The sequence below is a fragment of the Zootoca vivipara genome, chromosome 2 (genome assembly GCF_965207765.1).
Source record: "Zootoca vivipara chromosome 2, rZooViv2.hap1.1, whole genome shotgun sequence".
Lineage (NCBI taxonomy): Eukaryota > Metazoa > Chordata > Lepidosauria > Squamata > Lacertidae > Zootoca > Zootoca vivipara.
This window is the reverse complement of record NC_142584.1, coordinates 106,004,433-106,148,611: the sequence shown is the minus strand read 5'-3', so window position 1 is coordinate 106,148,611 and position 144,179 is coordinate 106,004,433. Positions and strand designations below refer to the sequence as shown.

The 144,179-nt window shown below is 45.5% G+C and overlaps 1 protein-coding gene and 4 long non-coding RNA genes across 6 annotated transcripts; 4 read left to right on the top strand and 1 right to left on the bottom strand.

Moving 5' to 3' along the window:
• The first annotated feature begins 38,008 nt into the window (after positions 1 to 38,008).
• Positions 38,009 to 45,881, top strand: LOC118080137 (hyaluronidase Ba Hy-1-like). Its single transcript, XM_035105068.3, has 3 exons — positions 38,009 to 38,893; positions 43,284 to 43,373; positions 45,555 to 45,881. The coding sequence occupies exons 1-3, from the start codon at positions 38,009 to 38,011 to the stop codon at positions 45,879 to 45,881; spliced, it is 1,302 nt and encodes a 433-aa protein (XP_034960959.3).
• Positions 45,882 to 49,862: 3,981 nt separating this feature from the next.
• LOC148687021 (uncharacterized) lies at positions 49,863 to 54,239 on the top strand. Its single transcript, XR_015948310.1, has 3 exons — positions 49,863 to 50,060; positions 50,742 to 50,846; positions 53,967 to 54,239. It is a non-coding gene; the product is annotated as an uncharacterized LOC148687021 (long non-coding RNA).
• Positions 54,240 to 66,069: 11,830 nt separating this feature from the next.
• On the top strand, positions 66,070 to 76,522 carry LOC148687020 (uncharacterized). The gene is made up of 3 exons (XR_015948309.1): positions 66,070 to 66,234; positions 67,397 to 67,504; positions 75,360 to 76,522. It is a non-coding gene; the product is annotated as an uncharacterized LOC148687020 (long non-coding RNA).
• A 17,161-nt stretch (positions 76,523 to 93,683) lies between these two features.
• On the bottom strand, positions 93,684 to 100,107 carry LOC148687019 (uncharacterized). 2 transcript variants are annotated; one of them, XR_015948306.1, is made up of 3 exons: positions 99,997 to 100,107; positions 94,290 to 94,400; positions 93,684 to 93,974 (listed from the first exon to the last, which is right to left on the bottom strand). It is a non-coding gene; the product is annotated as an uncharacterized LOC148687019 (long non-coding RNA). The 2 variants fall into 2 exon arrangements; XR_015948307.1 differs by lacking the exon at positions 99,997 to 100,107 and adding an exon at positions 95,284 to 95,808.
• LOC148687018 (uncharacterized) lies at positions 99,217 to 103,898 on the top strand. Its single transcript, XR_015948308.1, has 4 exons — positions 99,217 to 99,958; positions 101,283 to 101,547; positions 102,367 to 102,474; positions 102,769 to 103,898. It is a non-coding gene; the product is annotated as an uncharacterized LOC148687018 (long non-coding RNA).
• Positions 103,899 to 144,179: the final 40,281 nt, after the last annotated feature.

Here is a 144,179-nt window from a genome sequence, read left to right as displayed (position 1 = left end):
GCACAACCCGCCATCATCCTTCTGACCTCCTCAGTGCCTCCTTGAGATAGTCTTTCTCTAGAGCAGAGGTTTCGAAGTTTTTGGGGTCCATGGCTCCCTTGACCAACTACATTATTTCTGTGGTTCCCCTGTGGGGAAATGGGCTCCAAGCCTCAGGAGTCCAATTATGTCACCCCTTGGCTGCAGAGCCCACAGGCCTTCACCCCTTTTTGAACACCCTCCCTTGTGGAGTGTTCCTGCAGCCTCCTCTCCTCTCCCTTCTCCTTTTGAGTCCTCCAGGCAGCCGCCCCCCATCACTGGGCCCCCCTATCCCAAAGAACAGTGCCTTCTCACTTGTCTGAGGACTAGTGGACTGGCTGGCTGGACTCCCATACCCACTCACTTGCTTGCTTACTCCAAGGCTGCCTCAGCTCCTTGCAGCCCACACCACCTGGTCAGCCCCAGAGGCACCATTCGCCTGGGGAGCTTGTAGCCAGGGCTGCTGCAACAAACAACCACACAAGCCTTTGGGAGGCAGTGATGCAAGAGGGCATCAGAAGAGGGAGGTGAAGGCAAGAGTGATGGAGGCTAGTATTGCCTACAGCACCCCTGTTGGAAATGCAATAACTGGCCCTCAAGACTTTGCGCCTTGAGAACCCTTAAAAATGACCTTGAACAATCTTGGTAAATGAGGAAGACTTTATGAGTTCATTTGCGCAAATGGGTGTGTGCTGTAGCATGGGAAAATCCCAATTGGTCAAAGACAAGCCGTATATGATGTGTAAAACCCTAATTGGTCAAAGACAAGCTGTGTATGACATAGGAACATTTTCAAGCCAAAATTCTGACATAATTCATGATACAGGATATGCAGGGAGCCAAGGAACCATTTGATTTACAGTATACATTTGGCAATCGTACAATACCAGAGACCTTGACCTTCAAAGCATGTCTTTCATCCTTCCCTTAGATAAGGGTGCTTCCCTTGAGTTGGCCAGCTTCCCAGCTTCCTGGTTTCCTGGATCACAATGATCTAGCTTTGACCTAGCTCGCAAGGATTTCCTAAAGAGTAGTCACTTACTGTTCTCTTATTTCAGTATTTGGGGTATCCCTATTAGCATACCCAGTTTTAGCCTCTGGGGTATTCTCTTTGGTCCCTTCAGAACAATCTTAGAAACTTACAAACTTTTCCTAGAATTTGTCTCTGTGGCTGTGGCAGTGCTTGCTTTGAGCTAATTTTAAAACATGCAGGCTAGCTCCTTCCAAGGCAGCGGTCTGGCTCTGTTCCTTTGCCAAGTTTCCTACAAGGATCCAGCTGTTGGTCTCCTTGTGGTGGTTGTTTAGTTGTTTAGTCATGTCCGATTCTTTGTGACCCCATGCTGCTCTGGTTTGCCAGAAGTGGCTTAGTCATACTGGCCACATGACCCGGAAGCTGTACGCCGGCCCCCTCGGCCAGTAAAGCGAGAAGAGCGCCGCAACCCCAGAGTCGTCCACAACTGGACCCAACAGTCAGGGGTCCCTTTACCTTTATTACATAAAATGCCTGATTTCTTATAAGCAGGAAGACTCAGCATTTATTATTTCTCAAAAAACCTGACCATAATCCAAGGCACCCCAGGGTGCCATGGCACCTGGTTCAAAACCACTGCTCCAAAGTGACTGCACATTGGAGGGAGTTTCAGCAGCAGGATGGATGTCACTTTAGGGTGGGGGAGCAAAGATGCCTCCTACCATGAGGTGCCTAAGAGAAGTGTTAGAGGTCGTGTCTTCCATGCAGAAAACCCCAGGTTAATCCCACCCCGGCATTTCCAGCCAAAAGGTTCAGGGAGAAGAAGATGAAACATCCTGAGAATCTGGGGACAAAACTGGGTGAAATGGAGAGAGAGCTTAGCTTGGTGTTAGAGAGCTCCCTATGTTTGAGGAGGTGAGTCATGCTGCCCACTCATGATATAATAAACATTTTCGTGTCTCTGCGGTGAACATATATGCTTCTATCCAATGTATCTTAATTAATCTAATTAAGAGGGGAGCACCTGGGGTTTCACCAACACTATGCTTTGCAATGCAGCAGCTGCCCATTAGGAAAGAAAATTGTTAGAAAGGGGATACGTGGTACGATTAGCAGGGCCGATGTGCAAGACCCAAGGTTTGCAGCCCTTGGCCCATCCCTTAACAAAGCCCCTGATTTAATGAGTTTTAAAGTAAGGACAGTGTTTGCACAGATAAATGTCTGTCTCTTGCAGTGGATGCTATTGAATGCAGATCATGTATTTCAAATCTTCCCGGCGATTCATGCGAACCGAGTGATGTGAAGTGTACCGGAGAAATCTGTGTTACGGGAGAAGTATTTTCAGGTAATGAGTCTATCCCAGCTACAGTCCTCCTTTGTGTATGCTGGACTAGGATGACCGGATATAGAGGAGGGTCACGGACTCCTGACTTTTCTGTGGTGGTAAGTGCTCAAGAGGAGCCACGTTGGATCACACCAAAGATCCATCAAAGATTTGGAGTAAAAGTTGTCCTTTTAAATGTGCTCTCTTTTGCTATGGGCAAATTCAGTTATATTCTCTTCATACTTGTTATTAACACAAATACTTCTCTTTCTCTCTCCAAAAGAAAATGATGTCATGTTTCACTACTTCAAAGAATGTGGCACTGAAGATTATAAAGAGCTTTGTGGAAAGGAAGAGACATCGAAAATTAAATTGAGAATATCATGCTGCGAAACTGACTTATGCAATGCATGATTTTCCTATTCTGTTCCTAGATTGTTTTGATCTGTCCAGGGACCTCATGCCACCACAATTCAATAACAGGCAAAAGCCCTCTGCAGAGCTTCTGATGCTTTCTGATGCAGACCTACCTGGGGGAGACAAACCCACTGTCTCCACCCCAATTTCCCTCCACATATTGCAGCTGACTGTGTGATGTGGGCAGTCTTCGGTATTTGTGGAGGGTTCCCACCAGTGCTTTTTTTCAGCATGCCGGAATGCAGTTCTAGCACCTCTCAGGTGGGCATTATTTGGGGCCCACTTCTTCCCTTCATGTACCCCAAACGAAGCCCAAAGCAAACATTTCAAGTCAAAACAGAAGCTGGCCAGTGTGCGTGAGTCTACACTGCGTGTTTTTAGATCTATGACTCCCCCTAGCTCTTAACCACTCATAGCTGTAATTGGTCAAGCTATGGGGTGGGGCCAATTCATCTTTCCTTTTCTTCAATCCATTTCCCATGTAGTGGCGACAGGCTTGAAGCTTTCCTCTTTTTTTAATATAATTTTTATTGAATTTTCAGCTTATACATTTTCCAAATCATCACATCATACAATATCCTAAATACAATACAAAAAAGGCACAACCACAAAAGGAAAAAAGGAAAAAAGGAAAAATAGAAAAAAATAGAAAAATAGAAAAATACTAAAAAGAAAAACACTATAGAAAACAAAAACAAAAACAAGATTCTTTGTTCACATCTAATATTGCTTAACGTATCTGCGACCTCCCCGTTCCTCCCTTATCGAGTTCATTTTAAACCCAACTTTAACAGTTTCCTTGCTTTCAAATTATTCTTATATCAATAATCTAATTCATCATATAGTCATTTATATTCACATTCTTACAATATTCCCTCAATCATACTTAATCAAATATCTAAACTAAACCCCTTAGCCTATACTTTTCCCTAAAAAATATTCCCCATTGATTACTTTCAAAGGAAAAAAAAAGAAAACATATAAAATTTCTCAGTTACTTTATTTGTCTCCCCCTTCTTCCCCTAATAGGCAATTCCCTGTGAACCTCGACCAGTTCCTTGCAACAATCCAGTTTCCAACCATTTAATCCATCCCATTTTAGAAATTCATTATTTTTTCACCCCACTCCATCTCTTACCCACACCATGCCCCCTCCCTCTCTCCACTCCTCTTTGTGTTGATCCAATCTCTTTCTCCAGCTCTCTTTCCTCCCTATCACCTCTTTACCCCCCCCCCCCCAGGCCACCACTCGATCAGATTTGCAAACTTTCTCTGGTTATCCAAGCCCAGATTCTGGGCTCCCTCTCTCACTGAGAGTCCAGCATTCTGGGTCTCTTGGGCTGATGCCGTCTGAGTATAGTCCATGTCCTTTGCAACCTCTCTCACAGGTTGCTCGGGTTCCTCCGTTTTCGGCTCTTCTTTGTTTTCTTCCTGTAGATCTAACGTATCCTTTAAGGGAAACAGTTGTATCTCCTCTTTAAGATTTTGTATCTGTTTCGTGTATTCATACACATCTTCTCTTAGATCGTATACAAGTTGTAGCAAAAGTTGCATTTTGTCCTTGTCCAGCTGGAGACTCATTGTTTTGTCTATTCAATTCTATTGTGTTCTCATATTAAAATGGCGGGCGCATGTTATTTTCCCAAAGATGGTGCACAGTTGCTTCCCAGATTTACTTCAGTCCCTTTATCCAATTCTTTTCCTTTATTTAGTTAGAAAAAACAACAACGCAATTTCACTGTCCTCTGTTTAAATTCATTCACTTCACAAAATCTTGTTAAATCCGTACCCGACTTAATAAGCCAAGAGTTCTTTTTAATACGAAGTTCCTTACCGGTGAAATCACAATGGCGACTGGTCTTTGTTCCCAGGGTCTCGCCCTCGATTTAGAAGGGCTTGTTCCAGAACTTCAAAAAGTTTTGCAGAGATCCAAAATAGAAATTTCCTCTCCCTCCCTTGGCTCTGCTCCACCGGGAGGGGGTCCAACTTAAATTTTTAAGCGGATTTTCCAGTCCGTTCCAGCGTTGCAGCTGCAGGTCTGGTGACTGCTCTCTTATCTCAATAAGGGGGGGGAACGACCTCCGTTTCCTTTTTAAATTCCCTTCCCCGGACCAAATCTTCTCTAATTTTTTTCCAAAAGGATTTTACTTTACTTACAAGTCCAATCTTTAATCGAAACGGGGGTATCTGGAGCTCAAAGTGGCTTCGGCACGGAGCTTCGCGTTCCAGAGGTAGCAAACTTCCCAAGGCTCCATCCCGCTCAACCGGCTCTCGGCGCACCTCAAAAGGCGGGATCCGGGCGGCAAAACGGGACTTACGGGGCTCAGCTGGGTCCCACGCACCCGGAAAGCTCAGTCCGGGGGTTCTCCGGGGGGTCGCGGTGCCCGCGCGACCTCCCCCCTCCTCTGGATCGCTGGGGACTTTCGGAGATCGAAAATCCCCCGCCGATGCCAATGGCTGCCAGACCGGAAGTCCAGGCTTGAAGCTTTCCATCCAGGCCTCTACTGTTGCATGCATGTGCCTTTGTGCAAGGGCCCTTCCAAGCTGCCCTAGCTAACTGCCTAAGTCTAAGACTAGGTGAGGATGCATTTAATTGACTTGCACCAGAACCAGGGGCACCAGCATCTATTCAGGGCTGCCCCGAGTTCCCCGGTGACTTGTTGTAACAACTTCTTGGCGAGTTCCGGCACCTATTTTCAGCACTGGTTCCCACACATTTTTGACCACTGATTTCCCACAGTCCAAAATGCATGGGGAGGCTCCATGATGACAGGAGATTTCCCCCCCCCCCTTGACAGTACTTGGCATCAGAACAACTGGCTAAGCATTGTTGTGAATCAAATGCTCATCAGTTCAACCACTTTGCTCCTCCTCTGTGCACTCATTTGTGTGTGCTCATATATGTATGCTTTCATTGATTTATTATTTGGAAATTAACATCCCCATAAGTGCATAATTGTCTGAGGGACTGGAGTGGGTTGTGGCATACTGCGGTTATTAATATTACACATAAGGAAGTAATAGGATGAATAAAATTTGACTCTTCTGGAAATAAAAATTGTCCAGTCTAAAATTATGGCTCAAAAGCTTTACTAACAGAACGTGTTCCAAAACAGACACTCAGAACAATAATGTTACACCCAGAGAGTTGCATAAAATACCATGTGTTTATTCAAGCACAGGTACAGCATCTTAGACATATGAAATTACTTCATATAGAACTGAAAACAAAGCTCTGTCTCTCTCCTGGCCTCCATTACAGACTGAGGCTGTGTTCCGGGAGAGAATCATTTCCCCACCTTTCTCCTTGGTGGCCTGAGAGAGGGAATAAAAGACCAACTCAAACATAATGGAGATTTGCAACCGAGGCACATGATTTTATACATGTGAAAGCTGCTATGTTAGAGAAAGGAATTCATGGAACATCATAGGGCAGTGATGGTGAACCTTTTAGAGACAGAGTGTTCTACATATAGAACTGAAAACAAAGCTCTGTGTCTCCCCTGGCCTCCATTACAGCCTGAGGCTGTGTTCCGGGAGAGAATCATTTCCCCACCTTTCTCCTTGGTGGCCTGAGAGAGGGAACAAATGACCGATTCAAACATAATGGAGATTTGAAACCGAAGCACCTGATTGTATACACGTGAAAGCTGCAATGTTAGAGAAAGGAATTCATGGAACATCCTAGGACAGCTTCTGTCACTAAATAGGCAATGCTCTGAAACCAGATCTCCCTGCTTCGGAGAGTGAACTAGTGTCTTTTGGGCTCCAAAAGTGCAGCAGTCACACAAGTAGACACTCTCTTGAATAGCTGTTGCTGCTTAAGGGACTTTCCTGCAGATTGCTTACAGAGGGGCAAATTATGGAGGAACACTTTACAGAATGGAAGCTCCTGGCTCTCAGCAGGTCCCCCCCCCGAAATATTAGTCCTGCTCCCCAAACCAATTTAGGATGGGTTCCAGGGCAGGCTGGGCTGTCCCCAGAATGGCCCAGGGTGAATTGGCCTGAGCTCAATGCTTCTACTCCCCAAATCATATATGTTAGGGTTGCCATATTTCAAAAAGTGAAAATCTGGACACTAAGTTGTTGAGCTTTTTCTGTTCTCTTCTAGTTCCCCCCCCCAAATAAAATCTCCAAAAAATTGAAGCTTTTGAGGCATTGTTAAGGAAAATCGCCAAAATAATGATACTTCCAGCATGAGTTGCCATCTGTTTTGCAAGACATTTGAATGATTTTTGGAAATTCCACCTGGGCAAATCTAGGATATGTCCAGGAAAACACAGGCGTACAGCAGCCCTAACGTATGTGTACTATAGCACATATACACATACATTTAAACCACAAACAGTCTAAAAAGAAATATACTGCTACGGTGAACAGAGCAAGGTTTAGCACTTTTTTCCATGAATGCACAATACACCCATAGGCGCCAGATTCTCTGGAAAATTGAGAGGGGCCCAACGCAGCACCCTGATATCGCAAGTGAGGCTCTCTGAAAATTGAGGGGGCTCTGCCCCTTCAAAAAAAAAGGTGTGGGGAGAAAGCGCCTCGGCTGGGGTTTTGAACACACCAGAAAGTTATTCATGTGGTGCTGAAAAGTTGATAACAGCAGAATGGGGAGGGGGAGGGGAAGCACCACAGCGAAGTTCTACAGCCGCCACTGACAATGAGCTGTGCGAGGTGGCTGCATAATGTGCCAATGGATTGGACCATTTTATCCCCAACTCTGCGGAGCCACAAAACTTCATGGAGGTACAAAGAAACAAGCATTAACTCTGTGACCTGTGTATTAGAGTATGGTTTAAAAATGGATGGACTGTTAAAGGAATCAGATCAGTTATCACAACCCTAGCACATTAGGACGTTTCTCCAAGTCCTTTTAGTCAACATGCAAGATGACATAACCTCACTCAGTTGACTAACCAGCAAACTATCCATCTCTCCCCACCTTACAAGCATCAACTCCAGCTTTGATCCTGTGTGACTCCATCAACCAAGAAATAAGGAGGTAGCCAAAAAAAAAAAAAAAAACACTGAAAGGAACAAGAATTCCTTCCTTGTATGAAAGCATCAGGTGGCCTCTGAGGTCTGGGACATTTGGTACAGCATTCAGTCGACTTATCAGCCCATTTGGATTTTTATGAGCCATCAATGCATTATGTCCCAAGCAGATCAAATGAACTACTACCCACCCCTCTACTGCGCTTCAGTACCACCCCAGCATATGCCCAGAGACTTCTTGTATCTTTCAATACCAACCACTTCCAGGTGCCTCGAGAAGCCAAGGAGGTTATATAATTGCTGTGTTGAGCTTGGTTCGTTACACCTCACCAGAGGCTGAGTTTCTGCTGCTACTTACTCCAAGGAGGCCTGATCTGCCCTCCAACCCGGTGGTCTCTCAGCTGCCTTCAGAACTTGCCTCCTCATATAAAATCAATGGGGCAGAGCTTCTTTCTTGATAATCGGAGCCTACGTGTGGCTCAGATCTGCCTGCTTGCGTTCTGTATTTTGCTTTCCCTCAAGCCTGGAGGTAAGAAATCCCCAAACTCCTTTTTGAGCTCTGTCACATGATAGAGATGCAGATAGAGTCCCATCTAGGGACGCAGGTGGTGCTGTGGATTAAACCACAGAGCCTAGGGCTTGCTGATCAGAAGGTCGGCGGTTCGAATCCCTGTGATGGGGTGAGTTCCCATTGCTCGGTCCCAGCTCCTGCCAAACTGGCAGTTTGAAAGCACGTCAAACTGCAAATAGATAAATAGGTACCGCTCCAGCAGGAAGGTAAACAGTGTTTCCGTGTGCTGCTCTGGTTCGCCAGAAGTGGCTTTGTCATGCTGGCCACATGACCTGGAAGCTGTACGCTGGCTCCCTCAGCCAATAATGCGAGATGAGCACTGCAATCCCAGAGTCGGTCACGACTGGACCTAATAGTCAGGGGACCCTTTACCTTTACACATGATAGCAGTGTGTGTCGGTGGAGTTTCTGTTGGGACAATTTCTGAAAAACAAGCATAGTCCCTGCACTCAGAATGTTTGGGCAGCTGCTGAGGCTACATGAGAGGCCAGTTCTGCTGAGAGCAGTATGCCCTCTTTTTCTTTTCAAATCTGTTGTCCATCGTCAGGGAGGGGACCATAACCCGCCACCATCCTTCTGACCTCCTCAGTGCCTCCTTGAGATAGTCTTTCTCTAGAGCAGAGGTTTCCAAGCTTTTTGCGTCCACGGCTCACTTGACCAACTACGTTCTTTCTGTGGTTCCCCTGTGGGGAAATGGGCTCCAAGCCTCAGGAGTCCAATTATGTCACCCCTTGGCTGCAGAGCCCACAGCCCTTCACCCCTTTTTGAACACCCTCCCTTGTGGAGTGTTCCTGCAGCCTCCTCTCCTCTCCCTTCTCCTTGTGAGTCCTCCAGGCAGCCGCCTCCCATCACTGCCCCCCCCCTATCCCAAAGAGCAGTGCCTCCTCACTTTTCTGTCCATTCCCAACAGAAAGGACTAGTGGACTGGCTGGCTGGACTCCCATACCCACTCACTTGCTTGCTTACTCCAAGGCTGTCTCAGCTCCTTGCAGCCCGCACCCCCTGGTCAGCCCCAGAGGCACCATATGCTTGGCGAGCTTGTAGCCAAGGCTGCTGCAACCAACAGCTGTACAGTGGTACCTTGGGTTACAGACACTTCAGGTTACAGACGGTTCAGGTTACAGACTCCGCAAACCAGGAAGTAGTACCTCGGGTTAAGAACTTTGCTTCAGGATGAGAACAGAAATTGCGTGCCGGGGGCAGCGGGAGGCCCCATTAGCTAAAGTGGTACCTCAGGTTAAGAACAGTTTCAGGTTAAAAATGGACCTCCAGAACAAATTAAGTTCTTAACCCGAGGTACCACTGTACAAGCCTTTGGAAGGCAGAGGGATGGAACAGGGAAGGAAAGAGGGATTGAAGCTATTGTTGTTCACAGCACCCCTGACCATCATTCAGGTACCCCAGGGTGCCATGACACACTGGTTGAAAAACCACTGAACTAGTGTGACTCTACAGTGGTGCCTTGCTAGACGAAATTAATTCGTTCCACGGGACTTTTCTTATAGCGAAAAATTCGTCTAGCGAATCCCATAGGAATGCATTGAAAAATTTTTGAATTTTTTTTTGCCCATAGGAACACATTGATTGAATTTCAATGCATTCCTATGGGAAACCGCGATTCGCTAGACGAATTTTCTGTAAAACGCATTCGTCTAGCGAGGCAAGCTCCGCTCGAAAAATCCTTTCGTTAAGCGGGAAATTAGTTAAGCAGGGCATTCGTTAAGCGAGGCACCACTGTACATTGAAGGGCACTTTTGGTACCAGGCTCTTTCAGCAGAAGAATGGATGTCACTTTGGGGTGGGAGAGCAAAGATGCCTCCCACCATGGGGTCCCTAAGAGAAGTGTTAGAGCCCATGTCTTTCATGCAGAAAACCCCAGGTTAATGGGGCATCTCCAGCCAAAAAGTCCAGGGAGAAGAAGATGAAACATCCTGAGACTCTGGGGACAAAACTGGAGCTTGACTTGGTGTAACTTTGGGTGAGGTGAGTCAGGCTGTCCACTCATGATATAACAACATTTTTCATGTGCAGCAGCTGCACAAGAAAAGTGTTAAAAGGGGGAGAAGTGTTTGGATTAGCAGGGCCTGTGTGCAAGACCCAAGATTTACAGCCCTTGGCCCATCCCTTAACAAAGCCCTTGATTTAATGAGTTTTAAAGTGAGAACAGCCTTGCAGGGACAAACAAACAAACAAACAAACATGTCTGTATTTTACAGTGGATTCTGTCAGATGCAGAAAATGCTTTTCAAATCATCCTGACGAACCATGCGAACTGAGTGATGGGATGTGTACCGGAGATGTCTGTGTATCGGGAAAAATATTTTCAGGTAATGTGTCTGTCCCATTTATTGTCCTCCTTTGTGTATGCTGGACTAGGATGACCGGATGTAGAGGAGGGTCACGGACTCCTGACTTTTCTGTGGTCCTAAGTTCTCAAGAGGAGACACACTGGATCAGACCCAAGATTCATCTCATTCAGCCTCCTGTTTCCCCCATGGCCACAAGAAGAGCAAGGATAAAAAGTGCACAGACTGTAACATGTTCCTGGACATGCAATTCCTGTGTAGATAAATGCAAGAGTTATGTATTAGGGATGTGCACAGGCCTTGTATCTGAGAATCCTATATAATAAAGTGCAAGTGTCTCTGTGTCCAGATTCCCTGTGTCCCTGGGTTTGTGCTACTGCGCATGTGCCCCACGGACACAGAGATTGGACGCAGAGACTGGATGCGCACACACACACACACACTCCCCCCCCACACCCCTCTGCCTCCCATTTCCCTGCGGCCGCCAACCGCCGCTCCCGGCCGGACAAGCGCCTCACTGCGCTTGCACAAAAGTGCGAGGAGGAGGAGGCTGCTTACTTTTCCTCCCCCCTACGCTCCCCCCCGGCGACCAGCAGCAAGACGAGGAGGAGGAGCCCGGTCCGCCACGGCCCCGGAGACCGATGCCGCCATCTTGGTCTGCCGCCGCCTCCTCCTGACAACCCTCCCTGGCCCGTGAGAAGAGCGGCGGGGCCGTGGCCTTCCCTCCCTCTCTGTGCTCGGCCACGGGGCACGGCGGGAGAGTGAGTTTGTCTTTTACAGCCCTTCTCTCCCAGCCTGCAACGCTTAAGGAAAAGCAGAGAGAGAGGCAGAGCGTGCGGGGCGGAGGAGGAGGGGGGAGCATGTTGCGAGTGGAGCAGGCGGTGCAATCGCAAGGCTGAGTGTCCCCGTCCCCCTGAAAAGCCCGTGAGGGACCTCTTTCCCTGCACGGGTGGGGGTTCTGTTCACGTCAGGGGAACTTCCCTTCCCTTCTCACTTCCGCCCCCCAAACTCTCCTGGGCTGCCACCGGCGCTGCTCCTCCATCGCTGCTCCGCCTCCTCCTCCGAGGATTACTTCTCGAAAAATCCAATACAAATAAAGCTCCTCCCGTTCTAGTACCCGTTAATGTAACGGGCTTCACGATACTAGTTTAAAATAATTCAGAGGTTTTCTCTAACTTCTTCGCTGCAGTCTCCACTTCACCCCCCCCAAAGGCACACTCCTCTATTTTCTCCTGAGAAAATCGAACGGCAACAACAATTCTGTGTTCTAGATTCTGCTGTGCAATATATGAAGCAAATCTCTGTGTTCTGCTTTCACTCTATGGGAGATTATAAGCAAGTCTCTAATTTCCCCCCTTTGGGGGGGGGGAAGTACACCCTTACTTTTTAAAAAAACTTTACTTCTTGTAACTATTCTGCAGCTTAGTATCAGAAACACAGCTCTGGCTGACATTATCCCTCATGCCCAGAAATGCCATCACTAGCCCCAGAACTGATGGGGTCCTTGCCAAACTCAGCGGTTATCCAGACTTACTTTCTAGGCACAACCTCACATTTTTACGTTCTGGGTCTGTGCACCTTTCTTTCCTTTTGTCCTGGTGCTTTCCCTGTCAAAACCTGTTCTTTCCCATTGAATTGGAGGAAATGGCAATCCACAGACAACCTGAACTGCCATTTGTTCTGATTCAGCATTAAAGAGTATGTTTTTGGAATGAAACCTGCCCTTCAGAACAGAGTTTGGTCAGGCCAGTTTTGCTGGTGGAAATGCTGCAATGTCTCCCCTCCAATGACACTCTGCCCATCACGTTCACACATTCACTACTTAATTAGGGAGCCTCCAGACTGTCAGCACTTTGTTGGAAGGATCAAAGCACATACAGGGATACTTAGAGTTGTGTCATCAAAGTGGATTTAAATGCTCTGGTGCCCTACCACAGCAAATGCAGCTGTTTTGGTTTTTTTCTAATGGACTATCTGCAATTAAGACAGTGATGGGGATTAGAGATGTAAAATTTCCGAAAATTTTGAAGCTTGGGGGAAAAAACCCGGTTTCCCCCAGGGAAAAACGGAAATTTTCGGAAAAATTGAAAAAAAATGCTACATTAGCACTTCTTCTTTTTTCTTTTCCAGATTGAAAGTCATTCTGTTATGTACTTTAGAAACATAAAATATAACCATGGAGAATTTTGATGGGCATAAAATTATCACAACTAGCATATTAAAAATATAGTGTATCCAAACAGGAACTGAAATTTAACTTCTCATTCATCACTGTTTGCTATGCATGTTTTGCCCATGAGACCTTATGTATTTCCTCACATTGATGTGTGTTAACCAAATTAATTAGTTTATTTCACTTTTTAAAGACTATTTTACAGCATTTAATGTTTAAAATATTTTCTTTTTCCCCTTTCATAACACTTCTCTGATTGCCACGACAGCACATATACTTTCAGACCCTTTTTGTTGCTCTATATTTTCTTCCAGTGCTTTGAGGCCTAGTGAAGAGGAACAGAACCAATGCATACCACACGCATGCAAAAACAAAACTGGATTTAGAAGGCGATTGGGCTGGATCCGGCCCCCGGGTCTTAGTTGCATCTCCACTCCCATCGTTCTGCCCGGACACTGAGTTCCAGTGCTGAGGGCCTTCTGGCGGTTCCCTCACTGCAAGAAGCCAAGTTACAGGGAATCAGGCAGAGGGCCTTCTCGGTAGTGGCACCTGCCCTGTGGAATGCCCTCCCATCAGATGTTCAGGAAATAAACAACTATGACTTTTAGAAGACATCTGAAGGCAGCCCTGTTTAGGGAAGCTTTAATGTTTAATAGATTATTGTATTTTAATATTCTGTTGGAAGCCGCCCAGAGTGGCTGGGGAAATCCAGCCAGATGGGTGGGGTATAAATAATAAATTATTATTATTATTATTATTATTATTATTATTATTATTATTACCCATGAGCTACAGTAATTGTAATGCATTTACTTTGTTTATTATCACTGGTTCATTATGTGGTAAATCTAATAATAAAAATGGGCAGGGGGAGAAAATCCAGGGGTGGTATTCAACTACATTTTACTCAGAATAGACTCGTGTAAATTGCTAAATGTGACTAAGTTGGGCAGGGTCAGCATATGTCCAGATTTTCCCAATGGCGGACTTAGCGTCCGGGGGGGAATTTCAGAAAATTGCCCAAATGTCCAAAACCTCAACAGGTTTTTGTGACCAGATTTTTACTACTTGAAATATGGCAACCCTAAAGTTGGGTCCATTGACTTCAGTAGGTCTCTTCTGATTAAAGGTTATTTTGAGGCCACCATAGATGTAATCTAAAATTAAGATGGAAGGTCAAAAAAGGGGAGAGCCCCCGGCTTCACTAATGAATAACAAATAAACCAGCACATTAGGTTGTCAGTGCAGGCTCTGGTAATCTAAAGAGCATCATCTCCAAATCAAAACGGACAGAGCCATCCTTCTCTTCTCAAGCATTCTGCATTGACCGGGAAGTGCGTAGTGTCAGCAAAGGCATGAGAAATTCCTTTCCTATGGAAATGGAATAACTGAAAGCAATTGCCCAGCTCTTTTTCAAACAGATAGACTCAGTTGTGAAAAGTCCGTTCCAAAACCAAAGCGTTCCAAAGCCAAGGTGTGCTTTCCCATAGGCATAGCTGCCAAGTACCCCGTTTTCCCCGGGAAACCCCCGTTTTTACTTACCTTTTCCCGGTAGTCCCCCGTATCACTTCGTCTCCCGTTTTTCTCCTGCCGGCAGCAATTTTTTCCCTTTCCAATTTGCCCTTCTATAGGCACCAAAAATGGCCGCCGCCGGCTTCAAAAGTCGCATCTACGCATGTCCGGAAGTGCATAGATGCGACTTACGGTGTTGGCGGCGGCGGCCATTTTTGGTGCCCATAGATGGGCAGAGCGACACGGAAGTTGCGTCGACGCAACTTCCGGTGTCACACGGCTGCCGGTCCCGGATTCTGCAGTCTGGGACTTGGAAGGTAAGCCCATAGGAAGTAATGCAAAACGGATTAATCCGTTCCAGACTTTTTTAAAAAAACTCTAAAACAGCAATGTAACAAGAATTTTACTATCTAATGAAACCATTGATCCAAAAAATGAAAGCTATAATCAATGTACCATACTATAAAATAAATAAGACAGTGTTGTAGATGATAAAAATTAAAATTAATTTCTTTTCTTACCTGCACTGATGATAATCATGGTTTGGATGGGGGGGCTTTTATCCATTTCCGCAGCCACACAATCAATCAATCAGTAGCTGAACTGGGTTCCACGGAGTCACAAAAACAAATTACCCGAAAAAGCCTCAAAAACAAAAATGCAAAAATTAGCAAAAACAAACGCGCCAAATTTACTCCAATCCAGAAGTCCGTTTGACTTCCGAAATGTTCAAAAAACAAGGCACAGCTTCTGATTGGTGCAGGTGCCCCGGAAACAATAGCCGACGGTTGCATTGAACGTTCGGCTTCTGAAAAACATTTGAAAACCGGAACACTTACTTCGGGGATTTTGGCATTTGGGAACCAAGGCGTTTGAGTACCAAGGTGTTTAAGAACCAAGGTACCACTGTTGCTCTTTAACCAGGCCTTTGGTTGACTGATATTCAATGCCCTTTTAAAAATGTGTTGGGGGGGGGTGTTATTGGGTTGTTCTTGTTTTTATTTTAATTACAAATTTTGTGTTTTTATATTGTGATTTTATCCTGTGAACCACCCTGAGACCTGCAGCTGTGGGATGATATAAAAATTTAATAAATAAAAACAAAAACAGTGGTGGAGATTATGATATTTAAGGGTTTGCTTTATTTGGAATGTACCTTGCACATGTTTTAACTTTATTTTAACATTGACATTTAGCAGTTTTAGAAAAATCAATTTGAAATTCTGTTCCAGGTATACCCTTTTGAAGAGTTTAATACCAACCCCCAACCCCCCAAGTGATGTGGAGTAAACTTTGTCCTTTTAAATGTACTCTCTTTTGCCATGGGCAAATTCAGTAACATTCTCTCCATACTTGTTATTAACACAAATACTTCTCTTTCTCTCTCCAAAAGAAAATGGTGACTTGATGAACTACTACAAAGAATGTGGCGCTGGAGTATCGCTAGAGGATTGTGGAAAGGAACCGACAGTGGAAGATAGAGAGGAAATAACATGCTGCGATACTGACTTCTGTAATGAATGATTTTCCAATTCTATTCTTAGATTGTTTTGATCTGTCCAGGGACCTCATGCCACCACAATTCAAATAACAGACAAAAGCCCTCGGCAGACCTTCTGATGCCTTATGATGCAGACCTACTGGGGGGAGCCAAACCCACAGTCTTCACCACAATTATCCCTATCTCCCTCCACAAACTGGAGCCTGACTGTGTGATGCGGGCAGTCTTCTGTATTTGTAGAGGATTCTGTATTTGTGGAGAGCCAGTGTGGTGTAGTGGTTAAGAGCGGTAGACTCGTAATCTGGGGAACCGGGTTCGCGTCTCCGCTCCTCCACATGCAGCTGCTGGGTGACCTTGGGCTAGTCACACTTCTCTAAAGTCTCTCAGCCTCACTCACCTCACAGAGTGTTTGTCGTGGGAGAGGAAGGGAAAAGAGAATGTTGGCCGCTTTGAGACTCCTTCGGGTAGTGATGAAGCAGGATATCAAATCCAAACTCTCCTCCTCCTCCTCCTCCTCCTCCTCCTCCTCCTCCTCCTCCTCCTCCTCCTCCTCCTCCTCCTCCTCCTCCTCCTCCTCTTCTTCTTCTTCTTCTTCTTCTTCTTCTTCTTCTTCTTCTTCTTCTTCTTCTTCTTCTTCTTCTTCTTCTTCTTCTTCTTCTTCTTCTCACCAGGGCTTTTTTTCCCAGCATGCCGGAGTGCAGTTCAAGCACCTCTCAGGTGGGCACATTTCGGACCCACTTCATCCCTCCATGTACCCAAAACAAAGCTCAAAGCAAACATTTCAAGTCAAAACAGAACCTGGCCAGTGTGTGAGAATTTACACTGGGTTTTTTTTTTTTTTACATCTATGACTCCACCTAGTACTTCACTGCTTGTAGCTGTAATTTGTAAAGCTATGGGGTGCGGCCAATTTGTATTTCCTTTTCTTCAATCCATTTCCCATGTAGTGGCGACAGGCTTGAAGCTTTCCAGCCAGGCCTCTACTGTTGCATGCATGTGCCTTTGTGCAAGGGCCCTTCCAAGCTGCCCTAGCTATCTGCCTAAGTCTAAGAGGAGGTGAGGATGCATTTAATTGACTTGCACCAGAACCAGGGGCACCAGCATCTATTCAGGGCTGCCCTGAGTTCCCCGGTGACTTGTTGTAACAACTTCTTGGTGAGTTCTGGCACCTATTTTCAGCACTGTTCCCACACATTTTTTGCCACTGATTTCCCAAAAATGCATGGGGAGCCTCCATGAGGACAGGAAACTCTCCCCTTGACAGTACTTGGCATCAGAACAATGGGCTAAGCATTGTTGTGAATCAAATGCTCATCAGCTCAACCGCTTTGCTCCTCCTCTGTGCACTCATGCGTGTGTGCTCATTTATGTATGCTTTCATTGATTTATTATTTGGAAAATAATGTCCCCTAAGTGCTTAATTGTCTGAGGGACTGGAGTGGGTTGTGGCATGCTGCGATTATTAATATTACGCATATGGAAGCAATAGGATGAGTAAAATCTGACTCTTCTGGAAATAAAAATTGTCCAGTCTAATATTATGGCTCAAAAGCTTTACTAACAGAGCTTTACTAACAGACACTCAGAACAATAATGTTACATCCAGAGAGTTGCATAAAATACCATGTGTTTATCCAAGCACAGGTACAGCATCTTAGACATATGAAATTACTTCATATAGAACTGAAAATAAAGTCCGGCTCTCTCCTGGCCTCCATTACAGCCTAAGGCTGTGTTCCTGGAGAGAATCATTTCCCCACCTTTCTCCTTGGTGGCCTGAGAGAGGGAATAAAAGACCAACTCAAACATAATGGAGATTTGCAACCAAGGCACATGATTTTATACATGTGAAAGCTGCAATGTTAGAGAAAGGAATTCATGGAACATCCTAGGGCAGTGATGGTGAACCTTTTAGAGACAGAGTGCCCAAACAGCAACCCCAAACCCAATTATTTAACGCAAAGTGCCAACACGGCTATTTAACCTGTATATCTCATTTTTTCTGTGTGTTTCACGTTTCTTCTTTATGACAACTGTTGCAATAAATAATCCTTCATAAAAGTTATTGCATTAATTCTAGCTACAGGTAGGTAGCTGCGTTGGTCTGCCATAGTCAGATAATTTAATGAAGAATTCTTTAATTCTTCATTAAATTATCTTTCCATTGATATATAATTTTATGGTATAACTCAGTGCTTTTTGCTAGGGGTATGGTGGTACCTTGGGTTACAAATGCCTCAGGTCACAAACTCCGCTAACCTGGAAGAGTTACCTTGAGTTGAGAACTTTGCCCCAGGATGAGAACGGAAATTGTGTGCCGGTGGCACAGTGGCACAGTGGCCCCATTAGCAAAAGTAGTTTCAGGTTAAGAACGGACCTCTGGAACAAATTAAGTTTGTAACTAGAGCTACCAATGTACTCTCATTTTGACTCAAGAAAATCCCCACTGGGGAAAAATAAATACAGTTCAAATCGGGGGAAATAAATACAGTGAATTTCGTCTCCCATTAAATTCACAAAACGTTTAGGGCTATATGTCCCTCTGCAATCCCATAGAAAATAAACACTGGTATTATTCCAAAACAAAGTGGTGTTATGGGCCATCAAAACTGAGAAATACATATTTTCCCAGAAGATTCCACAATTTTGACCACTAGTGCACACTGGAGGGCTGTACTAAGAGCCACCCTCTCCCAATTTTTAATATGAGATAATAGTGATTGTGTGCGCACATACAAATAAATATATATAAATATAAATAAATAAACAAACAAACCCAGCCAGAGGTATAAATTTGCCATTTTTTTGGCTGCTGTTTGATTGCAGCCTTCATGGAATGAATTTCTCTGTTGGCATCAACGGGATAGCCCAGCGAACATGTAAACCCAGCAGCCCCTTCTTAGGTTGCCGTCTTTATATGCTTACAGACCTGGGAGTTAAGCCCTGCCGAACTCAAGGCGGCTTACTCCCGAGTAGGAAAAACAGACTGGCGGGGGGCCCTGGCACATCAAAAGTCAATGCCTGCTCTACCCCTCACTTGCTCGCCAGGCTTTGGTGCTGCAGGCTTTGGACAGCGCAAGCCCTCCCCCCCTCCTCCTCCCCTACCCCGACATGGAAACTACAGGCCTGCTAGGGTGATGGCGTGCGGGCCCACAGAGAGCACTCTGAGTGCCCTCTCTGGCACACGGTCCATAGGTTCGCCACCACTGTCCTAGGACAACTTCTATCACTGAGTAGTTAATGGTCTAAAACGAGAACTCCCTGCTCCGGAGAGTGAACTAGTGTCCCTGTGAGTTGCTATACGTCCAGGTTTTCATGGACATTTGAGCAATTTTGGGAAATTCCACCTGGATGAATCCTGGATATGTCCGGGGAAACCCAGACATATAGCAGCCCTAATATATGTGTACTATAACACATATGCACAGACATTTAAACCACAAACATATGCATTTAAACCATAAACAGTCCAAAAAGAAATATACTGCCATGGTGAACAAAGCAGGGCATAGTATTCCCTTCCTTAAATGCACAATATACCCAAAAGGCACCAGATTCTCTGGAAAATTGAGGGGGCCCAATGCAGCACCCTGATATCCCAAGTGAGGCCCTCTGAATATTGAGGGGGTTCTGCCCCTTCAAAAAAAAGGTGGGGAGAGAGCCGGTGTTTTAAACACACCAGAAAGTTCTTCATGTGGTGATAAAATGTTGGTAATAGCAGAACGGGGAGGGGGAGGGGAATCATATTTCTAGTGGGAGAGAGTTCAGAGCACCACCGCCACCACTGACAATGAGCTATGACAGGTGGCTGCATAATGTGCCAATGGATTGAACCATTTTATCCCCAACTCTGCGGAACCACAAACCTTCATGGAGAAACAAACAAACGGCATTAACTCTATGAGCTGTGTATTTGAGTGTCGTTCAAAAATAGATGGACTGTTAAAGGAATCAGATCAGTTATAACAACCATAGCATATTAGGACGTTTCTCCAAGTCCTTTTAGTCAACATGCAAGATGAAATAGCCTCACTCAGTTGACTAACCAGCAAACTTTCCATCTCTGCCCACCTGACGGGCATCAACTCCAGCTTTGATCCTGTGTTATTCCATCAACCAATTCCTTTCATGTCTGATAGCATCATGTGGCCTCTGAGGTCTGGGACATTCGGTACAGCATTCAGCCGACCCATCAGCCCATTTGGATTTTTCTGAACCAGAGGCATACCCAGGATCAAAATTGGGGGGGGGGGGCAAGGGGAGGTGCCAAGGCATGGGAGGGGAGGTGCCACAGTGGGAATGTGGGTGGGGCTACATGGCCTGCGCCTCCCAGCTGTTCCGAGGAGGTGGCCCCAGGCTCCCGCTCCCCGCGCACAGCTCCAGAGGCGCGTGGGGAACGCGAGCCTGCGGCTGCCTCCTCGAAACAGCTGGGAGGCGCGGAGGAGGCAGCCGCAGGCTCGTGCTCCCCATGTGAAGCTCCGGAGGCGTGCGGGGAGCGTCAGCCTGGAGCCGCCACATAGCGCCCCTCAGCCTTTTGCTTCTAGGGGGGCAAATACCCCCCTGCCCCCTGCCTACGCCCATGTTCTGAACCATGAGTGCATTATGTCCCAAGCAGATCAAAGGAACCCCTATCCACCTCTCTACTGTTCTTTAGTACCACCCCAGCATATTTCCAACGGTTTCTTGTATCTTTCAAGCCCACCACTTCCATGTGTCCTGATAAGCCAAGGAGGTTTCTTCTGACCTTATATAATTGCTGTGTTGAGATTGGTACATCACACCTTACCAGACGCCGAGTTGCTGCTACTACTTACTGCCAGAAGGCCTGATCTGCCCTACAACCCGGTGGTCTCTCAGCTGCCAGACTTCAGAACTTGCCTCCTCATACAAAAGGGGTAGCAATGGGGCAGAGCTTATTTCTTGATAAACGGGGTCTACGTGTGGCTCAGGTCTGCCTGCATGCGTTCTGTATTTTGCTTTGTCTCAAGCCTGGAGGTAAGAAATCCCCAAACTCCTTTTGAGCTCTGTCACATGTTAGCTGTGTGTGTTGGTAGAGATTCTGCTGGGACAATTTCTGAAAGGCAAGCGTAGTGCCTGCACTCAGAATGTTTGGGCAGCTGCTGAGCCTGATAGCCGTATGCCCTCTTTTTCAATTTAAATCTCTTGTCCATCGTCAGGGAGAGGAGCACAACCTGCCACCATCCTTCTGACCTCCCCAGTGCCTCCTTGAGATAGTCTTTCTCTAGAGCAGAGGTTTCCAAGCTTTTTGGGTCCATGGCTCCCTTGACCAACTACATTCTTTCCATGGTTCCCCTGTGGGGAAATGGGCTCCAAGCCTCAGGAGTCCAATTATGTCACCTCTTGGCTGCAGAGCCCGCAGGCCTTCATCCCTTTTTGAACACCCTCCCTTGTGGAGTGTTCCTGCAGCCTCCTCTCCTCTCCCCTCTCCTTTGAGTCCTCCAGGCAGCTGCCCCCCCTCACTGGGCCACCCCTATCCCAAAGAGCGGTGCCTCCTCACTTGCCTGTCCATTCCCAACAGAAAGGACTAGTGGACTGGCTGGCTGGCAGCGCCGTCTTAAGTGCCCCTGTCGCCATGGTGCGCCGGATCTCTCTGGCGCCCTTCCGCCCCGTTTCCCGGCGCGGTGGGCGGGTGGGCGCGGCGCTGCTGCGCTGCTGCGCGGCGGGCAGGCAGGCACAGCGCAATCTCTCCGGCGCCCTCCCGCCCCGTTTCCCAGCGCGGTGGGCAGGTGGGCGCCGCGCGCAGCTGCGCAGCAGACCGGCGGACCGGCCGGCCAGCGGGCGGGCGCAGCTCGCAGCGCCCTCTTGGCGGGCCGGTGCCATGGTGCCCTGCGCCACCGGGGGTCTACGACGAGCCGGCCCTGCTGGCTGGGCTTCCACACCCACTCGCTTGCTTACTCCAAGGCTGTCTCAGCTCCTGGCTACCAGCACCATTCGCCTGGGGAGCTTGTAGCCAGGGCTGCTGCAACAAATAGCCACAAAAGCCTTTGTGAGGCAGGGATGCAAGAAGACATCAGAAGAGGGAGGGAAGGAAAGAGGGATGGAGGCTAGTATTGCCCACAGCACCCCTGTCTATCATTCAAGGCATCCCAGGGTGTCATGATACACTGGTTGAAAACCACTGAACTAAGAAAGAAAAATCTAAATTTGAAAAAGCATTAATACAGAAGGATGGAAAGTATATTTCACGTATGTATGACCTGTGGCTGGAGTGGGAACTCATAGAAGAGCAAACCAAATCAGTAATGATGAAGTGGGCCCAAGACCTTAGATACAATGTCCTCATGGAACAGTGGGAAAGGCTGTGGAGAGTAGATCTAAAATTTTACCGCTTGTTATAATTTGAGGGAAAACGTCTTAAAAATGATGTACAGGTGGTATCAGACACCGGAAAATTAGCCAAAATGTACAAAAACCAATCATCTAGGTGCTGGAGGTGTGATATGGAAATAGGATCCCAAATGCATATGTGGTGGAAATGTCCAGAGATGTGTAAATACTGGAATGACATTAATGAAGAACTAAATAAAATGATAAAAATTTACATTCAAAAAGAGACCAGAAATGTTCCTTCTAAATATAATTCCAGAGAACATTAAAAATGCAAATAGAACGCTGTTAATGTATGGAATAGTAGCGGCAAGAGTACTAGTCGCGAGAAACTGGAAAAGCGAAAATACACCCAGCATACTAGATTGGCAAATTTTAATGAAATAATATTCACAGCTAGCAAAATTTACTGGAAGAATTAGAGGACAAACAAAACAAAAAGTAAAAAAAGGAATGGAGGATCTTTGATGAGTATATATTGAATAATGGGATATCCTAAATCCAAACAGCAGACCAAAATTGAACCTAAATTGAAGTTAAAGGGATTATAATAGATTATATGTTAATAGAATAAGAATTGTGCGATATAATAAGGTTAATATACGTAAATTACAGAGAGAAGAATTGGAAGTCTACATAGAGAAGATGTAAATGATTGTTTAATTTATGTTTTTTGTTCTTTTTTCTTTTTCTATTGTAAATGATTTTTGTATGTAGAATGTTTTTTTTATACATGTTTTGTGTTAATGTTTTTAAAGAAAGAAATATAAATTTAATTTAAGCAGGGCCTGTGTGCAAGACCCAAGATTTGCAGCCCTTGGCCCATCCTTTAACAAAGCCCATGATTTAATGAGTTTTAAAGTTAGAACAGTGCTGGCAGGGACAAACAAACAAACAAACAAACATGTCTGACTTTTACAGTGGATGCTGTCAGATGCAGACAATGCTTTTCAAAAAATATTGATGACCCATGCACAACAAGTCAGAAGACGTGTACTGGAGACACCTGTGTATTCACACAAGTATTTTCAGGTAATGAGTCTGTCCCATTTACAGTCCTCCATTGTGTATGATGTACTAGGATGACTGGATATAGAGGAGGCTCATGGCCTCCTGACTTTTCAGTGGTTGTAAGCTAGGGTCCCCAAACTAAGGCCCGGGAGCTTCTAAATTGCCTTCTAAATCCGGCCCGCGGACGGTCCGGGAATCAGCATGTTTTTATATGAGTAGAATGTGTCCTTTTATTTAAAATGCATCTCTGGGTTATTTGTGGGGCCTGCCTGGTGTTTTTAAATGAGTAAAATGTGTCCGTTTATTTAAAATGCATCTCTGGGTTATTTGTGGGGCATAGGAATTTGTTCATTTCCCCCCTCCAAAATATAGTCTGAGGGACAGTGGACCGGCCCCCTGCTGAAAAACTTTGCTGACCCCTGTTGTAAGCAGTGGCATCGCAACGGGGGCGGGCGGTGCGCTACTGGTGCCATGTCTCCGGGAGTGACAAGGTGGCGCCCCACTACAGTGGTGCGAGCAGCCATGACGCCACCACAACTGCATGTGGAGGATCCTCCGTTCGCGGCTGCAGCTGCGAGCAGAGGATCCTGGCACCGCGCCACTGGCAAACCACTACGTAGCGTGCTTGTGCGGCATCGCTACGTACGGTGCATGCATCATACGTCGTGATGCCCCGCCCCCGGGTTCACATCATGTTTGCCGCTCCAGGTGCCCGAGGGGCTTCCTCCGCCACTGGTTGTAAGCGCTCAATGGGAGCAACTTTGGATCAGACCAAAGGTCCATCAAAGATGTGGAGTAAACTTTGTCCTTTTAAATGTACTCTCTTTTGCTATGGGCAAATTCAGTAATATTCTCTTCATACTTGTTATTAACACAAATATATCTCTTTCTCTCTCCAAAAGAAAATGGTGACTTGATTAAATACTACAGAACATGTATCCCTTATTTCTGGAGAGACGGTTGTGGAACGGAAACCCATGCAGCCCAAAGAATATTTAAAACAACATGCTGTGAGACTGACCTTTGTAATGATGAATAAAACCTGACTCTTCTGGAAATAGGACAACTTCTGTCACTTAGTAGGCAATGCTCTGAAACCAGAACTCCGTTGCTCCGGAGAGTGAACTAGTTTCTTTTGGGCTCCAAAAGTGCAGTAGTCACACAAGTAGACACTCTCTTGAATAGTTGTTCCCTTGTAAGGGACTTTCCTGCAGATTGCTCATACATAGGGGCCACTTATGGAGGAGTACTTTGCAGAATGGAAGCCTCTGGCTCTCAGCAGGTCCTCCCCCCCAAAAAACATTAGTCCTGCTCCCCAAACCAATTTAGGACTGGATCCAGGGCAGGCTGGGTTGTCCTCAGAATGGCCCAGGTTAGGGTTAGGGTTAGGGTTAGGCTACCCCCTCCCCCTCAAATATATGTTAGGGTTGCCATATTTCAAAAGTGAAAATCTGGACACTCAGTTGTTGAACTGTTTCTTTTCTTTTCTTCTTCTATTTTCAAAATCTCTGTGAGGGACAGGAGCTACAGGCAGGTCCCTCCCATCTTAAGTACCAGCTCGTCTCCCAGCGCTAGTGCTAGTGGGGAGGGAGATATCTCCAGCGGAGACTCAGGAAGTGGTGACCGAGGCTCAGGCAAGGTAGCGGAGCCCATGCCCAGTGTGGGAAGGGAAGGCAAGGGAAGAAAGCCGATCCCGCCGACCCCGGAATTGCGCAGGAAACGACGGGGGCGGAGATTCAGTATGCCTAGACTACTTTGCTGGAAGAAAACGCGCGAACCTCCATTCGGAGGTTCTGACCCCTGACTGACAACATGTACATAGCACTGCTCATAGCTGCCAAGTTTTCCCTTTTCTCGCGAGGAAGCCTATTCAGCATAAGGGAAAATCCCTGTAAAAAAGGGATAGCTTGGCAGCTATGGCACTGCTCTGCACTGTAAATAATCAGCACTAAATAAAAGCATGAAAAGACAACGCTTTGAGGAGTCTTTACTCTAGAGTAGCCGCTACCGCGTCTGTGACAATCTCCAAAAAAATTGAAGCTTTTGAGGCATTGTTAAGGAACATTGCTCAAATAACAATACTTCCAGCATGAGTTGCCATACGTTTTCCAAGATATTAGAGCAATTTTTGGAAATTCCACCTGGACGAATCCGGGATATGCTTACCTTCCAAGTTCCGGACTGCAGAATCCGGGACTGGCAGCCATTTTACACCGGAAGTTGCGTCGATGTAACTTCCGGTGTTGCTTTGCCCTTCTATGGGCACCCAAAATGGCCGCCGCCGGCTTAAAAAGTCACTTGTACGCATGTCAGGAAGTGTGCCAACGCAACTTCCGGTGTCACTTTGCCCATCTATGGGCACCAAAATGGCCACCGCCAACACCGGAAGTCACGTCTATGCACTTCCGGACATGCGTAAATGCGACTTTTGAAGCTGGCGGCGGCCATTTTTGGTGCCCATAGAAGGGCAAATCGGGAAAAATGGCCGCCGGCAGGAGAAAATAATGGAGAAAAATGGGAGACGAAGTGATACGGGGGACCACCGGGAAAAGGTAAGTAAAAAAGGGGTTTTCCCGGGGAAAACGGGAGACTTGGCAGCTATGGGGATATGTCCAGGAAAACCCAGACGTATAGCAGCTCTAACATATGTGTACTATCTATCTATCTATCTATCTATTTATCTATCTATATGTAAAAAGGGTGTGTGTGTGGGTATCCACTTTTCACCGAAACTGCTTGATCGATTGCGCTCACATTTTGACACAACATCACATACGAATGTTCAAAGGACCTTAGAAAGTTACCTAAGACAGATGTCACACCTGTGCCATGTAAAACCCCCAAAACAACGTGTTTCAGAACACACAACTCACCCAAAATGCATGCTGGGGAAAAGAAGCCAGAAACAGCGTCTCCGAGGGCAGAGTAAGAGTGTGACGTCACCCCCTGACATGCCGAAACCCCCACAACCGCCATTACTCCACAAACGGCAACGCCAGGAGACAGCCCTACCCACCAACGCACCCACCCCACGATACAACCCACCCCCAAGCCGCCACCACCTCAAACCGAAACTCCCGTTCCCCCAAACAACCCCATAAGGCAGGCCACACCCCACAGCCACCACTGCCGACCCCAATGCAGCCCATACACTGCCAAAGAAACACCAAACCCCTGCAGCCCACCTCCACTGACACCACGACAAAAACACACCTCGCCTCCACTGAAACAACCCCGCAAGGTACCCCAGGCCAACCACCACTGCCTCCGCCCCCAACGATGCCACGAGCTAAACCTCGCCCTTGCAGCAAAAATCCACCACAACAAACACCCCACAGGGCACCCCACAGGGCAGGGCAGGCACTCCTGTCGTAACCACCGCCAGCAACGCCAAAACAAAACGGACCCCGCCAACACCGCAGAACAGCCAAGGTCCCGCCACCACCACTAAAAAATCCAATGACAACATCAAAGGTACGCAACACCCCCAAACCACCGTCTTCAACACAAAAAACATCCCAGACCCCACCATAGCTGCCAAGTTATCCCTTTTTTACAGGGATTTTCCCTTATGCTGAATAGGCTTCCTCGTGAGAAAAGGGAAAACTTGGCAGCTATGGACCCCACACCCACTGTCAAGGAAAGACAAAAACAACAACATAATAAAATACAGAACACCACTCAAAACACAACCCTACCCACCAACACCAACACCCCGCACCCCCCCCAAAAAACAAATAAACTCCACATAGGAATAACAACCTAAAACACAACCTCACATAACCAACGTACAGAAAAACCTCCAACCGTCCAAACTTACCCCACTAATCAAAAACCACACAACACATAAACAACAACCACATTCAAACCCATTATCACCTCCATGTAACACCAATTCACTTAAAAAACCCACCCAATACAAAATAACAACATGCCCAACTCCCACACCAATCAACAGCAAACCCCAAAACAGAAAAAAACCCACCAATCACAACACAACAACACCCACCAATAAAACCCCCACAACCCCCACAAACAATTCCACTACAAAGAATATTATCCACCTAAACCAAAACCTCAAAACCAAAAAAAAAACCAACCTCCAGTCAACCACACTTACACCACAACCTACACACCCTACAACACACACAACAAAAACCACATTCAAACCCCTTACCACCTCCAACTAACACTGCGTCAAAAACAAACAACACCCTAAACAAAATCACAATACTAAACTCTATAACTTACACAACAAATACTATACCAAAATATCCCTAATTCAGTTTATAAACAAATTTGTACAGGGTGGAGGGAATCACAGGCATGAACTGAGGGGTGGGGGGAGGAGGGGGCAGGATAGTTCATGGGTTGGGACATGGTGGGAACACTCACACGGATGACCTGGGGGGTAGGGTAGGAGGGGCCAGGATACGTCATGGATCGGGACAGGGTGGGGGGAATCACAGGGATGAGCCATAGCAACGCGTGGCCGGGGCAGCTAGTAACACATATACACACACATTTAAACCACAAACATATGCATTTAAACCATAAACAGTCTAAAAAGAAATATACTGCCATGGTGAACAGAGCAGGCTTAGCACGCCCTTCCCTAAATGCACAATACACCCAGAGGCGCCAGATTCTCTGGAAAATTGAGGGGGCCCAACACAGTACCCTGATATCCCAAGTGAGGCCCTCAGAGGCCCAAGGTGTTCATAAACTGAGGTTCCACTGTATGCCTAATAAGCTCATTCACCAAAGACATGAAGAAAGATTGGTTTATTACATGAAATGAAAAGAGACAGCAACGTTATCATTACAGCAAATACAATCTTTCGAGTAAATACACACCTTAATAATATAGAGAAAAGAGAGTCCTAACTACTTAAGCCTGAAAAGTTGAGCGTGATAATGTGTCGCAAAGCCACACTGAAAGTAGAATAAAAAGGGGGAGTGAGTTGGTATACCTAATCAAGAATGAAGCAGAACACAATGCCAGGGATCAGAGATCGGTGCCTAATGTCAGAGTTAAACTCTCGCATTCTAAATCCTATATCAGCAAAGCGGCAGCGCCTCTTACCCATTCCTTGGCACAGTGGTACCTTGCAAGACGAATGCCCTGCAAGACGAATTTTTTGCAAGACGAATGCGTCTTGCAATCTGATGGTGACTTGCAAGACAAATTCGTTTTGCGAAAAATTCATCTTGCGGATCACGGTTTCCCATAGGAATGCATTGAAATTTAATTAATGCGTTCCTATGAGCAAAAAAGTAAGGGGCGCAGGTGGCGCTGTGGGTTAAACCACAGAGCCTAGGGCTTGCTGATCAGAAGGTTGGCGGTTCGAATCCCTGCGACGGGGTGAGCTCCCGTTGCTCGGTCCCAGCTCCTGCCAACCTAGCAGTTCAAAAGCATGTCAAAGTGCAAGTAGATAAATAGGTACTGCTCCGGTGGAAAGGTAAACGGCGTTTCCATGTGCTGCTCTGGTTTGCCAGAAGCGGCTTAGTCATGCTGGCCACATGACCTGGAAGCTGTACGCCGGCTCCCTCAGCTAATAACGCGAGATGAGCGCGCAACCCCAGAGTCGGTCACGACTGGACCTAATGGTCAGGGGTCCCTTTACCTTTTATGCGCAAAATAAAAAATAAATTAAAAAATTCAATGCATTCCTATGGGAAACTGCAATTCGCAAGATGAATTTTTCGCAAAACGAATTGACTTGCAGAATGAATTAAATTTGTCTTGCGAGGCACCACTGTATGAGGTTCATATATGAGCATAGGGTATGAGCATAGGGTTGATCCTTGAAAACAGAGCAGAGAGGGGATCCCATTGGGGCTTGTGAGCTACCTAACTATTGATAATGTGGAGGGGTGAAAGGTCTGCCTGAGTGAGCAAATAATATGATACCTCAATCCTTTTAAATCATTGGTTATTGCTGCTCATTCCTGCTTATTTGACATTCTGCTTACACAGATAAGTTTGAAGTTGAGGGGACATGATTTTAATTTTGGAAAACCATATGGTTAATTATACGGTTCTTGAATAAAAAATGTATCTTAAAATGAATATCATTGTTTGTGACAAGTCTGTTTCCTACTTACAGGAGAGTGATAATTAAATTTTGCTGGCTAGCACCAGATTAGTATGCTGATATGACTCTGTATCCACCGCCCATGTGCTAGGGGCTTCCAGATCACTTGGGAAGACAGGCGAACTAATATCAGTGTACTGGAAGAAGCAAAGATCACCACTGTTGAAGCAATGATTATTCAACATCAACTTCATTGGACTGGTCATGTTGTGAGGATGCCTGACGATCGTCTTCCAAAGCAACTACTCTATTCCGAACTTAAAAATGGAAAGCGTAATGCTGGTGGTCAACAAAAGAGGTTTAAAGACTGTCTCAAGTCAAATCTTTAAAAGCGTAGTAGAAACACTGACAACTGGGAAACACTGGCCTGCGAGTGCTCCAGTTGGAGAACAGCCTTTACCAAAGGTGTCATGGGCTTTGAAGAAACTCGATCTCAGGACGCAAGGGAGAAACGTGCTAAGAGGAAGGCAGGCTTGGCAAATCCACACCGTGAGCAACTCCCGCCTGGAAACCAATGTCCCCACTGTGGAAGGACGTGTGGATCCAGAATTGGTCTCCACAGTCACTTAAGGACCCATTGTTAAAACCGTGTTTCTGGAAGACAATCTTACTTGGGTACGAGTGATCGCCAAAGAGAAGAAGAGAAGAGTATGCTGGTCCTTTCAGCAAGCATTAAGGGTGTAAGGGTGAGGATACTTGCTTGTATCTACAAGGTCACTTCTTAGACAGGAGTTTACACCAGGGTCATATATAAATTGTGAAAGGTATATTTTTATAATAGACTCATGCTAACTACACTGATGCTATGAACCACATAAATAAACTATGGGCCAAGGACATGTTAGCACCTATTGTTACACATCGCCTTGTTTTTTATAAAAGGGCAATACAGTGGTACCTCTGGTTATGAACTTAATTAGTGCTGGAGGTCTGTTCTTAAGCTAAAACTATTCTTATCCTGAGGCACGCTTTTCTAATAGGGCCTCCCGCTGCACACATGCCTCCAGTGCACGATTTCCATTTGCATCCTGGGGCAAAGTTTGCGACCAGGAGCAGCTACTTCCAGGTTAGCGGAGCTCGTAACCTGAAGTGTTCGTAACAAGAGGTACCACTGTATAGAAATGCTACTATACATCAATAAATTGTGCTACACCGAAGGGGCGCACATTTTCACCACAGCTGCTTGATAACTCTAGTTTTCAATTACTGTGGTACCTTGGTTTACGAACAGCCCTGTTAACGAACTGTTCAGTTTACCTCGGTCTACGAACGGAAGCCAAATGGTGGAAGGGCACCAGCGGTGGGAGGCCTCATTAGGGAAAGCGTGCCTCAGTTTAAGAATGTATTCGGTTTTAGAACGGACTTCAGTTCGTAAACCGAGGTACCAATGTAAATAGATGGTGTAAACAATGCAAAGAAATAGGATGAATGTACAGAGCAGACCCACAATTCTGGCAAACGCTCCTGCCCAGTATACAGTGATGTTCAGATAGAAACCTAGGCACAACTCATTGTTCCATGTCCCTAAGACCCCCTCCAGACTGGGTTTTTATGGTGGGGGTCTTCTGCAACATGTTCTTGACACAACGATAGTGTATTAGTGCTGGATTTCTTCTGCTTTGCCTTGTTCTGTGATTTCCCCCCAACCATGCCACATTATTGCTGCCCAGGGGAGCTATCGTGCCACCAAAGTGGTACAAAAATATACTACAACATTTGTGGTTTTAAAATATCATGGGATTTCATCAGAAAGTTATGGTATATGCATGAACCACTGAGACTGCTCCAAAACCTTTGCAGGTGCAACATGTGTTGAAAGCAAGATCACAAGCAACCACCTCAGCAGCATCAGGAGCACAAATAATCATCAGTGCACAATTTAAAAAGGAAGTCAGGAGGAGCTCTTAATATAAATTAAAATCTAGACTTGGGATCTCTAGATATTAGTGTAACCCGAGTGTTTCATTATGTTTCTCCCAGTTCTTGCACTCAGGATCCAAAGTGAAATTGATTCAGCCAAATGACTAACCAGCCAACTAACCTGCCATCTCTCCCCAGTTGCATGCATCAACTGTTTTGATGCTACAGCTATATGGGCCCAGTGAAACAAGAAATATGAGGGTGGACCAAAAACTTATTAAAAGGAAAAATAATCCCTTCCGAGTCAGACATTGTCAGGCTTCAGGGAAGCGGCTTCCTCCCTCCCTTTGCTCCTAGATAAGCAGAACAATGCAAAAATACAGTGGTACCTCGGTTTAAGAACTCAATTGGTTCCAGGGAGCCATTCGCTCCCCAAAAAGTACTTAAACCGAGCGCCATTTCCGTGCGTGCACACAGGGCTGGTGCTAAAGTTTTTTGCGCCCTAGGCGAGATCACCTTCTGGCGCCCCCCCCCATTTCCCACAGTTGTTGACCTTTTTAAGAAAAAATAAAAGTGGAATAAAAAATAAAATAAATAGAAAATAGAAAATAGAAAAAATAAAAATAGAAAATAGAAAAAAATAAAAAGTAGAACAAATAAAAATTAAAATAAGAATTAAAATAAAAAAAACAGCTGAGAGGTGCAGCGAGGCGGCCCCAGGCTCGCGCTCCCCGTGCGCCTCCCGAGCTTCACACAGGGAGCGCGAGCCTGGGGCCGCCTCCGCTGAACAGCTGAGAGGCGCAGCGAGGTGGCCCCAGGCTTGCGCTCCCCGCGCGCCTTCAGAGCTTCATGCAGGGAGCGCGAGCCTGTGGCCGCCTCCACTGCGCCTGTCAGCTATTGAGCGGCTTCAGGCTGCTCTCCGGAGGCATGCGCGCCTCGGGATAGCAGCCTGAAGTTGCTCAACAGCTGACAGGCGCAGTGGAGGTGGCCCCAGGCAGCACCGGGGGCGGCAGGCGGTGGGCAGGCTGGCCAGCACCCCCTCCATTTTGGTGCCCTAGGCAGCTGCCTAGTTCGCCTTAATGGACGCGCCGCCCCTGCGTGCACAAAGCGCCTATAGAGCGCTTCTGCGCGTGCGTGCGCCGCAGAACCTAAAAGTAAACACTTCCAGGTCCGCTGAGTACTTAAACTGAAAGTACTCAAACCGGAGCGTTCTCAAACCGAGGTATGTCTGTAGTCTCTTACCATTTAAAGAGATTTTAATGATCACAGCAAAAGAACAAAGAGTCCATTCTCGGAGTAAAGGTGCTCCCAATTAAGGGAGTCACTTCCTCATCTTGCAACCTGATCTCGTAACCCTTTGGTTTCTGAGCTGTCTGCTCGTCGTGACCTTGGGCTGGGAAGATGTAGGCTCTCCAGCGAGAGTGAGCACTCACACTTTACACTCTAGGTGCCCTTTGCGGGATCGCACGCGGCGCTTCGGACCCCAGGGAACTTACTGGTTGTATGGGCTGGCCTGCCTCTCAGTGTTATTTTTTGGAGGTTCACGCCCAGCCTCAGTTAGTCAATTTACACTGCTGGGAGGTGGGGCCAGTTGCATAAATAGGGGGTGGAGCCGGCAGCAGCCAGGCAGTTGGCTCAGGAGCTTCACCCACCCAACCCTTTCTTTGTTTAATGTTTCTTGTTTGCAGGTTAACCTTTTTTCTTCCTGTTTAGTGGGCGCTGCTACGGTCTTTTGACTGTGTTGTTGAAGAACTGGGAAGAAATTTTCCTGCTTTGGCAGGTTTTGTTTTCCCCGTAGCAATTCATCACAACTTTGGCGGTTTAAGGCCTTGGGTGGAATCCTTTAGTCTTTTCTTCCCTAAAATGGGAGTGGTGGTTGTGACTCACCCCTCCCCACCGGGACGGCGATTCCAGGGTTCCCTCTTAAAAAGGTTGTAATATGGGTGTCACTGGCAATACACTGAAAGGTTGTCAGTGATCTGCCCTGCGTGCTGGGATATGGGGCGGGGTGCCTGCATACACATGGGTCTTGCAGAGCACCCCCATATCCCATTTACCCTGAGGAGCCCCAGTTCCCCCAGCTGGGGGGGCTGGGGGGGTACACGCCCAATGCCTAAGCCAAGGTCTTCCTACATTTGAAAGTTTAATAAAGTTGTGGCCAAATTTTAATTCCATAACACGTTGTCAGAGTCATTATTCCTTTCTGGTGGTCCTTGGGGGCGGGGGTGGTTACCGCCTGATCACACAATGAGTTAACTCTCCCAGTTCTTCTTCTCCACCCAGTTCTTCCCAACTTTTGTCTTCTGAACTATGTCCCTCTGCGAACCACTGTTCCAAATCTATACTGTCCCACTGCTCCTGGGAATATCCGGGATCCAGAACAGGGACAGGGGGAGGGGAAGGGGGAGGCTCCCACCATTCCTTCTCAGTGCAGCCCTCTTCAGCATGGTCCCTGACAGACATAAAGAGGTCTCAGAGATCAGAGTATGACCCTGAATGATAGTTGCTGGGAATCACATGTGAATCCTGTTGTGTTCACGTCCTGCTTTTTTGCTTCCCTTAAGCTTCTTAAGCTTCCCAGTAGTGATGTATGGAAGTGAGAGCTGGACCATAAAGAAGGCTGATCGCCGAAGAATTGATGCTTTTGAATTATGGTGCTGGAGGAGACTCTTGGGAGTCCCATGGACTGCAAGAAGATCAAACCTATCCATTCTTAAGGAAATCAGCCCTGAGCGCTCACTGGAAGGACAGATCGTGAAGCTGAGGCTCCAATACTTTGGCCACCTCATGAGAAGAGAAGACTCCCTGGAAAAGACCCTGATGTTGGGAAAGATGGAGGGCACTAGGAGAAGGGGACGACAGAGGACGAGATGGTTGGACAGTGTTCTCGAAGCTACGAACATGAGTCTGACCAAACTGTGGGAGGCAGTGCAAGACAGGAGTGCCTGGCGTGCTATGGTCCATGGGTTCACGAAGAGTCAGACACGACTAAACAACAACTAGCTTCTGGATGAATCATTGAATTGTAGAGTTGGAAGGAACTCTGAGGATCATCTAGTCCAACCCCTAGTAATAATAATAAATAATAATAATAATAATAATAATAATAATAATAATAATAATAATTTATACCCTGCCCATCTGGCTGGGTTTTCCAGCCACTCTGGGTAGCTTCCAACAAAATTTTAAAATACAATAGTCTGTTAAACATTAAAAGCTTCAGGGGATCGAACCTGAGACCTTGGTGTTATCAGCACCGTGCTCTAACCCAGTGTTTCCCAACCAGTGTGCCTCCAGATGTTTTGTGACTACAACTCCCATCATCCCTAGCTAGCAAGACCAGTGGTCAGGAATGATGGGAGTTGTAGTCCCAAAACATCTGGAGGCACACTGGTTGGGAAACACTGCTCTAACCAACTGAGCTATCCTGTGAGAACAAGATGCTGGACTAGAAGTTCACTGGCCTGATCCAGCAAGCTCTTATGTTCTTATCTAGGGCATTCTGTACAGGCTTCAGCTGATTCATCAACCCACTTGAATTTATCTGAGCGATCGGTACATTATGGCCCAAATATCCCAATGGAACCACTGCCCACATCTCTGCTTCTCTTTAGGGCCACCCCAGCATATTGCCAGAGGCTTATAGCACCTTTCAAACCCAGCTGGGCCAGGTGATCTGAAAAGCCAAGAAGGCTCCTCCCAGTCTCATATAATGGACCATTTGCTCCTGGTTCCTCAAACTGAGCAATGTGTTGCTTTCCGGAGGTTACACGACTACGGCCGCCAGGAATCTGAGTTTGCCTTGCAAGCCTGCTTTCTCTCAGCTGAAATCCTTCAAAACCAGCCTCCTCTCAGTACAAAGAGGCTTTCTGATGCAGCAGGCCTTCTTCTTTGATAACTGGGGGCCAGGATTGGCTCAGAAATGGCTGCTTGCAGTCTTACTCTGCCTCAGGTGTGGAGGTAAGTCCCGCCTACCACCTTTCTTCCTAAAACCAGAGAAATCCCCAGCCTGCTTTTTGAGCTTTGATGGGCAGTTTGGGATGTTTCAGCAGGGACAACCTCTGAGAGGCTAACTCTGGAAGCCCAAAACAAACAGAAGAGGACTATGGCTGCTACTGTGTTGGTAAATACCATCGTGGGGAAGCGGGGCTTACTTCAACATTAAATTGGTGTCTGCAGCCAGCATATCCGCATAACTCACCTTAAATATCCAGCATACTTTATTTGAATCTCCAAAGATATGGTTCAATCTTTTGGGAAATAAATTAGCAGAAAACAAATCTGCAAACAAACAAAAACACACCTTTAAACCAGTGCTGATGGTTCGCCATGGAACTGTAACACAACACATTATGGACTCCCTCAGAAGCATGCCTAATTTCGCCTCCCCAGGGATGACCTTAGGCTACAAAACTCCCGCCTGTGCCTTTGTTGCTATGCTATGCTATGCTAAGTGCAATGCTATGCTAAGTGCAAAGCTATGAGCAATGCAGGTGGGGTACCAGCTGTTAGATGGCTAAAGGGAAGTAACTGGGCTTTAAAATTTTCATGGAACTTTTCCCCCCTCTGGAAGCATCCTCTCTACAAAGACCATGTTGGCTTTGAAGGGGAGGGAGTAGGGCTGGACCTACATTGACCTGTTTAACGTTATTCCCCCCCCCCATTAGTACAATATTAGATACGTCGTTCCAAAATGTCACAGGCCATAAAAAAGTAAAGGCGCCCCTGACCATCAGGTCCAGTTGTGTCCGACTCTGGGGTTGCGGCGCTCATCTCGCTCTATAGGCCGAGGGAGCCGGCATTTGTCCACAGACAGCTTCCGGGTCATGTGGCCAGCATGACAAAGCTGCTTCTGGCGAACCAGAGCAGCGCACGGAAATGCCGTTTACCTTCCCGCCGGAACGGTCCCTATTTATCTATTTGCACTTTGATGTGCTTTCGAACTGCTAGGGACCCGTGCCCATTAGGTCCAGTCATGACCGACTCTGGGGTTGCGGCGCTCATCTCGCATTATTGGCCAAGGGAGCCGGCGTACAGCTTCCAGGTCATGTGGCCAGCATGACAAAGCCGCTTCTGGCGAACTAGAGCAGCGCACAGAAACGCCATTTACCTTGACGCTTTATCTACTTGCACTTTGTTGTGCTTTCAAACTGCTAGGTTGGCAGGAGTTGGGACTGAGCAACGGGAGCTCACCCCGTCATGGGGATTCGAACCACCGACCTTCTGATCGGCAAGCCCTAGTCTCAGTGGTTTAACCCACAGCACCACCCACGTCCCAGGCCATACTTGTCAAGTATAACTTTTTTAAACCTTTCTCTCTCTTTTTTGGTTAAATGTACTACTTCTTCTTCTTCTTCTTTGTTTGGTGATCACTCGTAGCCGAGTAAGATTGTCGTCCATAAACCCGGTTTTAACAATGAGTCCGTAAGTGACTGTGGAGGCCATTTCTGGATCCACACGTTCTTCCACAGTGGGGACATTGGTTTCCGGGCGGGAATTGATCATGGTGTGGATTTGCCAAGTGTGCCTTCCTCTTAGCATGTTTCTCCCTTGTGTCCTGAGTTTGAGTGTCTTCAAAGCCCATGACACCTTTGGTAAAGGCTGTTCTCAAACTGGAGCCCTCGCAGGCCAGTGTTTCCCAGTTGTCAGCATTTATACTATATTTTTTACATTTGCCTTTAGACAGTCTTTAACCCTCTTTTGTTGACCACCAGCTTTCCATTTTTAAGTTTGGAATAGGGTAGTTGCTTTGGAAGATGATCATCAGGCATCCGCACAACATGACCAGTCCAACAAAGTTGATGTTGAAGAATCATTGCTTCAACGCTGGTGATCTTTGCTTCTTCCAGTACACTGATATTAGTTCACCTGTCTTCCCAAGTGATGTGTACATTTTTTTGGAGACACCGTTGATGGAATTTTTCGAGGAGTTGGAGATGGCATGAATGCAGCAAAAATAGGGTAAACCGCCACACAAGGACATATGAGCGGTGTTTCACCAATATAGCAGCATAAAACGATTAAAAATTAAGCAATTAAAAAAGACGAGGTAATAACACATTATGAACATAAATAGCAGGACATCATGTGTCCATTTAGCTTATCGAAAGCATTCCTTAACCTTTCCTTAGTGTTAAAAACCATGATTGTGGACCCGCCCTGGGTTGCACATGGAGAGCTTGGTGCCTGTTTTGCTACATTAGATTCTGCAACCTGGGGTTGATTTCAGGGACATGCTGACTTGCCAACCGGGCCTCTGCAGCAGCCTTACTGGGGCTAAATTGCTCTAGGGCTTTGTTTCTTAACTGATTCACCAGTTAGAAAAAGTTATGTTAGGTCTTGTCTTCACTGATGGAAAGAAGATAGAGTCCCTACCAGAGAGGAATGGCAAACTAAGCTGTTAGACTATGCTGAAATGGCAAAGCTGACCTTGAAACTCAGAGACCAAGAAGACAAGAAATTCAAGGAAGGATGGGAGAAGTTTATAATTAATTTAGGAGACCACTGTAAGCAGATGAAAACATTAGTAGGATTTAAATCACACTTATAATGTAACAAATATCATGATATTATGGATATATATAAAACATAGACTATGAAATAATATGCAATTGGAAATGCTGACAATAGGACTCATGGAAGGGATGGGGAGGGGATTCACAAGATTAAGAGAAATCTCATATTATGGATATGTATTCAGCATTGTAATTATTTTTTCATTTGTAAAATCAAATAAAAATATATATATATTTTTATAAAGGTCTTGTCTTCATTGTTCACTAATGTTCCCTTTCTTTCTTTTTCCTCCCTCCCCCCACCCTTTGATGAAGTTGCCCCAGCAGTATCGGAAAAATGGCATACTCTGCGCAATCTGTGGATTACATGTTTAGGAGTCTGGATGTTAGTGATGGTGGTGGATGGTAAAGAAATTATGCAGGCAAGGGCTCCATTGTTCCCACGCAAACCTTTCGTAGTGCTATGGAATGCACCAACCAGACTGTGCCAGCTGCGATACAAGGTGAATTTAGACCTCAGAACTTTTAAAATTCATGCAAATCCCAATGACGATTTGAGTGGCTCCACCGTGACAATATTTTATCACAATCGCTTGGGCTACTACCCCTATTTAAAGAAACCCGCTAAGCCTATCAACGGCGGAATACCACAGCATGGAAACCTTTACAAGCACATCACCAAACTCAAGTCTGATCTCAAAAAGGCCATACCTATGAAGCAATTCAAGGGACTTGGAGTCATTGACTGGGAAGGCTGGAAGCCCCAGTGGATGAGGAACCGGGGCACTAGAAATAAATACAAAATTTTGTCTCTTGAACCTATTAGAAAGCAGAATCCTCACTGGTCTAGTTACAGAATCAGGAGCATCGCTAAGGAAGCCTTTGAAAAGGCAGGGAAGATGTTTATGAAGAACACCCTTATCGAAGCTAAAAGAATGAGACCAAATGGACTCTGGGGTTACTATCTATACCCAGAATGCGGTAATTATAATTTCATGGTTCATCCAGAGAAATACACAGGAAAATGTGGAAAGATTGACTTGAAATTGAACGAGCGTCTGCGTTGGCTATGGAAAGAAAGCACTGCTCTATATCCTTCCATATACCTGCAGCGCAGGATGCAGTCAAGTCGGAACGCTCAGAGATTTGTACGCTATCGGGTTATGGAAGCAATGCGCATTGCTACCATGGCTAGAAAGGACTATGCCTTGCCTGTTTTTGCGTATTCTAGGCCATTTTATGCCAGAACGTTCCATGCTTTGACAGAGGTAAGGGGAAATGCATAGACTAGAATCTATAAACCTCCCAGAACCAGATAAACATTACTTTTGAGCAGGTACCCGATTGTATACACGTGAAAGCTCCAATGTTAGAGAAAGGATTTCATGGAAGAGCCTAGGACAACTTCTGTCACTAAGTAGGCAATGCTCTGAAACCAGAACTCCCTGTTCTGGAGAGTAGGGTTGCCAGACTCAATAGAGGACAGGACTTCTGTGCCTTTAATTGCCCTGCTCTCTTTTGAGTCTGGAAACCTTAAAGAGAAACCAGCAGACCCTTTGCTTGGAAATTAAACAAAGGGTCTGCTGGTTTCTCTTTTAGGTTCCCAGACTCAAGAGAGAGCAGGGCAATTAAAGGCACAGAAGTCCTGTCCTCTATTGAGTCTGGCAACCCTACTGGAAAGTGAACTAGTGTCCTTTGGGCTTCAAAAGTGCAGCGGCCACACCAGGGCCAGATTTAGGTATGATGAGGCCCAAAGCTACTGAAGGTAATGGGGCCCTTTATATGTCCAGCTGTCCTTTGTCAACAACAAATTGTCGCTGTTTTTTCGTGTTGAATATATGCTATATGGTAATTTATGGACCTAATAGGTATCTAAATCCATTTGCACATAACAAATAGGAGCCTACACAACACAATACAAAACACCGTTGCTGTATGTAGCTTTTATTTTATTTGTTTTTTATCTTATATTTTGGAAATGTACATCCAGTTGTTTTTTCCTTTAAAAACTTTAAAGAGTGGGGCCCTAAGCTATAGCTTGTTTGGCCTATACAGTACGTAAATCTGACACTGAGTCACATGAGTAGACACGCTCTTGAGTAGTTGCTACCTTACAAGTAACTTTCCTGCAGTTTGCTCATACAGAGGAGCTACTTAGGAAGGAGCACTTTGCAAAATGGAAGCTCCCAGGTCTCAGCAGGTTTTGTTTTTTTACCTGGAACATTAGTCCTGCTCCCCAAACCAATTTAGGACTGCTTCCAGGGCAGGCTGGGTTGTCCCCAGAATGGCCCAGGGTGCATTGGCCTGAGCTGAACTCCCGCAATCATATATGTTAGGATTGCTATATTTCAAAAAGTGAAAATCCTGACACAGAAGTTGTTAAGCGTTCCTCCTCCTCCTCCTCCTCCTCCTCCTCCTCCTCCTCCTCCTCCTCCTCCTCCTCCTCCTTCTTCTTTCTCTGGCTAAAGTTTCTGAGCTTTTTTTTTTTTTTTGCAAAATCTTTTGGTATTTTTAAGGGAAATCGCCAAAATAACACTTCTGGCATGAGTTGCCTTATGTCCAGGTTTTCTCGGACATTTGAGCGATTTTCAGGAATTCCACCCGGACGAATCCTGGATATGTCCGGGAAAGGAAAACCCGGACGTATAGCAGCCCTAATATATGTGTACTACAACACATATAAAGGTAAAGGGACCATTAGGTCCAGTTGTGACCGACTCTGGGGTTGCGGCACTCATCTCGCATTATTGGCCAAGGGAGCCGGCGTACAGCTTCCAGGTCATGTGGCCAGCATGACAAATCCGCTTCTGGCGAACCAGAGCAGTACACGGAAACGTCGTTTCCCGCCAGAGTGGTACCTATTTATCTACTTGCACTTTGATGTGCTTTCGAACTGCTAGGTTGGCAGGAGCAGGGACAGAGCAACAGGAGCTCACCCCGTCATGGGGATTTGAACCGCCGACCTTCTGATCGGCAAGCCCTAGGCTCTGTGGTTTAACCCACAGCACCACCCTTGTCCCATTTAAACCACAAACATATGCATTTAAATCATAAACAGTCTAAAAAGAAATATACTGCCATGGTGAACAGAGCAAGGTTTAGCACTCCCTTCCCTAAATGCACAATACACCCAGAGGCGCCATATTCTCTGGAAAATTGAAGGGGGCCCAACGCAGCACCCTGATATCTCGAGTGAGGCCCTCTGAATACTGAGGGCGCTCTGCCCTTTAAAAAATAAAAAAGATGGGGGGAGCAAAGTGCCTCGGCCTCCAGGAGCCGACGCCTTTAAACACACCAGAAAGTTCTTCATGTGGTGATGGAAAGTTGGCAACAGCAGAACGTGTGTGTGTGTGTGTGTGTGTGTGTGTGTGTGTGATATTTCTAGTGGGAGAGAGTTCCTCAGCAGAGCACCACAGCGAAGTTCTACAGCCACAGCTGACAATGAGCTATGGGAGGTGGCTGCATATTGCGCCACAGTCACAGGATCACATTAAGGCCTCTGCTGCAGATAGTAGCACATATTGGCAGAGGCAAGCATTCAAGTATTGGGGGCCCAGGACCTACTTTACAGACCAAAGTCCAAACCCTGAACTGGGCCTGCTTGCCAATAGGCATCTTGGTGCTGTTCTTTAAGGATTGGCGAGGTACATTCCCAAATTGCACTGCCACCCAGAAGCCCAGAAGCCTCATTTTACACCACCTTCAAGCGCAGGAATTCCTTTCGATGTATCCAGACAGGCTTGCAGTGTTAGGTCCTTGAATACTGCCCAATCTATGGACCTGATCCTCCTGGAAGACTGCAGCCTCATCCAGCCTGGAGGCAAGTACTGCCCGCCACCAGCACTTTCATCTCGACACAGTTCAGTCTCACCTCTTTGGCCCTCACCCAGCTCATTGCTGCACTCAGACTCCGATCCAGCAACCTCATGCCCTCTCCTGAATAACAGCTAGACATCACCTGCATACTGTTGACATGGCGACTTTCCCCAACAGGTTCATAGAGCTGTAGAAAAGCACAGGGCTGGTGGTGGCATGGGAGCTCAAAGTAGACTCACAGAGTTGGAAGGAACCCTGAGGATCGTCTAGCAGCATAGCTGCCAAGTTTTCCCTTTTCTCGCGAGGAAGCCTATTCAGCATAAGGGAAAATCCCTGTAAAAAAGGGATAACTTGGCAGCTATGTCTAGCAGCCCAACCCCCAGCAATGCAGGAATATGCAGTTGCCGGGATCAAACCTACAACCTTGGCATTGTCAGTGTCACGCTCTAACCAACTGAGCTATCCAGGCAGTTTCAGAGTTGGGTTATACAGGTAGCAGGGATATAGTTTTCAGAACACAGAGTTTTTGAGCTTTATGGGTGCTGAAAAGGGTTCGCATTTATTGTGCCCTATCCTGGTCATTTGGATTGATCCCACACTCTTGAAATTGCATGTTTTCACAGGAGACAGACACTAGCCTTTGTTTTTAAAAGAGGGTTGACAGGGTTGTGGGAAACTGCATTATTCCCTCTGGTATGCACATTCATACCAGTGAAATCTCTGGCAAACAGGTGTTGCAAGGGGGGTTGTAGTGTTCAAAAAACCTGTTTCTTTAGTGGTTTCTGCAATGGTGAACCAAAAGAAAAAAGAAAAGCAAAACAAGTGTGTACATTATTATTATGTTGTTGTTGTTTAGTCGTGTCCGACTCTTCGTGACCCCATGGACCAGAGCACGCCAGGCACTCCTGTCTTCCACTGCCTCCCCCAGTTTGGTCAAACTCATGTTCGTAGCTTCGAGAACACTGTCCAACCATCTCATCCTCTGTCGTCCCCTTCTCCTAGTGCCCTCCATCTTTCCCAACATCAGGGTCTTTTCCAAGGATTCTTCTCTTCTCATGAGGTGGCCAAAGTATTGGAGCCTCAGCTTCACGATCTGTCCTTCCAGTGAGCACTCAGGGCTGATTTCCTTCAGAATGGATAGGTTTGATCTTCTTGCAGTCCATGGGACTCCCAAGAGTCTCCTCCAGCACCATAATTCAAAAGCATCAATTCTTCGGCGATCAGCCTTCTTTATGGTCCAGCTCTCACTTCCATACATCACTACTGGGAAAACCATAGCTTTAACATTATTATTATTATTATTATTATTATTATTATTATTATTATTATTATTTCCATACCACCCTTCATCCAAGGATCATGGAATGGTTTACAATATAAAAACACAAAAATACACACCATAGTAATAAACAAAAACAATACCCGCCCCCAACACAGTTTAAAAGGCCATAGATTGTTTAATTAGCCAAAGCCCTGGGAGAAGAAGGTTACTGCTTGGTGCCTAAAACTATGTAACGAAGGTGCCAGGCAATTGTCCCTGGGGAGAGCACTCCACAAGCAAGGAGCCACCCCAAAAAGGCCCGTTCTTGTCTCTGGACCTCTTGCGGAGGAGGCACATGAAGAAGAGCTTTAGGTTATGATCGCAGGTTGGTTCATATGGGGACACCACAGCAATACCTTACCTTTGCCTCTTGTATCACAGTGTATCTGAAGAAGTGTGCATGCACACGAAAGCTCATACCTATGACAAACTTAGTTGGTCTCTAAGGTGCTACTGGAAGGATTTTTTTATATTATGCTTTGCCTCTTGGTTATTACGCATGTTCCTGCTTTACTTTTCAGGAAGACTTGGTGAATACTATTGGTGAGAGTGCAGCATTGGGGGCTGCCGGAGTCGTCCTGTGGGGAAACCATCGGTATGCCCTAAGTAAAGTAAGTGAATCTGGGTTAAGAAAATGTATTTGATTTTGCAAGAATTATTGGGTAACCTCTCATATTCTTCTCTCCCCACCCCCATATTAATTTTGTTTTTAACATATAATACAGTGGAACCTCGGTTTACAACTACCTCTGTTTATGAACGCCTCCGTTTATGAACGCCGCAGACCCGGAAGTGTTTACATCCGGGTTCCGCGGCGTCGGATGCGCAGAAGCGCTCTATTGGCGCTTCACACACGTGCAAAAGCGTGCCTTCGGGGAGCGAATGCCTCCGTTTACAAACACCTCCATGGAATGGATTGCGTTCGTAAACCAAGGTTCCACTGTACAGTAAAAAACCAAACTGGTCTAAAGAGAAATAATAATAATAATAATAATGTAATGCAGAAATAGAAATAAAAAGATATAACAGAAGAAGAAAGGGGGGGAGAAAGAAGAAAAATAAATGAACAGAACCGAACAGAACAGAAAAGAAAAGAAAAGAACAGCAGTAGCAGCAGCAGCAGCAGCAGCAGCAGCAGCAACAACAACAACAACACAAAACCTATCACAATTGTATCTTAATCTTCAGTCCACATAAAAAGGTTAAGGTAAAGGACCCCTGACAGTTAAGTCCAGTCGCGAACGACTCTGGGGTTGCGGCACTCATCTAGTTTTACTGGCCAAGGGAGCCAACATTTGTCCACAGACAGTTTTTCTGGGTCATGTGGCCAGCATGACTGAAGTAAATCCTCCCAGCTCTCACCTGGGAGCTTCCCCCTTCATCAACCTCACACCTTGAGAAAGACCTTTCTTGCCTGCCTTCCTCTTCTGTCCAACACCTCTCCATAGCTGCCAAGTACCCCGTTTTCTCCGGGAAAACCCCGATTTTACTTACCTTTTTCCGGTGGTCCCCCATATCACTTCGTCTCCCGTTTTTCTCCGTTATTTTCGTCTGCCAACGGCCATATTTTTTCTTTCCGATTTGCCCTTCTATGGGCACAAAAAATGGCCTCTGCCAGCTTCAAAAGTCGCATCTACACATGTCCGGAAGTGCATAGACGCGACTTCCGGTGTCGGCGGAGGCCATTTTTGGTGCCCATAGATGGGCGGAGCAACACCAGAAGTTGTGTCGATGCACTTCCTGACATGCGTACAAGCGACTTTCGAAGCCGGCGGCGGCCATTTTTGGTGCTCATAGAAGGGCAAAGCGACACCGGAAGTTACGTCGACGCAACATCCAGTGTCACACAGCTGCCGGTCCCGGATTCTGCAGTCCAGGACTTGGAAAGTGAGCACCTCTCTGTATGTTCTTTTTACCCCAAATATAAGTCTTCAGCAGTGCTTTTTTTTAAAGAAGAAAAATGGGTGCCAGTAATCACTATGAAGTAAGTGCCACACTTTTTAACAACAAAAAAAGAGGTGCCGGTGCTGCGTAGCCTTGAGTACCCTCTGAAATAAAAGCTCTGGCCTTCAGAAAATAAAACTTACATATGAATAAGATAAACAGAGGGCTCTCAAGAATTTAAAATCATAAAAAGAACAAAAAAAAGTAAAGGAGAAAGGAGATTCTTTAAAGAGCTGATTTTTATGGCGAAAGCTCTTGGGGGGGGGAGGAAGGAAGGAAGGAAGGAAGGAAGGAAGGAAGGAAGGAAGGAAGGAAGGAAGGAAGGAAGGAAGGGACTCAGACACAGAGCTTTAAAGCCTGGAAAGAGCAGGGCAAAATGTAAATGCAGAGAAGTCCTTAGTATACCATCTGAATGTGACAATCTTGGTGGCTCAATTGAGTGGGCGCTCCTACTAGGCAAACCTGTATACCTGCATGTCATGGTGGTGTCGACAGATCTGGAAATTACAGGAAAAGATGAGGAGCAAAATGAAGAATCCATTTTGATGCTTTCCTCACTACCATGGGCTGTAGAAACATACAGATAAATAAATAAAACTGAGATTTATAGAATCCCCCACCCTACCCCACCCCACCCCACCCCATTCCCTTCTTTGCCACAGACACATTCCTTGATCACTCAGACAAGTATCTGACCTGGTCATTTGACAATAGAGATGCAATCTGCAACCCAATATTCCAGTTTATATGGGAGTGAGCCATCGTGGACCCTGTGGGGTTTACTTCTCTGTAGATGTGCAAGGTATCGCTCTGCCACTAAGCCTGTTGTTGTCTTTGTTTTCTTTTAGGAAAGCTGTTTGCAACTGAAAAGCTATATAGGTGGTCCCTTGGGACGTTACATCATTAATGTGACTTCTGCGGCGACGTTCTGCAGCAAAACTCTCTGCAACTTGAATGGAAGATGCGTTCGTAGAAACAGTGAATCGGATGCCTACCTGCATTTGCCTTCTCACCGTTTTAAGATTGTCTTCGATAACTCCGATGCAAGAAAAGTCCTGGTGAGAGGATATATGAGGAAGAAGGATAGAAAGGCCCTGAAAACCAATTTCATCTGCCACTGTTACCAGGGATGGAAGGGGTCGGCTTGCAAGTGGCCTTCTTCCGCAAGAGGGTGAAAACCATCCTGACAATAAAGGCAACGGTCATTCAGTCTCTCTTACTCAATAATTGCACTGTTTCGCTTTTGATTATTATTATTCATCTATTTTATAGCTCATTTGTAGCCCATTGCAATAGCAATGGGTTTAAAATGTGGTATATATTACATGCCGGCCAAGTGCCCTGTTTTAAGTGGGTGGCGCTGTGGTCTAAAGCACTGAGCCTCTTGGGCTTGCCGATCAGAAGGACGGCAGTTTGAATCCCTGTGACGGGGTGAGCTCCTGTTGCTCTGACCCTGCTTCTGCCAACCTAGCAGTTCGAAAGCACGCCAGTGCAACTAGATAAATAGGTACCGCTGTGGCGGGAAAGTAAACGACGTTTCTGTGTGCTCTGGTTTCCATCACAGTGTCCTGTTGCACTAAAAGTGGTTTAGTCCTGCTGGTTACATGACCTGGAAAGCTGTCTGTGGACAAACGCCGGCTCCCTCAACCTGAGAACTGAGATGAGCGCCGCACGCCATAGTCATCTTTGACTGGACTTAACTGTCCAGGGGTCCTTTACCTTTTACCTTTAAGCAGGGCCGCCCTGCTTTCTTTGAAGGTGCCCTGGGCTCTTCCTTCATCCCAGGGGCCCTGATTTTGCATGGCCGGTGAATGGCGGCTGCAGAAGCAGCTCCTGGGATGGCAGCTGCATTGGTGCCTTCCAACATGGTGCCAACATTTGCTACAACTCCCATCAGCCCCTGGGAGAGGGGCCCAAATGTGCATGTGTGTGAAGCAGAGGAGCCTCAGCCACCATTGGCTCAATGGGCTTCCTCTGTCAACCATGTGAGTAATTCGTGCCTGGGGTGGGGTGGGGTGGAGGAAGTGGCTTCCTTCCGCCTCCGGGGCAGAGTGCAGGGAGGCATGCGAGTGGGCCAAGGCAGTCCAACAGGGATGAGTCCATCAGATCCACAAGAAATAGGCAGAGTTGCTAAGCTCCAGCAAATGCTTAAGTGAAAAGATATGCCTAAAGTTGGTGCCTTAAACTCATCAGAATCAGCACTACCCATAGATCAGAGGGCCAGGGGTAGCACAATTGAGGAGGGAATCACCCCCTATATAATATATCTCAGGGGGCTTCAGAATCATCAAGAGGGCCTCTCCCATAGATCTTAGTATGCAGGCAGACACTCCAAGTAATCAGGTCTCAAGTTGTACAAGACTCTATAAGTCAGCACCTTGTTGTCACCTGGCCGTGTGCCTGTCTGGCATATTTGCTGGCTGAAATGGACACCAAATTTACTTCTCCAGCTGGACAAATCACAGGTCGTGCTTTTGATAATAGTCCTTTCCCGTTCAGATAGCATCAGAGGGCCACCAAAATGTGGGACATTGTGTACAGCATTCAGCTGATCTTTTAGGCCATTTGGATTGGTCTGAATAGTCAGTACATTATGTGTCAAAAAGCCCGAGGAACTGCTGCCCACATCTATGTTGCTCTTCAGAGCCACCCCAGCATATTGGCAGAGGTGTCCTCTACCTTTCAAGATCCCCCGGGATGAAGCGAAAAGCCAACAAAGGTTCCTCCCAGCCTTATACAATGGATGTGTTGCTAATTGCCAGGAACACACAGCAGATAGTATCAGGTGGCTTCTGAGGTCTGGGATATTCTGTGCAGCATCCAGCTGATTCTTCAATCTGTTAGGATTTCCCCTAACAATCAGTACATTATGCCCTGCAAAGGCAGAGAGAACCCACATCTCTGCTGCTCTCCAGAGTCACCCCCGGATGTTGCCAGAAGCCCACCAGGATCTGATGAACTTTCAAGCCCACCAGGATCTGATGAACTGGGAAGCCAAGGAGGTTCCCCGGGCCTTATATAAGGGCTGAGTTGAACCTAGCTCCTCAAACTGAGTGATGTCCTGCTTGCCAGAAGTTGAGCTACTGCCAGGTTTTTCAGCCAACAGCCAAACTGGTGGGACCTTGTGGCCATAGTGCTCTGTTTGGATTGAGAACGGCTAACCTGTGCAGGGAATGGGAGTTTAACGGGAAAGTATTTGGGATTCTCTCGATTGAAATGAATTATTGAAGGAAGGGTGGGACTGAAAGATTCTGGCTTTGGGATTTCAGTGGAAAATTAAAAATAAATTGCTGGCCACCAATGACAATGTGAAAAAGTAAAAACATTCTGGGAATCAATTTATAATGAGTTTAAAAAGATGTTAAAATATACATTTCCCAAAAAGTCAGAAAGCTTTCTATTAGGACTAATGGGAAATGAAATAAAAAAAGATCAAAGATTATTCATGTATGCCACCACAGCAGCCAGAATGGTGTTGGCTCAAAGATGGAAAACAACAGAAATTCCAACAATTGAGGAGTGGAGGGTTAAAATGATGGAGTACTCAGAGTTAGCTAGAATGACAGGAAGGATAAGGGAACAAAAGGACCAGAAGTTGCAAAAAGATTGGAGTAAGTTTGTGGAATACCTAAAGGAGTACTGTAAGTCTATAAAGACACTAACAGGATTGACATAAAACCTACAACAGAAACAATATAGATATATTCAAAATATGGTAATGTAATTAAGAAGATGACAGAGATATGGATGAAGAAAGTGTGATATATATGATGATAACTTAGAAAACTGAAGTGGTAAAAGGAGGAAGTTGTGTTTGGCAGAACAATAGAATGTATATAGTAAACAGTAATAGAAATGTAATAGATGAATTGTTTTATTGACGATCATTTTTCTTTTCTGTATTTTGCAATTTTGTGTTTGAGAAAACAATAAAAATTTATTTTTAAAAATGAAAATAAATTGCTAGGCACCAATGGAGTAACCTCCACTAAACTTAGGTCTTACATTTGGAGAGGGAACGGGTCTCCTTTCATAACCTTCTGGTTACTGAGTAATAGGGAAAACCTCAAATGCACTACTGTGGCAGAAAGGGACGTCTAAACTTTCACAGCTCTAGCTAGCCATCACCACTGTTCATTCCTGAAGAGATCATAAGAAGATAGCAACAAGATATCTGCTCCCGCTGCTACAGCCAGAAAGGTGCTGGCCTAACACAAAAGATATGGGAATATGGCCTATAAAGCCAGCGTTCATCCATTCTGTTTTACCTGCAGGTTGATTGAGAGTAGATTGCTCAGCACATCAAGGTGTTACAATTTAAAACTAGAGCCGATCAGAAAACCCAGTGAAAGGAACAGGTGTGTCTTCCACGTAAGATGCCATCAGGCATCTGCTGAGGTCTGTGTCAGGCTGCTATGAGCGACTCCCAGCTGATTGCCTGGAAAGTATAAAGGTAAGGGATGTTTCTTACCATCCTTTTTTTATTCAGTATTTACAGAGAGGGGCTATACAACCCAGCCTCTTGGATAATGGTGTTGTCCCGAGTGAATCTCCACTCCCACTTCCTCATTTCTCACTTCTATGGGTGCTGCTACGTGCCCTCTGTCTTTGACCTCTTTGCTCTCCCACCTTTAAGGCTTGCTGGGTTCTAGGGGGCATGTCTGGAATGCTTTCTAAAGACACTGTGTCCGTCGGATGCCGCCCCTCCGCTGCTTCCTTCTCCTCCTCCTCCTCCTCCTCTCCCATTCTTTCCCAACTCCCCCCCCCCCCTCTGCTCTTAGCTGTGAGCTCCCGCAAACCCCTGTTGTAAATCTAAACTACCTTCCTCTTCCTTCCCCCTGGAAGGGTCAGGCTAGGGAGGCAGTTTCCACCATATCTCCTCTGCCCAGTCCCTGACAGTCCGGAACATTCCATGCAGTATTCAGCTGATCCCTCAGCCCATTTGGATTTGTCCTAACAACCAGCACTTTGTGCCTGAAATGGCCCAAGGCAACTACTGCCCTTATCCCTGCTGCCCTTCAGAGTGACCCCAGCACATTGCCAGAGGCTTCTTGGGTCTTTCAAGGCCACCAGGATGAGGCAAGGAGCCAAGAGGGTTCCTCCCAGCCTTATATAATGGGTACCTTGAACCTGGCTCCTCAAACTGAGCAGCGTGTTCCTGACCAGAGCTTGAGCAACTAATACCGATCTGCCCTGCCAGCCCGTGGTCTCTCAGCTGTCAGCCTTCAAAAGCAGCCTCTTCATACAAAAAGGCTTTCCAATGGGGCAGAGCTTGTTTCTTGAGAACCGGGGCCAACGTTTGGTTCAGGTCTGGCTACTTATGTTCTGCATTCTGCTTTGCTTCAGGACTGGAGGTAGGTATTGTCCCAACCCGCCTGTCCCCAAATAGGTAAAACAAGAATAAGCCACTGTTTTACATAGGTTAAAGACAGCCCCAAGTTATTCCCCACCTACCATCTCCAGTTGAACATTTCGGTGAGAAGAGAGTGGAGCATCCTGGTAATGGGGCAAAATAGACAAGGCAGCTCCCCATGTTTGTAGGAGTGAATCAAATTACCCACCTCTTGTTGTATGTGTATAGCTGGATAGATTCAGGGCTCATGCACACTGCTTCTCATTCTATGAGCTTTTGAGGAAAGGGCCAAGCGGTTTTCCATTTCCCCCACCACTTTCTTCAGGAAAACTCGCTACTTACAGCTGAATCCAAACAAACGTCAATCGGCAGAAAACCCGACTGACGATTGCTTTGATTCAGAGTGTGCCATCTTCGAGAAAGAAGGTCCATCTGTCTAGGTGGAAGGTGTTGCTAGTCTCGGGGCACAGGAGCCTGCCATAAATTTGCATACAATTTCCATACCCTAAAGCTATACACAGAGATGCAAATTTAGTCTGACTTTCCAAGACAAAAAGAATTGTGCTATTGCTGTTGTGGGACCTATTTCTGACAGCTATGTGGGCCAACAGGATTTTTGGTGGGTTAGGTCATTGAAGATTGATGGGTCCCTCCTCAAATGAAATGATGTCTCTTACAACAGATGCTGTGAAATGCAGAATCTGCAATCCAGGTGATGAGACGTTTTGCAAAAAATATGATGTGACATGTGAAGGATCTTACTGCATGAAGATAGAAAGCTTCTCAGGTAAAGAGTATTTACTGTTGACACTCCTCCTTTTTCTATGCTGGGGATCAATATAGAAAACAAAGCTTCGTGTTCCATATTTACTATTCTGCAGAGTGTAAACAAAGCTTCCCCTTTTGGCCACTACAGTTCCCTGTGCATTCCCTTAGCTGTTAATTTTTTTTGTAAGTATTCTGTGGCATAGCATCAGCAGCACAGCTTCCTAGAGATGGCAACCATGATCAAATGGTTCCAACACTTTTTGAAATGGTGCGGTCCTTGCCAAGCTCAGTGCCACCATAGCAGCCAGCAGACTGACAGAGGTTTTTTAAAAAAGGATAGGAAACACATCTACCAGCTTCCAGGTCATGTGGTCAGCATGACAAAGCTGCTTCTGGTGAACCAGAGCAGTGCACGGAAATGCCGTTTACCTTCCTGCCGGAGTGGTACCTATTTATCTACTTGCACTTTGATGTGCTTTCATACTGCTAGGTTGGCAGGAGCTGGGACCGAGCAACGGGATCCCACCCAGTCGCAGGGATTCGAACTGCTGACCTTCTGATCGGCAAGCCCTAGGCTCTGTGATTTAACCCACAGCACCACCCGTAGTAGCCACCCCCAAGTTTCCAAAGTTGAATGAGTTGGCAAACTGGGGGAGGGCATTCCCAGCCACCATTGGGCCTAACATAAACCCTGTCTATGTGTGTAGGGGCTTTTTGGCACTTAAGCAAGGCACTGAACAGAAGGGCCAGTAAGGGAATCAGAAGGCTTTTCATATGCAAGAGCCCTGATAAGCAAAGCCTGACCTTCAGAAAAGGCATGGGCTAGCCCAGCTCTTGCTGATGGGGAGCCTCTATGCCCTCCCCTCTAATGCACACTCCACCCATCACAGTTATAGGTCTTTCACTATTTATTTAGGATGCATCCAAACTGTCTTGAAGGATTCGGGCACATACTTGGAAATTTAGGGTTGTGAAATTAAAAAGGATTAAAGAGCTCCAGAGCCCCATTGAAACAAATGCAGCTTTTAAAACAGACAAACAAACAAATGGACTATTTGCAGTAAAGAAAGTGATGAGGAAATGCATTGAAAAGTGTAGTGGAAATGGGAAGGCATTTCAACACACACCTGCCAAGCAGATCAAAATGAGTGCAGGAGGAATGTCTACCTTCATATAACTTCCCTGCACAGAATTCAAAACAAATGCTCTCAGTAAAGACCAGGCACACTCCACGGACTGTCTTGTTTGGCTAAAGTGCATTTAGTCTCATTAGAGGGCAAATAAATGATAGCACACCTGCTCGATTCAGAAGATGGTTGCTGCAAACTTGGAAAAATGATAAGAACTCCAGCAACAAAAGATTGGATTATAGACTTTGGGACATAGCTTGCATGGTTAAGTTAATGCTCATAGTAAGGGTCCAAAAGGGCAATGAAGTACCCTCTTCAAAAGGGGCATATTTCTTATATTATATACTGGAGCAATCAAATTCAAGAAAATGGGACAACTTATATATTGTAATGCTTTGCTGTTCCTGTTCCTGTAGATACTGGAAAAAGGAAGCCAGACTATCCTCCACCAGGGCCAGGGCTTTTTCAGTGACAGCTCCGACCTGGTGGAATGTTCTGTCCCACGAGAGTAGGGCCCTGCAGGACTTGATCTCCCTCCGCTGGGCCTGTAAGACAGAGCAATTCCGCCTGGCCTTCAATTTGAATTAGCCTGATCCTATATTCCCTTTCCCCTTTCCTCTTCTATGAAGAAACCCTTTCTGGGACCCCACATTTAAATTCTTCCTTGGTCTCTTTGCTAGCCCTATTAGGACCAACTTGGCCGGTTAGCCCTGGTGATCATTTGATGTCTACTGACTGGGGTTTAATTTTTATTGTTTGCCCCCCCCCCACGAAAGGATCCCTGAATTGTTGAATTTTATTGATATTGATGCTGCATTTTATGCTGTTTTTAAGTCACATTTTAATCAATGTTTTATATTTGCTGTTAGCCGCCCTGAGCCTGGTTTTTAAATTGGGAAGGGTGGGGTATAAATAAATTATTATTATTATTATTTATTTGTTATTATTATGTTGTAAAACTAATGAGAAAAATGGATAAGAAAGTAAAGGTCTGAGGTAGTATTCAACGAGGTTTTACTCAGAAATACTGAATGTATAAAGATGACTAAGTTAGACCCACTAATTACTCTGAGTAAAGATTCGTTGAAGGCTGCCACAGATATCATGTAACCTTGAGCAAATAAAGATGAATGCTCAGTAAATAGAAGTGCCTCAGGTTTCACTAGAGAACAATAAATCTGCTATTGTACAACAGTTCAGATTTTCCGGTCAGGCTCTGAATTCACTTAGTAATGAACAAAGCGGTCAATGAACAAATGGCAAGGCTGTCCTTTCCTCGTCAAACATTGTGCACTGCTTGGCAGGTGGAAAGTATCAGCAGCGATATGATAAATACTGGACATTTCCAATTAAAGTAGAGTATTAGAAAGCTTTTCCAAAACTCCATTTTGAACATATGGATTCAACTGTGCAGCTGGGGAGATTCATGGACATATCACTGCAAGACAGACTGCGCAACTGTGGGGCAGCAGAACTGGAAGATCTTCCTGGCTTTGGATGCCAGCTATATTTTTGTATTAAACCGCATTGCATGTAGGGACCTTGCTTAAGAACAAGGCTTTTTTCAGCCGGAACTCGCCGGAACTCAGTTCTGGCACCTCTCAGATAGGCACCATTGCCATTTTAAGACACAAGAGAGGAGTTCATGGTGAGTTCCTTTTTCTAGAAAAATTGGACTACTTAAGAAGATGAAATGTTGGAGAGGGACAGGAAAAGTAAGGTTTCTGTTACAGGAAACTAACTGGCATGTCACTTGGAAAGTGGTCCATTTTGCAGTAATGAGGGAAAGGTATTCGCGATCTATCCTAGACAACAGCGGTGGATATTATTATATTTGTTTCTTTTATTTGGACATGTATCTTTCACATGCTTTAACTTTATTTTGTTTTTATGTTGACATTTTGGTGGGGAATAAGCTTTGTCTTCTCTTTTGGAACAGACTATGTACTTATTCAATAAAATTCCCTTCATTCACTAGTTAATCTCAAAACTTCCCTTTCTCTCTCCAGGTTCTGGCCAATTGGTTTCAATCTTCACACACTGTGGCACTGAACGTTTGAGAGAGAAATGTGGTCAGGAAGCAAAGGTCAATGGAGAAATAAAGAAGTTGTCATGCTGTGAAACTGATTTATGTTTCGACTGATTTTACAATTCTGTTCTTGAATTGCTCCTCCTTCCTGTTCTAGATGTAAATGTAGAATAAAGTTGGATGAGGAGTAACCTTTGTCCTCTCTTTTGGTTTGGACTATGGACTAATACAATAAAATTATCTTCATTCCCTGGTTAACCTCAACAAATACTTCTCTATCTCTCTCCAGTTGCAACTGGTGAATTGGTTCAAATATTGTGGCCCTGGTCATATGAAAAGGGCATGTGGAATGGAACTATCAGATGGAGCTAAAACGAAAACATCATGCTGTGAAACTGACTTATGTTTTGACTGATTTTACTATTCTGTTCCAAAATTGCTCCTCCTCCCTGCTCCAGAGAAGAGGACCACCCATTTGTGTCCACTCATTTATTCATTCCATCATTGAAACATCTCCCCACAAAAGTGTGCAATTGACTTCAGCAAGGGGGTGGGATGGGATGTTCCTTGGTGAGTTCATAGATCTCTACCTTCATCCGCGTAGGGCGGATGTGTGTGGATCTTCTGAAATAGCCTCATGGCCCAAATGGGGACGACGAGAATGCTTCCTTCTGCCCAGAGGCCAGAGTTCCCCTCCCCTGCTAGAACTGGGCAAATCACAGAAAATGTTATTAAAAATATTAGCTTGTGGTAGGGATGGTGACAAGATTCATTAAACAAGAGGGTGAACTTGGATGGTCTTTGCAAGACCCATTCCTAGAGAGGGATCGTACATTTGGCATAACAGGCACCTGCCCTAATTCTGGCACAACCCTGATGATTTCTCAGCTCTTAACTACATTCTTAGAACATCACATTCCACACAGTCAGTCAGGATGGTCAGGTAAGGGGCTGGAGACACTTCCATCTAGATTATCCTGGGTCCTGTACATCAGATTCTCAATTTATGTCTTTCTGGAGCTCATGGAACCCCTCTGTTCTTCCCAACTCCTCCTTAGTTGGAGAGGTCAAATGTTCTCTTTCCTCTTTCCTGAACATTGCAATGTAACTGGAATGTAGCAAAGCTTTTAAGTAGTGTAGACTGGTGGGAGTTCTATACAGTGGTACCTCGGTTTACAAACACAATTGGTTCTGGAAGTCTGTACTTAACCTGAAGCGTACTTAACCTGAAGCGAACTTTCCCATTGAAAGTAATGGAAAGTGGATTAATCCGTTCCAGACGGTCCGTGGAGTACTTAAACTGAAGCGTACTTAACCTGAAGCGAACTTTCCCATTGAAAGTAATGGAAAGTGGATTAATCTGTTCCAGACGGGTCTGTGGAATACTCAACCTGAAGCGTACTTAACCTGAGGTATGAGTGTAATTGGTTCCGGAAGTCCGTACTTAACCTGAAGCGAACTTTCCCATTGAAAGTAATGGGAAGTGGATTAATCCGTTCCAGACAGGTCCGTGGAGTACTTAAACTGAAAATACTCAAACCAAGGTGTACTTAAACCGAGGTGTATACTCGAGTATAAGCCAACCCGAATATAAGCCGAGGCAACTAATTTTACCACAACCTCCCCCCCCCCCCAGGAAAACCTATCGACTCTAGTATAAGCCTAGGGTGGGAAATGCAGCAGCTACTGGTAAATTTCAAAAATTAAACTAGATACCAATAAAATTACATTAATTGAGGCTTCAGTAGGTTAAATGTTTTTGAATATTCATTTCAAAGAAAAACAGTAAACTAGCTCTGTACAAAAACCTTAGCTCAATCAGCAACCAAGCTAAATCACAAGAGTTAAAATCCTCCAAAACTGGATTCCTCCTCCTAATCTGTATCCCCAAACAGAGCTTCAGCTGTAGCTGGTGTGAGGTTATCAGCATGGACATTGTCATCATCGCTGAGTTCGCAGTCATCACCATCACTGCTGTCGTTCTCATACAAAGCGCTGTCTTCACTGCCATCCATAGCACTAATGCCACATTTCTTGAAGGCGTGTTGCACCATGTCCTCTGGAATATCTTCCCATGCATCACGAACCCACTTTGTTATTAATTCTATGTCGGGCTTCATCAGATTTCCAACTTTTGTCAGTCGTGCTTGACCAGATGACATCCATTCATGCCACATCTTTTGCACATGGTCTTTGAAAGGTTTATTTAAACACACATCTAGGGGCTGCAATACAAATGTAAGCCCACCTGGAATAACGGCCATAGTAACTTGAGAAGACTGCCTTTTTTTTTTAATGGCATCAGATGTGTGAGTTCTGAACATATGCCAAACTAGCAATGATTTTTTTTCTTTAAGGCCGTTCTCCTGGTCGTCCGTTCCAAATTTCTTCCAGCCATTTTTTTTGTTCCGTCTTCATCCAGCCTTTAACCCCCACCCCCACCTCCCAAAATTGCCACTGCATTATAGGTATAGGGAGTTTCACAAGTAGGATGGGGAGAGAATTCAAGTCCTTATATAACAACTGATTGTCAGTGTGGCATTTGCTCTATGAAGCTAGTGATGTAATCCTAGTATGAGTGTGAAAGAGTTAAATGTATATCCAATGAGAACCCAGGGGGCACAGTCAGTTAGGTTATAAGACAAGCCGGGGGGGGCGTTAAGAGGCAGTTGGGGAGTTGAGGGAGTTGAGAGAGTGGAAAGCTCTGAGAGGGGAGTCTGTGGGTTGGTTTAGTCCAGGGCTCCCCAGACTACGGACCGCGGGCCAGATGCGGCCCAATTGGCCTCCCAATCCGGCCCACGACGACCCCCACTGCCCGCTGCCTGCTCTTACGGCGCGCAGCGCGACGGTGCTCTTCCAGGTCGGAAAAAAGCGCCGAAAATTGTTTGTGTGCATGCGTATGGGCCTCTCCCGACCCAGAAGAGGTCATTTCCCGTGCACTTCCGGGTCAGGGGAGGCCCATACGCATGTGCACAAATGATTTTCGGTGCTTTTTCCGACCTGGAAGTGCGCCATCGCACCAGTAAGTGTGTGCGCGCATGCACACAGGTGCACACTCCCCCACCCTCCAGCCCAAAGCCGGGTAAGTTTGGGGACCCCTGGTTTAGTCTGTGTGAGAGAAAGCGAATCTGAGTCAGAGACAGTCAGCATCTGAAAGGATCAGAAGAGAACCTAGGCAGTTTTGGTTGGAAACTGGGAGGAGGTTGGTTGGATTGTGAACTTGAGGGTGGAAGGTATAGGCTGGTATAGGAACTAAGTTAATATATTGACTGAATACTACCTGAGAAACCATACGCTTGTTACTCTGTAAGAAATAAACTGAAGTTTTGTGTTCACTTTCAAAACCCTGACAGGACTCCGTGGTTACCAGGGAGTACCAGGTTAGTGGCAGCAAGTAACTGTGGTGGCACAGGGATCAATCGACTGTCAAACGTCCGGGGACCCTGTGTGATTGCCACAGTCAGTTACATGGATTTTTTTTAAAAAACAGACATGCGAAGGAAATGCATTAGACAGGAGCATGTGAGAGGGGAAGAGTTAAGATTTCCCTCTACATCTGCAGTCTTAGTAATTACCTCTCCCCACATGCACCAATTGACAATTTCTCTTAAAAAAATATTGATAAGCTTCTTCTGGATTGAGAACCAAAAAGTAGCGCTGTGCTTCCCACGACTGCTTTCTGCACTCCCCCACCCTTTAATTACATGTGCTTACATAGCCATATGTTTTTTTCTCCTTTTTTTAGTTGAAAAGTACCACCATGGTTCTCATGAACGCATTCAGCTCTACTCTCCTATTTGTTTTATCCTCATTTCTGTACATGACTTTTTTTCTTTTCTTTTCTCAGATGCGGCTCCATTCTACATAGGTATGCCATGTCTCAGCTCTCTTGTGACACCCCTCTCCAATACCCAGAGGGACTTGGTGTTGTTGTTCCTACCCATGTTCACTCCCTCTTTGCTGATATTTGCTTCCTTCCAAGTGTCATTCTAACAGATACATTTCCACTGCTTTAGCCAACAATATGTTAGGCACAATTCAGCCACACATATTGGCCTCTATTCACAGATGTGTAAATCTGTGGCTCAGTCTGTAGCACAGGGCTGTTTGACCAGAATATCAAGGGTCCTGTGTTCTTTCCATTTACGGTAACTTAATGCTTGTCAGTAGAGATTACTGCCACCTTTCAGCTTTCTATAAATAGTACAGTGGTACCTCTACTTACGAATTTAATGCGTTCCGAACACACATTTGTAAGTCGAAAAAAATTGTAAGTCGAATCCCATAGGAATGCATTGGGAGAAAAAATTCGTAAGACGAAGCAACCCTATCTAAAAATTCGTAAGTAGAAAAAATCCTATCTAAACCGCATCCAAGATGGCGGACGGAGCTCCATTTGTAAGTAGAAAAATTCGTAAGTAGAGTTATTTGTAAGTAGAGGTACCACTGTATTTCAATACAAATTCACTGGAGAGCCAAACATAGGTTTTAAAAAAAGTGTGATGAAAAGCTGATAACCAATTCCTCTTTTTAAAAAAGTTTAATGTCCACGTTTGTAGGAGATTTCTAGCAGGTTGAGAACCACATGATGGGCCATCCCAATTTTGTACTGTAAAATGTTGCCTTGGACAAACAAAGTTAGCATAGCATAAAAGCCACATGGAGGGCACTTGAAGCCGCATAGCAGCTGCTCCATGAGGACTGGTTTCCACTGTTTTCTCTCCTCACCACTGCCACACATGCACGATGTGTAGAAGAGCTGCCGTGCAGAGACAGTTTCAAGTTGTTTCAGCTTACTTTCATGTATGTCCTGTTAAATGCACGATTAATTTCCCTCCAGCTCCTGAGAGCAAATAAAGAGGTTACCATAACCCACTGTAAATACACCACATCAATTGATTTAATGCTTATTTTCTAATGAATACATATTCTACAGAAAATATATGACTCTCTCCAAGTAGTCATTCACATTTTTGTAGCACTGATACTAATTGATCGCTAGTGTCTTTGAAAAGCCACAGGTATGTGCAGCGGTGGGGGAGGGACAAGCAGTGAGAAAGGAGCCTTTTCTCGCCACTCATCCCTACCCCGCCGCCTCTGCCGCTCGCAAGAGCAGGCATAGGAGCCATGGTTCGGAGAGGCACAGTACCTCTCCCAACTGTGGCTCCTGTGGCTGCCCTTACGAGAGGCAGGCGGTGGCAGCGGGACCAGTGGCAAGAAAGGGCTCCTTTCTTACTGTTTGTCCCTCCGCCACTGCCCACCTCACTCGAGTATAAACCGAGGGGGGCTTTTTCAGCACAAAAAATGTGCTGGAAAAGTCGGCTTATACCCGAGTATATATGGTAGTTTGGACTTGTGGGAGTTCTAGGTGGCCAATCATGATAGAGTTCAAGAGTAATAGTTAAAATGATTGCTAGTTTTGTATGCAGAAATAACGTGAGAATAATAGAGCTCATTAATAACCCCTTAGGGTATAATGGGGATTGCGGACGGACCTCATAGAAATGACTGTGTGTGTGTTAAGGGGTGGGTCTAAGCTCTAAGGGAACTGATGATTGGAGAGCGGAGTGTTGCTGGGGTAAATAGCATGTATCCATTCTTTGATTGACAAGGTGAGTCTTTAAGTACTCAGCGTGTTGGGCTAGTCGCCATTCTTGCTAGTGATTTGAATCTCCCGCCCGCCCACCCCCTTTTTTATTGCATGTTTAGAGTGACCCTGCTATGGTGCCGCCTGTATTCAGGGGCCAGTAGGAATTTTTTTCATTTGGCTGATTGGCTGTTGCCATCTGGTTTTTCGGCTACTGCTTAGCAATAGTCACAACTTGTTAGGTTGGCAGGTTAGGCTTTGGTTGATGAGTTTGGGAGGGGCATCGCATGGAGTTGCATGCCCCTCAGTGTTGCTCTTATAGAAGTATTCCGTTAAAGGAATCCTGGGGCTCCGGGGCTCTAGTCCTTACACCCCCGCAATGGTGCGGGGCTGGGGCCAATACAGAGCACGAGCCTTGGGGAACATTTCTGGAGGGGGAGATGGCCTGGTCACAGCTATCTCCTCCACCAGGGGGTGTTTACTTGACTTTCCTACCATAGGAAGTCAGAGCTGGTCCTGTCCCACCGTGGAACAGAAGATTAACCAAAGCCTAAGGCCAACACTCAAATTAATTTGTAATTTTGAATAAAGTTGTGGCCAAAATTATGCCAAAAACAAAACCTAAAATAATGTGTCTGTCTGAGTTATTGGGGGGGATTTTCTGGGGGTCTTGGCACACAACTTGTGATTTTGTTTTATCGGATGCTTCAGTGCTTTCTTTCAATAAAGTTTAAGTGAATTTGTGGTCTATATTCTATTTTGCTTCCAGTCTGTCATCTGGCTTCAAAGTGGTGTCCAAATGTATGCAAACACAGACAAAAAGCCCTGCTTTTTGATAGCAGCAACCCCCATTTCTTTATATTATTCTTTATAAAGAATAAACAAGTGCATTCCTTTCACATAAGATAGTATCAGGTGAGCATGGAGGTCTAAGACACTGTATACAACACTGGGCTGATCCTTCAGCCCATTAGGATTCTGCTAACAATCAGTACACCATGCCCCAAATAGCCCAAGGGAATCACTGCCCGCATCACTCCTGCGTTTCAGAGACAGCCTAGCATATTGCTGGAGGCCTTTTGTACCTTCCAAACCCACCAGGATCAGGTGAGGTGAGATGTCAGCCAGGTTCCCCCTGGCCTTATATCATGGTTGCATTGTGCCTTGTTCTTCAAACCAGGTAACATCTTCCTTACCAGAAGTTACGCTACTACTACCACTACTTATTGGCTGCCCCACCCCCACCCCCCGCCTACAGGCAGGTGGGTGGATCCTCCTCACCACAACAATGTTTTTGCAGGTATTAGCCAGAGAACGGGAGAGTGGCAGGAAAGAATGAAGGACTCATTGAAATACATTGTTGGAGGTTGTGGGGGATAGAAAGGGTGTAGTTTGGGAATCTAGTGGAAACTTGAAGATAAATCTTTGGCCCTAATAGACCAGCCTCAGCTGAACTCAGTTTTTGCATTTGGAGAAAGGACTGGTTTCCTTTCATATCCTGGTGACTGAATGATTAAAGGTAAAGGTAAAGGGGCCCCTGACCATCAGGTCCAGTCGTGTCTGACTCTGGGGATGCGGCGCTCATCTCGCTCTATAAGCCGAGGGAGCCAGGGTTTGTCTGCAGACAGCTTCTGGGTCATGTGGCCAGCATGACAAAGCTGCTTCTGGCAAACCAGAGCAGCGCATGGAAACGCCGTTTACCTTCCCGCCGGAGCGGTACCTATTTATCTATTTGCACTTTGATGTGCTTTCGAACTGCTAGGTGGGCAGGAGCTGGGACCGAGCAATGGGAGCTCACCCCGTTGCAGGGATTCGAACCGCCGACCTTCTGATCAGCAAGCCCTAGACTCTGTGGTTTAACCCACAGCACCACCAGTGATTGGGATACCCCAAAACTTACTACTGTGGCAGAGGGGGCCCTCTAAATTTCTTTCTTTCCTTCTCTCCCCCTGTACACAATGCTTATTCCTTTGGATCATTTTAAAATGGCTTTTTGCTGAGGATTCTGGGTGCAGTCTTTCTGAGGGAAAAAGGTTCCATTCAATTCGTCCAACTTACAAGCTGTGGGAGTGTGTGAGGCAAGGTCAAAATGGCTGTACAGAAATCCACCCAGTGGCTACATAGTCCCCCAAGACATACAAACTCTAGTTCTGGGGAAATGAACCCTGAGATGCATTTGGCTAAAATCTGCTCTTCTGTATCCAGGCCTTTTTATGTAAAAATTCTCCAGCCCAGGTCTAATGGCCCCCATTCAGATGAAGGATTGTGTGGCGCAACAACCACATATGCCTGGCTGCAGCTTCCTGGTTAAAGGTAAAGGTAAAGGGACCCCTGACCATTAGGTCCAGTTGTGACTGACTCTGAGGTTCCGGCGCTCATCTCGCGTTATTGGCCGAGGGAGCCAGTGTACAGCTTCCAGGTCATGTGGCCAGCATGACAAAGCCGCTTCTGGCGAACCACAGCAGCACACGGAAACACTGTTTATCCTTCCCGCTGTAGCGGTACCTATTTATCTACTTGCACTTTGAAGTGCTTTCAAACTGCTAGGTTGGCAGGAGCAGGGACCGAGCAACGGGAGCTCACCCCATTGTGGGGATTTGAACCACCAACCTTCTGATCGGCAAGCCCTAGGCTCAGTGGTTTAGCCCACAGCGCCACCCGCTTCCTGTTAGAGATCACTTAATCCTTCTATGTAAGATAGCATCAGGTGGCCATGGAAGTCTAGGACATTCTGTACAGCATTTAGTTGATCCCTCGGTTCATGGGGATTTCCCCAAATAATCCGTACATTATTCTCCAAAGAGCCAAAGGGAACCACTCCCCACAACTTTGCTGTTCCTCAGAGAGACCCCAGCATCTTGCCAGAGGCTTCATGTACCTATCAGTCCCATCAGGAACATTTGCTCTTAGATGTCAATATTGTTCTTCTTGGTTTTATACAATGGCTTTGTTCAGCTAGCAACCTATTGCTTATCAGAATATGAACTGTTACTACTAGTTATTATCAGGTTTTTCTGTCTAGAGAAAGATTGGGTTTTATGTCTAGAGACAGATGGGGAGGACCATCCAGACCATAGCGATCCTTTTGGATTGTGATTGGCTCAAAAGTGCAGAGAGCTGATTGGCCAGAGAATGGGACCTTGACAGAAAAGTATTCAGGCCTCTCCTTACATTGAAATTGGTTGCTGATGGAACCTCTAAGCTATGCTAATAAATAAAGTCTAGTAGTCACTTCATCATATGAGTGAATGTGTTCCATAGGAATTATTCCAACTTGACATGTTCTGAAATGAATAACAGATGCCAGCACTGATTTAACTTATAAACTTTCAGCCACATTCTAGGGTGTCAATATACAGTATTCTTAATATGATCATGTGGTGCATTTTAACAGGCCACCTCCGTATCTCTGGATGAGCTCAGTGGCGTATCAAAAGCTTCTGGCCACAGATGTCCCAACTACAACACTTGACCTAACCCCCTGAAAGTGAAGTTGCCATTCGTTCCTATGGGAAGGAAGTCAGTCACTGCACTTGGGAACAGTGGTAGCAAAACGTGCCATTCAGTTCATAAATCTGTTGTCAAAGTTGTCTCTGATGGAGACCCCGCCTGTCCCCGCTTGAAAGCACACACTGTCCACCACAGGATTCATTAGTTAATACTAAGTGTAACACACATATTTTGCGCTCTCCTCTTTCACTCTCATTAAAAGGTTCTTTAATTCCTTCTCACTTTCTGCCAACAAGGTTGTGTCATCTGCATATCTGAGGTTGTTGATATTTCTTCCGGCAATCTTAATTCCGGTTTGGGATTCATCTAGTCCAGCCTTTCGCATGATGAATTCTGCATATAAGTTAAATAAGCAAGGAGACAATATACAGCCTTGTCATACTCCTTTCCCAATTTTGAACCAATCAGTTGTTCCATATCCAGTTCTAGCTGTAGCTTCTTGTCCCACATAGAGATTTCTCAGGAGACAGATGAGGTGATCAGGCACTCCCATTTCTTTAAGAACTTGCCATAGTTTGCTGTGGTCGACACAGTCAAAGGCTTTAGCGTAGTCAATGAAGCAGAAGAAGATGTTTTTCTGGAACTCTCTAGCTTTCTCCATAATCCAGCACATGTTTGCTATTTGGTCTCTGGTTCCTCTGCCCCTTCGAAATCTGGCTTGCACTTCTGGGAGTTCTTGGTCCACATACTGCTTAAGCCGTCCTTGTAGGTGGACATGGTAAATTGATATCTTGGCACATCCAGCAATCAATAGCTTGCTACAGTGGCATCTGTAGCCAATGCTGTGGAGCCACAAACTTCCATGAGTCAGAACGACTGAATCTGTATCCACTGCCCATGTGCCGGTTCATGACTAGGGGCTTCCGGATTTCAAGGTCCTACCCTTGTTACCATTTGCGATCAACATGGGACTTTTTGGGGTTTGGGATGGGTTTTTGGAAGACGCTTGTGCATGAATTTGTTTTATGTGTGTTGATTAGTGGCATACAGACCAACGCACAGTCTTCGCAGTAAGGCTCTATTCCGATGACACAAGTATCATGATAGATTCTTATCTCCTGCAGCTTTCATCCGCCTTCAAAGCCATAGTAACATGCCACCTATCTCCTGCCTGTTCTGCCATTGAGGACTTCTTGGGTTATTCTTTGTCTAGCTCCTCCCCTTTGACCTTACCGCCTTGAGTGACCCTGCTGAAAGTACAAGACTCACAAGGGTCATAGGAACAAGGCGGTGATTCAGCGAGTGAGCCATGAGGAGGCACATAAATGGCAGGAATGGCAATTGCAGTGTCCTATGTCTTTCAGCATGCTCTAAGATACATGCATTATTAAAGGACCACTTATATACCACTCATGGAAGACTAACGGACATACATGGCTGTGCACGCCATTCATTCTGCTGTGGGCACCAATGGAATACAAAAGCGAGCTACTAACACAACTGAGGGCCCCGGTCCTGCCTCTCTCCACCTGGCCCAGGGCGGGGCCTGATGGGCCTCATGAGGACTGCTGCCATTGCTGTTCAGGGAGGACTGGGGTATTTGGGGAGGGGGAGTTTTGTTGGGAGTTTTCGCTGTTACTGATATTAACTGATATTAACTTTTTGTTTCTTTATTTTTATGTGGAAATAGTTCAGTTTGGTTATGTAGTTTTTAATGTGTTTTATAAATATTATTGACTACTTTTCTATGTTTGTAATTAGGTAAATCTTTTCATATTGTAGAATCATAGAATCATAGAGTTGGAAGAGACTACAAGGGCCATCCAGTCCAACCCCCTGACATGCAGGAAACACCATCAAAGCATTCCTGACAGATGGCTGTCATGCATCTGCTTAAAGAAGGAGACTCCACCACACTCCTTGGTAGCAAATTCCACTGCCGAACAGCTCTTACTGTCAGGAAGTTCTTCCTAATGTTTAGGTGGAATCTTCTTTCTTGTTGTTTGAATCCATTGCTCCGTGTCCGCTTCTCTGGAGCAGCAGAAAAATCTTTCTCCCTCTATATGACATCCTTTTATATATTTGAACATGGCTATCATATCACCCCTTAACCTTCTCTTCTCCAGGCTAAACATACCCAGCTCCCTAAGCCGTTCACAGTACTCCAGGTGAGGTCTGACCAGAGCAGAATACAGTGGTACTATTACTTCCCTTGATCTAGATGCTATACTCCTATTGATGCAGCCCAAAATTGCATTGGCTTTTTTAGCTGCTGCATCACACTGTTAACTCATGTCAAGTTTGTGGTCTACCAAGACTCCTAGGTCCTTTTCACAAGTACTGCTCTCAAGCCAGGTGTCTCCCATCCTGTATTTGTGCCTTTCATATTTTTTTTGCCCAAGTGTAGTACTTTACATTTCTCCTTGTTAAAATTCATCTTGTTTGCTTTGGCCCAGTTGTCTAATCTGTTAAGGTCATTTTGAAGTGTGATCCTGTCCTCTGGGGTATTAGCCACCCCTCCCAATTGTAAGCCGCCTTGAGCATTGTTTTAACTGTGGAAAGGAGGCATACAAATAAGATGATGATGATGACGACGACGATGATGATGAACGTATCAGGAATATGGACCATAAAGCTGTTTTATTGAAGGCTGGTTGAGAGTTTGCGGATCAGCACATCGTGGTATTATAATTTAAAGCTAGAGCTGAACAAAAAACACGATGGAAGGAGTGGGCATGTCTCCCATGTAAGATAGCATCAGGCATCCGCTGAGGTTTGGGACATTCAGTGCAGGATGCAGCTGATCCCTCAGCCCATTTGGATTTGTCCTTACAATCAGCACTTTGTGCCTGAAATCGCCCAAGGCAACCACTGCCCTTATCCCTGCTGCCCTTCAGAGTGACCCCAGCACATTGCCAGAGGCTCATTGGACCTTCCAAGCCCAACAGGATGAGGCGAGAAGCCAAGAGGGTTCCTCCCAGTCTTATATAATGGATGTCTTGAACCCGGTTCCTCAAACTGAGCAGCGTATTCCTGGCTAGAGCTGCCCTGAAAGCCTGCCATCACTCAGCTGTCAGCCTTCAAAAGCAAAAAGGCTTCATACGAGAAGGCTATCCAATGGGGCAGAGCGTGTTTCTTGAGAACCGGGGCCAACGTTTGGTTCATGTCTGGCTACTTACATTCTGTGTTCTGCTTTGCTGCAGGACTGGAGGTAAGTATGGTCCCCACTGTTCAGGGACAGGTGAAGCAAGAATAAGCCACTCTTCTACATAGGTTAAATATACGAGTAACCCGGAGGGGATGTACTTTGGTGCAAGAGTGGAATATATGCATCCTTCAGTGGGGTTGTGATATTTCAATGTTAGAGCAATTGCCTTCCATGAAGAAAGCCCCAAGGTAATCCCATACCTACCATCTCCAGCTGAACATTTCAGTGAAAAGAGCATGGAGTATCCTGGTAATGGGGCAAAATAGACAAGGCAGCTCCCTGTGTTTGTAGGAGTGAATCAAATGACACACCTCTTGTTGCATGTGTATAGCTGGAGAGATTTAGGGCTCATGCACACTGCTACTCATCCTGTGCTTTTGAGGAAAGGATTTGTTCCTCTTCAATGGAACTTTCCTCCTCCTCCTCCTCCTCCTCCTCCTCCTCCTCCTCCTCCTCCTCCTCCTCCTCCTGCTAGGTGACCCCTAAATTAATTCTGTGGGTTCCCCAATGCTCCAGAGCAGGCATCCCCAAACTGCGGCCCTCCAGGTGTTTTGGCCTACAACTCCCATGATCCCTAGCTAACAGGACCAATGGTTGGGGAAGATGGGAATTGTAGTCCAAAACATCTGGAGTGCCGAAGTTTGGGGGTGCCTGCTCCAGAGGAAAAAATGGGTAAGCCTTGAAGCAGCTGGGGTTGAGGAGCAAAGGGAGAAAGTTCCACCGCAGAAGCATACATTCTTGCAATAACAGAATGATTGCTCCAAATGGAGACAGATCGTAGCAGTTTCTGCCAGTTCTAAATTCCTGTGTCTTGCAGCTAATCTTATGGGAGAATTAAGCTTGTTGTGTTTTTTTTACCAGAGGGAGGAAGATGCTTTGCTTCTGGCTCCTGATCAAAGCATGAAAAGGAGATTTCACTTGTCTGGGTGGAAGGAGTTGCTAGTCTCAGGGCACAGGAGCTTGCTACAAATTTGCGTACTATTTCCATCTCTTAATCTATACACAGAGATGCAAATTTCGTCTGACTTTCCAAGGGAAAAAAGATGATGCCATTGCTGTTCTGGGGTCTCTTCTGACAGCTGTGTGTGCTGATAGGATTTTGGTGGGTTAGGACATTGGATATTAGTTGGTCCCTCCGCCAATGAAATGCTGTCTCTTACAACAGATGCTGTGAAATGCAGAAGATGCCTGTCAAAGGGTCCTGGCGAGCCATGCGAACCAAGAGTTATGACATGTGAGGCATCATTCTGTATGTTGGTAGAAACCTTTTCAGGTAAGGAGACTCTCCTGTTGACATTCCTCCTTTTTCTATGGTGGGCCTCAGTGTAGAAAACAAAGTCCTTGTACCATACTTGTGTCCTTGTGTGTCTGGAGGTAGTTGGAGGATGGATGGTGGCTAACAGTTTGAGGTTGAATCCTGACAAGACAGAAGCACTATTTTAGAGGGACAGGAGGTGGGTGGGTGTGGAGGACTCCCTGGTCCTGAATGGGGTAACTGTGCCCCTGAAGGACCAGAAGGACCAGGTGCGCAGCCTGAGAGTCATTTTGGACTCACAGCTGTCCATGGAGGCGCAGGTTAATTCTGTATCCAGGGCAGCTGTTTATCAGCTCCATTTGGTACGCAGGCTGAGACCCTACCTGCCCCCCCCACTGTCTCGCCAGAGTGGTGCATGCTCTAGTTATCTCCCACTTGGACTACTGCAATGCGCGCTACGTGGGGCTACCTTTGAAGGTGACCCAGAAACTGCAACTAATCCAGAATGCGGCAGCTAGACTGCTGACTGGGAGTGGCCACCGAGACCACATAACACCAGTCCTGAAAGACCTACATTGGCTTCCCGTACATTTCCAAGCACAATTCAAAGTGTTGGTGCTGACCTTTAAAGCCCTAAATCGCCTTGGTCCTGTATCCCTGAAGGAGCATCTCCACCCAGCTCCAAGGGCCTTCTGGAGGTTCCCTCACAGCGAAAAAAATGAGGTAACAGGGAACCAGGCAGAGGGCCTTCTTGGTAGTGGTGCCCGCCTTGTGGAACACCCTCCCATCAGATGTCAAAGAAATAAACAACTATCTGACTTTTAAAAGACATCTGAAGGCAGCCCTGTTTAGGGAAGCTTTTAATATTTGATGAATTACTGTATTTTAATATTTTGTTGGAAGCCGCCCAGAGTGCTGGGGGAACCCGGCCAGATGGGTGGGGTATAAATATATTATTATTATTATTATTATTATTATTATTATTATTATTATTATTATACTGCTGAGTGGAAACAAGGCTTTCTTTGTTCCCCTTTTGGCCACAGCAGATGCTCATACATTCCCTTACTTGTTCCTTTTTTAAAGCTTTCCTTTTTTGTAAGTTTTCTGTGGCATAGTATCAGTAGCACAGCTTCCCGGAGATAGCAACAACTGAATGATCAGATGGTTCAAACACTTTGGGAAATGATGGGGTCCTTGCCAAGCTCATTGCCTCTTGGAATAAAAGGGAGCAGCAGCAAAGGAGACACAAAATGTCGTGCCCTCTTTATAGAGAAAATGGGCACATTTCCTAAATAGTAGAGCAATAAACGTCAAGAAAACGGAACAACTTCTATATTGTAATGTCTTGCTGCCCCTTTTATTGTAGATTCATGATGTGGTAAAACATATGTGGCCTCCACATTGATCATCTAACCTTGAGCAAGTCAGGATGAATGCTCAATAAATGGAAGAGCCCAAAGTTTCTCTAGGGAATACCGTATTGGCCTGAATATAAGCTGCACCTGCAAATAAACTGCACCATTAAAAATTGATGGGGGGGACAAGAAAAAAGACAATACTTAGGCTGCTTCCTGGGGGGAGTTGTGCCGCTTTGCCAGTGGCGTAAGGTCATGAATATAAGCCACAGCCGCACTTCAACTTTTCACTGTCGGAATTTGGGGGGGGGGAATGCGGCTTATATTTGGGCCAATACGGTAATAAATTTACTACAACAGTTCAAATTTTCTGGTCAGGCTCTGAATTCACTTGGTAATGTAAGCTGTAACATCTTTTACAAAAGCAATCAATGAGCAATTGACAGAGCTACCCTTTCCTCATCAAACATGGTGGATTGGTTGCATAGCTGCCAAGTCTCCCGTTTCCTCCGGGAAAACCCCGATTTTAAAGCCGTTTCCCGCTGTCATCCCGTATGGGCAAAAATCCCCGGAATTCGCAAACAGAGCCAGGAAGTGCGCGCGCGAGTATCACTCTTTACTTTTTCCTATCTCTATGGACACGTCTGTTCCCGGTACAAAGGCCTGCTTTGCAAACAGAGCCAGGAAGTGCGTGCGCGAGTATCACTCTTTACTTTTTCCTATCTCTATGGACACGTCTGTTCCCGGCACAAAGGCTTGCTTTGCGAGCAGAGCCAGGAGGAAGTGTGCACACTGGGATCACTCTTTACCTTTTCTCTATGGTGCTAGCTGCTTCCGCTCTGCTTCCAATGCTTTGGATTTTTTGTGGGCTTTCTTCCCTTCCCCCTTGGCGCCACGTTTGGGGATCCCTGCTTTTGGTGGGGGTAAGTTCTCTTTCAGAAGAGCAAGTCTGGGCTGGTGGAAGGAATCCTGCAAATATCAGATGGGGCCACTTTACGAGGTTTGGGTGTGTGTGTGTGTGTGTTATCCTTAAATTTTTTTGCATGCACATTTCTTCAGATATCTGATATCAAGTATCTGAAGAAGTGTGCATGCACACCAAAGCTCATACCCATAACAAACTTAGTTGGTCTCTAAGGTGCTACTGGACAATTTTTGGAAGGATTCTTTTAAGGAATTTTTTTAAGGAAAAAAAAGTTTAAGGATTTGATTCTTTTAAAGGAATTTTTTGGAAGAGTTTTTTTTAAAAAATAATCTTTTTCAATAATTTTTTTATTTTGGCTATGGCAGACCAACATGGCTATCCTCCTGTATTTTTAAAAAATAATAATCCCTAAAGCAGGGGTGTCAAACTCAAATTCATCGGGGGCCGCATCAGCAGTTTGGTCACCCTCAAAGGGCCGGTTGTATCTGTAGGACTACCGGTATGTGTCCACTCTTTATTATCATAAATTATTGTCACTGCATTCAATTATTACTGTTTTTTGTAATAATGTAAGTAATAACTAGCGCTGAAAGCAGAAACATAGTCAGAATAATGGCAAGTAGATATTCAAATGTACAATTATTGTACAATTTATTGAAAAATGATTTTTGGTAACTGCACTGGGTGGTGGAGGCTCACTAGGGTTTCATGCAGGACCTTTGCAGAGCTACTGGTACCTGGAGATGCTGGGGTCCTTCTGCATGCAGGACAGATGTTCTGCCAGTGAGCCACCACCCTTCACCAAAGGGTCTGGCTGAGGTTGACTCACTGGAGCTGCTCTCCTGGTTCCAGGGTTTAAGGGCCAGAAGTATAAAGCAGCATCCTATTTTTCTGAGGAGAGGGAGGGGAGGGGAGGGGAGGGGAGGAAGGAAGGAAGGAAGGAAGGAAGGAAGGAAGAAAAGAGGGAGTGGGAGGGAGAGAGGAAGGAAGGAAGGAAAGAGGGGAGAGAAAGAAGAGTAGGAAATAAGGAAGGGAATAAAGAAGGAAAGAAAAAGAAAGAGGGAGAAAAGACGGAAAGGGAGAAAGAAGGAAGGAAGGAAGGAAGGAAGGAAGGAAGAAAAGAGGGAGCAGAAGGGAGAGAGGAAGGAAAGAGGGGAGAGAAGGAAAGAAAAAGAAAGAGGAAGAGAAGACGGAAAGGGAGAAAGAAGGAAGGAAGTAGAAAGAAAGAATAAGAATGAGGGAGAGGAAGAAAGATGGGAAGGACGGAAGGAAGGAAGGAAGGAAGGAAGGAAGGAAGGAAGGAAGGAAGGAAGAAAAGAGGGAGCAGGAGGGAGAGAGGAAGGAAAGAGGGGAGAGAAAGAAGAGTAGGAAAGAAGGAAGGGAATAAAGAAGGAAAGAAAAAGAAAGACGGAGAGAAGACAGAGATAAAGAAGGAAGGAAGGAGAGGGAGAGAAAGAATAAGATTGAGAGAGAGGAAGAAAGAAAGGGAAGGGGGGGTGTCTCCGCCTTGATTCAGCGCCAGAAAAGAGCGCGAAGGGACCCAGGGGCAAAAAGCATTTCCCGTGCAGCGTGAGGCAGCGGGTGTCCGTTTTAGCAGACGTGCGTAAAGCCTCAGAGTTGCACGTTCATGAGGCTGAGCCGCTGCTGAGCTCACGTTCATGAGGCTGAGCCGCGGCGGCAGGAGGAGGAGGAGGTGAGGCAAGAGGAGGAGGAGGCAGCTTGTCGGGTCGGTGCCCGGCAGCACCGTATGGAGAGTGCCAAGCCTCTGGGACGCAGCAGTGCTCTGTAGCACTTTGAATCCTCCTCCTCCTCCACGCGGCGCTGCTGGGTGCTTTGTCTGTGTTTCAGCAGCAGCAGCAGCCGTTTTCAGGCGCTGAGCCGTGGCAGGAGGAGGAGGATTCAAAGTGCTACAGAGCACTGCTGCGTCGCAGAGGCTCGGGACTCTCCGTGCGGCGCTGCTGGGCGCTGACCCGGCAAGCTGCCTCTTCCTTCTCCTGCTGTGGCTCAGGGCGCTCCACGCAGCGCTGCTCCCGCCGCCTTTCTACCACCCCAGGCCCCAGCTGTTTGTCGGCGCTTTGTCAGCGCGGCGCTTCAGCAGCAAGGTCCCGCTGCTGGGTCCCGCTGGCTGGGGCGCTCGGCGGGCCACATGACGAGGTCTGGCGGGCCGGATTTGGCCCCCGGGCCTTGAGTTTGACACCCATGCCCTAAAGCCATGTTTCTAGAGCTAGATGGGCCACTGGCCTGATCCCACTCATGCTGGACTATAAATCTCTTAACAGCTTGGGATCAGTTTACTTGAGAGATTGCCTTCCTCCATGTATTCCCAACTCAACTGCTTTGATATGAGAAAACTAGCACAGTTACTGGTTCCACATAAAACACCTGCACTTCTGAGAAATCAATATTTTAGTGTGGCAGCACAGGTAGACTTTGGAACTCCCTGCCTGTTGATTCCAGGCAGGCACCTTCACTACTTTTTCTTTTTCCCTTTTCTTTTTGGTGCTTGCAAAAACAAATAAATGTTTGTTTAGGCAAGCCTATCCAGACATGTAAAATGTGGACATGTATTTTAATCTGCTTTTTAGTATATGCTTCATTTGTAATTATTTTTAAATAGTTGCGTGTAACTTCTTTTACTGATGAAATGAAAATGGTTATAAAAATCAAATTATGATAGTAATAAATGCGCAATGGAATAGTTTTTTTCATAACAAAACAGTTTATTAGAGCAGCAGCATAATAAAGGAAGAGAAAATTAGCAGCACGTATATTAATATGAATGTTTTGGACTGTTGGCAGATCTCTGTCCTCTATAAAACTTATATTCCCTATTAAAGCTATCTAAGGCTTTATACATATCATACTTTTAAAGCACACACACGCCAAGAATTCTGGGAGCTGTAGCTTACCCCAAAAGAGCTATAACTCAGCATCCTTAACGAACTACAGCTTCCTGGGTGCTGCTTTTTCTAGGTGTTTTAAATGTATGGTGTGCACTCAGCCTAAGCCTAGACTCCACTTTCTTGAGCCTTTTATCTTCCTTCAGCACACCTTTAACTCCTTTACCTACCTATACTACTACTCCTCCTACTAATATATTTAAAGATTTTGTTGGCAGTGATTGTCTTTATGTTTTTAGCAATGTGCTCCTAAAATTTTATGTAATTTTACCATTCCTTATTGTCTGCTTGCATTTCTTTTGCCAAATTCCTGTTCTATTCTGTTCTCGCATGGACAAAACTTCCATTTTTAGGAAACCTTATTGCCTCTAATAGCTTCCTTTGCTCTGCTTCTATACTGGCATATTCTTGGCCTTGGTGGTACCTTTTCTGATCTGCGGTATGCATGCCAGTTCTAATTTTGTGTTTTTAAACAACTCCCAAGCATTTCAGAGAGATTTGACCCCCTTGGTTTTGCCTATTAACTTCCTTTTTATCAATCCCTTCATTTTGGGGTGGTTTCCTTTTTTGAAGTCAAATGTGACCATGTTGAGTTTTCTTAGCAATTTGCATGTATATTTAACATAATAGCTTTATGGCCACTGCTCTCAACTGGTTCAACAACACTTACATCTCATTATATCAATGCTGTCCTCCAAGACCAAGCACACCAGTTTGCCTATTTTGGCTCAGTAAAGAAAGGAGTTCAGAACACTCCTTCCACAGCACCCTGCCTTTTACCACACAAAATATTTATCTCCTAGCTAGATTCACCTTCAAATTGGAGCCTGGCTGATGAAAATGTGAAATCGGAGGAATGACTTGTTAGAAGTAAGCCTTGCAATAGTGGTGGTGGTGGGAGGGAGGGCAAGATTCCATAGTCCTGAAACATGCATTTTAAAATTGGGTGCACACAAATGATTGTGGTGGACCTACACTGCCATTAGTTTGCCCTTATTTGAAATGATTATTAGTATTTTTTTTAAGCATGGTCTACCATGTCCTAAGATCTGTCCTTGGATGGTGTGGGATTCACTGCAGCTTGTGCTTCTCCCGCATTATTCAGATAATGTTGGGAAGATCTGGGCCACATGGGCAGAGCTCATAATAAAAACCAGTGTGCTAAAGTGGTTGGAGTGCTAATCTAGAACCTTGGAGACTAGAGTTCAAATCCCCAATCAGCCATGAAGCTCACTGGGCGACCTTAGGCCAGTCATTCAGCTTAACCTACCTCATAGGGTTATTGTTATTGTTATGTTTTGTTTTTAAAGGATCAAGTAGCAGGTGTTGAGGAAAGGTCTGTATCTGAGAGCATGGAGAACTGTTTCCAGTTAGGGTAAACAGATATTAGATTAGATTTGGGATGTCAGAGAATACCAGATTTTGCTGCAAAACCAGTCCTCAGACCAGTGCAAACAGGCCACAGACCTGCAGTTTAGTTCTTTAGATCTACAACTCTTTCTGAGGGTTGGTTCAACTATTGTACTTAGGAGGTCAACTGAGGGCTTGCTCTCTTTGATTGATTGATTGATTGATTGATTGATTGCTTTAACGGTGCAAAGCTGCTTGGAGCAGCTTTAAGGCATCGTGCCTTAAGTAAAAACACTTTGAAAATTCTGCAGGAAGTGTGTAACTGTTACATAGCTGCCAAGTCTATGTAATCTTCTGATTTCTTCCGGTGCCGCTCTGCCCATGTCTGGGCACCAGAAATCGGCAGCGCCGGCACTGGAAGTTGCTTCTACGCATGTCTGGACATGCGTAGAAGTGACTTCCGTTGCCGGCGCTGCTGATCCCTTATTTTTTTAACCCGGACTTGGCAGCTATGATTGGTTGGCAAGTGCAAAGTCTCAGCAGCAACATGAAAAATACCAAGCATTTCCAATGAAAATGAAGTATTAATTTAGAAAGTATTTCCCCCGACTCCATTTTGAACACATGGATTCAATTGTGCAGCTGGGGAGATTCATGGACATATCACTGCAAGACAGACTATGCAACAGTCTTCAAGCAGTACTGTACTAGAAGAGCTACCTCTTTAGAGTCTTGAGTGCCAGCTATATTCTTACATTAAACCACATTAGGTAGAGCAGGCATCCCCAAACTGCGGCCCTCCAGATGTTTTGGCCTACAACTCCCATGATCCCTAGCTAACAGGACCAGTGGTCGGGGAAGATGGAAATTGTAGTCCAAAACATCTGGAGGGCCAAAGTTTGGGGATGCCTGAGGTAGAGGGACCATGCCTAAGAAGATGAAATGTTGGTGAGGGACAGGGAAAGTAAAGTTTCTGCTTCAAGGAACTAACTGGCATGTCACTTGGAATGTAGCCTATTTTTCAGGCTGAACGAAAAGTATTTGGGATTTATCCTAGACCACAGTGGTGGAGATTCTGGGATTTAAGGGTTTGTTTTATCTGGACATATATTTTGCATATGCTTTAACCTACTTTTATTTTAATGTTGACACTTCAGTAGCTTTAGCAGAATCAATTCAAATTTCTGTTTTGAGTATACTTTTCAAGATTGAGTTCAAAATGTAAAGTATAGTTGGATGAGGAGTAAGCTTTATCCTCTCTTTTGGTATGGACTAATACAACAAAATTATCTTCATTCACTGGTTAATCTCAATGAAGATACTTCTCTGCCTCTCTCCAGTTGAAACAGGTGAATTGGTGAAATTCTTCCAAGATTGTGGCCCTGAAAATATGAGAAGGGCATGTGGAATGGATATATCAGATACAACGAGAATGAAAACGTCATGCTGTGAAACTGACTTATGTTTTGACTGATTTTACTATTCTGTTCCTAAATTGCTCCTCCTTCCTGCTCCAGAGAAGAGGACCACCCATTTGTGTCCACTCATTTATGCATTCCTTCATTGTAACTTCTCCCCGCAAAAATGTGCAATTGACTTCAGCAAGGGGGTGGGATGGGATGTTCCTTGGTGAGTTCATAGACACCTACCAAGCAGTGCTTTACACAGCCCACTCTTACCTTCTCCACACCTGGCCTCATATGAGGTCAGGCGTAGGGCGGGTGTGTGTGTGTGGGTCTTCTGAAATAGCCTCATGTGCCAAATGGGGACAACTAGGATGCCCAGAGGCCAGAGTTCCCTTCCCCCTGCTAGAACTGGGCAAAATCACAGAAAATGTTATGAAAAAATATTAGCTTGTGGTAGGGATGGTGACGAGATTCATTAAACAAGATGGTGAACTTGGATGGTCTTTGCATGCTCGTGAGCAAAACCATCTGCCTCAAGTCATGGGACAGTTTTCTATCTTGGTCTGTCTGAGTCTCATGACTCTCTGCAAACTCTAAATGAGCACAAGCTCATTCTTAGAGAGGGATCGTACATTTGGCATAACAGGCATCTGCCCTAATTCTGACCGGACACTGATGATTTCTCAGCTCTTAACTACATTCTTAGAACATCTCCTTCCACACAGTCAGTCAGGATGGTCGGGTAAGGGGCTGGAGACACTTCCATCTAGATTCTCCTGGGTCCTGTACATCGGATTCTCAATTTATGTCTTTCTGGAGCTCATGGAACCCCTCTGTTCTTCCCAACTCCTCCTTAGCTGGAGAGGTCAAATGTTCTCTTTCCTCTTTCCTGAACATTGTCATGTAACTGGAACGTAGCAAAGCTTTTAAGTAGTGTGGCCTGGGGAGAGTTCTAGGTGGCCAATCACGATAGTGTTCAATAATAATAGTTTAAATAATTGCTAGTTTTGCATGGAGAAATAACATTAGAGTAACAGCTTGTAATCTTGTTTTATCGGATGCTTCAATGCTTTCTTTCAATAAAGTTTGTAAGTGAACTTGTGGTCTATATTCTATTTTGCTTCCAGTCTGTCATCTGGCTTCAAAATGGTGTCCAAATGTATGCAAACACAGACAAAAAACCTGCTTTTTGATAGCAGCAACCACCATGCAAATTGAGATAGGGATACCTGAAGAGATGTCCAAATGCAGGGTGAGAAAAATAACTGTCTGAAATAGTGTGCATGTTTACTTTGGAATATTCTATTCAGCAACAAAGACAGCACATGCCATTGTTCCCGATACACGCACCACCTGCCTCACCTGCATGTAATCTACTCACACACGGCTGTGCACACACCTGGCATCAGAAAATAAAGAATAAGTACTGTAAATGCATGGGGGCGCTGGGAGGTGGAGACCAGTCTGGCAACATTTGGAGGGCACCTCATTGACTATTATTGATTCAGTCCCAATACAATTAGAAATTCTCAGTTATGGGGAGTTCTTAGCCAGGGGCTCCTCAAGATGACCTCTTTATTCAATATTCACCATGATTTGCTTGAAACAAGCTCCTGCAATGGACAGACTGTGGACTTAGCTACACTGGTCAATTATAACGTTAAAAATGTGTTATAAAAATGTGACTCAGAGGGTGCTGTAGAGCAGCGATCTGTCGTCAATGGTAAATTGCATTGGGAGCTATATTTTTAACAGCTTTTTTTAAAAAAGTGTTTTTCGTAGCTGTGTAGATCCAGCCTGATTTCATTCTTTATTGAGCATCCATCTTGATTTCTTTATAGGCCAATTATAGTTCTGGAAGTAAGAACTGAAAAATAAGAACATAGAAGTGAGGATGGGATTTTAAGAGAAACATACATCCAAATTTAAGTAAATTTGTAAAACCTGTGAAAATCAATAAACATTTACGTCTTTCTTTTTTTTAAAAAAAAAACCCTTTGGGTCCCTTCCAACTCTACCATTTTAGAATTCCTTCTGGTTATGGGATGACTGGCATAGCTGCCAAGTTTTCCCTTTTCTCGCGAGGAAGCCTATTCAGCATAAGGAAATTTCCCTTTAAAAAGGGAGAACTTGGCAGCTATGATGACTGGTAACACCTAAAAATTACTGTTGTGGCAGAATTGGGATTCAAGTACACCCTTTAGTGCTAGGGAAATAGGCTCCTAAGACCTGAGTGGGTGAAGGGAAATCTTCCCTTCTGTATCCAGGTCTTTGATATATAAATTGGTCTTTGTCCCACATATTATGGCCCTCATCCAGATCAAGTGATGCAATAACGAACAGCGCCTGGCTTCAGCTTCTGTTGAGAAACACATAGACCTTCCATATAAGATAGTATCAGGGAGGCTCCAAAGTCTGGGACATTATGTACAGCCCATTTCAATTTGTCTGCACTATCTGCACATTTATGCACCCGATTCTCAAGGAACCACTACCTGCGCCCCTGCTGCTCTTCAGAGTCACACCACCACATTGACAGAGGCTTCTTTCTTTTTTTAAAAAATACTTTTTATTAAATTTTCAAATTAAAACACATCAAATCACATTGAAATTATTCCCAATTACATTTTTACAAATCCAAATTAATCTTACAATTCCAATTAGAGAAAACATTCCAATTATAGCCAATTATACGACAGAGGCTTCTTTCAAGTTGACCGGAATGAAGTAGGAAACCAAGAAGGTTCCTCCCAGCTTCATATAATAGGTGTCTTGTGAACTGGGAGGAACAGGCATTCCTTCCACATAAGATAGTATCAGGTGGGCACGGAGGTCTAGGACACTGTGAGTAACGCAACAATAACAAAAACAATAGTAAGCAAAGAAGATCGCACATGGGTGGAGGGAAGCACTGGGTTGTCGGGGAGGGAGGTGAAGGAATTAATTGAAATTGTTAAAGATTGGCATAGGATTTAAGAGACTTAAAATAAGGAAAGAAGCAGCAAGAAATATCACGTAAAGGTATTGGAGAGGAAATCAGTGTAAATGAAAACATGAGACTTATGGTATAGACTTATGGTTTTGCTATACAGTGTATATGATTTTATTTTGGACTTGTCTGTTGTTGTTGTTTAGTGGTGTCCAACTCTTCGTGACCCCATGGACCAGAGCACGCCAGGAACTCCTGTCTTCCACTGCCTCCCGCAGTTTGGTCAGACTCATGTTCATAGCTTCGAGAACACTGTCCAACCATCTTATCCTCTGTCGTCCCCATCTCCTTGTGTCCTCAATCTTTCCCAACATCAGGGTCGTTTCCAGGGAGTATTCTCTTCTCATGAGGTGGCCAAAGTATTGGAGCCTCAGCTTCAGGATCTGTCCTTACAGTGAGCACTCCAGGCTGATTTCCTTCAGAATGGATAGGTTTGTTCTTCTTGCAGTCTATGGGGCTCTCAAGAGTCTCCTCCAGCACCATAATTCAAAAGCATCAATTCTTTGGCGATCAGCCTTCTTTATGGTCCAGGTCTCTCTTCCATACATCACTACTGGGAAAACCATAGCTTTAACTATACGGACCTTTGTCGGCAAGGTGATGTCTCTGCTATTTAAGATGCTGCCTAGGTTTGTCATTGCTTTTCTCCCAAGAAGCAGGCGTCTCTTTTAATTTCGTGACTGCTGTCACCATCTGCAGTGATCAAGGAGCCCAAGAAAGTAAAATCTCTCACTGCCTCCATTTCTTCCCCTTCTATTTGCCAGGAGGTGATGGGACCAGTGGCCATGATCTTGGTTTCTTTGAGGTTGAGCTTCAGACCATATTTTGCGCTCTCCTCTTTCACCCTCATTAAAAGGTTCTTTAATTCCTCCTCACTTTCTGCCATCAAGGTTGTGTCATCAGCATATCTGAGGTTGTTGATATGTCTTCCGGCAATCTTTATTCCAGCTTGGGAGTCATCCAGTCCAGACTTTCGCATAATGAATGCAAAATATATATGTATATTATGTGAATAAAACAATAAAAAACAAAAAACAAAATCAAAAAGAAAGAAAGAAAGAAAAGTATTCAGGACTCTTTCTACACTGAAATACTGAATTGGACATTGAGGGGAACAGAAAGAGTGTAGTTTGGGAATCCAATGGAAAATTGGGGCTCAGCTACAGTAGTAAAGAAAAAGTGCTTCAATACTTTATAACACCAGATGGTGCTGTGGAGTCCCATCTATTTTCCAATGTGATTTCCCTTTATGAAGTTTACAACACGTTTTCCTGAAATGTTTTTTTTTATATGCATCTAGATCCAGCCTAATAGATCCGGCTCTAATAGATCTTTCTCCAATGAACTCTGTTTTTGCATTTGGAGAGAGGACTGCTTTCCGTTCCTGTCTTTCCAGTGACTGAGTGTTTGTAAAAATCCAAAACTTTCTGCCGTGGCAGAGGTGGGGCAGGGGAAGCTTCCTTCTTTCCTTCTTTCCCCCTGTAACACAATACTCAGATGAACTCAATTTTTGCATTTGGAGAAAGGACTGGTTTCCTGTTGTATCCTTTTGGTGACTGAGTGATTGGTATATTCCAGAACCTACTGTTGTGGCAGAGCGAGCCCTCTAAATTTCTTTCTTTCTTTTGTTCTCTCCCCCTGCAACACAATTGTTAGGCTAGAGCCAACAGTGAGCACTTGCAGGCAGGGCCGGTGCTAGGGTTTTTTGCGCCCTAGGCGAGATCACCTTCTGGCGCCCCCCCCCTCCCCATTTCCCAGAGTTGTTGACCTTTTTTAGAAGAAATAAAAGTGGAATAAAAAATAAAATGAAAAAAATAAATAAAAATAGAAAATAGAAAAAATAAAAAATAAAAAATAAAAATAGAAAATAGAAAAATAGAAAATAGAAAATAGAAAAATAAAAAATAGAAAGAAAAAAATAAAATAAAAAATAAAAAGAGAGTTCCTTGGTTATTGGTGAGGGGAAGGGGTAAAAAGCAGTCTCTTTACCTGGCCATCAGGGGCGCGGAAGGGGCGCCAAACTCAGTGGCTTCAGGCAGCTCTCCGAGGCCACCTGTCAATCAGCCGCCAACTCGCCGGCGGCGCGGAAGGGGCCAGCAGCGCTCCCGCTGCTGTCCATCACCCCGGTGGCGCGGAAGGGCCCATGGGTCTCCCGTCACCGCTCAGCCTTGGGCCATGCAGCCCACGACGCTCCAGTGGCGCAGAAGGGGCAGCAGCGCTCCCGCCGCCGTCTGTCGCCCCGGCGGTGCGAAAGGGCCTGCAGGCCTCCCGCTGCCGCTCCGCCTTGTGCCATGCAACCCACAACGCTCCGGTGGCGCAGAAGGGGCATGTGGGTGCTACTAAGGGGAAGTAATGTGCACGCCTCACTTTGCGCCTAAGGCTTGTGCAAGCAGCTGCAGCGAAGCAGCCCCTCAAATCAGCACAGAGGCTCTGAGGCGCGCTGGTGGTGGCCACCTGGCTGGCTCGCTGGCTGCAGAGCACGGAAGCCTGCTGGGTCTTGCCCCCGCTGGGCTCATGGCACTCGGACGGACAGACGGCGCTGTCGCTGCTGCGCTGGGCGCACGCACTCAGGTTCCCCCGCCTCCCTGTCATGCAGCACGACCCTGTGCCCCCTGCAGGGCATTGCAGGGAAGCGCCTCTGCAGCCAGCAGCCAGCAGCAAGCAGCAGCAGGAGGGAAAGTGGCGAGCGGCAGGCGGCGGGCAGGGGGCAGGCTGGCAGCGCCCCCTCCAAGACGGCGCTCTAGGCGGCTGCCTAGCTCGCTTATATGGACGCACCGGCCCTGCTCGCAGGTGTCTGACTTGGACGGCAGCCCAGGTCTCAAAGGGAGGTTTGTTATGAGAAGTGCAGAGGAAAAGGCAGGGGAGGGTGCTCAGCTCAGAGAAACACAGGATGTATCAGAAGATAGTTTATCCAGCCTGTTCCGATGCCCCTTAGTGTGCAGGAATGCAGGAGCGGTGGATTAAAAAGAGAAGGGGAAGTTGACGTCACAGAAGCGACGGCAGAAGGAAGTGTTCTCGCTTGGTGTTAAAGGGAGGAGGAGCAACGCCAAAGAGTTAGATGAGTCATCATCAGAGTAGCCATTAGTCATGAGAGCAGAGAGCTCCAGACCTGTGGCTTGGTTGTTTTCACTTTTCTGAAAATAAACTTCAGTCTTTCACCGATTGAGCATGTACATGTCTTGCTGCTGCTTACAACAATACTCATTTCTATGGTTCATTGTAAAATGGCATTTTACTGAAGATTCTGGTACAGTCTTTTTGAGGAAAAAGGGTTCCATTTAATTCATCCAATCTACAAGCTGTGGGAGTGTCTGAGGCAAGGTCAAAAAGGGAGTGTCTGAGGCAAGGTCAAAAGGTTGCACAGAAATCCACTCAGCACCTGCGTAATGTGTCATCCAAACTGTCTCTGATGGAGGCCTGCATACCCCCAAACCCTTCCATTATAGGTCTCATTAGTTCATGCAAAGAGTAACACATCCACACAAAATCCCCCTCCCCCAGGTAAACATTGTAAATAGATACCTTGCATATCTAGCAATTGATAGCTTGCTACACTGAGATCTATGGCCAACACTGTGGGGACATAAACTTCCATGAAGGGGGATGGCGGGAATGACAATTACAGTGCCCCAGGTCTTTGAGCAAGGTCGAAGAAACATGCAATATTAAAGGACCACTTGTTTATCACTCATGGAAGACTGGCAGAAACATATGGCTGTGCATACCATTCATTCAACTGTGAGCAGCAGTGAGATACAAATGAAAGCTGCTAACACAACAATTTGGGAATATGGGCTGGCCAGAAGTCACCTATTCTGTTTCATCTGCAGGCTGGTTGAGAGTTGCCTGCTCGGCACATCGAACTATTACTATTGAAACCTGGAGCGGAACAGAAAACCCTCGTAAGATAGCATCAGGCATCCGCTGAGGTTTGGGACATTCTGTATAGCATGCAGCTGATTCCTCGGCCCATTGGATTTGTCCTAACTACCAGCACTTTATGCCTGAAAGGGCCCAAGTCAACCATCACCTTCACTCTCTGCTGCCCTTCAGAGTGACCCAAGGATATTGCCAAAGGCTCCTTGGACCTTTCAAGGCCACCAGGATAAGGTAAGAAGCCAAGAGGGTTCCTCCCAGCCATATATAATGGATATCTTGAACCCGGCTCCTCAAACTGACCAGAGCTTGAGCAACAAATACCGACCTGCTCTGAAAGCCTGCTGTCTCTCAGCTGTCAGCCTTCAAAAGCAAAAAGGCTTCATACAAGAAGGCTTTCCAATGGGGCAGAGCTTGTTTCTTGAGAACCGGGGCCAACGTTTGGTTAAGGTCTGGCTACTTACATTCTGTGTTCTGCTTTGCTTCAGGACTGGAGGTATGTATTGTCCCCACCCACCAGTCAGTTTTACATTCAGGTAGGTAGCCATGTTGGTCTGACGTAGTCAATATATATACCAGTAGCACCTTAAAGGTAAAGGGACCCCTGACCATTAGGTCCAGTCGTGACCGACTCTGGGGTTGCAGCGCTCATCTCGTGTTATTGGCCGAGGGAGCCAGTGTACAGCTTCCAGGTCATGTGACCAGCATGACAAAGCCACTTCTGGCGAACCAGAGCAGCACACGGAAACACTGTTTACTTTCCCGCTGTAGCGGTACCTATTTATCTACTTGCACTTTGACGTGCTTTCGAACTGCTAGGTTGGCAGGAGCTGGGACCGAGCAACGAGAGCTCACCCTGTTGCGGGGATTTCCTGCCTGCAGGGGGTTGGACTGGATGGCCCTTGTGGTCTCTTCCAACTCTATGATTCTATGAACCGCCGACCTTCTGATCAGCAAGCTCTAGGCTCTGTGGTTTAACCCACAGTGCCACACGCATCCTACCTTAGAGCACCTTAGAGACCAACAGCGCCACCCCCATCCTACCTTAGAGCACCTTAGAGACCAACTAAGATTGTTCTTCGTATAAGCTTTGTGTGCATGCACACTTCTTCAGAAACACTGAAACAGAAGTCACCAGACCCTTATATATAGTGGGAGGGTGGGGTAGGGTTTTTCTCAGGAGGGTAGTAGGAGGTGGGTGATTGACTCAATGGGTATGGTAAACCTGTTGACGACTGTTAACGACTGCAATTAGTCCTGCAGAAAAAAAGCAAGGGATAGTATGCAGATGATTAGCATATGTAATGAGACAGGATTCCAATATCTCTATTAAGACCAGGACTCTCCATAGTTTTCAGTTTAGTGATAAGTTGTAATTCAGCAACTTCTAGGTTAAGACAGCCCCAAGTTATTCCCCACCTACCATCTCCCGTTGAAAGTTTCAATGAGAAGACAGTGAAACATCATAATAATGGGGCAAAATGGACAAGGCAGCAGAGATTCAGGGCTCCTGCACACTGCTGCTCATCCTGTGCTTTTGAGGCAAGGGCCCAGCGGTTTTCCATTTGCCTCACCTCTTTCCCCAGGAAAACCCACTGTTTACGGCTGAATACAAACATGTCAAACCGCAGAAAACCCAAGTGGCGATTGTTTCGATTCAACAGTTTCTGCCAGTTCTCAAGGTGAAATTCTGCAATTTCAGAGGAGAGTTTGACTTCCCTTTTACCAGAGGGAGGAAGCTGCTTTTCCTCTGGCTCCTGATCAAAGCATGAACACTGCAAGCTGCAGGACAGATTGTGCCATCTTTGAAAAGGAGATTTCACTCGTCTAGGTGGAAGGTGTTGCTAGTCTCAGGGTATAGGAGATTGCCACTAATTTGTGTACAATTTCCATCTCATAATCTATACACAGAGGTGCAAATTCCAAGGGAAAAAGATTATACCATTGCTGTTCTGCGATCTATTCTGACAGCTATGTGTGGCAACAGAATTTTGGTGGGTTAGGACATAGAACATTGGTTGGTTCCTACCCAAATGAAATGCTGTCTCTTACAGCAGATGCTGTGAAATGCAAAACATGCAAGTCACGCGGTCCTGGCAAGCCATGCGAACCAAAGGGGAAGACATGTGAGGGACCATTCTGTATTATGGTAGAGACCTTGTCACGTAAGTCTTTCCTGTCGACATCCTTCCTTTTGCTATGCTGGGACTAGGACGACCTGAGATTTAAGGGTTGGTTTCTTTAAAAAAGGACATGTATCTTTCATAAGTTTTAACTTTATGTTATTCTATTGTTGACATTTTAGTAGTTTTAAAATTCTGTTTAATTGCACATTTTAAAATGAAGTCTAAAATGTAATTTACTTAGATGTGGAGTATCTCTTGATACAGACTATGGACCAATTCAGTAAAAATTCTCTTCATTCACTAGTTAATATCAACATACGTGCTACTCTTTCTCTCTCCAGGTCAAACCGGTGAAGTGATTAATCATGTCAAAGACTGTGGCACTGAGAGTTGGAGAGAATTCTGTGGAAAAGAGATGCAAAGGGGAGAGAAAAAGACTGTACATTGCTGCTGGCATACTGACTTATGTTTTGACTGATCTTACTATTCTATTCTTAAGTCGTTTACGCCTATCCAGAAACCTCATGGTAAAGGGTTGGTAACAAATCTTTCTCCTTCTCCTTTGAGAAAGGTAATATTAGAACATTTCATATCATTTCCTTTCAGTGGATTCAATTCAAATGACAGACAAAGGCCCCACACAAATATTCTGATGCCACGTCCAATAATCGCATTCAGGGGATGTTCCACACCCAACAGCCTCACGGTCCTCCACAAACGGGTGGCTGACTGTGTGACCTGGGGCGTCTTCTGTATTTGCAGAGGGCTGCCATACATCTTCGACCAAAGATTTTCCAGCATCCTGAGTGCATTGGGAAGCCTCCACAAGCACAGGAAACCCCCCACTTTGGCTATCCAAGCTTGTAAATAAAACACTCATTCAATTTACAACTTCGTTTCTCCTTCCTGCTCCCAATAGGAGGACCACTCATTTGTGCTCACTCATTTATACACTCCATTGTCTGATAGTTTTAAAAGTAATTTCCCCTTGCAAAATGCATAATTGACTTAGCTATTGGGGTGGGACAGGACGCTTTTTGGACAGTTGATGGACATGGACCAAGCATTGATTAGTCAGTAGGTTTTGTGGGTCTCTTTATGGCTGCCCATCCCTGCATGAACTTGGCAAATCACAGAAGATGTTATCAAATACTATAACCTGTGCTAGGGATGGTGACAAGGTTCATTGAAACAGATAAAAGTACAAACTTGGGTGCTGTTTCCATGCTCTGGAGCAGAACCATCTACCCCAACCGATAGCAATGTTTTGTTTCAGATTAGGGCACCAATTTGTGAAAAACTTCTTTTCACACCAATATTCTCCCTCACAGCTCTGAATCTTGGACTCAAAACTATGTAATCTCTAAACAAGCATAGGAAAGCAAAAAGCCCCTTCCCTAGGCTGTGATATTACATTTCACAGAACAGCATCTCACCTAAATCTGGGAGCAGCCCTGATTGGCCAGCCCTTAATTAGAGCATCCCACCCCATACTCACAGCCAGGATAGTCAATTAAGGAGCTGGATCCACTTCCACCTAGACTCTCCTGGGCCCTGTCTATCAGATTCTCAATTCATCTCCTCTTAGAGCTCATGGAACCCTGTTCCTCCAAGGCTCTGCTTGAGCAAAGAGAGCTTGAATGTACTCTGTTCTCTTTCCTGAACATTGCAATGTAACTGGAACGTGGCAAAGCTTTTAAGTAGTTTGGACTGGTGGGAGTTCTAGGTGGTCAATCAAGACAGAGTTCAATAACAATAGTTAAAATTACTGCTACTTTTGCATGCATAAAAATGTGATAATAATAGCTTGTAATATTGTTTTATCGGATGCTTCAATCCTTTCTTTCAATAAAGTTTGTAAGTGAACTTGTGGTCTATATTCTATTTTGCTTCCAGTCTGTCATCTGGCTTATATGGGCCATATGTTTCTCCAAGTCTTTGCACTCAGAATCCAAAATAAAAGGGCCTCGGTCAACTCAGTAACCAGCCAACCTGCCACCTCTCCCCATTTAAAAGCATGAGCTCCTATTGGATGCAATTTGGCTCCAAGAAATATGGAGGTGGCCAGAATATCTGTTCATGGGATTGACAGGAATGAGAGTCTGTCTTGCAAGTCTGCTATTGTTGCACTGTGCTCTAGGACTTCAGACAAAGACCAGAAGAAGAAAACACCAGGCAGCAAAGTTTCAAAGTTCTAAGAGCAATTTTATTGTTTTTGTCAGACAAAAAGCAATAAGGTGCAGCCGGTTACTTGGCAGACGGCACACAGCGGTTACTTGTGCAATGGGTTAAATACATTTTTCACACAGCAAAGCCCAGCCTCTTGTAATCTTCTTTGGCCTATCAGAGTCATTCCTATATTTGCATGCTCCAGTCAGAGAAGCTTTTAGCTCCTTAGTTGCCTTAGTCTGTTTCAAGCTGCATTGCTGTTTTGCTCCCCCAGGGGGTGCTGAATAACTATTATTGCATCTAAGTAGCTGGCAGTTACCCCCAATGCAGGTGCACATTTGTTTTGCTGAATTTAGATCTTTTTGCGGTCAGCCAGTTTTGGTTTGTTGGGGAGTTTCCAACCGATAACACAACAGGACATAACAACAGGTGGTCGGCTTGTGTGCATCAAGAACATTTCATGCATGAGCGGCATAGCAATTTCTGAACATTGCAAAGCTACACATACAGATATTTCTAAACATTGCAAAGCTACACATACAGATATTTCTAAACATTGCCCTTTGCTAAGAAGAAAGATGCACAGCAAAATGCGGTTTTCAGATAACATGGAGTTCTCCAAAACTTTTGGTCCAGCCTAAAGTTGGCTAGGATTGTTCTGACCCAGTGTCTCTCACCTGGCTGCCTTTAATGCCACTCTCTCGGTACACAAATGACTTTTGAATGGGGCAAGTCTTCTGTCTGAGTGATTGGGGGCCAGGCTTGCTCAGACCTGCTAGTTTGCAGTGTGGTTTGCTCTGCCTCATGTCTGGACTATCTCTGCTACCATGTTGAAAAGAATCAGTCCATGCCTGGAGGAATACTTGGGCAAATGCCAGGGCCCCATCGGGGCCCCATCAGGGCGAATATGCTCTGGCACCACTCTATTGCATATAATAATAATAATAATAATAATAATAATAATAATAATATCCCTTCCACCAGATCTTTAAGTACATGTCTGACTACACTCAGCTTTCTCTTGCCTCTGTAATGTGAAACCCAGAAGGACATGACCACTTCCTCCCAAATTTCCCAGTATTTCCACTTCATCAATCAGTTTCTCCCAGTTGCTGCCTGAGGTTTCCTTCTTCTGGTCTTTGTCTGAAGTCCTAGAACACAGTGCAACAACAGCAGACTTGCAAGACACTCTGATTCCTGGAAATCCCATGAACAGATATTCTGGCCACCTCCATATTTCTTGGAGCCAAACCGCATCCAATAGGAGCTGATGTTTTTAACTGGGGAGAGGTGGAAGGTTGGCTGGTTAGTCAGTTGACTGAGATCCTTTTATTTTGGATTCTGAGTGCAAAGACTTGGAGCAAGATACTAATATGCTACGGTTATGTTAATGTTTGGGGTGGCCAATTGCAAATGCTGACTGGGCTCATGTGATTTGTGTATGGGATTCTATTAGAACACTGCCATGTACGATGCAAGAATGGAGGATCTGCTTTGTTGTATTCTTGCCTGTGCCTGCCGGAAGCTGGAGGGGTGCAGAGAGGCAGAGGAAGTGCTGTTGAGCAGACTTCCGGTCTGGGTGCGCTAGACGACGAGTCGCTGAAAGACGGAGCTCTGAAAAGCGGAGCTCGTTTTTCGAGTCGGTGGTCTGTCCGGAGGGGGGTTTTGGCGCCGCAAACCCGCCCAAACGAAGGGGAGAGTACGGGTCTCTCACCGAGCTAAAAGACGAACCAAAAAAAGGGCGTTAAGAGGCAGAACTTCGTCCCGGCACCGTGGGTGGAGGAGACGGAGAGGAGCCAGACGCCATAGAACGAGGACGCTCTGACGAGGCGCACGAGGACGCGCAATAGCTAGCACCCAAGACACACCAACCAGAGGAAAAATCAAGATAACCGACCTGTGAGAAAGCAACAAACATCCGAACGTGCTGATTAAGAAAACTCCAGGCGGAAAGCAAGGATGAAGCAGAAATCGTTGTGGCTGAGATTAAGAGGGATACAGGAAACACCGAATGAACAAATTGATGAAAAGATCATCAAGGAGCTGGCAAAATGGCTCAAAGTGAAGGAGGAAGACCTAGCTTATGATGTAGACAAAATATATAGGATCCGATCAGACAAATCAAAGAACAGGAGAGGCCCAGGAGACTGCATGATCATTCTAAATTCCAGATTATTGAAAGACAAAATTCTACAAAAAAAGAAACAAGAGGAACTAGTGATTGATGGAAGAACGGTGGCCATCTTTAAAGAGACCCCCAAAAGATTTGTTCTTAAACGACAAAAGTATAAAGAACTGACAGAAGCCCTAGGAAAGAGAGGCATATGGTTTATCTGGGAATATCCGGAGGGCCTGACCTTCTTCTATAAAGAAAGAAGAAAAACAATCAGAACAAAGGATGAAGCCGAAAAATTTCTGAGAAGACTGAAGAATGAAGTGGGAGAAGAAGAAGAAGGGGAAAGAGGCAGTGAAAGTTAAGGGAACAGAGGGTAGAGATTAGAAATCTAGGATTAAGAGAAATTATGCTGTATTAAAAAGGTTTTCTTTTTTCTTCCCAAGGGGGGGGGGAGTAAGGGAGGGACAGGTTGGATTTCTGTTGTAGGATTGAACCTCGCTTTCATCTCTTCTTTTTTTGAAGTTTCTTGAGATTTTGTATATGGGAATATTTTTAGGAGTAGCCAACAGAAAGTAAAATTTATAATTGTGTTTATTAAACTAAACAATAAAGAATGAGATTTAATTTGATTTCCTGGAATGTAAATGGATTGAATAAGAAAAGTAAAAGAAACAAGGTGGTACATTTATTGAAAAAGAGATCATGGGATATAATATGTATTCAAGAAACGCATATTTCACAAAAATATGAAACGTTACTAAAAAATGGGAAATTGGGAAATGAATTCGTTTCAGCTGATAAAAAGAAAAAAAGGGGAGTAGTCACGTATGTGAATCCTAAATTAAAAGCAGAAAAAATATTCCAGGACAATGAAGGGAGAATAGTAGGAGTTAAAATTGGATTGAGTATTGGAGAAGTAATAGTAGTCAATGTCTATGCTCCAAACGGATGTAAAGTAGAATTTTTTAAAAAAGTAGAGAAGCTGATAGGAGAAAACGTAAAAGAAGAAGGAATCATACTGGCAGGGGATTTGAATGGTATCATCAAACCAGAACTAGATAGAACAAATGCGGGAAGAAAGAAAGGAGGAAAATTACCCGGAAGCTTCCAACAGTTGATTACAAATTTTGAAATGAAGGATATTTGGAGGGAAAGGAACCCAGGGGTGAAGAAATTTACCCATTATTCGGATGCAAAAAAATCCGCAGCCAGATTGGATGCAATATGGCTGACAAAAAGTCTATTGCCAGGAATAACAGAGTGTGATATATTGCCAAAACTTATCTCTGACCACAATCCGATTATGATTAAATTGGAAGATCAAAAGGAATATATAAAAAGATGGAGATTGGATGAAGATATTTTAAGGGATGAGGCCTTTGTAGAAAAATTAAAATTATCATTAAAAGAATTTTTTGAAATAAATAATAGGGAAGACAAAATTAACAACAATCTGGGATACCAGTAAAGCATTCCTGAGAGGGCTTTACATACAACAAAAAGGAAGGAAACAAAGAGAAAGAAAAGAAAAAATAGAGGAGATTAAAAAGAAAATTGAAGAAAAAGAAAAAGAGTTAGGGAGAAATCCAAAAAAGGGAAAATTGGTAGATCAAATTAAAATATTACAAAAAGAATTGGAAAATGTGGTAGACCAGGAATTGGAGAGAAAGTTAAGATGGAATAGACAAAGATATTTTGAATCTGGAAATAAGGCCGGGAAATTCCTAGCCTGGCAATTGAGGAAAAAGCAAAATGAAAAAATCATAACAAAAGTTAGAGAGGGAGAAAAATGCTGGACAAAAATTGAGGATATACAAAGATGTTTAATGGATTTTTATAAAAATTTATATAAGGGAGAAGTAGGAAAGGAATTGGCAATAAAAAAATATCTAGCGAAATGTAAGGGAGAATTAATAAAGGAAGAAGAAAGGGAATTCTTAAATAACCCAATATCAAAAGAAGAGATAAGTATGGCAATAAAGAAATTAAAACTGGGAAAATCGCCAGGAATGGATGGATTGGGGAGCAAACACTATAAGATATTAAAAGAGGAATTATTGGAAATATACCAGAAAGTAGTGAATGAAGCTTTAAGAAAGGGAAATATTCCTCAATCCTGGCAAGAGGCATATATAACTCTACTGCCGAAAGAAAAAGGGGAGGAAATATCGGTATCAAATTTTAGGCCAATATCCCTCCTAAATATTGATTATAAAATATATGCAAATATACTGGCAGATAGATTAAAGATAGTGTTGAACAGAATAATTGGCCAAAATCAACAAGGGTTCCTTCCAAAAAGGAAAATAGCAAACAATATACGAATGCTCCTGAATATATTTGAATTCCTGGACTGGAACCCCGGGAAAAAAGCGGCTTTTGTGTTTTTGGATGCGGAAAAGGCTTTCGACAGCCTATCGTGGGAGTTTATGAGAAGTGTGATGGGGAAAATTGGTATAAGGGGTAATTTTGCAGAAGGTGTGGGAGCAGTATACAGAAAACAAACAGCCAAATTAATTGTAAATGGGAGAATTACGGAAGAGCTTGAAATTAGCAAAGGAACGAGACAGGGTTGTCCGCTTTCGCCCTTGCTGTTCATTTTATCAATCAAATGCCTATTGAATGGAATTAAAGACGATGAAGAAATTAAGGGAATCAGAGTAAGAAAACATATAATAAAGGTGAGGGCGTTTGCGGACGACGTTGTGGTCATGTTAGAAGACCCGGAAGAGTCAGTAATTAAATTAAAAAAGAAGCTAGAGGAATTTGGCGAAGTATCAGGCTTTAAAGTAAATGTAAATAAGACAAAAATTATGACGAAAAATATAAGAAAAGGAGAGATAGAAAATTTGGAAAAATTGACAGGCTGGCAAACAGTTAAAAAAGTGAAGTATCTGGGCATAATGATGACTACAAAAAATATAAATTTATATGAGAATAATTATTTAGAATTATGGAAAGAATTAAGAGGAGATCTGGAAAGGTGGAAAAATTTATTTTTATCAATTTCAGGAAGAATAGCGGCGATAAAAATGGTGGTATTGCCAAAGATCTTGTTCCTCTTCCAAACTCTCCCGATAATAGGTAAAAAAACGGTATTTGATGATTGGAGAAAAATTTTAAGTAAATTTATCTGGGCAGGGGAGAAACCTAGAATTCAGTACAAACTATTAACAGAAATAAAAGAAAGAGGAGGTTGGGGAGTACCTGATCTGAGACTGTATTATGCTGCAGCGGGGTTTTGTTGGATCAAAGATTGGCTTACGCTAGAGAATGAAGAACTCTTAGATGTAGAAGGATTCCGCAATATTAAAGGCTGGCATTCATATTTATTGATGGAGCAAAAAGGGAACCCAAGAGAATTCTCAGATCATGTAATTAAAAAATCTTTGTATCAAATTTGGCAAGAATTCAAAAATTTAGTAGAGCCACAAAGCCCTTGGTGGGCATCCCCTGTGGAAATGACGGTAATGGGTAACATCAGGAGAGAGGGTAAGTGGCCCACCTACAAAGATCTGATAATAAAGGAAGGGGATAGTCTGAATTTGAAACCATATGAAGAAATAAAGACATATTGCTCAAGCTGGTTGCATTATAATCAGATACAAAGTTTATTTAAAACACATATGAAAATTGGCTTCTCCAAAAAGGAATCTAAATTGCAAGAAATAATAATAAATAATGACAAGAAAATATTGGGGAAAATGTATAAATTTTTATTAGATTGGGAATTAAAAGATGAATTAACTAAAAAGGTAATGATAAATTGGGCTACAGACATTGGAAAACCAATTTTAGTAAATCAGTGGGATAAATTATGGAAATTAGATACAAAATTTACAGCCTGTGTAACAATCAAAGAAAATATATTAAAAATGTTCTACAGATGGCATATAACCCCGGAGAGGATTGCTAAATTTGATAGATCAGGGGATAACAAATGTTGGAAGTGTAGAGAAAAGACGGGGTCCTATTACCATTGTTGGTGGACATGCCCTAAGGTGGCAAAATTCTGGAATGATGTATATGAAAAATTAAAGAAGATGATAAAACATACATTTGAAAAAAGACCAGAACTATTCCTTTTAAGTATGGTCCCGGTAGATATACCAAAGGATAGAATAAATATTCTACTATACGCCTGTGCGGCAGCAAGGATACTGATTGCTTCAAAGTGGAAAGAAGAAAAGGTACCGACAGTCCAAGAATGGTTAGAAAAATTAATAGAGTATCTAAAATTGGCGAAACTAACGGCAATAGTAAGAGATGTACCTAAGCGCAAAATAATAGAAGAATGGAAATATGTACAAAATTATCTGGAAAAGGAGAGTATAGAAAACAATATAGTAACGTGTCTAGAATAGAGATATAAAAGGAGAGGGAAAAAGACCAGACAGTAGAAAAAATTAATAAAGGAAGGAAAGAGAATTAGCAGGAAAAGTGATCAGACAAAGGGAAGCGTGTTGTAAAAAGTAGGAAGAAATCTTCCTTTTTTCTTTTCTTTTTTCTTTTTTCTTTTTTATCTGCCTTTTTACTTACCTTTTTACTCTTATGTTGTGGATTCGCTGTTTTGCTCTTTTTGTTTGAATTTTCTTTCAATGTTGGATATGATTTATAAGATTTATTTTGAGTTATTGAATCTTTATGTTTGAATGAATGGATTAGATATGTATGAGTTATAAGGTTATATGATTTACATAATTTAGTTAAATTTTATGTTTTGTGTGAATGGATCTGACATGTATGAGACATATGATTTAAGGATTTGTAAAATTTTAAAAGATTAATAAAGTATATTTTTAAAACTAAAAAAAAAAAGGAAGTGCTGTTGAGCACAGAAGTCTGTTGCAAAGCATGGGATATGGCCCATATAATTAAAATTTCCTCAGTATTGAGGAAAGGAAAATACATGGTACAGGAATTTCTTTTGTGATCAAGATACAATAATTACACAGGAACCAAAATAGAAAACAGACCACAACTAGTTTTTTAAACTTTATTGAAAGAAAGCATGATGTTCTGCATGATAGTTGCTACTATCAAGAAGCAGGTTTTTGTCTGTGTTTGCATACATTTGGACACTATTTTGAAGCCAGATTATAGACTGGAAGCAAAATAGAATATAGACCACAAGTAAGATCAGTCAAAACATAAGTTAGTATGGCAGCATGCAACTTTCTTTTTCTCTTTCCCTGTCATCTCTTTTCCACAGAATTCTTTCCAACTCTTAGCACCACATTCTTTGACATGATTAATCACTTCACCGCTCTGAGCTGGAGAGATAAAGAGAAACACTTATGTTGATATTAACTAGTGAATGAAGAGAATTTTACTGAATTAGTCCATAGTCTGTATCAAGAGATACTCCTCATCTAAGTAAATTACAATTCAGACTTCATTTTAAAATGTGCATTTAAACAGAATTTTGAATTTATGCTGCTAAAACTACTAAAATGGCAACATTAGAATAACATAAGGTTAATACTTATGAGAGATACATGTCCTTTTTTAAAGAAACCAACCCTTAAATCTCAGGTCGTCCTAGTCCCAGCATAGCAAAAGGAAGGATGTCGACAGGAAAGACTTACGTGACAAGGTCTCTACCATAATACAGAATGGTCCCTCACATGTCTTCCCCTTTGGTTCGCATGGCTTGCCAGGACCGCGTGACTTGCATGTTTTGCATTTCACAGCATCTGCTGTAAGAGACAGCATTTCATTTGGGTAGGAACCAACCAATGTTCTATGTCCTAACCCACCAAAATTCTGTTGCCACACATAGCTGTCAGAATAGATCGCAGAACAGCAATGGTATAATCTTTTTCCCTTGGAATTTGCACCTCTGTGTATAGATTATGAGATGGAAATTGTACACAAATTAGTGGCAATCTCCTATACCCTGAGACTAGCAACACCTTCCACCTAGACGAGTGAAATCTCCTTTTCAAAGATTGCACAATCTGTCCTGCAGCTTGCAGTGTTCATGCTTTGATCAGGAGCCAGAGGAAAAGCAGCTTCCTCCCTCTGGTAAAAGGGAAGTCAAACTCTCCTCTGAAATTGCAGAATTTCACCTTGAGAACTGGCAGAAACTGCTGAATCGAAACAATTGTCAGTTGGGTTTTCTGCAGTTTTACATGTTTGTATTCAGCCGTAAACAGTGGGTTTTCCTGGGGAAAGAGGTGAGGCAAATGGAAAACCGCTTGGCCCTTTCCTCAAAAGCACAGGATGAACAGCAGGGTCCATGAGCCCTAAATCTCTCCAGCTATAAACATGCAACAAGAGGTGGGTAACATGATTCACTTCTACAAACATAGGGAACTGCCTTGTCTATTTTGCCCCATTACCAGGATGCTCCACTCTCTTCTCCCTGAAATGTTCACCTGGAAATGATAGGTAAATGATTAACTAGGGGCTTTCTCAATGGAAAGCATGTGCTCCAACACTGAACTATCATGTCCCCACTTTAGGAGACATGTATTCCACTCTTGCCCCAAAGTACATCCCCTCCAGTTGCTCATAGATTTAACAGTGTCTTATTCTTCTTTTACCTATTTGGGAATGGGGAATGGGGGCAATACTTACCGCCAGTGCTGAGCAAAAGCAGAACACAGAATGTAAGCAGCCAGACCTGAACCAGACATGGCCTTTGATTACCAAGAAACAAGCTCTGCTCCATTGAAATGCCTTTTGTATGGAGAGACAGCTTTCGAAGGCTGTCAGCTGAGAAACCGCAGGTTTTCAGGGCAGACAGGAACACACTGCTCAGTTTGAGGAGCCGGGTTCAAGATATCCATTATATAGGCTGGGAGGAACCCTCTTGGCTTCTCGCCTTATCCTGGTGTCCTTGAAAGGTCCAAGGAGTCTCTGGCAATATCCTTGGGTCACTCTGAAGGGCAGCAGAGAGTGAAGGCGATGGTTGTCTTGGGCCCTTTCAGGCATAAAGTGCTGGATGTTAGGACAAATCCAAATGGTCTGAGGAATCAGCTGCATGCTGTACAGAATGTCCCAGAACTAAGTAGATGCCTGATCCTATATTAAGAGGGTTCTTGGCTTCTCGCCTCATCCTGGTGGCCTTGAAAGGTCCAAGGTGCCTCTGGCAATATCCTGCGTTGACAGTGAAGAATAGCAAGGCCGAAGGCAGTGGCCGAAGACAATCACTGCACATGCGAACTGTGGTAGAAAAACTTCTCCTTCAGCTGATGGTAGATTGATACCTTATCACATGAATCAATGGATAACTTGTTAAACTGACATCTATAACCAATGCTGTGAAGCCACAAACATCAATGAGGAGGCCAATGAATGACTCCTGGTGGCTTTGAAAGGTCAAAGAAGCCTCTGGCAATATCCTGGGTTGACAGTGAAGAATAGCAAGGATGAAGGCAGTGGTTGTCTTGGGCCATTTCAGGCACAAAGTGCTGGTTGTTAGGACAAATCCAAATGGGCTGAGGGATTAGCTGAAGACTGCACAGAACATCCCAGATCTCATCTTTTGAATTGCTTGTTCCTATCATTGGGTTTTCTGTTCAGCTCTGGGTTTCAATTGTTACACAAAGATGTTTTGAGCAGCCAATTCTCAAACAGCCTGCATGCTGGCTTGATCATCCATATTTCTAAATCGTTCTGCTAGAAGGATCTCACTTTTTTTATTCTGTTGCTGCTCACAGCAGTATGAAATGTGTGCACAAGTATTTTTCTCTGTCAACCTTCCATGAGTAATACGTGGTCCTTTAATATCACATCCATCTCAGACCATGTTCAAAGACATAGGACCCGGTGATCAAAGCAGGTGAGCCCATGTCATTCATTGGCCTCCTCATGGATGTTTGGGGCTCCACAGCATTGGTTATAGATGCCAGTTTAACAAGTTATCAGTTGATTCATGTGAAAAGGTATCAATCTACCATCTTCAGCTGAAGGAGAAGTTTTTCTACCACTGTTCCCATGTGCAGTGATTGTCTTTCCTCTGATAGGAGTGAATCTTCACTTGCAGGGGAGTAGGTCAAGTGTTGCAGGTGAGAGATCTATGGGCAGAAGTTGAAACCTGTTCTCTGACTTTTGACTGCTATAGCCAGGATGCCCCATTATTTCCCCCTAGTCAGAAAACCAAATCTTTCTCTAGATAGAAAAACCTACTGGTAATAACTAGTACGGTAGCAACAGGTCAGCTTCTGAAAAACAACAGGTTGTTTGGCTTGAGGAACCAGGCAATAGAAGCCAACAGAAGCTTATTAGCATCTCAGGGCACCTGATCCTGATGGGGTTGATGGGTACTAGAATCCTCTGGCAACATGCTGGGGTGTCTCTGATGAACAACAAAGATGTGGGGAGTGGCTGCCTTTCAGGATTGGAGGCATAATGTGCTGCTTGTTAGGATAAATCCCAATGGACTGAGGGATTAGCCAAATGTTGTACAGAATGTCCTAGACCTCTGTGGCCACCTGATACTATCTTACATGGAAGGAACACCTGTTTTATTCAATTAGCAAGACCTCATTGTGGCTTCATTGCAGTGCGTTTGTAGCTGTCCATTTGCTAAGCAGAAACAGCCCTGGTCAACTAGCCTGCTTATGAAACAGAATGGGTGACTTCTGGCTAGCGCTTTCCTGAATGGTTCTGTTAGTAGGTTTCTTTTGTATCTCACTGCTGCTCACAGTGAAATCAATGGTATGCACAGCCATGTGTTTCTGTCTCCCATGAGTCATAAAGAAGTAGTCCTTTGATAATGCATGTATCTTCAACTTTACTCAAAGATGTGGGACAGGGAGAGACAGCAGACTTGCAAGACAGACTCTCATTCCTGGCAAACTCATGAACAGATATTCTTGCCACCTCCATATTTCTTGGAGCCAAAAAGCATCCAATAGGAAATGATGCTAAGTAGCCAGACCTGAACCAGACGTGGCCTTTGATTATCAAGAAACAAGCTCTGCTCCATTGGAATGCCTTTTGTATGGAGAGACAGCTTTGGAAGGCTAGCAGCTGAGAAACCGCGGGTTTTCAGGGCAGGCAGGATCACGCATCCCTTATATAAGGCTGAAAGGAACCTTCTTCACTTCTCACCTCATCCTGGTGGCTTTGAAAGGTCAAAGAAGCCTCTGGCAATATCCTGGGTTGACAGTGAAGAATAGCAAGGATGAAGGCAGTGGTTGCCTTGGGCCATTTCAGGCACAAAGTGCTGGTTGTTAGGACAAATCCAAAAGATCTCATCTTTTGTGGATGTATTGCTTGCTCCTTTCATTGGGTATTCTTTTTTTGATATGGCCGAGGGAGCTGGTGTCATAGCTGTCAACTTTTTCCTTTTTAAAGGGAAATTCTTGTATTCTTAATAGGATTCCTTGTGAGAAAAGGGAAAAGTTGACTGCTATGGCCGGTGTACAGCCATAGACGTGGCCTTCGATTACCAAGAAACATGACTAAGCTGTTTCTGGCAAACCAGAGCACCGCACGGAAATGCCGTTTTCCTTCCTGCCTGAGCAATACCTATTTATCTACTTGCAATTTTTGGCGTGCTTTTGAACTGCTAGGTTGGCAGGAGCTGGGACCAAGCAACAGGAACTCACCCCATCGCAGGGATTTGAACCTCCAACTTTCTGATCAGCAAGCCAAAGAGGCTCAGTGGTTTAGATCACAGCACCACCCGCATCACTTAAAGGGGAGGTTTTTTGTTTTTGTTTTTTTGCAGCACATTGCACTCCTGTGTAGCTGCCCATCCAGATACAGACCAGGGCTGTTTCTGCTTAGCAAATGGACAGCTACAAACACACTGCAACGAAGCCACAATGAGGTCTTGTTAATTGAATAAAACAGGCGTTCCTTCCATGTAAGATAGTATCAGGTGGCCACAGAGGTCTAGGACATTCTGTACAACATTTGGCTAATCCCTCAGTCCATCGGGATTTATCCTAACAAGCAGCACATTATGCCCCCAATACTGAAAGGCAGCCACTCCCCACATCTTCGTTGTTCCTCAGAGACACCCCAGCATGTTGCAAGAGGCTACTTGTACCCATCAACCCCATCAGGATCAGGTGCCCTGAGATGCTAATAAGCTTCTATTGGTTTCTATTGTCTGGTTCCTCAAGCCAAGCAACCTGTTGTTTTTCAGAAGCTGACCTGTTGCTACTGGTTATTACCAGTAGGTTTTTCTATCTAGAGAAAGATTTGGTTTTCTGACTAGGGGGAAATGTTGGGGCATCCTGGCTATAGCAGTCAAAAGTCAGCGAACAGGTTTCAACTTCTGCCCATAGATCTCTCAACTGCAACACTTGACCTACTCCCCTGCAAGTGAAGAGTTGCCATTCACTCCTATCAGAGGAAAGACAATCACTGCACATGGGAACAGTGGTAGAAAAACTTCTCCTTCAGCTGATGGTAGATTGATACCTTATCACATGAATCAACTGATAACTTGTTAAACTGGCATCTATAACCAATGCTGTGAAGCCACAAACATCAATGAGGAGGCCAATGAATGACATGGGCTCACCTGCTTTGATTACCGGGTCCTATGTCTTTGAAGATGTCTGAGATGGATGTAATATTAAAGGACCACGTATCACTCATGGAAGGTTGACAGTGAAACATACTTGTGCACACCTTTCATACTGCTGTGAGCAGCAACAGAAAAACAAAAGTGACCTACTTCTAGCAGAACTCTTTAGAAATATGGATGATCAAGCCAGCATGCAGGCTGTTTGAGAATTGGCTGCTCAAAACATCTTCGTGTCACAATTGAAACCCAGAGCTGAACAGAAAACCCAATGAAAAGGGACTTCCGCCCAATCGCGAGGCAATGGCAGGGGCTGTTCTCCTCAGCTGAGGAGGACGGGTGCCTTCGAGGCAAGGGGAAATTGCTTCAGCACAGCAACCCGCCAGGAAAAAAAAACCCTAATCGAGCGTTTAGAGGGCATAGATCCGGCAGACGCCAGGAACGTGCTCCCCCCTCCATTAGACGCCTAATTTCTGGGCGCTGAGAGAGCAGGGGGTAGAAGCGATACGAGGCGCATTGCGGAACAAAGCTATCTCAGAGGCACGAAGCTGCGACCTTGCCAGCATCACTGATTGGTTCTTTCTAAATTTGGAACTAAAAAGGACTGTGCCGTGAGTATCGGGGGGGGGGGAATCTGAACAGCTAAATTAACAAAAATCAGGCCACGCGAAGGGGTGGAAAAGAGGAAGTCAGCCCCTGATTATTGTGGGACGGAAAAGGCAATAATATTGTCCTGAGCCCAAAGTTGCATTTGAATTTAAGAAGGTAAGAACTGCCCAAAAGGAAAAATTGTTGCTACTTACTTTGGAGGAGAGCCCTCTAAGCGGCAGGCGAAAGGCTATTGTGATTCATTCTAAAGGAATGTACTTTCGATTTTGAATTCCTGAATTGCCAAGAGCTCTACTGAATATAAGGACTGCGTATATAAGGGAATTGGATCGGATCTTGGTGAAGAAAATAAAGAAAAAAGGATATAGTGTTTGAAAATGGAGTATTATTTTTGGCTTTCGTTTTCGGATGAGTTATGGCCACCATTTCCTGTTCTGCAAACGCTGACTGTCCTTGGAGAAGGAAACTAGATAGCCAAAACATGTCAGCCTTTATGCAGTTTGTGCTGGCACAGCTATTGGAAATTAAAAATGAGTTGATACAGTGCAATCTGGAGATTAGAAAAATCAAAGGTTGTGATGATCAGAAAGAACTGAACAGCAGGAGTGAGAGCCCAACTGTCCAGTCGCAATTGGAGGAGAAAACCCAACAAGAAGGACTGGGGGAGGGTGAGAGCACCCCAGTCCATTTAGAAGAAATTGAGTGGTACAGAAGGAGTGAGAGTCCATCTGTGCACGAAAAACTAGTTGAATTGAAAAATATCTCCTCTCGACAGATGAAGACATTGGACCAAGGAGTCAAGATGACCACAGAAAACAGAAAAGGGGTGCTTAGAATTACAGGATTGAAGAAAGACGCAGGGCAGCAGTGGAAGGTTAAAGGAATGAGGGTAGAAAGAAAGGTGAGGAAGGGGGTGGGGTAAATAGTATATAATTGGATATGTAATAGGGTAATCCGGATTGAAATAGGACTGTTTATATAGACTTGCCGACCGTAAAAGGGGACTTGTGATTAGTAGGGTTAACAATAGAAATATGCTTGTGATTGAGATGGGGAGTTCTTAGAAGAGAGGTGTGGGTATAAGGAAGAGTATGAAATTGCCAAGGAGGGTATAAGATGAACCACAGTAAGTGGGGCTGAGGAGGTAAACTTACAATGTCAGAAAAGATGAATGGTTTTTGAACTATATATGTATGTTTCTGTTTTTATTATTAGTATTATTATGTTTAATTTTTTTTAGTTTCTTGTTTTTTATTTTAGGTATTGGGGATGGTGTGTGGGTGATGTATGTTTTGCTGTTATATGTTAAAAAATCAATAAAAATTATATATATATAAAAGAATACCCAATGAAAGGAGCAAGCAATAAATCCACAAAAGATGAGATCTTTTGGATTTGTCCTAACAACCAGCACTTTGTGCCTGAAATGACCCCAGACAACCACTGCCTTCATCCTTGCTATTCTTCACTGTCAACCCAGGATATTGCCAGAGGCTTCTTTGACCTTTCAAAGCCACCAGGATGAGGCGAGAAGTGAAGAAGGTTCCTTTCAGCCTTATATAAGGGATGCGTGATCCTGTCTGCCCTGAAAACCTGCGGTTTCTCAGCTGCCAGCCTTCCAAAGCTGTCTCTCCATACAAAAGGCATTCCAATGGAGCAGAGCTTGTTTCTTGATAATCGAAGGCCACGTCTGGTTCAGGTCTGGCTACTTACATTTTGTGTTCTGCTTTTGCTCAGCACTGGCGGTAAGTATTGCCCCCATTCCCCATTCCCAAATAGGTAAAACAAGAATAAGACACTGTTAAATCTATGAGCAACTGGAGGGGATGTACTTTGGGGTAAGAGTGGAATACATGCCTCCTAAAGTGGGGATGTGATAGTTTAGTGTTGGAGCACATGCCTTCCATTGAGAAAGCCCCTAGTTAATCCCTTACCTATCATTTCCATGTGAACATTTCAGTGAGAAGAGAGTGGAGCATCCTGATAATGGGGCAAAATAGACAAGGCAGTTCCCTATGTTTGTAGAAGTGAATCAAATGACCCACCTCTTGTTGCATGTTTATAGCTGGAGAGATTTAGGGCTCATGCACACTGCTGCTCATCCTGTGCTTTTGAGGAAAGGGCCAAGCAGTTTTCCATTTGCCTCACCACTTTCCCCAGGAAAACCCACTGTTTGTGGCTAAATCCAAGCACATCAAACTGCAGAAAAACCCAACTGACAATTGTTTCAATTCAGCAGATCCAGTTCTTCAGGTGAAATCCTGTACCTTGGAGGCAATTTCAGGGGAGAGTTCGATTTCCCTTTCACCAGTGGGAGGAAGCTGCTTTTCATCTGCCTCCTGATAAAAACATGAAAACTGCAAGTTGCAGGGCAGATCATGCTATCTTTGGAAAAGAGGGTTTAGTTGTCTCGGTGGAAGGTGTTGCTAGTCTCAGGGCACAGGAGCTTGCCACAAATTTGCGTAAAATTTCCATCTCTTAATCTATACACAGAGATGCAAGTTTAGTTGGACATCAAATATTGATTTGTCCCTTCACAAATGAAATGCTGTCTGTTACAACAGATGCTGTGAATTGCAGGCTATGCATGACAAAGGGGCCTGGCAAGCCATGCGAACCAAAGGAGAAGACATGTGCGGGACCATTCTGCATGAAGATAGAAGTATTTTCAGGTAAGTCTTTCCTGTCAACCATCTTCCTTTTTCTATACTGGGACTACTAGAATGACCTGAGATATAAGTTTAAAACTAAAACTAAAAAAAAATAATGGACATGTATCTTTCATTTTATTTTAATGTTGACATTTCAGTAGTTCAAAATTCTGTTTAAGTGCATATTTTTAAATGAAGTTTAAAATGTGGAGAAAGCTTTTTCCTCTTTCTTGATATGGACTATGGAGTAATTCAGTAACATTCTCTTCTTTCACTAGTTGGTATCAACATAAGTACTTCTCTTTCTCTCTCCAGGTGGCAAATTGGCTAAATACCTCTTAGATTGTGGTGAAAAAATGGGGGGAAACTCTGTGGGACAGAGACGACATTTGTGGGACATACAAATAAAGTATCATGCTGTAATAGTGACTTATGTTTTGACTGATCTTACTATTCTATTCTGAAGTTGTTTTCACCTATCCATGTAAAAGGGTGGGTAACAAATCCTTCTCCTTCTCTTTATCCTTTGAAAGATATTATATTAGGACATTTCATATCTTTTCCTTTCAATGGACGCCAGGTCTTCCTCCTGCCATTGCAATTCAAATGACAGACAAAAGCCCCACACAAATATTCTGATGCCACGTCCAATAATCACGTCCAGGGGATGTTCCACAACCACCAGCCTCACTATCCTCCACAAAATGGTGGCTGACTGTGTGACCTGGGGAGTCTTCTGTATTTGCAGAGGGCTGCCATACATCTTCGACCAAAGGTTTTCCAGCATCCTGAGTGCATTGGGAAGCCTCCACAAGCACAGGAAAAACCCCACTTTGGCTATCCATACTTGTTAATCAAGCACTCATTCAATTTACAACTTCGTTTCTCCTTCCTGCTCCCGATAGGAGGACCACTCATTTGTGCTCACTCATTTATACACTCCACTGTCTGATAGTTTTAAAAGTAATTTCCCCTTGCAAAATGCATAATGGACTTAGCTATTGGGGTGGGACAGGACGCTTTTTGGACAGTTGATGGACATGGACCAAGCAATGATTTGCACAGGCGGTGGGATTTGTGGCTGCCCATCCCTGCATGAACTTGGCAAATCACAGAAGATGTTATCAAATGCTATAACCTGTGCTAGGACAATTCCTCTCTTCCTGGAGTTCAAGGAGCAATGTTCTTCCCAACCCATCGTTGGTTGGAGAGCTCAAATGTTCTCTGTTCTCTTTCCTGAACATTGCAATGTAACTGGAACGTAGCAAAGTTTTTAAGTAGTTTGGACTGGTGGGAGTTCTAGGTGGCCAATCAAAATAGAGTTCAATAATAATAGTTAAAATCACTGCTAGTTTGGCATGAAGAAATAATGCGGGAATAAAAGTTTGTATTACTTGTTGTACCCTACGCACCAATGATTTCTTTCAATAAAATTTAAAAAGGAAGTTGTGGTCTGTATTTTATTTTGGTTCCTGTGCAATTATTGTATCTTGATCACAAAAGAAATCACTGTACCTCATATTTTCCTTTCCTCAAAATTGAGGAAATTTTAATTATATGGGCCGTATCCCATGCTTTGCAACAGACTTCTGTGCTCAAAACTGCACTTCCTTTCCCTCTCTGGGCCCCTCCAGCTTCCGGAAGATACAGGCAAGAACACAACAAAGTTGATCCTCCATTATGCATAACACTCTTGCATCATATATGGTGGTGTTCACATAGAATCCCATACACAAATCACATGAGCCCAGTCAGCAAAGTGCCTCAGTCAACTGACTAACCAGCCAACCTTCCACCTCTCCCCAATGAAAAGCATCACTTCCTATTGGATGCTATTTGGCTCCAAGAAATATGGAGGTGGCAAGAATACCTGTTCATGAGATTGCCAGGAATCAGAGTCTGTCTTGCAAGTATTCTGTCTCTCCCTGTCCCACATCTTTGGAGATCTCCTTCTTTGGAGGTCTTTAAGCAGAGGCTTGACAGGCATATCTCAAGAATGCTTTGATGGTATTTCCTGCTCGGCAGGGGGTTGGACTGGATGGCCCTCATGGTCTTCTATGATTCTATCATCTTTGAGTAAAGTTGAAGATACATGCATTATCAAAGGACTACTTATTTATGACTCAGGGGAGACAGAAACACATGGCTGTGCATACCATTCATTTCACTGTGAGCAGCAGTTAGATACAAAAGAAAGCTGTCTCTCCATACAAAGGGCATTTCAATGGAGCAGAGCTTGTTTCTTGGTAATCGAAGGCCATGTCTGGTTCAGTCAGGGCCAGGGCCAGGGCTTTTTGTGCCCTAGGCAAAATCACCTTCTGGTGATTTGGTTTTCTGACTAGGGGGAAATAGTGGGGCATCCTGGCTATAGCAGTCAAAAGTCAGCGAACAGGTTTCAACTTCTGCCCATAGATCTCTCAACTGCAACACTTGACCTACTCCCCTGCAAGTGAAGATTCACTCCTATCAGAGGAAAGACAATCACTGCACATGGGAACAGTGGTAGAAAAACTTCTCCTTCAGCTGATGGTAGATTGATACCTTATCACATGAATCAACTGATAACTTGTTAAACTGGCATCTATAACCAATGCTGTGGAGCCACAAACATCCATGAGGAGGCCAATGAATGACATGGGCTCACCTGCTTTGATCACCGGGTCCTATGTCTGTGGTTGCCTTGGGCCATTTCAGGTACAAAATGCTGGTTGTTAGGACAAATCCAAATGGGCTCAGGGATCAGCTGAAGACTGCACAGAACGTCCCAGATCTCATCTTTTGTGGAAGAATTGCTTGCTCCTTTCATTGGGTTTTCACATAGAATCATAGAGCTGGAAGAGACTACAAGGGCCATCCAGTCCGACCCCCTGACATGCAGGAAACACCATCAAAGCATTCCTGACAGATGGCTGTCAAGCCTCTGCTTAAAGACCTCCAAAGAAGGAGACTCCACCACACTCCTTGGCAGCAAATTCCACTGCCGAACAGCTCTTACTGTCAGGAAGTTCTTCCTAATGTTTAGTTGGAATCTTCTTTCTTGTAGCTTGAAACCATTGCTCCGTGTCCGCTTCTCTGGAGCAGCAGAAAACAACCTTTCACCCTCTTCTATATGACATCCTTTTATATATTTGAACATGGCTATCATATCACCCATTAACCTTCTCTTCTCCAGGCTAAACATACCCAGCTCCCTAAGCCATTCCTCATAAGGCATTGTTTCCAGGCCTTTGACCATTTTAGTTGCCCTCCTCTGGACATGTTCCAGCTTGTCAGTATCCTTCTTGAACTGTGGTGCCCAGAACTGGACACAGTATTCCAGGTGAGGTCTGACCAGACTGGAATACAGTGGTACTATTACTTCCCTTGATCTAGATGCTATACTCCTATTGATGCAGCCCAAAATTGCGTTGGCTTTTTTAGCTGCTGCACCACACTGTTGACTCATGTCAAGTTTGTGGTCTACCAAGACTCCTAGATCCTTTTCACATGTACTGCTCTCAAGCCAGGTGTCACCCATCTTGTATTTGTGCCTTTCAGTTTTTTGCCCAAGTGTAGTACGGTACTTTACATTTCTCCCTGTGAAAATTCATCTTGTTTACTTTGGCCCAGTTCTCTAATCTGTTAAGGTCATTTTGAAGTGTGATCCTGTCCTCTGGAGTATTAGCCACCCCTCCCAATTTGGTGTCATTTGCAAACTTGCTCAGGTTGCCCTCAAGCCCACCAACCAAGTCATTGATAAAGAGGTTGAATAAGACTGGGCCCAAGACAGAACCCTATGGCACCCCACTAGTCGCTTCTCTCCAGGATGAAGAGGAGCCATTGATGAGCACCCTTTGTGTTTGGTCAGTCAGCCAGTTACAAATCCACTGAATGGTAGCATTGCCTAGACCGCATTTTACCAGCTTCTTTACAAGGTAAAGGACCCCTGGGCACCTCACTTTCTGGCCGAGGGAGCCGGCTCCCTCGGCCTGAAAGTGACACGAAAGCTACCCCATAGTCGCCTTTAACTGAACTTAACCATCCAGGGGTCCTTTACCTTTTACCGTTGCACCATTCAAGCTTACCAGCATGAGAGAAGAAGCCAAGAAGGTTCCTCCTAGCCTTATATAATAGTAAAGTTAAAGGTAAAGGACCTCTGACAGTTAAGTCCAGTCGCAGACAACTCTGGAGTTGTGGCGCTCATCTTGCTTTACAGGCCGAGGGAGCCATCGTTTTTCCACAGACAGTTTTTCTGGGTCATGTGGCCAGCATGACTAAGCCGCCTCTGGCACAATGGGACACTGAAACCAGAGCAGTGCATGGAAATGCCATTTACCTTCCTGCCGGAGCTGTACCTATTTATCTACTTTTTGGGTATGCTTTCAAACAGCTAGGTTGGCAGGAGCTGGGACCAAGCCACGGGAGCTCACCTCATCATGCGGATTCGAACCACTGACCTTCTGATTGGCAAGCCCAAGAGTCTCAGTGGTTTAGATCACAGCACCGCCCGCGTCCCTTAAAAGGGAGAATTTTTTTATGCAGCACATTGCACTCCCGTGTAGCTGCCCATCCAGATACAGACCGGGGCTGTTTCTGCTTAGCAAATGGACAGCTACAGTACATGCACACTGCAACGAAGCCACAATGAAGTCTTGTTAATTGAAATAAATAGGCGTTCCTTCCATGTAAGATAGTATCAGGTGGCCACAGAGGTCTAGGACATTCTGTACAACATTTGGCTAATTCCTGAGTCCATCGGGATTTATCCTAACAAGCAGCACATTATGCCCCCAATACTGAAAGGCAGCCACTCCCCACATCTTTGTTGTTCATCAGAGACACCCCAGCATGTTGCAAGAGGATTCTAGTACCCATCAACATCAAGTGCCCTGAGATGCTAATAAGCTTCTGTTGGCTTCTATTGCCTGGTGCCTCAAGCCAAGCAACCTGTTGTTTTTCAGAAGCTGACCTGTTGCTACCGTACTAGTTATTACCAGTAGGTTTTTCTATCTAGAGAAAGATTTGGTTTTCTGACTAGGGGGAAATAGTGGGGCATCCTGGCTATAGCAGTCAAAAGTCAGAGAACAGGTTTCAACTTCTGCCCATAGATCTCTCACCTGCAACACTTGACCTACTCCCCTGCAAGTGAAGATTCACTCCTATCAGAGGAAAGACAATCACTGCACATGGGAACAGTGGTAGAAAAACTTCTCCTTCAGCTGAAGATGGTAGATTGATACATTTTCACATGAATCAACTGATAACTTGTCAAACTGGCATCTATAACCAATGCTGTGGAGCCACAAACATCCATGAGGAGGCCAATGAATGACATGGGCTCACCTGCTTTGATCACCGGGTCCTATGTCTTTGAACATGGTCTGAGATGGATGTGATATTAAAGGACCACGTATTACTCATGGAAGGTTGACAGTGAAACATACTTGTGCACACCTTTCATACTGCTGTGAGCAGCAACAGAATAAAAAAGTGAGATCCTTCTAGCAGAGCAATTTAGAAATATGGATGATCAAGCCAGCATGCAGGCTGTTTGAGAATTGGCTGCTCAAAACATCTTTGTGTCACAATTGAAACCCAGAGCTGAACAGAAAACCCAATGGAAGGAGCAAGCAATTCTTCCACAAAAGATAAGATCTGGGACGTTCTGTGCAGTCTTCCACTAATCCCTCAGCCCATTTGGATTTGTCCTAACAACCAGCACTTTGTGCCTGAAATGGCCCAAGACAACCACCGCCTTCATCCTTGCTATTCTTCACTGTCAACCCAGGATATTGCCGGAGGCTTCTTTGACCTTTCAAAGCCACCAGGATGAGGCAAGAAGCCAAGAAGGTTCCTTTCAGCCTTATATAAGGGATGCGTGATCCTGCCTGCCCTGAAAACCTGCGGTTTGTGTGGCAATGTCCCTCCCTCCCCAGAAATAAGGAACAAGACACAGTGAATTGAGTTTAAGTGGGTGAAAAGGCCACAACTTTATTGGTTTCGGATGTTGAGCGGTATTGGCTTAGGCATTGGACCCTAACCGACTATATCCGACTGTAACCCGTGTGTTACAGTCTGGGAGAAATTAACCACCAGAAAGGAGCCCGGTGATATACATCTACCGGGACACCTCCTGTGGCCACCGTTGGGGGGTGCCATAAGGCCCTGACCTCCGTAGGCCCAGGACAAAGCTACCGCCCCCGGAACCCCTTTAATGGGATTAAATCTCCAATTTTGGGCAGAGGATGACGTAATCTGCCCCCCTTCTTTATTTATGCAAATTTCCGATGCCTAACCGCCACTCGAGCCCCAAAGGCTCGCCACCAATACCCTCACACCCGCAACCAATGCTCCAACCGCCTAATTATGTCACCTAACCAAATGTCGTTTCCTTGGGGTGAAAGGTGTACTCCGTCGTTACGATAAAGGGCTGCTTCAGTGCGTACTAGGTCTGGGTGGGAAATTATCTGACCATTCAGATCTAGGACACTGCGTAATACAAATGAGTTCAATAGCCTCCTGGTTCTATTCAATGCCTTCGGGCAAAGCCCATCACGCCAAACGCGCCTCTGCAACAAGGCGGACCACAGCAACGTCATCCCCGGAAAAGAAGCCAACAGCTTGTCAAAGTCCTCAAAGATATTCCATTTCAAGTCCACTGCGTTTCGATACGCCAAATCATTCTCCCCCAGATGTATGACCAGCGCATGGGGGGGGGCCAACTGAAGCAGCCCTTGCCAAGACAGCCGGCAGGAGTTCTTTCCACTGCATTCCGCGCCTGGCGATCCACGATACTTTGACATTTCCTGGGAGGCCGAGAACACTCCCAAGACCGGTTTCAATTGCCCTTTGTTTGGCCCAATGCACAATGCTGTGACCCGCGATCCACACATTGATGCGGCACCCATCTGAAAAGAAAACAATGACAGACGGGGGAATCAGTCGATGGCAGACCGGGGAGTGGGGGCTTGAGGCTAAGAGGTGGGGCGCAGGTATCCTTTATAAGCATTGGACTTCCACCTTCCCAGTTCTTGAATCCTTTCAGCTGAAAGGCCCAAGTGCATCGCAGAGGTTGCTGCACCGATACGAAAGGAGTGGGCAGAGAACTGGCTCGGGTCAACACCACACAGTGAGAGGGCCTTGCGTAAAACCCGTGTGAACTGGGAGCGCGTGAGCTTAGAACTGTCATGGTGGATCAACAGTGGTTCTGTGCCAGCCGGTCTCAGATATAGGAAGTGCCTGAGGTCCCTAACAGGACAAGGGCCTTGGCCACCTGCTGCAGGGAGGCGAATGGTGGCCCCTAACCCCCGCTGATCCGTTTTAGAACGCCGAATGTGGACTACCGCTAACGAACTAGATAGGGATACATCCTGCATCCTGATCCCACGGGAGGATCCATCGGGGTGATCCTCACATACTACTTCTCCTACTCTGAGGACCCCAAAGTATGCTAGAGAGAAGGCTGCGGAAAACAAGCTCGCCTCATAAGGGGACCAGCAAAGGGACGTCAATTGATTGTGAATCATGCACAGCAGGTCAAATGTAATGGGTCTCCTGGGGTCACCGGCTGGCGGCTGTAGCCTGCGCCAACCCTCCATGGCCCTGCACAAGTGAAAGTTATCGCAAGGGTCTGAGGAGTACAGGGATTTGCAGAAGAAAGAGATCGCTGCCGTGTGTATGTTAAGTGTCTTGGCCGCACGGCCCAACTCCCTTAGGTGAACCACATACTGCATGACCTCCCTCTCCGTGTGGGGGCCCAAAGGTGAAGAGGCGGGACCCTTATTTCTGAATTTAGAAAATTCAGTCCAAACGCGTTTGTAAGAGCTCAGTGTCGAGGGGGCAACCGATGCGAATACTCCCTTCAAGATTTCTCGCTCCCAAGGCTCCATAGGGACTCCGGGAATGGCTCTGGACACTGCTGCGCCTCCGGTGCCAGCAAGCGGAATCAGTCCATCTGGAAACGAGACAACGCATCGGCGATATCATTATTGACCCCTGGAACGAACTTGGCGGTGAAGTGCATGTTTAGTTCTAGGCTGCGCAGCACAAAGGCCCGCAGAAGGGCAGACACTCTCTCGGAATGGGATGATTGTCTGGACATCACGCTGACCACCGCTTGATTATCGGTCCGGAAGCAGACCCGGCAGTTCCTGAATTCCTAGGCCCACAAGTGTACCGCCACAACGATTGGGAAGAATTCTAGGAAGGTTAGGTCCCGTGTGACCTCTGAGATATGCCAGCTGGTGGGCCAAGGCTGAGCACACCATCTGCCCTTGAAGTAGACTCCGAAACCCAAGGACCCGGCTGCGTCTGATTGTACCTGGAAATCTGAACTTAAGCTCAGATTGTCCTGCCAAAGTGACACTCCATTGAAGTGATCCAAAAAGGTTAGCCAAGCCTCGAGGTCGGCCTTTACTCCTTTTGGTAAACGGACCCTGTGGTATGGCCGCTTCAGACCTACGGTAAGTCTAGCTAGGCGACGGCAGAACGGGCGTCCCGGCGATATCACCCTGCACGCGAAATTGAGATGCCCGAGCAGAGATTGAATTTGTTTGAGTGTAACTTTTTAAAGTGGAATCAGCTGTAAGATTAACTCCTTAAGAGCAGTCAGTTTATCCATAGGTAAGCGTGATGTTTGGGCCACAGTGTCTAATTCAATACCTAGGTAAGTTAAACTAACTACTGGCCCTTCAGTTTTTTCGGTTGCCAGTGGCACCCCGAGCTCTCGAGTAAGGGAAGCAAAGGCCTTCATAAGCCTTCGCCCCTCCCACGAAAAGGAAATCATCAAGATAATGTGAAACACCTGCTAGCCCTGTTTTAAAGTGAAGGGCCCAGTCCAGGAATGTGCGGAAGGCCTCAAAAGCTGAACATGTGACAGAGCAGCCCATCGGCATGGCTTTGTCAATGAAATACGCACCCTCAAACCTGAAACCCAACCACTTGAAGTCGTGAGGGTGAACAGGCAGGAGTCGAAACGCCGATTCAATATCACATTTGGCTAGCAGTGCCCCTTTACCGAATTGTCTAACCAGTTTAACAGCCTGGTCAAAGAATGCATATTTCACTGTGCAAAGCTCCTGCGGGATACCGTCATTGACTGATTTTCCGACTGGGAAGGAGAGATTGTGTATAAGCCTGTATTCACCTGGGGTCTTTTTTGGCACCATGCCTAGAGGGGAAATGTGGAGGTCCGGTATGGGAGGTGTTACAAAAGGGCCTGCTACCCGACCTGCAGCGATTTCTTTATTAATTTTCTTAATTGCTATCTCTGGCCTCTCGCGCACGGATTTCTGGTTAGGCAGGTTACCTGTTAAAGGCGGGGTAAGCACCGGGATTCTGAAACCTTGAGAGAAGCCGTCCCAAATGTAAGAGGAGGCGCTGGAATTGGGATAGCTGTTTAACAGGGCATGCAATGGGGGGAGTTTTATGGGGGGAAATGCCAGTGATAGGGACTTATTAGTACCTATTCTGGCCAGAGGCTGGTCCCTGAGCAGCTCCTTGGGGGTTCCTGAGACCCTGCTTTGTTGCAGGAAAACCCAGGGTGCTGGCCGAGACATTTTTCGCACTCATGTGCGTACTTACAATTGGGCCTCTGACAGAGGCCCTTGTTGTACTCCCAGCAGACCCTGCGATGCGGGTCCTTCCTCGGCTCAAACCTGGCAGACTTTTGCGGCTCCACCTGCTTCTTTTTGACAAAGGGCACCACGTGGTTACTCCAATAGTGCTGATTCCTCTGATCCCAGCGCGTCCTTGAGTTCTGAGAGGCGTTTCTACGGAAATCCTCATCGTAGTTAAGAGCCGCCGCCTCCCCCGCCATCGAGTAGGCCAGACTAACATCCGCTATGTAGGCCCACAAATGCATTGCCCTCTTTGGGTATGCTGCTGAAATTACTGCGGCCCAAATGTGGATACCATCCTGCCAATTCTCAAAAGTGCGGTCTGCACGCGGGGTTCTATACCTACGCTTTCAGAATTGTTTCCTTTTCTCCCCCTTCCCTAACATTTGAGACAAGGGCAGCAGTGTGAAAATATCGATGTAATCACCGTTCAAAATCTTTTCACGCTTCCGGTTTGACAGATGGGACCCCAAAATTATGTCAGTGTCTGAATTGGTGGAGGATTTAACCTCTGGCACCAACCCATCACCCCGCTATTCAAGTGTGCGGTTAAAGGCCTTGCGATGGGAACTAGAGTGCCTCCGGTGCAGCCAAAAGGGAAGGCCCATCTGCTCTTCTGCCACCCCCCAATAATCCTCCATGGGAATCTCCGCATCAGAGTCGGAAGACGTACCTGAGTCCTCATCTGAGTCGTCCTTCCTGCTGCGCTTCCGCTTCTCTGTCTTCTTCTTCGCTTTACCTCCGGTCTGACCTGTCTCGCCACTCACCGGCTGGCTGGGGGGCTCGGCCGCTGACCTAGTGCCGGCGTCCTCCCGTGACGATACCGAACCCGCAGCCATTGAAGGTGCCGGGCGAAGGAGAGGCAGAGTTCCCGCCTCCAGCCAGATTTAAACGCGGGGGAAGCTCTGCCTCCCGGCTGGCCCTATTGGTCAGCTGGGTTTTGACGGAGGCGGGAACCCCCGTCTCGCGAGAGGGCTGAGCTCCCAGCCCCCTCGCGAGAGTCGAGACGGGCCACACCCACAACACCACCTCCGTGAAACGCGGAAGTGGTTTTCTCAGCTGCCAGCCTTCCAAAGCTGTCTCTCCATAGAAAAGGCATTCCAATGGAGCAGAGCTTGTTTCTTGATAATTGAAGGCCACGTCTGGTTCAGGTCTGGCAACTTACATTTTGTGTTCTGCTTTTGCTCAGGACTGGAGGTAAGTATTGCCCCCATTCCCCATTCCCAAATAGGTAAAACAAGAATAAGACACTGTTTTACATAAGTTAAATCTATGAGCAACTGGAGGGGATTTACTTTGGGGTAAGAGTGGAATACATGCCTCCTAAAGTGGGGACGTGATAGTTCAGTGTTGGAGCACATGCCTTCCATTGAGAAAGCCCCTAGTTAATCCCTTACCTATCATCTCCAGGTGAACATTTCAGTGAGAAGAGAGTGGAGCATCCTGGTAATGGGGCAAAAGAGACAAGACACCTCCCTATGTTTGTAGAAGGCAATCAAATGACCCACCTTTTGTTGCATGTATATAGCTGGATACATTTTAGGGCTCATGCACACTGCTGCTCATCCTGTGCTTTTGAGGAAAGGGCCAAGCGGTTTTCCATTTGTCTCACCACTTTCCCCAGGAAAACCCACTGTTTGTGGCTAAATCCAAGCACTTCTCTTTCTCTCTCCAGGTGGCAAATTGCCTAGTTCCATCAAAGCATGTGGTGAAAGGAATTCGGACACATTCTGTGGGACAGAGAGGACATTGGGAGAAAAAAGGAAAACATCATGCTGTAATAGTGACTTATGTTTTGACTGATCTTACTATCCTATTCTTAAGTTGTTTTCGCCTATCCATGTAAAAGGGTGGGTAACAAATCCTTCTCCTTCTCTTTATCCTTTGAAAGATATTATATTAGGACATTTCATATCTTTTCCTTTTGATGGATGCCAGGTCTTCCTCCTGCCATTGCAATTCAAATGACAGACAAAGGTCCCACACAAATATTCTGATGCCACGTCCAATAATCACGTCCAGGGGATGTTCCACAACCACCAGCCTCACTATCCTCCACAAAATGGAAGCTGACTGTGTGACCTGGGGAGTCTTCTGTATTTGCAGAGGGCTGCCATACATCTTCGACCAAAGATTTTCCAGCACCCTAAGTGCATTGTGAAGCCTCCATGAGCACAGGAAAAACACCCACTTTGGCTATCCATATTTGTTAATCAAACACTCATTCAGTTTACAACTTCATATCTCCTTCCTGCTCCCGATAGGAGGACCACTCATTTGTGCTCACTCATGTATACACTCCACTGTCTGATAGTTTGAAAACTAAGTTCCCCTTGCAAAATGCATAATTGACTTAGCTATTGGGGTGGGACAGGACACTTTTTGGACAGTTGATGGACATGTACCAAGCAGTGATTTGCACAGGCGGTGGGATTTGTGGGTCTCTTTAGGGCTGCCCATCTCTGCATGAACTTGGCAAATCACAGAAGATGTTATCAAATACTATAACCAGTGCTAGGGATGGTGACAATTCCTCTCTTCCTGGAGCTCAAGGAGCATTATTCTTTCCAACCCCTTCTTGGTTTGAGAGCTCGAATGTTCTCTGTTCCCTTTCCTGAACATTGCAAAGTAACTAGAACAGAGCAAAGTTCTTAAGTAGTTTGGACTGGTGGGAGTTCTAGGTGGCCAATCAAGATAGAGTTCAATAATAATAGTTAAAATCATTGCTAGTTTTGCATGCAGAAATAATGCAACAACAACAACAACAATTTATTATTTATACCCCACCCTTCTGTCTGGGTTTCTCCAGCCACTCTGGGCGGCTTCCAACCAAATATTAAAAACAGTACAGCATCAAACATAAAAAAACTTCCCTAAACAGGGCCGCCTTCAGTTGTCTTCTAAAAGTAAAATAATTGCCTTGGCATCTGCTGGGAGGGCGTTCCACAGGGCGGATGCCACTACCGAGAAGGCCCTCTGTCTGGTTCCCTGTAACCTCACTTCACGCAATGAGGGAACCACCAGAAGGCCCTCAGTGCTGGATCTCAGTGTCCAGGCTGAATGGTGGGGTGGAGACGCTCCTCCAGGTATACAGGACCGAGGCCGTTTAGGGTTTTAAAGGTCAGTACCAACACTTAGTTTGTATTATTTGTTGTTATAATAATAGTTTGTATTATTTGTTGTACCTTACGCATCAATGATTTCTTTCAATAAAATTTAAAAAGGAAGTTGTGGTCTGTATTCTATTTTGGTTCCTGTGCAATTATTGTATCTTGATCACAAAAGAAATCACTGTACCTCATACTTTCCTTTCCTCAAAATTGAGGAAATGTTAATTATATGGGCCATATCCCATGCTTGGCAACAGACTTCTGTGCTCAGCAGCACTTCCTTTCCCTCTCTGGGCCCCTCCAGCTTCCAGAAGACCCAGGCAAGAATACAACAAAGCAGATCCTCCAGTCTGCATAACACTCTTGCATCATATGTAGCAGTGTTCATATAGAATCCCACACACAAATCACATGAGCCCAGTCAGCACCTGCAATTGGCAACCCCAAACATTAACATAACAGTAGCATATTAGTATGTTCCTCCGAGTCTTTGCACTCAGAATCCAAAATAAAAGGACCTCAGTCAATTGACTAACCAGCCAACCTTCCACCTCTCCCCAGTTAAAAGCAACAGTTCCTATTGGATGCTATTTGGCTCCAAGAAATATGGAGGTGGCCAGAATATCTGTTCATGGGATTACCAGGAATCAGAGTCTGTCTTGCAAGCCTGGTGTCTCTCCATGTCTCACGTCTTTGAGTAAAGTTGAAGATACTGTACATGCATTATCAAAGGACTACTTATTTATGGCTCATGGGAGACAGAAACACATGGCTGTGCATACCATTCATTCCACTGTGAGCAGCAGTGAGATACAAAAGAAAGCTACTAACAGAACCATTCAGGAATGCGCTAGCCAGAAGTCACCCATTCTGTTTCATAAGCAGGCTAGTTGAGCATTGCCTGCTCGGCACACCGTACTATTACAATTGAAACCTGGAGTTGAACACAAAACCCTCGTAATATAGCATCAGGCATCTACTTAGGTCCGGAACATTTTGTACAGCATGCAGCTGATTCCTCAGCCCTTTTGGATTTGTCCTAACAACCAGCACTTTATGCCTGAAAGGGGCCAAGACAACCATCGCCTTCACTCTCTGCTGACCTTCAGAGTGACCAAAGGATATTGCCAGTGACTCCTGGGACCTCTCAAGGCCACCAGGAGGAGGCGAGAAGCCAAGAGGGTTCCTCCCAGCCATGTATAATGGATATCTTGAACCCAGCTCCTCAAACAGAGCAGTGTTTTCCTGTCTGCCCTGAAAGCCTGCGGTTTCTCAGCTGCCATCCTTCCAAAGCTGTCTCTCCATACAAAAGGCATTTCAATGGAGCAGAGCTTGTTTCTTGGTAATCGAAGGCCATGTCTTGTTCAGGTTTGCTGCTTACATTCTGTGTTCTGCTTTGCCTCAGGACTGGAGGAAAGTATTGCCCCCATCCACTCATGCCAGAAGAGGTAAAAGAAGAATAAGCCACTGCTTTACATAGGTTGAATCTATCAGTAGCAGGAGAGATATACTTTGGGGTGGTAGGGAGGAAATGCCTTCTACCATTAGGTGAAGTCTTGGATGACCCTGGGGTTGCAGCGCTCATCTCACTTTATTGGCCGAGGGAGCTGGTGTCATAGCTGTCAACTTTTCCCTTTTTAAAGGGAAATTCCCGTATTCTGAATAGGATTCCTCTTGAGAAAAGGGGGAAGTTGACAGCTATGGCTGGTGTACAGCTTCCGGGTCATGTGGCCAGCATGACTAAACTGCTTCTGGCAAACCAGAGCAGCACACGGAAATGCCGTTTACCTTCCTGCCTGAGCGATATTTATCTACTTGCAATTTTTGGCGTGCTTTCGAACTGCTAGGTTGGCAGGAGCTGGGACCGAGCAACGGGATCTAACGCCATCGCGGGGATTTGAACCTCCAACCTTCTGATCAGCAAGCCAAAGAGGCTCAGTGGTTTAGATCACAGCGCCACCTGCGCCCCTTAAAAGGGAGGGTTTTTTGGGGGGGTTGCAGCACATTGCACTCCAATGTAGCTGCCCATCCAGATACAGACCAGGGCTCTTTCTGCTTAACAAATGGACAGCTACAAACGCACTGCAATGAAGCCACAATGAGGTCTTGTTAATTGAATAAAATAGGCGTTCCTTCCATGTAAGATAGTATCAGGTGGCCACAGAGGTCTAGGACATTCTGTACAACATTTGGCTAATCCCTCAGTCCATCGGGATTTATCCTAACAAGCAGCACATTATGCCCCCAATACTGAAAGGCAGCCACTCCCCACATCTTTGTTGTTCATCAGAGACACCCCAGCATGTTGCCAGAGGATTCTAGTACCCATCAACCCCATCAGGATCAGGTGCCCTGAGATGCTAATAAGCTTCTGTTGGCTTCTATTGCCTGGTTCCTCAAGCCAAGCAACCTGTTGTTTTTAAGAAGCTGACCTGTTGCTACCGTACTAGTTATTACCAGTAGGTTTTTCTATCTAGAGAAAGATTTGGTTTTCTGACTAGGGGGAAATAGTGGGGCATCCTGGCTATAGCAGTCAAAAGTCAGAGAACAGGTTTCAACTTCTGCCCATAGATCTCTCACCTGCAACACTTGACCTACTCCCCTGCAAGTGAAGATTCACTCCTATCAGAGGAAAGACAATCACTGCACATGGGAACAGTGGTAAAAAAACTTCTCCTTCAGCTGAAGATGGTAGATTGATACCTTTTCACATGAATCAACTGATAACTTGTTAAACTGGCATCTATAACCAATGCTGTGGAGCCACAAACATCCATGAGGAGGCCAATGAATGACATGGGCTCACCTGCTTTGATCACCGGGTCCTAGGTCTTTGAACATGGTCTGAGATGGATGTGATATTAAAGGACCACGTATTACACATGGAAGGTTGACAGAGAAACATACGTGTGCACACCTTCCATACTGCTGTGAGCAGCAACAGAATAAAAAAAGTGAGCTCCTTCTAGCAGAACGATTTAGAAATATGGATGATCAAGCCAGCATGCAAGCTGTTTGAGAATTGGCTGCTCAAAACATCTTTGTGTAACATTTGAAACCCAGAGCTGAACAGAAAACCCAATGATAGGAACAAGCAATTCAAAAGATGAGATCTGGGATGTTCTGTGCAGTCTTCAGCTAATCCCTCAGCCCATTTGGATTTGTCCTAACAACCAGCACTTTGTGCCTGAAATGGCCCAAGACAACCACTGCCTTCATCCTTGCTATTCTTCACTGTCAACCCAGGATATTGCCAGAGGCTTCTTTGACCTTTCAAAGCCACCAGGATGAGGTGAGAAGCCAAGAAGGTTCCTTTCAGCCTTATATAAGGGATGCGTGATCCTGCCTGCCTTGAAAACCTGCGGTTTCTCAGCTGCCAGCCTTCCAAAGCTGTCTCTCCATACAAAAGGCATTCCAATGGAGCAGTGCTTGTTTCTTGATAATCGAAGGCCACGTCTGGTTCAGGTCTGGCTGCTTGCATTCTGTGTTCTGCTTTGCCTATGGCCTGGAGGTAAGTATTGCCCCCATTCCCCATTCCCAAATAGGTAAAACAAGAATAAGACACTGTTTTACATAGGTTAAATCCCTGAGTAACTGGAGGGGATGTACTTTGGGGAAAGAGTGGAATACATGCCTCCTAAAGTGGGGATGTGATAGTGTTCAGTTTCTGTTAATTGGTTAATTGGTTCTCATGGGAAACTTACAGATTCTGGCTTCACACAATTAACTCAAGGCAGTGTCAATTTACTCTTGGCAGAAAGCCAAGGTCTGCCTGACCTAGAAACTACTCTTCTGATTGGTTAACGACCAGCACTGAACTCTGTTATCAGGGAATGGTGGCACAGTTGGTTTTTGTTAGGTGTTAGGAGTAGAAGTGCTGTGTATATGGTTGGAGAGAGAGAGAGTAAGGATTTATTTTTATGCTTTGCTTTGTATGCAGAAACTCTGCTGCTTTTATTTTCTTTTAATAAATCCTGTAAATAGTTATTCTGCGTCTAGCCGACTAGTCACTTCCACCTCAACTAGCTTCTGTGCTGTGCAGGAAAACTCTGCTACGTTTGGGCTAAAGCCACTAGAGCTATGCCTGACACTTCAAAATTCTAAGAGGTTATGGGTATCATGCTGCCAGCCTGAGTTGTGGTGGTGTCAGCGTAAGCGGAGAGGTTCCAGTAGTTCCAGAAGTCGCTGTTCCTGTGGCGTTGGTGCAGCGGAAGGACACTGGCTGGTTCCTGACTGTCGTGAGCTGGTGACGCAGTGGACTCAAGGACGACAGCTGCAGCGTGTCAGTGCTGGGTGCTGTGGTTCCTGTTCTCTCTCAGTGGCCGTGAGTAGCTGGTTCCAGGTTCCAGGGACATCGCTCTCAAGATGGCATCACAACCAGTTCAGATGGCTTTTGAGCGTCTGAATGACTCCAATTACTTGCTGTGGTCGGAACGCATGCAGGCAGTGCTGCAGAGGGATCATCTCTGGCAAGTGGTGAGTAAGTTTCCTGCGAAGCCTGATGATGAAGACCTTGATAAAGACCAAAGAGCAAGGGCCACAATTGTCTTGGGGCTGGAAGATTCCCAGTTGCCATATGTGAGGGGAATCAAGACAGCTAGAGGTGTGTGGCAAGCACTTAAAGAACTCCATGTGCGTGAGACAGCGGTTTCCAAGCTGTTTATTCGCAAGGCATTGTACAAGGCAATGTTACAGCCTGGGGTTACAATGCAGGAACACCTACACAGTCTGCAGTTAAAGTTTGTTGCGCTTCAGGAAAGAGACTGTGCGTTAGACCAGCAGGAGAAGGTGGCTATCATTCTGAGCTCTCTCCCGGAAAGCTGGGATAATCTTGTTATGTCTCTTGAAGCAATGAAAGAGGATGATTTAACAGTCAGTTATGTTACTGGGCGTTTGATTGAAGAATGGCAGAAGAAGCAAGAAAGGTCGTTGGCTGCAGAGGCTTCTACAAGCGGGCGGATTGGAAGGAGTTTTCATGCCGTAGCAGAGGTGAAGCAGCAACAGCGTGCCAGTGAGGAGTCAGCGTTTGCTGTTAGGCGTTGTTTCCAATGTGGGTCTTCAGCGCATCTAAAACGTCAATGTCCGGAGTTGGTCAAGTCTCAGTGGCCGGTGCAGGAGCAGAGACGAGAGCAGCAGCAGCAGCAGCAGCATAAAAAGAAATTCTTCAAACGAAAACAGTCAGCTCAGCTGGTGACCGCCGAGGTCAAGATTGCTGAGGAGAAACAAGCTGTCTGGGTGGTCGATTCGGGAGCGTCTCGGCACATCGTAAATTCAGATGAATTGTTTGTTTCCAAGAACTCGGCACAGCGCAGCCAGGTGGCTCTAGCAGACGGAAGTACTTCTGAAGTGATTTCGGGGGGTGCAGTTTTTGTTCCTTGTCTGCGTGAATGCCTGCAAAATGTACTGTGTGTGCATTCATTAAGGAGCAATCTGATGTCTGTAGATTGTTTGCTAAAAGCTGGGTTTAAAGTGCATTTTGAAGGAGACAGTTGCATGATTAAGAAGGCTGGTGAGATTTTAGGCACTGCTAAGTCAGAGGGAGGCTTGTTTTGGCTTAAAGCAGGATCTCAAGTTGCAGCAGTAGTCAGTAAATCTCAGCCTACAGTGAGCAACAAAGCTATGCATGACAACTGTGTGCACTTATTGCACAGGAAAATGGGGCATGCTGGTTGGAAAAGTGTACTGAAAATGTCTGAATTGGCTGATGGGTGCAATTTAAAGAGTTGTAACCAGTTCCTTGACTGCAATATTTGTAAAAAGGTTAAAACCCACAGAGTCTCTTACCCCAGGAGAGACAGAGTTAGTGAGTCACCGCTACAGCTAGTCCACATGGACGTGGTTGGTCCATTTGCTGTAAGCAGGGGTGGATCGCGTTTTTCGTTAACAATTGTTGATGACGCGACACGTTACACTTGGTGTTATCCAATGAAGCATAAGGGTGACGTGTTCACTAAATTTAAAGGCTGGGTGGCATCTGTGGAAAGGTTTCTGTCCCTTAAACTCAGAAGGATTCAGACGGACAGAGGTGGGGAATTTATGTCAAATGCTTTTAGAGATTGGTTACAGAAGCGTGGCATTGGGCATAGAAAAACGAACGCTTTTTCCCCAGAAGAGAACGGCATTGCAGAGCGAAAACACAGATCTCTTCAAGAAATGATGTTTGCCATGCTTGATGATGCTGGTTTGCCCATGTCTTATTGGGGGGAGAGCATGCTCACCGCGTGTTATCTCCAAAATAGGCTCTTTCATCAAACAATAGGGACAACTCCGTACTTTAAATTGTTTGGCAAAAAACCCAAAATTGACCACTTGCATGTGTTTGGGTCAAAAGCCTGGGTATTAATTCCAAAACAAATGAGAAAGAAGGGAGATCCTAAGACCAAACAGTTAGTGTTTGTGGGCTACCAGGAGCTAGGAAAAGGTTTCCGCTTTGCTGAAGGGACAAATGGCATTGTGATCTCCAGGAATGCAAGTTTTTGTGAACATAGTGGCTGGGAGAGACTACATGCCAATACTGAGGTTTGGTTTGAACCTTCCCAGGGGCTTCGTGACTCTGAAGGTAAACATAGAGAATCAGAGTCTGAGGGGGAGGAAAGTTCAGATAAGAGCTCTCAAGAAAGTGCAATTAGCCAGAGACCAGTTGCTAAGCAACAGAAGAGAGGTCATAGTTCTGAGGAGGAAAGTGAGTCAGAAGAAAAATTTTCTCCCAGAAGATCTAAAAGACAAAACAAAGGAGTGCCTCCAGAGCGGTTTTCTCCAGATACTGCAAATGTGTTTAGTGTAATTGCAGAGCCCAAGAGTTTTCAGGAGGTGTTAAAGTTACCAAAAGAGGAGGCAGAGCTTTGGAAACAGGCAATGGAGGAAGAGATGTCCTCTCTGAATGAGCACAAGGTTTTTACACCAGTAGCAGCGCCTGAGGGGGCAAAGATTGTAGGCTGCAGGTGGGTGTACAAACTTAAACCACTGGTGACAGGAGGGTACAAATATAAAGCTCGTTTAGTGGCTCAGGGATACTCTCAGAGGCCTGGAAAAGATTATGACGAGACTTTTTCCCCTACTGCTAAAGGGGACAGTGTAAGGCTAATTCTAACACTTGGAGCAAAGAGAAAACTCCAGTTAAATCATTTTGACATACAGGCTGCATATTTACATGCATCATTATCAGAAGACCTGTATCTAGCTGAACCGCCTGGTTATGAGACAGGTTCCAATAGAGTGCTGAAATTAAACAAAGCTCTATATGGGCTCAAACAGGCTGCAAGATCTTGGAACAAATGTTTTCATGAGGCCTTAGTGTCATTTGGTTTCAAGCAGAGTACAGCTGACAATTGTGTTTATGTACGTGGTACAGGCAGTAATCAAGAGTTTTGTCTGCTCTATGTAGATGACGTATTGTATGCTTGCAAGACAGACAACTAAAAGGTTTGCCAAGCAATTGTCAAGTAAGTTCAAAGTGAAGGACTTAGGCCCTGTTCGGGCATATCTAGGGTTGGAAGTGTGCTGGGCCCAAGATGGCAGCTGCCTAATTAGTCAGCAGAACAAAATAAAACAGCTACTGACTACGTACAGGATGCAGGATTGCAAAGGGGCAGCGGTACCTATGGATCCAGGTTTCATAAAAACACTTCATACAGATGAGAGTCCTGTATTTGAACATCCAGAGGTATATCATTCTGTAATTGGAAGTCTATTGTATCTAGCACAATAGTCCAGACCTGATATTAGCTATGCAGTAGGCATACTAAGTAGATTGGTCTCAAAACCCACACTAAATGCCTGGAAAGGGGTAAAGCAAGTTCTGAGATACCTCAAACAGACAATTGGCTATATGTTACAACTAAATTCTTCAGAGGATGAAATGTTGAGTTGCTACTGTGATAGTGACTGGGGAAATTTGCCAGATAGAAAATCTGTCACAGGATTAGTCATAATGTTCGGTGGAGCTTTAATTAGCTGGCGATCGCGCAAGCAAAACGTTGTAAGTGTGTCAACGGAATCGGAGTACGCCGCATTGAGTGAATTGTGCAATGAGGTGGTTTATTTCAAGCGTTTGTTAGCAGATTTAAATGTAAATTGTGGAGAACCAGTACAAGTTTACATTGATAATCAGGCTTGTATAACCTTAAGTAAAACAGAGGGTTTCAAGTCACGTTCCAAACATATCGCTGTAAAATACCAAAATGTTCGTTGTAGTGTACAAGACAATGTAATCACATGTACCTATGTATCAAGTGAAGAAAATGTGGCAGATGTATTAACTAAACCATTGGCAAAGATAAAGAACAAGCAAATGTGCAAGGGTTTAGGTTTGCTGGAAAAATGAGTGAACAGTAAAAGTCCTTACACAGGTGTTAATAGATGTTAATTGTCCAGCAGAATCTGTGAGGGGGTGTTCAGTTTCTGTTAATTGGTTAATTGGTTCTCATGGGAAACCTACAGATTCTGGCTTCACACAATTAACTCAAGGCAGTGTCAATTTACTCTTGGCAGAAAGCCAAGGTCTGCCTGACCTAGAAACTACTCTTCTGATTGGTTAACGACCAGCACTGAACTCTGTTATCAGGGAATGCTGGCACAGTTGGTTTTTGTTAGGTGTTAGGAGTAGAAGTGCTGTGTATATGGTTGGAGAGAGAGAGAGTAAGGATTTATTTTTATGCTTTGCTTTGTATGCAGAAACTCTGCTGCTTTTATTTTCTTTTAATAAATCCTGTAAATAGTTATTCTGAGTCTAGCCGACTAGTCACTTCCACCTCAACTAGCTTCTGTGCTGTGCAGGAAAACTCTGCTACGTTTGGGCTAAAGCCACTAGAGCTATGCCTGACACTTCAAAATTCTAAGAGATAGTTCAGTGTTGGAGCACATGTCTTCCATTGAGAAAGCCCCTAGTTAATCCCTGACCTATCATTTCCAGGTGAACATTTCAGTGAGAAGAGAGTGGAGCATCCTGGTAATGGGGCAAAACAGACAAGGCAGATCCCTATGTTTGTAGAAGTAAATCAAATTACCCACCTCTTGTTGCGTGTTTATAGCTGGAGAGATTTAGGGCTCATGGACACTGCTGCTCATCCTGTGCTTTTGAGGAAAGGGCCAAGCAGTTTCCCATTTGCCTCACCACTTTCCCCAGGAAAACCTATTGTTTTTGGCTAAATCCAAGCACATCAAACGGCAGAAAAACCCAACTGACAATTGTTTCAATTCAGCAGATACAGTTCTTAAGGTGAAATCCTGTACCTTGGAGGCAATTTCAGGGGAGAGTTCAATTTCCCTTTTCATCTGCCTCCTGATTAAAACATGAACACTGCAATTGCAGGGGAGATCATGCTATCTTTGGAAAAGAGGGTCTAGTTGTCTCGGTGGAAGGTGTTGCTAGTCTCAGGGCACAGGAGCTTGCCACAAATTTGAATACAATTTCCATCTCTTAATCCATACACGGAGATGCAAGTTTAGTTGGACATTGAATATTGATTGGTCCCTTCACAAATGAAATGCTGTTTGTTACAACAGATGCTGTGAAATGCAGCGAATGCACTTCAACGGGGCCTGGCAATCCATGCGAACCGAAGGGGAAGACATGTACGGGACAATTCTGCATGAAGCTAGAACTATTTTCAGGTAAGTCTTTCCTGTCAATCATCTTCCTTTTTCTATGCTGGGACTAGAATGACCTGAGATATAAGTTTAAAACTAAAACTAAAAAAATTGGACATGTATCCTTCATATGTTTTCATTTTATTTTAATGTTGACATTTTAGTAGTTCAAAATTCTGTTTAAGTGCATATTTTTAAATGAAGTTTAAAATGTGAAGAAAGCTTTTTCCTCTTTCTTGATATGGACTATGGAGTAATTCAGTAAAATTCTCTTCTTTCACTAGTTAGTATCAACATAAGCACTTCTCTTTCTCTCTCCAGGTGGCGGATTGGCTAGGTACATCAAAGCCTGTGGTGAAAACAATGCGAAAAAACACTGTGAGAAAGTGGTGAGATCTGGCGGAGAAACAAAGAAAGTATCATGCTGTAATAGCGACTTATGTTCTGACTGATCTTCCTATTCTATTCTTAAGTTGTTTTTGTTAGCAAAAATCCTCTACATGGCACAGATGCTGCATGTGACTGAATTGTTTACTTTATAAGACTGCTGTACTTTCCCACACACAGGAGACTGTGTAACTTGATCTCCTGTCATGTGATGTTTCTTTGTTCTGTTTCTACTTTTACTTCTGAACGGAGAGTGATGGCGAACACACTTAAACCACACTCTCTGAATAAACGTAGATTAACAACTACGATTGTTTGCTGTCTTCTTTACCGAAGCCAGTGGCAGTAGTAAGAATATTGGTGATTTACACCCCAATATTCTAACAGTGGTAGCAGAGTTCTGGCAGAGTTCTGGCTGAGCTCTGGCTGACGATCCATGGACTTCTGAAAAGCGTAAACTGGCACGGAGGCCTCAATCTGCAGCAGCTGATTCAGGAGGAATTTTGCCTGCTTGGGAGTCACCGGTTCCTGCGTTCCAGGGGAGGAAGTGCACGGACGTCTGCGTTCCTTATCAATGGAGCAGTGAGTAACCGGGACTGATTTATAGCGGCAATAAAACCTCTAAAGCGGCAGCTTAATTGCAGATGCCTGCCGAAAGCCTAATTTGCAGCTTCTTTGTACTTTGAAGTCAGAAGCTAGCGGCACGCTTAAAGAAGCAGCAAGCTTCTCTGCTCCAAGATGGCTAAAGCCGGGGATTCAGAATACATATCCAAGAGCCTGTGTCCTCTGTTGAATGACTCAAATTGGGCAATGTGGAGTGTAAAAATGGAATGTGTTCTTATCCGGCAAGGACTTATTGAGTTGATTCAGAACGCACCGCCCGTTTTGCCAGGCCAAAGGTGGTTGAATCGCAACACACAGGCAAGGGCAACAATAGTTCTGCATTTGGACCCATCACAGCTGGTTCATATTCGGAATATTGATTATGCTTTCGATGTTTGGACTCATCTTAGAGATGAGCACCTGAGGTTGCATGCCGGATCAACAATGTTATTCTTTCAGAGACTAATTAATTTGCGTCTGAAGGAGGGAGGAGACTTGAGAGCCCATTTGCATCAAATGCGTCAACTACGCCAAGAGCTAGTTGACAGAAACGTCAATTTGGATGACGACATTTATTGCTTTACAGTGCTAAATAGCCTTCCCAAGTCCTATAATGCTATTGCAGCCCAGCTGGGGGCACAGGACCCTCAGCAAATGACTGCAGCAGGAATTTATGCTTCGTTGCTTAATGAGGACAGGACCCGCGCACAGGCGGAGGCCAACGGGGAGCGCGTCTCATCATCACCTGGTGCATCTGCAGAGACTGCACAAGCCCTTAAAGCTGTAATCAGATGCCAGATTTGCAATATTCTTGGGCACACAGCCAAGAAATGCAGACGACTCCAGAAGGACTCAGAAAGTCAACAACAGGCTTCTGGGCCTAAGGGGAAAGGCAGCGGCAGCAGCAGCAGTGGCAGCAGCAAGGGCCCTACAGCACGCAAAATGCTTGTAATGCTCACTCAGCTTGATGAGCAAGACGACAACGGGTCTTATCTGATCATAGATTCGGGATCTTCGCACCATATGGTGAACGACAAGAGACTGTTCCAGACTTTTGAGAAGCTGGAGTCCATCGCGTCACAGGCAGATGGCAATTCTTTGAAATCCATTGGAAAAGGAACTATTTTTCTGAAATCTCTAAATTTGAGTATCAGTAATGTGTATCTTGTTCCAGAGTTGAAGCAAAACCTTTTCAGTGTTTCTCAAATTGATGAGAAGGGGTTTGAGCTGTGCTTTCACAGGGGCACCTGTGTGATTTCTAAAAATGGAGAAGTTCTTTTAAAGGGACACAGAGACAAAGATAACCTTTTCAGATTATCTTATGATAAAAGTGATGCATGTTTTAACGTTGTTGATGATTGTTTAACAGGTCCAGAGGAGCCTAAGGAGGCAAAGAAGCAACCAAGCAAGAAAGGTCTAACACGTTGTTTCCAGATCGTTTCTGCTGGTGTTTTTGGTCCTATGCTGAAGTCCCTTGGCAAGGCCAAATATTATCTTTTGATAACTGAACACTTATCTAAATATACGTGGTTTTATCCTCTGCAAAAGCCTCAGCAGGCTATTGTGAAATTTTCTGAATTTCATGCTAAGGTTGAACTGAAACATGGTTGTAAAATTGAATGTTTGTTAACCAATGACATTCCTCTTTTTACTTCACAGGAGTTTCAAGCCTTCTTTGATGACAAAGGCATTCACCACAAGTTTTCCAAGACCCAGGCAGCTTGGGACAAAAGCTTGTGTGTTAAGGTTAACACTGAGTTAGAAGCAGGCATGCAAGCGCAACTGCTGAGTTCAGGATTGTCTGAACAACTGTGGGCTGAAAGCATCTCAGCTTATCTTTTTCAGTGGCTCAGACAGGTTCCTAAAGGACAGAAGCGTTCTCCTTTTGAGATTCTGTTCCAACAAAAGCCTGATGTGAGCAACACTAAGGTTTTTGGAACCAAAATGTGGGTGGCTTCGCTTGAGGGCAAGCCAGTCCAAGGCATTCTGTTGGGTTTTGAGGAAGGTCAATGCAGAGTTATGTTGCATTCTTCCAATGAGGTGATTCTTACTCAAGAGGTAGAACACACTCCTACGCCACAAGAAACATATGTTCTTGACGAATTTCCCATAGGTGCCAATGATTTTGATGCTTCCTACACTGACACGAGTGATAGTGAAGATAATTCCTTTGCTGATGGCTCCACCCCGAGTAGCTCTGACACAGGGGAGACATACAAAAAGGTGCTCATGCTGTTTTTAACAGACCTTCATCGGATGATGAAAAAGTGCTAGAAGCACTTGACCCACTGTTTACCATTGGTAAGAGTTCTCCCAAAAGTCCTGAGGGGGAGAATCTCAGTAAACAGGATTTGCACCTCTCACGCAGGTCTGAGGGGATTAGAAGAGGACCTAAGAGGTATTCTCAGGAGTTTGCCAACACAGCAATTGCAAATCTAGCTGTGCTTAGAACTCCAAAACAGGCAGCAGTCACACAGGCTAAGCCACAACAACAGGTTGTCAAACGCAACACTGTTTCTGTCAACAGAGCAACTGCTCTGGTCCCCTGGAAGCCAAAACTGGTAAATCCAGTCTCAGAGAGATGCACAGCAGGAAAGTCCTACTTTGTTTATGACAACTGTTTGTTCACTTCTCTTAATGATGCTCTCACATTTGCATCTTTTACCATTTCAGGATTCAGGGGAGATGTTAGCAAAAATCCTCTACATGGCACAGATGCTGCATGTGACTGAATTGTTTACTTTATAAGACTGCTGTACTTTCCCACACACAGGAGACTGTGTAACTTGATCTCCTGTCATGTGATGTTTCTTTGTTCTGTTTCTACTTTCACTTCTGAACGGAGAGTGATGGCGAACACACTTAAACCACACTCTCTGAATAAACATAGATTAACAACTACGATTGTTTGCTGTCTTCTTTACCGAAGCCAGTGGCAGTAGTAAGAATATTGGTGATTTACACCCCAATATTCTAACAGTTTTCCCCTATCCATGTAAAAGGGTGGGTAACAAATCCTTCTCCTTCTCTTTTCCTTTGAAAGGTATTATATTAGGACATTTCATATCTTTTCCTTTCAATGGACGCCAGGTCTTCCAGCTGCCATTGCAATTCAAATGACAGACAAAAGCCCCATGCAAACATTCTGATGCCAGGTCCAATAATCATGTCCAGGGGATGTTCCACACCCACCAGCCTCACTATCCTCCACAAAATGGTGGCTGACTGTGTGACCTAGGGAGTCTTCTGTATTTGCAGAGGGCTGCCATACTTCTTAGACCAATGATTTTCCAGCACCATAAGTGCATTGGGAAGCCTCCACAAGCACAGGAAAAACCCCACTTTGGCTATCCATATTTGTTAATCAAACACTCATTCCATTTACAACTTCATTTCTCCTTCCTGCTTCCGATACGAGGACCACTCATTTGTGCTCACTCATTCATACACTCCATTGTCTGATAGTTTGAAAAGTAAGTTCCCCTTGCAAAATGCATAATTGACTTAGCTATTGGGGTGAGATAGGACGCTTTTTGGACAGTTGATGGACACGGACCAAGCAATGATTTGCACAGGTGGTGGGATTTGTGGGTCTCTTTATGGCTGCCCATCCCTGCATGAACTTGGCAAATCACAGAAGATGTTATCAAATACTATAATCTGTGCTAGGGATGGTGACAATTCCTCTCTTCCTGGAGCTCAAGCAACAATGTTCTTTCCAACCCCTCCTTGGTTGGAGAGCTCAAATGTTCTCTGTTCTCTTTCATGAACATTGCAATATAACTGGAACGTAGGGAAGTTTTTAAGTAGTTTTGACTCGTGGGAGTTCAATAATAATACCTGTAGTTAAAATCACTGCTAGTTTGGCGTGCAGAAATAATGCGAGAATAATAGTTTGTATTACTTGTTGTACCCTACGCATCAATGATTTCTTTCAATAAAATTTAAAAAGGAAGTTGTGGTCTGTATTCTATTTTGGTTCCTGTGCAATTACTGTATCTTGATCACAAAAGAAATCCCTGTACCTCATACTTTCCTTTCCTCAAAATTGAGGAAATTTTAATTATATGGGCCGTATCCCATGCTTTGCAACAGACGTCTGTGCTCAGCACTTCCTCTGCCTCTCTGCATCCCTCCAGCTTCCGGAAGACACAGGCAAGAATACTACAAAGCAGATCCTCCATTCTGCATAACACTCTTGCATCATATATGGTGGTGTTCATATAGAATCCCATACACAAACCACATGAGCCCAGTCAGCATCTGGAAACATGAACATAATCTTAGCATATTAGTATGTTTCTCCCAGTCTTTGCACTCAGAATCCAAAATAAAAGTGCCTCAGTCAACTGACAAACCAGCCAACCTTCCACCTCTCCCCAATGAAAAGCATCACTTGCTATTGGATGCTATCTGGCTCCAAGAAATATGGAGGTGGCCACAATACCTGTTCATGAGATTGCCAGGAATGAGAGTCTGTCTTGCAAGTATTCTGTCTCTCCCTGTCCCACATCTTTGGAGGTCTCCTTCTTTGGAGGTCTTTAAGCATATCTCAAGAATGCTTTGATGGTATTTCCTGCTCGGCAGGGGGTTGGACTGGATGGCCCTTGTGGTCCCTTCCAACCATATGGTTCTATGATTGTATGATCTTTGAGTAAAGTTGAAGATACATGCATTATCAAAGGACTACTTGTTTATGACTCATGGGAGACAGAAACACATAGCTGTGCATACCATTCATTTCACTGTGAGCAGCAGTGAGATACAAAAGAAAGCTACTAACAGAATGATTCAGGAAAGCGCTAGCCAGAAGTCACCCATTCTGTATCATAAGCAGGCTAGTTGAGCATTGCCTGCTCGGCACACCGTACTATTACAATTGAAACCTGGAGTTGAACAGAAAACCCTTTCGTAATATAGCATCCGGCATCTACTTTGTCTGGGACATTATGTAAATCATGCAGCTGATTCCTCAGCCCATTTGGATTTGTTCTAACAACCAGCACTTTATGCCTGAAAGGGCCCAAGTCAACCATCGCCTTCACTCTCTGCTGCCCTTCAGAGTGACCCAAGGATATTGCCAGTGACTCCTTGGACCTTTCAAGGCCACCAGGATAAGGCGAGAAGCCAGGAGGGTTCCTCTCAGCCGTATATAATGGATATCTTGAACCCGGCTCCTCAAAGAGAGCAGTGTGTTCCTGTCTGCCCTGAAAGCCTGCGGTTTCTCAGCTGCCAGCCTTCAAAAGCTGTCTCTCCATACAAAAGGCATTTCAATGGAGCAGAGCTTGTTTCTTGGTAATCGAAGGCCATGTCTGGTTCAGGCAGGGCCGGTGCCAGGGCTTTTTGTGCCCTAGGCAAAATCACCTTCTGGCGTCCCCCGGACGCCGCATGTGTCATGACCCACGCACAACGCCGCTGACGCCCCTGCATCCCCTCCATAGGCGGGAGGAGCGTGAGCCAAAAGGAGAGCTCTGCGCCCTCCCGCCTATGGAGGGGACGCTGTGAGCTCCCCAGCGGCTGCAGTGAGCGAGCGGTGGAGGCAGCAGCAGCGCCCATAGCTGAAGGCTTCAGCTACAGGCTCTGCCGCCGCCACCGCTCACTCGCTGCAGCCACTGAAGAGCTCACAGCATCCCCTCCATAGGCAGGGGGAGCACGAGCGTGTGCCATGGGAGGGCGGCAGTGGCGCGGGGGATTTGCGGGGCAGGCTGGCCAGCGCCCCTCCTTTTTCATGCCCTAGGAAACTGCCTTGTTCGCCTAAATGGACGCACCGGCCCTGGGTTCAGGTCTTGCTGCTTACATTCTGTGTTCTGCTTTGCCTCCGGACTGGAGGTAAATATTGCCCCCATCCACTCGTGCCAGAAGAGGTAAAAAAAGAATAAGCCACTGTTTTACATAGGCTGAATCTATTAGTAGCAGGAGATATATACTTTGGGGTGGTAGGGAGGAAATGCCTTCTACCATAAAGGTAAAGGGACGACTCTGGGGTTTCAGCGCTCATCTCACTTTATTGGCCGAGCGATTAAATTGCGATCTACTTGCAATTTTTGGTGTGCTTTCGAACTGCTAGGTTGGCAGGAGCTGGGACCGAGCAACAGGAACTCACCCCATCGCAGGGATTTGAACCGCCAACCTTCTGATCAGCAAGCCAAAGAGGCTCAGTGGTTTAGATCACAGCACCACCCGCATCACTTAAAGGGGAGGTTTTTTGTTTTTGTTTTTTGCAGCACATTGCACTCCCGTGCATACCTGCCAAGTTCGGGACGTAAAGATCCAGGATCGGCAGCGCGCGCATGACCGGAAGTTGCGTGACGCAACTTCCGGTGGCGCTTCGCCCTTCTATGGGCACCAGAAAATGGCGGGGTCAGCGCCGGAAGTCACTTCCGCGCATGACCGGAAACACGTAAAAGCGACTTCTGGCGCCGCCATTTTCTGATGCCCATAGAAGGGCAAATCGCCACCGGAAGTCGCGTCACGCAACTGCCGGTCATGCGCGGAAGCGACTTCCGGCGCCGCCATTTCCTCGTGCCCATAGAAGGGCAAAGCGGCACCAGAAAAATGGCCGCCGGGTAGAAGCCGATTTAAGGGACAATACCGGGATTTTTCACTAAACGGGAGACCGCCCAGAAACGGTAAGAAAAAAGGGGTTTTCCCGGTGGAAACGGGATACTTGGCAGCTATGCTCCCGTGTAGCTGCCCATCCAGATACAGACCGGGGCTGTTTCTGCTTAGCAAATGGGCAGCTACAAACGCACTGCAATGAAGCCACAATGAGGTCTTGTTAATTGAAAGAAACAGGCGTTCCTTCCATGTAAGATAGTATCAGGTGGCTACAGAGGTCTAGGACATTCTGTACATCATTTGGCTAATCCCTCAGTCCATCGGGATTTATCCTAACAAGCAGCACATTATGCCCCCAATACTGAAAGGCAGCCACTCCCCACATCTTTGTTGTTCCTCAGAGACAATACAGCATGTTGCCAGAGGCTTATTCTACCCATCAACCCCATCAGGATCAGGTGCCCTGAGATGCTAATAAGGTTCTATTGGCTTCTATTGTCTGGTTCCTCAAGCAAAGCAACCTGTTGTTTTTCAGAAGCTGACCTGTTGCTACCGTACTAGTTATTACAAGTAGGTTTTTCTATCTAGAGAAAGATTTGGTTTTCTGACTAGGGGGAAATGTTGGGGCATCCTGGCTATAGCAGTCAAAAGCCAGAGAACAGGTTTCAACTTCTGCCCATAGATCTCTCAACTGCAACACTTGACCTACTCCCCTGCAAGTGAAGATTCACTCCTATCAGAGGAAAGACAATCACTGCACATGCGAACTGTGGTAGAAAAACTTCTCCTTCAGCTGATGGTAGATTGATACCTTATCACATGAATCAACGGATAACTTGTTAAAGCGGCATCTATAACCAATGCTGTGGAACCACAAACATCCATGAGGAGGCCAATGAATGACATGGGCTCACCTGCTTTGATCACCGGGTCCTATGTCTTTGAACATGGTCTGAGATGGATGTAATATTAAAGGACATGTATCACTCGTGGAAGGTTGACAGAGAAACATACTTGTGCACACCTTTCATATTGCTGTGAGCAGCAACAGAATAAAAAAGTGAGCTCCTTCTAGCACAATTCTTTAGAACTATGGATAATCAAGCCACCACGCAGGCTGTTTGAGAATTGGCTGCTCAAAACATATTTGTGTCACAATTGAAACCCAGAGCTGAACAGAATACCCAATGGAAGGAGCAAGCAATTCTTCCACAAAAGATAAGATCTGGGACGTTCTGTGCAGTCTTCAGCTGATCCCTCAGCCCATTTGGATTTGTCCTAACAACCAGCATTTTGTACCTGAAATGGCCCAAGACAACCACCGCCTTTATCCTTGCTATTCTTCACTGTCAACCCAGGATATTGCCAGAGGCTTCTTTGACCTTTCAAAGCCACCAGGATGAGGCGAGAAGCCAAGAAGGTTCCTTTCAGCCTTATATAAGGGATGTGTGATCCTGTCTGCCCTGAAAACCTGCGGTTTCTCAGCTGCCAGGCTTCCTTTTTTAAAAAAAAAAAATACTTTTTATTAAATTTTCCAATTCAAAAACAACAATTCAATTCTTTCAATTATGTCCAATTATACATATACATATCAATTAAACCAAATATTATGCCAAATCTTTAAAACATTTTTTTTCGACTCCTCATGCTCCAAAGTCCTGGGATTCTAGACAGCTGTTAACATTGCCATCCTAATCCTATTATCAAAATCTTGCTGTAATCCATCACAGTCCCAATCTTTTCAACAGTCCTTCTAGATGTTTTCCTCTCTCTTTTATCTTTCATCGCAGCTTCTGAGATAAGCATCAAACAAGATTTAACACAATCCATTTTTCCTGTGTGGGTTTTTTATCCAGTCCAACCTCCCCATAAATCTCTCTTAGTCCAGTGTGCCTTTCTTGCCGCGTCGACAGTCCGACACAAACCAGCGCCATTTTAGGGGCCTTGGATTCTAGGCACTCTTCTTATAAACTTTGCACGAGTCCAGTATTTGGCGTGGAATAGCTGTTTCACATTATGTATAACCTCTTATGATTGACTTACAGCCTTCCTCGTCCTTCAGCTGGTCCCCGCACTCCGAGACTCCCATTTGGCTGCTACTATCCATCAATTTCCACATACGCCACAGCTCATCGCCATCTTGAATGTCTCGGGATATACCATCTTCTTCCAAACTGCTTATGAACTTAGCGAGAGAACAGCTTTTCAGCGAGGGGCCGTAATTGATTTATAGCTTTCCTCACCTTTCTGCTGAACCCTGCAGTCCGAGACTCCGATTAAGCCACAATTAGCTCTCAAATTCCAAACACACCACAGCTCGTAAATCCCACTCATCAGCGGCATTCAGGCAGTACTGATAAACGTTTCGGGGGGGGGGGTTCCAGTTAAGAAAAACATTTTCTAAAATCATACCAGATGATAATCCTCTATTTAAATAAGATCCAATGCCACACAGTTCATTTCCATTTCTCATTTGTCTAAAATAATCAGGCAGTCCGTCCAGGAAAGTTATATGTACGTCTTAAAATATGAAAATAAAGAGTTCACTTCCCTTTTCGTTCCGTCCCAGTCATTCTTTTCTCTTGATGAAATACTCCCTCGGTTCTCTTCTCACTCAGAAGCTGATAAAGTCCTGGCAGTATCTTCTTCCCTTTCCTTTGAAGCATGTCCATGATTTTAAATCTAATTATTCTTCTTAATCATGGCGTTCGTGCTCGCATAGGGGGGCCTCCAGGAGTTCCAACCCCCATGGGTGCTCGGCCCAAGCTCCCCCACCCCTTCGAGAATCGGGGTGGGTTGAGGAGCATCCACGGGCCCGCGGGCCCCCCGTCACACCCGGGGGGTGGAGGGACTGCCTTACTCCCCTGGCAGCCGCCAAAATTCCCCATGGGAGTCGGGAGCGATGGTACGGGTCAGCCATAACTCCCACGGGCACGAGCGGAAGTCTCTCAGCTGCTAGCCTTCCAAAGCTGTCTCTCCATACAAAAAGCATTCCAATGGAACAGAGCTTGTTTCTTGATAATCGAAGGCCACGTCTGCTTCAGGTCTGGCTACTTACATTTTGTGTTCTGCTTTTGCTCAGGACTGGAGGTAAGTATTGCCCCCATTCCCCATTCCCAAATAGGTAAAACAAGAATAAGACACTGTTTTTGTGAGGGACAGGGAATACCGAGCGGTCCCTCCCATCTTAAGGTCCAGCCCATCCCCATGCGCGGGAGAGAGCTCTGCTTCCAGCGGAGAATCAGGAAGTGGTGTCCGAGGCTCAGGCAAGGTTGCGGAGCCACTGACCCAGGTGGGACAGGAAAGGGGAAGTCCGGGGGGGAGACCGATTCCCCCAACTCTGGAATTGCGCAAGAAACATTGGGGGAAGAGGCTGGGTCTCCCCAAGCTTCTTTGCTGGAAGAAAACGCGCCAAACTCCATTCGGAGGTTCTGACACCTGACCTAAAGCATGTATATAGATCGCTCTAAGCACTGTAAATAATCAGCACTCAATAAAAGTCTTAAAGGACTATGCTGCGAGGAGTCGTTACTCTAGAGTAGCCGCATCAGCGCCTCTGACAGCAACCTCCAAATCTTTCTGGCTACTTTGGAGTTGCCGCGATGAGCGCGCAAGAGGCTGAGCGTTGGAGGCTGGAGGCCGAAGCAGCGAAACAGGAGTTATGGAACCTGACAGCGCAGGCCCAGTAGCAATTGCATGCCACTCAGGAGGAAGCGCGCGGAACGCGGGAGGAGCTGAACAAGCTGGTTGAGCAGGTGAGAACGAAAGATGAGACTGAGAAGCAGCTAAGGGTGATGGTGTTGGATCTACAGAAAAAGCTGGATGATGAAAGAGCCGCAAGAGGTGGGGGGGGGCGCCCCAGCAACAGCTAGTCCAAGTGAGAAGGGGACAGACCCTAGTCACCAAGTTTAGCGGCGACCCTAGAGAGTACCTAGGATTTGAGACGGAAATAAATTATTCGCTGGAATTGCATGACGCGGACTTCCCAGATGACGCGCACAGAGTCTCCTTTATTATAGAGCATTTGACTGGGGCCGCCCGCGAATGGGTCAGACCGCTAATCGCGCAAAAAAATGAGTGCATGAAGAACGTAAAATTATTTTTAGAAGCTTTAAAAATAATGTACGCCAGTGACAGTGAAATGGAAGCCACCAAAGAGAAGCTTCATCACTTGACACAAGGGAAATTGACAGTTAGAGAGTACTGGGCAAGATTCACCATGCTGGTGCACAAACTGGGGTGGGACCTGCACAGTGATCCAGTGAAATCAGCTTTCTATCTGGGCTTGCACCCAGACGTTAAGGATGAGCTCGCGAGAGGTCCGAAACCGCAGACTATGGATGAGTTGAGCAAAGCAGCGCTAGCGGTGGGGGTGAGACAGGAATCCAGATGGAACGACAAACAGACGACGCGCGCCGCAAAACCTTGGTTCCCACGCTCCCAGGACAGACCTCATCACCAAACCCCGCCCCAGGGCCCACCCCACGCCCCGCCCAGACCGGCCCCAGAGCCGGAACCGATGGAGATCGGAGGAGCGCGCGCGGGGGCTTTTCAAACCCCGGCGCCACAGAAACGCAAGGAGGGGAGGGGAGGAAACTGCTTTTTGTGCCACTCCCCCAGCCACCTCATCAAGAACTGCCCGCACCGCAGGGAATGGCAGGGAAGGGCGGGCACTGTTATGCCCACCCCCACAGACTCAACGCAACAGCAGGGAAACGAGACAGCCTGGCTGCAGGAGATAAGGGGCAGCAGCCAGGCGCAATCGACGGAATCCAGCCCCCTCCCACCCTCCCTTCCGCAGAGGGGCAGCGCCAGCCCACACCCCCCAGAGCAGGGGTGGTTCTAGAAGTGACACTAACGCTCCCTAATGGGTATCCCCTGACGGTCTTAGCATTAATCGACTTGGGGGCGTCGGCAAACTTCTTCTCGAGAAACTTTGCAGAAGAGCACCAGATCCAGCTTCTGCAGCTGGACTTTCCCCTGCACGTCTCCACCATTGACGGCAGGGAGTTGCTGGGAGGGGCTATCACCCACCAGACACCCCCCCCCATGAGAATGACAGTGGGAAGGCACTCAGAGACACTGGCTTTCAATGTCACCACCATCTCCGACCCACCCATCGTGCTGGGAATGAGCTGGCTAGCACGTCACGACCCATCCATAAGTTGGCACCAGAGATGCATTACGTTTGGGTCTGACTTCTGTCTGGAACATTGCATGCAGCGCCAACCAGGGGAGGGGCCACCGATAGCCACGGTGGCCACCATGCACATAAAGGGGGGAGAGGCGATTCCCAAACAGTATTGGGACCTACAGGAGGTCTTCAGCGAAGCAGAGTCCGACCACCTGCCCCCGCACAGGTCCTTTGATTGTCAGATCAACCTGATACCAAGGGCAACGCTACCCCCAGCCAAGCTGTACTCCATGTCAGATCAGGAACTGGAGGATCTGTGTGCGTTCATCGACAAGAACCTCAAGAGGGGGTTCATCAGAGAAAGCAAGGCAGCAGGGGGCAGCCCGGTCTTCTGGGTGGACAAGAAAGACACGCAACAGCGCCGTCTGGTGGTTGATTTCAGAAGGCTGAACAGCATGACGGAACCAGTGGCGTTTCCAATGCCCAGAGTGGACGATCTGCTGACAGCAGCGCGCAGGGGCAAGATCTTCACCAAGCTCGATCTACGGGGAGCGTACAACTTAATCAGGATCTTGGAAGGCGATGAGTGGAAGACCACAATGTTCACGCCGCTGGGCTCTTTTGAATACCTGGTGATGCCCTTTGGTTTGCAAGGGGGCTCAGCATGCTTCCAGGCCTTCATGCACCATGTACTGGGGTCCCTCCTCTTCAAGAACTGCTTGGTCTTCCTAGATGACATCCTTATTTACTCCACTGACCCAGTACAACACGTGAAGGATGTCAGGGAAGTGTTGCAGCGCCTGAAGGAGCACCACCTGTATGTGAAGCTGGAGAAGTGGAAGTTTCACACCAAGGAGGTGGACTTCCTCGGCTACAAGTTGTCAGACAAGGGGCTAGCGATGGACAAGGACAAGGTTCAGGCCATCCTGGACTGGCACAGCCCCAGGACGCACAAAGATGCCCAACGCCTACTAGGCTTCGCCAACTTCTACAGGAAGTTCATCAAGAACTTCTCGCGTGTTACGGCTCGCATCACTGACTGCCTGAGAGGCAAGCAGAAGTTCAGGTGGACACCAGAGGCGCAAGCAGCGTTCGAAGCCCTCAAGAGAGTGTTCGCCTCAGACCAGAACCTGTTCCACGTGGTACAGCACGCGCCCCTACGCGTCGAGACCGACGCTTCAGACCGAGTGGTGGGCGCAATTTTACTGCAACTGGATGCCAACAGAGAGTGGAGACCCTGTGCCTTTTTCTCCAGAAAGCTGACCCAGCCAGAGCGCAACTACACGGTGTTTGATAAGGAACTTTTAGCGATCCATTCTGCGTTTAAACACTGGAGACACTTCCTGGTGGGCGCCAAGCACCCCATTCAGGTGTGCACGGACCACAAGAACCTGGAGTTCTGGAGAACAGCCAGGGTGCTCAACCAGCGGCAGATAAGGTGGGCAGAGTTCTTCTCGCACTTCAACTTCTCCATCCACTACATACCGGGGGAGCAGAATGTCAGGGCGGATGCCCTCTCCCGCAAACCAGAGTACATGGAGGAGGAGTTGCCGCCAGCACCCCGACACGTGTTTCCCCCGTCGGCATGGCCCTGCGGAGCAGCAGTGGTGAGCGAGGCAGAACTCACAGCACTGACGGCAGCAGATGAGTTCGCCACCCGCATCTTCAGAGATCTGAGAGGGGGGAGGGAGCACGCAAAAGACTTTGCAGAACGAAGGGGGTTGCTTTTTTACAGGGGAGCCCTGTACCTGCCCACCACCCAGCTCAGAGGTAAGGTCCTCAAGCAGATGCACGACAACCCAACGGCGGGTCATTTTGGAAGGGACAAAACCACGCACTTAGTCATGAGACACTTCTGGTGGCCAGGGGTGCGGGAGGATGTGCGGGACTATGTAAGGGGCTGTGACACCTGCCAGCGAGCAAAGGTAGTCAGAGCAGCACCAGCAGAGTTGCTGGAACCATTAGCCACACCGCACAGGCCGTGGGAAGTAGTGTCCATGGACTTCATCACCGACCTGTCTTCTTTCAGGGGCAAGACAGCAGTGTTGGTGGTGGTGGACCTCATGTCCAAAATGTGCCATTTCATACCGTGTGCCAGGGCGGTCTCGGCAGAAGAGACGGCCAAACTGTTCGTTGACCACGTATTCAGACTGCATGGATTACCCTTAAGGGTTATTTCGGACCGAGGCCGCCAATTTGTTTCCAGGTTCTGGCGGCGGCTCATGAACCTCCTGCAGGTGGAGGTCAGCTTGTCGACAGCCCGGCACCCACAGACCAACGGACAGGCGGAGAGGGTCAACGCCATTTTGCAGCAGTACCTGAGATGCTACGTCAGCCAGAGGCAAACGGACTGGGTGGATCGCCTGCCACTGGCAGAATTTGCCTACAACAATGCAGTGCACGTCTCCACAGGGGTGTCGCCCTTTAAGGCCAACTACGGGCGCGACCTCAGATCTTTCCCAGAGAGGGAGGGGGAGGAGGAGCAGGAAGGCCCACAGGCAGAGGATTGGGCGGAGGAACTGGAGACGGTGCACCAGCAGCTCAGGGAGCACTTGGAGAGGGCAAAGGAAGCGTACAAGAAGGGGGCAGATCGCCACAGACGACCTGGGGAGGTCATCAGGGTGGGGGACAAGGTTTGGTTGTCCTCGGAGGGCCTTCCCACCAGAGGGCGGTGCAAAAAGTTGGCGCCCAGAAGGTTGGGCCCCTTCACGGTCACGCAACAGGTCAACCCGGTAGCCTTCAGGTTGGAATTGCCGGAAGACATGAGGGTGCACCCAGTGTTTCATAGATCGCTGCTGTCGCCGTACAGGGAAAGCACCAGGTGCAGAGACAGTGATCAGCCCCCCGAGGGAGGGGGGGAGAGGGGAGACACCCAGCAACTCAACGTGGCCACGGAGATTCTAGATTCAAGGAGAGGTGTGAGAGGGCTGGAGTATCTCATGGCATGGGAAGACACTCCGCCGTCCCACAATGAGTGGATACCAGCCACGGAAGTACAGGAGGAATTCTTAGTGGAGGAATTCCATGCCCTTTTCCCCCACAGGCCAAAGCCCTGGCACATGGAAAAGGAGGGAGAGGGGGAGGGGCCGGAGGAAGAGGTCGCAGAAAGCAGCTCGCCATGGAGGTGGGAAGCGGAATTTGAGGATCCTGAAGAAGAGGTGTGGGTTTCTCCGAGGTCATCCACGTCAGAAGCAGGAGAGGACTGGCAGCACATTTTTACTCCTACCAGCTCTGACGCCACAGACTTTTTGGGCTTCCCGTCTTCTCAGGGGGAAGGGGAACTATCGCCAGATTGGGGGGAGATTTTTACACCCACTGACTCTGACAACACGGACTTTTTAGGTTTTCAGTCGTCCCCGGCACTCTCGGAGCCCCTAGGGAGGGGAGAAAGGGGTCCTGGGAGGGGGGTGGATGTGAGGGACAGGGAATACCGAGCGGTCCCTCCCATCTTAAGGTCCAGCCCATCCCCAAGCGCGGGAGAGAGCTCTGCTTCCAGCGGAGAATCAGGAAGTGGTGTCCGAGGCTCAGGCAAGGTTGCGGAGCCACTGACGCAGGTGGGACAGGAAAGGGGAAGTCCGGGGGGGAGGCCGATTCCCCCAACTCCGGAATTGTGCAAGAAACGTCGGGGGAAGAGGCTGGGTCTCCCCAAGCTTCTTTGCTGGAAGAAAACGCGCCAAACTCCATCCGGAGGTTCTGACACCTGACCTAAAGCATGTATATAGACCGCTCTAAGCACTGTAAATAATCAGCACTCAATAAAAGTCTTAAAGGACTATGCTGCGAGGAGTCGTTACTCTAGAGTAGCCACATCAGCGCCTCTGACAGTTTTACATAGGTTAAACCTATGAGCAACTGGAGTGGATGTACTTTGGGGCAAGAGTGGAATACATGCCTCCTAAAGTAGGGATGTGATAGTTCAGTGTTGGAGCATATACCTTCCATTGAGAAAGCCCCTAGTTAATCCCTTACCTATCATCTCCAGGTGAACATTTCAGTGAGAAGAGAGTGGAGCATCCTGGTAATGGGGCAAAACAGACAAGACACCTCCCTATGTTTGTAGAAGGCAATCAAATGACCCACCTCTTGTTGCATGTATATAGCTGGATAAATCTTAGGGCTCATGCACACTGCTGCTCATCCTGTGCTTTTGAGGAAAGGGCCAAGCGGTTTTCCATTTGTCTCACCACTTTCCCCAGGAAAACCCATTGTTTTTGGCTAAATCCAAGCACATCAAACTGCAGAAAAACCCAACTGACAATTGTTTCAATTCAGCAGATCCAGTTCTTCAGGTGAAATCCTGTACCTTGGAGGCAATTTCAGGGGAGACTTCGATTTCCCTTTCACCATTGAGAGGAAGCTGCTTTTCATCTGCCTCCTGATAAAAACATGAACACTGCAAGTTGCAGAACAGATTGTGCCATCTTTGAAAAGGAGATTTCACTCGGCTAGGTGGAAGGTGTTGCTAGTCTCAGGGCACAGGAGCTTGCCAAAAATTTGCATACAGTTTCCATCTCTTAATCTATACACAGAGATGCATGTTTAGTTGGACATTGAATATTGATTGGTCCCTTCACAAATGAAATGCTGTCTGTTACAACAGATGCTGTGAAATGCAGCTTATGCACTTCAAAGGGTCCTGGCAAGCCATGCGAACCGAAGGGGGATACATGTACGGGACCATTCTGAATGAAGATAGAAACATTTTCAGGTAAGTCTTTCCTGTCAACCACCTTCCTTTTTCTATGCTGGGACTAGAATGACCTGAGATATAAGTTTAAAACTAAAAATAAAAAAATTGGACATGTATCTTTCATAAGTTTTCATTTTATTTTAATGTTGACATTTTAGTAGTTCAAAATTCTGTTTAAGTTCATATTTTTAAATGAAGTTTAAAATGTGGAGAAAGCTTTTTCCTCTTTCTTGATATGGACTATGGAGTAATTCAGTAAAATTCTCTTCTTTCACTAGTTGGTATCAACACAAGCACTTCTCTTTCTCTCTCCAGGTGGCAAATTGCCTAGTTCCATCAAAGCATGTGGTGAAAGGAATTCGGACAGATTCTGTGGGACAGAGAGGACATCGGGAGAAAAAAGGAAAACATCATGCTGTAATAGTGACTTATGTTTTGACTGATCTTACTATCCTATTCTTAAGTTGTTTTCGCCTATCCATGTAAAAGGGTGGGTAACAAATCCTTCTCCTTCTCTTTATCCTTTGAAAGATATTATATTAGGACATTTCATATCTTTTCCTTTTGATGGATGCCAGGTCTTCCTCCTGCCATTGCAATTCAAATGACAGACAAAAGCCCCACACAAATATTCTGATGCCACGTCCAATAATCACGTCCAGGGGATGTTCCACAACCACCAGCCTCACTATCCTCCACAAAATGGAAGCTGACTGTGTGACCTGGGGAGTCTTCTGTATTTGCAGAGGGCTGCCATACATCTTCGACCAAAGATTTTCCAGCACCCTAAGTGCATTGTGAAGCCTCCATGAGCACAGGAAAAACACCCACTTTGGCTATCCATATTTGTTAATCAAACACTCATTCAGTTTACAACTTCATATCTCCTTCCTGCTCCCGATAGGAGGACCACTCATTTGTGCTCACTCATGTATACACTCCACTGTCTGATAGTTTTAAAAGTAATTTCCCCTTGCAAAATGCATAATTGACTTAGCTATTGGGGTGGGACAGGACGCTTTTTGGACAGTTGATGGACATGGACCAAGCATTGATTAGTCAGTAGGATTTGTGGGTCTCTTTATGGCTCCCCATCCCTGCATGAACTTGGCAAATCACAGAAGATGTTATCAAATACTATAACCTGTGCTAAGGATGGTGACAATTCCTCTCTTCCTGGAGCTCAAGGAACAATGTTCTTCCCAACCCCTCCTTGGTTGGAGAGCTCGAATGTTCTCTGTTCTCTTTCCTGAACATTGCAAAGTAACTAGAACATAGCAAAGTTCTTAAGTAGTTTGGACTGGTGGGAGTTCTAGGTGGCCAATCAAGATAGAGTTCAAAAATAATAGTTAAAATCATTGCTAGTTTTGCATGCAGAAATAATGCAACAACAACAACAACAACAACAATTTATTATTTATACCCCACCCATCTGGCTGGGTTTCTCCAGCCACTCTGGGCGGCTTCCAACCAAATATTAAAAACAGTACAGCATCAAACATAAAAAAACTTCCCTAAACAGGGCCGCCTTCAGTTGTCTTCTAAAAGTAAAATAATTGCCTTGGCATCTGCTGGGAGGGCGTTCCACAGGGCGGATGCCACTACCGAGAAGGCCCTCTGTCTGGTTCCCTGTAACCTCACTTCACGCAATGAGGGAACCACCAGAAGGCCCTCAGTGCTGGATATCAGTGTCCAGGCTGAATGGTGGGGTGGAGACGCTCCTCCAGGTATACAGGACCGAGGCCGTTTAGGGTTTTAAAGGTCAGTACCAACACTTAGTTTGTATTATTTGTTGTTATAATAATAGTTTGTATTATTTGTTGTACCTTACGCATCAATGATTTCTTTCAATAAAATTTAAAAAGGAAGTTGTGGTCTGTATTCTATTTTGGTTCCTGTGCAATTATTGTATCTTGATCACAAAAGAAATCACTGTACCTCATACTTTCCTTTCCTCAAAATTGAGGAAATGTTAATTATATGGGCCATATCCCATGCTTGGCAACAGACTTCTGTGCTCAGCAGCACTTCCTTTCCCTCTCTGGGCCCCTCCAGCTTCC

Bases quoted from the DNA above. Each gene is read 5' to 3' on its own strand.
- LOC118080137 (XM_035105068.3), top strand. From the start codon at position 38,009: ATGTTAGTGATGGTGGTGGATGGTAAAGAAATTATGCAGGCAAGGGCT. The intron at 38,894-43,283 runs GTAAGGGGAAAT...TTTACTTTTCAG, and splicing joins CGTTCCATGCTTTGACAGAG to GAAGACTTGGTGAATACTAT. The intron at 43,374-45,554 runs GTAAGTGAATCT...GTTTTCTTTTAG, and splicing joins ATCGGTATGCCCTAAGTAAA to GAAAGCTGTTTGCAACTGAA.